We start from the raw sequence: 123,984 nt of genomic DNA, 5'->3' as shown, positions 1-123,984 counted from the left end.
CCCCACCACCTGCAAGCGGCCGGCTGGCTGGATCTCAGCATCGCTGGAAGCGCATCAGCGTCAGGCCTCAGGCGGAAGCCCAGGGCCCCGGCCCTTTGGCGCTGGCCCTCGTAGCCCTCTCCTCTGTCCCCTCGCTCTGTGACAGCACTCAGTGTCTGCTGACCGTGCCTGGCCAGAGGGGACACGGCGGGAGCAGCAGGGGCAGGAGGCTGGACCCGCCGACACTCCCCCCAGGGGCCTGGTGGTGTTGGGTACTGAGCCGGGGCTTGCTGAATGCTTCCCCGCGATGCGGTTTGCCTCCTGGCTTTGCTGCTGGCGGGGAGATTCCACGCAGACAGTAGATGGTGCACCCTTCCGGCAGGACTGGCTCTAAATCTCTGGAACTCTCAGGTGCAAACCCACAGGGGCCTCCCCACAGTGATGGGAAAAAGCAGTACTGGGGTCACAGGTGAGCTGCGGGCTTGAAGAGTGTTCCGTGCGGAGGGGACAGGCGGACAAAGGGCTCCAGGAGGCAGCCTTTCGGGAACAAAATGGCTTTGAGCAATGAGCTACGAAAGAAGAAGCCTTACAGCTCCCGTGGGTGCAGGGCCGCAAGTCTTGTTGGGAATCTGAAGCTGTTGCAGCTGGCAAGCAAGGTCACGGTCACAGAGGCCACTGAGCTCTGCAGCAGTGTCCCACGGGCCGGCAGGCGCTTGTGGCCACAGCAGCAGCGACTTCCGGCCCCGGCCCGTGGCCCGTGGCTGCGGCGCGCTGTGGCCTCTCCCTGCAGAGCCGAGGTGCTCAGCGCAATGCTTGTGGCACAGGACACAGCATTTACCGTCTTCACTGCTTTTAAGTGCACAGTCCGGAGGCGTCCGTGCGTTCACACTGCTGTGCACCGTCCCCTCCGTCCGTCCCCAGCACGTGGTCATCTTCCCACGCTGGACTCTGTCCCGTTACGCACGGACCTGCCCCCACCTCCAGCCCGCCCCTCCCCCAGCCCCCGGCCCCACCCCCGGCCCGGCCCCGCCCCGCCCCAGCCCCGCCCCCTTCGTCTGTGGGTCTCCCACTCTGGGGCCATCACCGTCTGGGTCAGTTTCTGCAGAGAATTAGAACCAATCGGAGGCAGGCAGATGATACACTTTTTAAAGCAGCTGACGCCTGCAGTGATGAGGGCGGACCAGTCCCCGGGGCCGCAGGTGCGCGTGTGGGCAGGAACAAGGCGCAAGAGGAACCAGGGTTTCATGCGGAGTCGGAAGGCAGGAAAAAGTCGGTGTCCCAGTCAAGGGCAGTCAGGAAGGAGGAATGCTCTCTCGCTCACGGAGGGTCAGCCTTTTTGTTCTGTTCAGGTCGTCTGATTGGATGAAGCCTCCCCACATCTACTTTACTCCCTCTACTGATTGAAATGTTAATCTCAGCCAAAAAATCCTCTCGCAGAAACAGCCAGAACACTGTCGCCAAATATTGGGCACCCCGTGGCCCAGTCACGGTGACATCCAAATTAACTGTCACACTAAGTGTGAGTGGAACCCTACAGGATTTGTCCTTTTGTGGCATATGCACTGGGCAATGTCCTCAAGGTTCATCCACAGGGTGGCAGGGCTCATAATTCCCTTCATTTTTAAGCCTGAATGATATTGTCATTATTATTATATTATTGTTACTGTTATATTACCATTATTATTTTTTAAAAGATTTTATTTATTTGTTTGACAGAGAGAGACAGCGAGAGAGGGAACACAAGCAGGGGGAGTGGAAGAGGGAGAAGCAGGCTCCCCGCGGAGCAGAAAACCCGACGCGGGGCTCGATCCCAGGACCCTGAGATCATGACCTGAGCCGAAAGCAGACACTCAGCCGACTGAGCCCCCCAGGCGCCCCTATATTACCATTATTGTTATTGTTACTGTTGTATTATATCATTGTTATTGTTACTGTTGTATTATATTATTGTCATTGTTACTGTTACACTATTGTTATTGTTCTCGTTGTCTTGGGTAGCCATTCCTCCATCGATGGCCCCTTGGGTTGCTTCCACAAGGTGGCTGCCGTGAGTGACGCCGCCACGTGGAGCTGGAGGCCTCTGTGCTCCTGCTTCCGATGCTACTGGGTGTTTACTCAGAGGTGGGATTGCTGGGTCGTGCAAGTTCAGAGTTTTGTGCATCGAGTACAATGTGTGGTCGCTATGCGGCACCAGACGTGGGACATCTCCATTCTAGGAAACTGCCCCTTCCAGCTGAGATGGAGAATTTACCCTCCCACCTGAAACAACCAAAACCCAAAACAAAACCAGACAAACAAAAAGCATGAAACAGCAGCTTGTAAGGCTGGACGCTAGGTGACATGGGACAGTGACCCCTGAGAGATGGGGGGAAATGGGGTGCACCCGACACCTGTCCCAGCTCACTGCCTCAAGGGGGTTTCCGTGGCCTGGGACGGACGCCTGCGTGAGTCTGGGGACCAGGTGGCTGGAGTTCATATGAGGGAGTGTGAGAGAGGGGAGAGCCACACAGAGCACTGGCCGTCCGTAGCACTCAGGGGAGGACTGGCCAGCGCTGGCTGGGAGGGCATGCCCAGGGGCAGGTGAGGAAGCATCTGCCTTCGAGGGAACCACGCCCCAACCCACAGCTGGCTCCCGGCGGCCGGACCAGAGACTCTTAGTTTGCAGGGTGTAGGTTGAGCTCTTAGGAAGGGCTCGCCTCTGTGGTGCGGAGTTACTACCCAACCAGAAAAGTGAGCGTCGGAAGGAACACACTGTTCCCAGGAAAGCATCCCAGAACCAAGCTCAAGATTGACAGAAACGCAAAACAGCCGGCATCCGACAAGGCAAAACTCAATGTCTGGCATCCAAGCCAAAGGAGCAGACATAGGCGGAAGCAGGAGAAGGTGACACATGAGGAGAAGAACCAGCCACCCCAAAGCAGCCCAGGTCCCAGGGCGTCACCACCGAAGGCCTTTGGGACAGTTAGGAGAGCGGGATTCCAGACGCTCTAAGTTAAGTAGAACCACAGTGAGCCACCCCTTCCCGCCCATGAGGACGCTATCAAAACTCAGAGACTGCGCTGGCGAGCACGGCAAGTGGGAGCCCCGGGCACGGATGGCAGGAACGGGCAGGACCGCCCGCGGCGGCTGAGGACAGAGTGTGCAGTGTCCTCAGAAAATAAAAATCAGAGTTACCATATGACCCAGCGATTCTACTCTTGGTGTACACACAAAAGACTTCAAAGCAAGGTCTGGAAGAGACATTCGAACCCCACACCCACAGCAGCACTGTCCACAACAGCCAAGGCCTAGCGGCAGCCAGATGTCCATCAACGGGTGAATGGGCAGGCAAACGTGGGCCGTCCACAGCGCGGAGCTGGCTCAGCCTTGGAAGGCAGGAATCCCCGACCCGGTGCCCCGTGGGAACAGCCGGACGCAGAAGGACAAATGCGGCAGGTCCGCTCCCGTGACGCCCCGGGGCAGTGGGACCCACAGACACAGGGAGGGAGCTGCTGTCTTGCGGGAACCAGTTTCCTCTTCGCCTGAGGACAAGTCCTGGAGACGGATGGTGGCCGATCACTTAGCAGCCCTGAACCGCAAAACTTCAAAAGGGTCGAGATCGCAGAGGTGATGTTATGTGTTGTTTACCACAATAAAGGGGGGGGGAGAAAAAAATTCAAGAGGCAGAGAGTGGGAGGGGGGGCTGCAGACTGGGGGAGGGGGGGCGGGAGGGAAGGGGTAGGGGGCACAGGTTGGGGCAGGGGCTGGGAGGGGGAGGGGGCTGGGGGAAGGGGGTTCGTGTGTGATGGGACAGAGTCCAATCTGGGAAGATGACCACGTTCTGGGGACGGACGGAGGGGATGGACAGAGGGCCGGCTGCACAATGGTGTGAACACACGGACACCCCCAGACTACACCCTTAAAAGCGGTGAAGACGGTAAATTTTGTTATGTGTATTTTACCACAACTAAAAATAATAATTTTTTAAAAAGTTAAGTAGAGACAGGGAAGGCATTACCCCAGGGAGGAGCTGAGCCCCCACCACGAGGATGACGATGTGGGCGCTCATAACTCCTCGTCCTGCGCAGAGACCAAGCGGACTGAGGACACTCTCAGTGCGACCCAGGAGGACAGTTTTAAAAGCAGACCCGAGGGGTGCCTGGTTGGCTCACTCCGTTGAGCATCCGAATCTTGATTACCGCTCAGGTCATGATTGCGGGGTCCTGGGATGGAGCCCCAAGTCCATGAGTCTGCTGGAGATTCTCTCCCTCTACCCCTCTTGCTTGGGTGCTCTCTCTCAAACAAATAAATAGAACCTTTAAAATAAACAAATAAAATAAAAACAGACCCGAACCCTGTCCTGAGCATTTTTAGCAGGCAAGGCGAGGCCTTGGAACCCACAGTGTGGTTTCCTTTTGACGTTTTTGTCCCATAAGCAGAAGCTTTGAGCTGCCAGGAGTGGAGCTTGGATTTTAAGAATCTGCCCCCTTCTCCGCCCACCCCGCCCCGTGTGACTGCATGTGACTGCAGCCTAGTTGTAGGGATTTTAAGTGAACATTTTATTTTAGGGTAGGTTTAGACTTACACAGAAGCAGCAGAGATAGTACAGAGGTCCCACATGCCTCCTCCCCACTTCCCTGTTACTGACTTCCACTGGTTTGGTGCGTGGGTACAGCTCATCGCTGAATATGGATATATTATCATTCACTGTAAGTGCACGCTTTGTTCAGATTTTCTTCTGTCTCAGGGCCCCACCGCGGACCCACCCCTTGGATACACACCCCATCACTGTGGGTTTATTTGGGGGGCGAGCACGTCCTTACTTTCTGGCACGGTGTGAGATGTTCCGGGCTCCTCGTGCATACCTCCCGCCCCCTTTGCAGGGTCAGCGTTTCTGCAAGGAGCGCTGGTCCCTCCCTGTGGGGTGCGGCGTTGGACACCCAGGTCTGGATGTGGGTGTGCTCACTGCCCTTGGGGAGTCACAGCTTTCAGACCTCTCAGCTGGTGAGCAGGGAAGTGGATGTGCGCACAAGGACCTGTGTGTGGACGCTTGTTTCCACAGGGACCCCTGTACTCATAGGAACCTAATGTGAGTGCACTGTGACAACCCTTCAGCACGTGGGGCATGCCGGCGCCTCCCCCTGCTGCTCTGTAAGTCCTGCTCCAGCAGAGACCAGCCCGGCTCCTCGTCCACCCACCAGCTCCCCAACGCTGCATCCTGAGTTCAGAACTGCTACTGTGCTCCCGTGGGAAACGTCCTAGCCCTGCACTGTTCTTGGCGCGCCCGCAGGCCCTTTCTAGTGCTCAGTGTATCCCTTGAACTGAGACAGCACTTATGCCGAGCTGCCCACCTGCCCACGGATGCTCGATGGGCTTCCGTGTTCCGGCTCTTCTGAATGAGGCTTCCTGAAACATTCTCGTACAAGGTTTTTGGTGACTGTGGTAGGCAGATTCTAGGACTGGCCCTGATGATCTGGCCCTGGTGTCCCCTCCATCTCGGGCGTGGTGGGACTTGTGAGTGCCACCAGATATTACTTCTGCCATCAGGTTGCATCATGGGGTCAGAGGAGATCATCCAGGTGAGAATAATCTAATCACACGATTTTGTTAAAAGCAGAGGGTTTTCTCTGGTGGAGGTAGAGAGGAACTCTATTGCCGGCTTTAAATACAGGGGTGCATCTGCCAGGGAGTGAGGGTAGCCCTGGGAGCGGAGAGACAACCAGCAAGGAAATGGGGGCTCCTACAAAGCAAAACCCGGACTTGGTCAACAACCTGAACGAGTGTGGAAGCCGATTCTTCCCTGAGCCTCCGCTGAGCCCGACCCGGCCTTTGATTTCACTCTTGTGAGACCCACACCACACGGGACTTCTGACCCACAGAACCCCGAGCCGACCAGTGGGATTGCTCTAGACCGCCAAGCTTGTGGCAGTTCGTTACACAGCAACAGATAACTGATAGAGCAACGTGTTTTCACTTCGGGATGCACACCTGGTGGTTGAATGGCGGGGGTTTAGGGCAGATGCACACTTAACTCAGGAAGAATCTCCCAAAGAGTCTCTGAGTGGTTGGATCATCTCACCCTCCCACTGGCAAAATCCGTGGGCTGCTGATGCTGCAGGTCACCACTAGTTGATGCTGTTAGCCTGGACTTCAGCTGTTCCAGTGGGTCCGTACTAGTGCCTCGCTGAGATTATCATGTGCATTACCCGGACGTCTGTAGATGCTGGGCACCTTTCTGTGAGTTATTGGCCATGTACCATTGGTACATCTCTTCTTGTGAAATGCTGATTCAAATATTTTTGCCCACTTAGGGCACCTGGGTGGCTCAGTCCGTTAAGCATCTGCTTTCAGCTCAGGTCATGATCTCAGGGTCCTGGGATCAAGTCTTGCATCGGGCTCCCTGCTCAGCAGGGAATCTGCTTCTCCCTCTGCCTCTGCTGCCACTCTTTCTCTGTCAAATAAATAAATAAAATCGTAAAAAAATATATCTTTGCCCACTTAAAAAAATTGGGTTGTCTGTATTTTGTTTGTTGGTGCTCTTTACATGTTCCAAACACAAATCCTTTGTCAAAGATTGTGCTGTGAATATTCCCCCAGTTTTCTGATTTCCTATTCATTTTGCTAGTGGTATCTTTTGATGAGTAGAAAATTTTTACTTTGATGAGAACCAATTTATTGATTTCTTTTCTTGTATGGCTGGTGCTTTTGTGACCTGAAAGAAATCTTCACCTACCCTAAGCTTGAGAAGATTTTTTCTTATGTATTTTTTTTTTTTTTTTCTAGAAGGTTCTGGGTTTTATGTTCAGGCTTATGATCCACTTCAATTTCATTTTGGGGCAAAGAAGGAAATAAAAGTTGAGGCCCAATTTTTTTCTGTGTGGATATCCAGTGGTTCCAGCACCGTTTGTTTAAAAGATTTTCTTTCCCCACTGGGTTGACTTGGCATCTTGAAAATCAGTTGACCATGTGTTTGCCAGTCTGTTCCTGGAGTCCTCACTCTGTTTTCCATGAACCCATTCATCTGCCCTTCCGCCAGTACCATGCTCTCTTGACAACCATTGCTTGGTGGTCTTTATGATGTAGGTCCTTCAACTTTGTCTACTTTTTCAAAATTCTCTCAGCTGTTCCAAATTTTCTGCAATTCCAATTCTAATTAGAATCATCTCATCAAACATTTTTTAAAATTAATTTATTTATTTTAGAGAGAGAAAGCGTGAGTTGGGGGAGGGACAGAGGGAGACAGAGAATCCCAAGCTGACTCCCTATGGAGAGTGGAGTCTGACATGGGGCCCGATCTCACAACCCCAAGATCACGACTGGAGCAGAAACCAAGAGTCAGATGCTCAACCGACTGAGCCACCCAGGTGCCTCTCTTTGAAAACTTTTTAAAAGCCTGATGAGATTTTGATAGAATTTGCAGTGAGTCTACACATTATTTCAGAGAGAATCAGTCTCTTAGAAATACCAAGTTTTCTAATCTCTCTGAGATCTCGGGCCTTCCGTAGTTTCTCTCAGCAAAGTTTCCTATTTGAATTCTTCTGTTTTTTTTCCTCATTATTTTAGTTCCTATGTATTTGATGTCTTGATGTTATTGTAAAATTTTTAAAATGTCACTTTCCAGTGCTTCATTATTAGCCAATAGAAATGTAATTCATTTCTCTAAATTGACCCTTTGCCCCCCACCTTGCTAGTTTGTCTTCTTCTGTCAGCTGCTTTTGTGATTTTAGAAGGATCTACCTATAGGATCATGTCTTCTAGCTGCTGTTCTTGCCTTCTCACCATGGCGAAGACCTCCCGTACTAGGTCGAACCGAGGTGGTGAGAGCGGACGTCCCCGCCTTGCTCCTGGCCTTGGGGGCAGCATCAGCTTCTCACCACGAAACAAGACTCTATCAGTTTTGTGTAGATGCTCTTATCAAATTGAGTAAGTTCCCTTCCCTTCCTAGTTTGCTAAGAGTTCTTACCATGCATGGTGTTGAATTTTGTCAAATGCTTTTACTCACCCATTGAGAACATCCTATGGATTTTCTTCGTGAAGCCGTGAATATGGTGGGTTACACAGATTGGTTTTAGGACGTTGAACCAACCTTGCATTCCTGGGAAAAACTCCCCTGGTTAAGGTGTAGAATCCTTTCTATAGCTTGTTTGATTAGATTTACTATTTTGTTAAAAGATTTCTCTGTTCGTGTATATGCGGGATATTGGTCCATAATTTTCTCTTCTTGTAATATCTTGTCTGATTTTGGTCTTGGGATATCGTGGCCTCATTATATTTCATTTTCTTTTAGAGTCTGTGTAGAACTGATATTTCTCCCATGAGTGTTTGGTTGCATTCACCAGTGAAGCATCTGGGCCAGGAATTTTCTTTGTGGCAAGATTTTAAATTATACATGGAATCTCTGTAGTAGACATAGCACTGTTCTGATTATGTGTGCCCTCTGTGCCTGTTCTCATCATTTGTATCTTTCCAGGAGTTTTTCCCTTTCTGAGAAGGGAGTGTCAGGAGCTTGGGGAATGGATCCTGTGGGCAGGTGCAGGGGTGGGATGGGGAGGGCTCTGCAGGAATCGGATGTCAGATTTCTGGTTGTCTGGTTACTAATAATGTTGGATATTATTCCTGTAATGTCTGTAGGATGTAAGGTAATGCCCCCTCCTTCACTCCCGATATTGGCCATTTGTGTCCCCCTTGATCAGCTCAACTGAAAATTCATCAGCTTTGCTGATCTTTTCAAGTAACCAGCTTTCGGTTTCACTAACTTTCTCTACTGCTTGTGCATTTCGTATTTCATCCGTACCTGCTCTCATCCTTGCTCCTCCGTCTACTTCTTTGGGGTTGAATTTCTTCTTCCGCAGTCCTCAGTACGGTCTGCCCCCACCCCCAGGCTGAGTCCCCAGCGGGGGAAGGTCTGCGCTTTGCCCCAGTCCTGACTCTGGACCAGGCTTTCTCTGGAGAGGGGTCTCGGGTTCCCTTCCCCTTGCACGGGGGGGGGGGGGGGGGGGGCCCGCGGGGCAGCCAGATGTGGAATCCAGGGTTCCCGGTCCCCCCTCAGGCTGCCAGAGCAAGGGGTCCCTGTCTCGCCAGGCTCTGCCCTCATCCAGACCTTGGGGTCTCCATACGCCACGTGGCTTTCACCCCCAGGGCAATCCTGGCAGGCCCTCTGGGATTGGGCAGCTGAATCTGAGCTGCCCGCCGTCAGGAGTTAGCGGGTTGGTGGTGGGGGAGTAGGGGATGGGTGGGCAGCTCTGGCCCAGAAATAGCAGTGTGTGTGTGTGTGCATGTGTGTGTGTGTATGTGCATGTGTGTGTATGTGCATGTGTGTGTGCACGTATGTGTGTATGTGCATGTGTGTATGTGTGTATGTGCATGTGTGTATGTGCGTATGTGTGTGTGCGTGTGTGCATGTGCATGTATGTGCGTGTGTGCATGTGTGTGTGTATGTGTGTGTATGTGCATGTGAGTGTGTGTGTACATGTACCCAAAGCTCTCACGGGACTTCTCTGATCCATCCCACCTAGGCCCCTCCCCTCCTGAGCCCCTCCCCTCCGGAGCCCCTCCCCCAAGCCCCGCCCCTCCGGAGCCCCTCCCCTCCTGAAGCCCCCCTCCGGAGCCCCCTCCTAAGCCCCTCCCCCAAGCCCCGCCCCTCCCGAAGCCCCTCCCCTCCCCTCCCGAAGTCCTCCCCTCCGGAGCCCCTCCCCCCAAGCCCTTCCTCTCTGGAGCCCCCCCAACTCCCCCTCAGGAGCCCCTTCCCCCAAGCCCCTCCCCTCCCGGAGCCCCTCCCCTCCTGAAGCCCTCCCCTCCGGAGCCTCTCCCCCAAGCCCCCCTCCGGAGCCCCGCCCTTCCCGGAGCCCCTCCCCTCCTGAAGCCCTCCCCTCCGGAGCCCCTCCCCCAAGACCCCTCCGGAGCCCCTCCCCCCAAGCCCCGCCCCTCCCGCAGCCCCTCCCCTCTTGAAGTCCTCCCCTCCGGAGCCCCTGCCCCAAGTCCCCCCTCCGGAGCCCCTCCCCCCAAGCCCCCCCTCCAGAGCCCCCACACAGGCATCAGTGGTTGAGCAGGTGGAGCCCCAGCAGCATCCACTTGGCCCGGCAGGTGGCGTCAGGAGCTTGGGGAACAGATCCTGAGGGCAGGTGCAGGGGTGGGATAGGGGAGGGCTCTGCAGGAAGAGACTGGGGACTGGTTCCTCTGGACCGGGGGCTGAGCCCCAAGAGCTGGTCTGAAGTGTCGGGGCACTTCCAGGCCTCACTGAGCTGTTTTCAAGTCCCATAGTCTTTTATTAATCACCCTGGGGCGGGGCGGGGGGCTGGGGGGAGGCTGGCAGGGGCGGGGCCTGGTGACAAGGACTGAGGGTGCACCTGCCAGGTGAGAGGCTCAGACACCACCGAGTGGTCCCGCAATGGGGGACGGGGCACGGGACCTTCCCCTCCTCCGGGCTAGGGTAGGGGAGCAGTGGGACTCTGCCCAGCCAGGGAGGAGCAGGGCAGGGGGACGGGGAGGAGTCTGGGGTTTAGGGCTCAGGAGGGGAGGGCAGAGCAGGTGGGGGCCCCACTCTGCTGTGGCAGGCGGCTTTGTCCCTGGGGGAGGGATGTGGGGTGGGGGCCCTGGGGAGGAGGCCATGCTTTAGGGAGCCAACACTTGCCCTCCCCTCTCCAGGGCTGGAGCAAGGCAGTGGATCCGCTAGACTTCTCGCCCTGGCGGCTGAGCTGAGACGCGCCACCCCCTCCCCCGCGGCCCCGGTGTAGATTCCCACCCATAGGCAGCCTGGGAGGGAGCCTGGCCAGGTGGGGGGAGTTTGGGGGTGTGGGAGCCCTGAGTAGGGAGGCCCCACAGGCTCGGGAGTGCTTGTGTTGTGTGACGGTGGGCGGGGTGGGCTACGCCCGTCCCGGCTGTCCCAGCCCAAACAAATCAGAGCAGCGGCATATGGCCAGCAGGGCCTTTGTTCGCCCAGAAAGAAGCTGCTGGAAAGCTTCCGAGGTCTCGTCCCAGGGGCCGGTCTCCTCCTGGCCGTCCAGTCTGTGCTTAGGGTCAGGGATGCCACAGGTCCTGGTGCTGCCTGGGAAACTGAGGTACATAGTAGGAAGCTGGTTAGGGCAGTGCCTGGGCTAGCCCCCAGAGTCCCCCAACAGGACGCGGGGAACCCCGCAACAGACAGCCTCGAACCAGGCACAGCCCCTCCCGGCCTGTCCGGCTCCCCAGGCACCTGTCAGTGAACCCACAGTGCCCCCATCTATCTGGGGTCTCCGGCCCTCTCCCACCTGTGTTCCTCTCCCCTGCAGGTGCAAAGCCGAGGGGAGGGGAGCCTGGGGGGGCCCTAGTTTTCTCATCTGTGAAACGGGATGGCAATTCCAGCTCAGGCTGTGCAGGGCCAGGCTCCTGCTGGGAAGTATTCTGGTTGGGGGCTCTCCCCGGGGTTAACGGGACAGAGAGCTACGGCCTCCAGGCCTGGGCAGCCCTGTCTTGGGGTCCTCGAGGGGCCGCTGGGTGCCTGTGGTCCCCTGAGTCCAGCGGGAGGCAGGGCAGGCAGCGGAACGTGGGAGCGCGGAGAGCGGCAGGTGTTGCCAGCCTGATGGATGGCGGTTTGGCCAAGGGAGCAGGAGAGGGGGAGGGGAGGTGCTTGCACTGGGGGGATCCGGCGGGCTGCTGGTCTCTGGGCAGCCAGCCCCAGGAGGGCGGGCAGAGGGCGGGCAGAGCTCTGTGGCTGGGAAGCTTCAGTGCGAGGGGGGGGGGGGCAGGGGGAGGGAGGGAACCGCCCTGCCCCCACCCTCACCCCATCTTCCTCCTGGAATGCTGGGCGAAGACCCCTCAAGCTGGGTAACTCCCGCCTTTCCCCCAGGGCCACAGATCCATTGTGGGCCGTCAGAAACCTCCCTGGAGCCTATCTAGCCCAATGTTTCATTGTGTAGGTGGGGAAACTGAGGCCTGGGGTGAAGCCAGCCTCCTGATCTCTCTCTTTCCTGCTGGGACCCCCTGCCTCATGTCCCACACCCCGACGTCAGGTTTGTGACTTCAGCCTCCCAGCCTCACCTCACCCCCACCCCCACTTGTCCAGCAGCCTCCTGCTTAAGCCCCCTGCAACCCCTGTGTTCATCCCACACCCCCCACCCAACCCCAGCCCCAGAGGACGGCTCCCCGAGGCCCTGCCCTCACAGACCCCACCTCAGCCTCCTTACCTGGAGGCTGCCAGGACCCCCAGGCTCTGCCCACCTCTAGGAGCCCCTCTTGCCTCTTCCCCTCCCCCCTCCCTGGCTGGCTCCTCTCCAGTCTGTGTCACATCCTCTCAGCTGCTTCCCTGACCCCCAGCCCAGGTCAGGCCCCTCCTCTGGGCCCCTAAGTCCCCAGTGGCAGACTCCTCCATCAGGCCCAAGGACTAGGGCCCAAGAGACTTGCAGGGGCTCAGGGTAATCAGGAGAGGGGAGGTAGCGTCCCCTTCGGCTCAGGTCATGATCTCCGGGTCCTGGGATCCAGTCCCTCATCGGGCTCCCTGCTCAGCGGGGAGCCTGCTTCTCCGTCTCCCTCTGCTGCTCCCCCTGCTTGTGTTCTCTTGCTCTCTCTCTTTCTCTCTCTTTTTCTCTGTCAAATAAATAAGTAAAATCTAAAAAATAAATAAATAAAAAATAAAATCAGGTGAGGGGCCCCTGGGTGGCTCAGTCGGTTAAGTGTCTGGCTCTTGATGTCGGCTCAGGTCGTATCTCGTGGATGGTGAGCCTGAGTCCCAGCGTCTCCTGTCACTCTGCGCTCAGTGGGGCGTCTGCTTGAAGATTCTTTCCCTCTGCCCCTCCACCCATTCTCTGTCTCTCTAAAATAAATAAATCTTTAAAATAAAATCAGGAGGAAAAAATGAAACATTTAGAACAAGAAAATGCTTTCACATATAATATTAATATATTTGTCTTTAGACCAATGCAGCCGTAAAATCTCATCTTCACTGTTTTTGGTTTTTACGGAGGTAGGAGCCCCGGAAGGCCAAGTCCCCGGGGCCACCCAGGTCTCGCTGCCGCCCTGGTCCTGGGCTGCCCAACCCCGCGCAGGCCACGCTGGCCACACTGGCGCCCTTACCTGGAACGGGCCTGCTTGCCCAGACCTGTGAGCCTGGCCCGAGCTCCACGTGGCGCCAGCTGGACCAGCGACAGCCGCGTGCGGGTCCAGCTGCCCCCCTGAGGCCCTGAGAGCGGTGAGCCTAGCAGGTGGCTCCCTGACTCCGTGTGGCTCCCTCAGGGCTAAAGCCTTTGAGCCGGGCCCCCCTTGGCCTCCGGGAGCTCTGGGGGCCCAGGGAGGGCTTGAAGCGACCCAGAGGCCACGTAAACTGGGTGATGCTGATTAAACCCCAGTAAACCCAGGAGGAAAAGCAGCCGGGGCGTGGCTGGGTGCCGGCCTGCCGAGCGCGCCTCGGGGAGAGGGCAGGCCCACCTGCACTCACGCGCAGGGCTGGGGCAGCCTGTCAGGGGGAGATGGACGAGGGCCTGCTGGGCTCAGTCTCCCCACACCTCTGTGACGTGGGGCCCCAAGGACCCCATTTAACAGCTGGGGAAACAGGCCGCACAAGTTCCACGCAGCCCAGGCTCCCGGAACATTCCAGCGCCTTAGCCCCCAGAGCGCACTGCCCACTTCGGCTGAGCTCGGAGCCCTGGACGAGCACTGAGCCGGGCGGGGCCCGGCCTCCTCCAGGGGCCGTGCTGGCGGCAGCCCAGGGGAAGGGGCCGGGACGGAGGGCCGGGGACGGAGGGCAGGCCAGGCCCTGGCCGCTGTGGGCGGGTTTTCCCAGCCTGCAGGTGTGGGCTGGGAACGCGCGGGGCGCAGCCATTTCTCAGGGCTTTCCTATGAGAAAGAGCCCCTCTGGCCGCGCCCTCGCCAACGCTATCGGAAGCCAACCTTGGAGCCGGGGAATGTCAACACCGCAGGCCACCACCTGGCATCTGGTGCCTGCGGGAGATCCCTCCAAGCCAAGATGCTCCTTGCTATTTGTCACGCCGCTGGGAGAAGCCGAGCAAATATTGTCAGCCCCTCCCCACAGCCCCTGTGACCTCTGCCGTGTTTGAACTCTCGATGGGCAAACAGGCAGCGATAAGGCACAGAGATTAGAGCCGTAAATAACAGCTTCTTTCCCCCAAGCGCAGGATTCCCAGCCTGGACCCCAGGAGGCCCAGGGAGCTGGAGCTGGTGGCTGCAGGGACCTAAGAGCCCAGGCTGACCACCCCCCCCCGCCCCCGCCCAGGGACCGGGACTTCCCAGCGGGGGGTGTCTGGTTGCATCTCCCTCCCCCGAAGGCACCCCACCCACCCCAGGCAGCCCTGCTCCACAGCAGGTGTCTTCGGGCCCTGGCTGAGGTCTGTCTCCCTCAAGCAGGGCTTCGTCACACGGACTGGGATCACGTGATGTGCACATTCACAAAGCGCTGACCCTGTCCCTGACCCAGGTTCCTCTCCCACAGAGTGGGGAGGGCACCCTCCACCTTTCAGTGCCGGCTGGGAAGACAGCCTGGTGGAGGGGACATGCTGACACACAGTGAATGCTTAGCAAACAGCGGGTTCCACCAGGGTGACCAAGCCTCCCACCCGCACACCAGCCAGCCCTGGCTCCCTCCGCACCCCGCCCCTGCACTCTGGTCTCCCCTCTGCGCCCCACTCTAGCTGGCCTGAGTCCCCTCTGAAAGTGCAGGACCAGGAGGGAACACACACCCAGCAGACTAGACTGTCACCTTCCAGATGCTAGGGCTTGGCCTCTGCTAATGCAGCCCAGGGAGGTCTCGGCCTGGGGGTGAGAACACAAAGAGCCAGCGATGGGGGGCAAAGGAGCAGTTGACATCTGCAGACATGGGGCTGGAGCTCCGTTTGGAGCCAGGGTCCGTCTGTACCTGGGAACAGGAGCCAGTCTGCTGGGAGTCAGGGCTCAGTCCACAGCTGGGATTAAGGATCAGTCTATGACTTGGATCAGGACTCAGCTCAGGCCGAGGTCGGGGCTCAGTCTGTGACTGGGGTGATGAGTCAAATTGTAACTGGGATCAGGAATCAGCCCATGGCTGTGGTCGAAGGTCAGTCTGTTCCTGGGGTGACAACACAGTATGTGGCTGGGGTCGGGTCTCGGCCTGGGATCAGTCTGTGCCCCCAGCGGCTCTTGTCGAGCGGCTGTAGCCGCGCTTTGCTTCCTCTTTGGGTCAGAGCGTTCTCGGCTGGCGCCCAGCAGCTGATTCCCGGGGGAGAAGCCCGTTCCTGCTAGTCACATTCCCACGCCTGCCTGGGGAGTTGCCGGAGAGCAGTGGGGTGTCGAGGGGCTGCCTCCCAGGGGACCCGCATCTCACCCTCCCCAGCCTCTGACAGCAGCCCAAGACTCTTACAGAAGCAGCTCCTAGCCTGTGGGGTCCCTTTCCCAGAGCCCCGCGCCCTGGTGCCCACCTTCCTGCCCAGTGAGGGGGCAGACGAGATGGAGCACAATGGGAGCCTGAATACCAAGGCCAGAATGGCCAAGTGCTTCCCCAGGGGGCTCAACCTGGCTCATGAAGGCAGCTGTGGGCCTGCAGCTCCCCAGGCCTCAGTTTCCCCATATGATACCAGAACAGGGAGGATCTGTCTACTGCGCCCCTCCAGTCTGTCCCATATACCACTACACCAAATCCAACAGGCCAGGGGCTCACAGGGGCTGCCACTGGCCTGGGTCCCCACTAGCCCTGCAGGGGTGGTGCCCAGAGAGGAGCCTGTTGGTCTTTAAAACCGCAGACCCACCCCAGGACCTGGTGGGATGCACAGAGACCCACGGGCCATCCTGACCTTGAGTGCAATGGATTTGCTCAGGGATCACGGTCTCTTACCAGAAGGGTCGGCTGCTTCCGAAGGACTGGCTGGTGACTGGGGCAGGGGTCCCATTGGTGGGGTCAAATCCACCAGCTCTGGCCAGACAGATCCCATGTCTCGGCCTGGGGTTGGATGAGGCCCAGGAATTGGGGGCTACAGGCCTCTGTCCCCCCAGCCCATCAGAAAGGGGCCCTAGGGTTTCCTAACTTTCTGTCCCAAAGGCAAAGCCAGGATGCCAGGAGGATGAAGGCCTTATGCATGTGATTTTCTTGTTGGAGCGTCCCCACAGCATGGGGTGGCGACCCCAGCATCCCGCTCTCTGGAGGGGAACTCTGAGGTCAGCAAGGTGAGCACAGTGCAGGCTCTGAGGAGGTGCTGAGCGGGGTGCTTACATCACCCCGTGTAGGTGCCCCACTAGCCTTGATGAGCCTCAATTTTAAAGGGGAGAAATTGAGGCCCAGAGAGGGGCAGGGCCTTGGCCTGTGTCCCCGGATCCAATCTCAGAAGGCTGGGAACCACTCTCTCCCCTCCCGGGCTCGAGGGGGTGGGTGTCAGGGCGGGCCGGGACGCGTGCCCGCGGGGGCTGGCCCAGGCAGCTGCTCAGCTGGTGTTGCAAGCCGGGCCCCCCCCAACCCCGCCGCCCCAGGCCGCGTCTGGACTTGCATCGGCCCCTGCCCCCGGGCCCAGAGGAAAGCCTCGCCCACCTTCCTGGGATCAGGAGGACAAGTCCCAGCCTGGCCCGCTCCCCCTTGCCAGATCCGAGCGTGAGAAAATCCTGAACTGAGGAGGCCGGTGTGGCAGGTGGCCGGGGTGGGAGTACCAGCAAGCCCCCACTCTCCTCGTGCCCAGAGGAGGCCAGCCCCAGCCCTGGCCCTTCCTGGAGCTGGCCTGGAGACACCACTGCCGTCTTGGGCCCCTCCAGACCTGGCCCTGGCTGCAGCTCCCCCAGCGCCCCCTCCACCCCTAAGCAGCAAGGAGCTGCATTCAGCAGGCGCTCAGCTCGTGTCTCCCCCGGGAGGCTGAGCCGGGCAGCTCGGCCAGCGAGGGTCTGCAGAGAGCCCGGTTGCCAGAGCATTTCCCCCCTGGTCAGGGTCACTGAAGTCTGAGCTGTGCTGGCCCCTGAGGTGTGCGGGCCTGAGAGGCACCAGAACCCCTCGAGAGCCCCCATCCCCAACAGGAGGGGAGGACAGAGGGCCACTGGCTCCTCGGTGGTCTCTCGGGGCCTGGGGGCACTGAGGTCTGGTCTCTGTGTCCTGTGAGTGATGCTGGGTCCTGTATGCATCCCTGGTTCGCTGGAGACAAGGAGGGAGGAAGGAAGAGGGGGCCCAGAGCCAGGTGGGTGTGACATGTGGGTGGGCACCTCCCTGAATGCTGACCCCTGAGGGGGCATGAGCCAGCAGGGGGATAGGAGTGCTGTCCTCGGAGCTGCCAGCTGCAGAGGCCCTGCCCGGGCAAGTGCCCGCTCTCTGAGCTGCCTGGGAGGATGGGCTGGGCAGGCCCGAGAGCCCAGTGGGATCAGTGAGCGCGGCTGCCTCATAGCGGGACCCTGGCCAAGGGCCTCCCGTGTCTCCTGGGCTTCAAATGTCTCGAGACCCCAGCTAAGCCCCCCAGAGGCCCCTCAGGACTCCCGCAACCCCGGGGGAGACACGGGCTCTAGCCAGGAACCCCAGGGGGCTCCCGGGAAGAAGTGGTCCATGTTCTGCTTCCCAAAGGCCAGCATGACTCGGCGTGGAGCCCGAGCAGCTGCAGGAGCGGAGACGTCCCCGAGGGACGGGGCAGGCCATATACCTGTGGCTGGGCAGGCACCTTCCCGGTTAGGGCGTGGGGATGCCAGGCCCCTGTACGGAAAGCCTGGGCTCTGTTCCCCCCAGGATGGTGGGAGGGGGCCTTGGGGACCCAGGCCAGGGGCTGTCCTCAGTGCCTTGGATGTGCTGGGCCCTGCCCAGAGGCCCAGCTCACTCAGCACCGCAGTCCGGCGGGGGGGGGGCGGGGGAGCGATGTCCCAGGGGTTGCAGAGCCAGCATGACCTAGCCGCCTGGAAAGTGAGACTCCGGCTGAGAGCGTGGTGGGTGGGCGTGGGGGAGGGCGAGGAGCCATGCAGGATGAGGCTGCGGGGAGCAGCAGGTGTGGGTGGGTGAGTGGGTGTTGGGGGCCGCAGAGGACTCGGGCTGCCACGCCGGGTTTAAGCCGCTCTAGAAAGCGCCGTAGGAAGATGCCTCCTGCAGACAGGCATCTGCACAAACAGCCTGCAGTCCTGTGAGCAGCGCCCGACCCGCACAATCACACAGGGCAGCGCTGCCCGGTTCAGTGTGGACAGCAGCCCCGGGCTCTGGTCCTGGCGAGCAGAGATGGCTGGCCTCTGGAGGGCTTCTGGCCGCAGGGCCAGCCTCCTCCCCTGAGCCCACCTGGGAGACCCTGCCCCAGCAGCTTCCCCACAGGCAGGAGGCCCGTGGCTTGTTTAATCTCCGTCACCACGGTTCCTTCGCCACCTGTGGCAGAGGAAGGAAGGCCCCTGTCACCAGCCCCACCTGCGGTGGCCACTTCTGGGAACAGGAAGCCAGGGGCAGCAGGCCACCTGCCCCTCCACCCGGGAGGAGGAGGAAGGGGCAGGGAGGCTGGGCCTGGGGCTAGAAGGTCCTGGGGGCCCCCAACACCCACTCACCCACCCACACCTGCTGCTTCTCCCCGGCTCTGATCACACCTGTCCTGGGCAAGCCTCCTGGACATGCCCGGGCAGAACCCACCATGTCCCCTTGGCCTCTAGGGTCCCGCTCCCAGGAGACGAATGGGAGGTGGGTCCCGAATGTGAGGGGTCGGTGCCAGAGGGCAGGGGTACAGCTTGCCCCCCTCCCCTGTGGCTGGGGGCACGCGCCGAGACATCTGACGGGGTTCTTGGGCAGATGTCCGAGGCACAGTTGGGGAGGCTGAGGTGTGGGAGCAGGCTGGTTCAGATCCAGACCCCTTCCTTCACACCCCTACCCGCCGGCGGGACAAGGCCTTTGTGGGGACGCAGGGGCACTGAGCCGCGGGTCTCCATGGGGTCGTGTGCCCCCCCGCCCCCCACTGACCCCGGAGACGGGGCAGTAGGGGGCACGGTGGGGCCTGAGCTGGGACTCGGGATGCTGCCACAGCACCCATTCGGGTGCCGTGAGGGCAACAGGGAGGCTGGCAGGAAGGTGGGCCCGGGCTCCATGTGGGAAGAGGGGCTTTCTGGGATCCTCCCCACCAGGGGGCCAGCCCCGCTCTGCTCTCTTGAAGCCCAGGCCAGGCCCCGGGGCTCGTAGTGGGCGTGGAACAGGTGTCACCTTGCCCCTCCCCAGCCGCAAGTCACACACGGGGCCCAGCACAGAGGAGGAGGCAGCGCCGCGGGCACCAGCTCGAGGGGGCGGCCCCAGGCGGAGCCGTGCAGCCGGGAGCCCCGGGCGGGGCCGGTGACGTGGGAGGGGGCCTGTCCCCCTCTACCCTGCAGCTCCCTCCCAAGTAGAGAGAGAGCCCAGCCAGCCCTGCAGAGGAGGCAGCCAGCATGGCCATGGCCTGAGCCAGGGGCCCGGGAGGAGGGCGCTCCGGGCAGGGACCCAGAGACCAAGCTCTAGTCTGGGCCCTGCTCAAATACCCCTGTGGCCGCCGGCAACCCCCTTCCCTTCTCTGGTCTCTCCAACAGACGCCCAAGCTCAGCCCCATAGCCCTTGCTCTGCTGACCCACTCCGAGAAGCCCCTGGCCTCCTCCCGGCACCCACAGCCCTTCTCCGCAGCGCGGCCGCGCCTCTCCCCTGGCTGGGAGCCGGCCCTGCGGCAGCGTTCCCAGCCTATCTGTGCTTGGGGCAGCTATCTCCGGCCGGGCGAGGCTGCCCTAGATAGCGGGCACCGGGCGGGCTGGGAACGCCTCGGGCACCCCCGCCCCCGGGCCCGGCCTGGGCCTGGTGAGGTCACGCTGGCAACGGCCCCTGATAACTCGCTGGGCTGGGGACTCTGGGCTCTGTATCCAGCGCCCTGTCAGGGGAGCCTAGATAACCAGGTCTCCGGCGGCCCCTCCCACGCCGCCCAGACCCAACCTGGCCTGGGCTGTCCTCTGGGGGGTGCCGGGGGCATCTTGACTTCCCAGGGCAAAGCCTGAGGAGGGTCCAGCCGGCCGGGCACCCTGGGAGGGGCAGTGGCCCACCACAGCGTGTTACTGGTACGACCAGGGCAGGACCTGGGGCAGCCCAGGCCGCCTCTGGGCACCAGCTGGGCGGAACTGGGCCCATCTTCATCTCCCAGCCTTTGTGCCATGGCCCCCTCGGCCTGACCTCTCCTGGTTCCACCCAGAACCTTGCCTGACCCCTTCCCAGCTCCCCTTTTCTAACAGGAGGCCTGAGCGCAACCCCGGCCACGGGCATGGCCCAGGGCTGCTGTGTGGCCCTGGCCTTGTCTCGGACACTCTCTGTGCCTCTGTGGGTGGACCCCTTCATGACCCCCGTGTACACAAGAGGAAATGGTTTTGCTGCAGCCTTTGGGCCGGGACTCGAACCCAGGATGGCTCTAAGACCAGAGCCCGGCTCCACTCGAGGGCCAGGCTCTTGCTCTGTGCTGGGGGATCAAGGCACAGAGGGCAGCATGATGTAGGCAGGCCTCTCTCAGAAGGCGGACAGTGGCAGCACATGGATGAGCGGGGAGAAAGGCCTAGCCCCTCGGAACCCAGGGCAGGGGGCACTGAAGCTGGGGCAGGCACGGGCCTCGGCAGCCAGAGGGTCGAAGGGGCTGGGATCCCAGGGGCCCCAGCTGGGCGAGGGTGACCTGTGGTCGCCGGGGTTCAGGCCGCCTCCTGGGTGACCCCTGGGCTTGCTCGTGGCGTGCAGCCGCAGGAGGCCAGTTTTCCGGATCCCATTCATTGCACAAGCTCGTGAGATCGCAGACACGAAGGACCGCATTGCACCAGCCCAGCTTCCTCTTTGCTTTGCTGACGCCTTGCAGGGAGCGAGCAGAGACCCAGCTCTCCCAGCCTGGCCCGGGCAGGGTGCGTGCCTCCGACCGCTCCACCTCGCGAGCCCTTGGCAAGGCCCCGAGGCTGCTCCCGGGCCCTGTGACACAGGCCAGGGGGAATCCACAGCAGCAGCCAGCCTCAGGCTGCCCAGGGCTCAGCCTCTAGGGTCCCTGCACTCACTGGAACACAATGGCTCCCGGGTCCCTTTGGCACAGAGAGTAGCAGAGGCGTACCCAGGGGGAGGACGCTCTTGTGCCTTCTTGTCCATGAGCTCACCTGCTCCTTTCTTTAAAAGGCCCATGCAGCAAATGGGACAAGCCTCTTTTCCCATCTGGCAGGGGAGATAACTAGGGCCCAGAGAAATGGCTAGCCTCCAAGCGCCCCTGAAATTCCTCCTCCTCCAGGAAGTCCTCTAGGACTACTCCACCTAGAAGGGGGTCTCAGCCTCCCCAGAAGGGGAGTCCTGTCCTAGCTGTTGCCTCCCTTCAGCTCACAGCCACCCTGAGCCCTTCCCCACCCAGCAGTGGTCCCTTTTGGGCAGTCTGGCTTTCCCCTGTCTTCCTCCACTGGACTTGGGGAACATGAGGCCCTCCCTAAATATTCGCTTATCTCCTGAGCTTCTTCACCGGTAGAAGGGGTGAGGACGCTGGAGATGACACAGGGCCGTCAGAGCCCGGGTTGCTCCCGTTGCTGGGTCAGCGTGCAGGTGGAGGCCTCTGGCCTGGGAGCCGGACCTCGTGGCCCCGCACGTGGGCTCTGAGTCCTGGAGAGGGGGTCACCTGGTGAGGGCCTGCCATAGAAGCCGGACGGGCAGCACCATGGAGAGGTGTCCTGCCGGCAACTAAAGGTGCCTGATCACGGCACAGGCTGGCAGCTAGACAAACCGGCAGCCAGGGAGGCAGGAAGAGAGGAAGCCGAGATCCCGAGCCCACGCCGCCGCCCCCGCCCCCGCCCCTCCCCGCCGGTTCCCACGGAGCCTGGCTGCCCCGGACGTGGGGCCTGCTTTCCATTTTACGGCAGCTCCTACACATCTTGCCTGACAATAAATCTGAGTTCACAGCATCCTTTCCTTTGAAAGCACGAATCCCTGTTCAGACCAGACCCTCTCCCACGCCTCTCCCCGCCGTAATGAGCCGGGCAGACCAGTACCCCTTGCTCTCTGTCCTCTGGCCACCCCGCCTGCAAGCCCTCCCAGTCCTGGGCGCATTGCCTGGGGCCGGGCAGGCCTGGGCCTCCCTCTCCTTTCTCCGCTTCGGCTGGTGGGGAGTTTATTGTCCTGAAATGCCGGTTCTCCGCCTAGCCCGGCTTGGCTGGCGCTGCACCTGTCTGCGGTCCTGGGCCTGCTCAGCCCCCATCCAGGGAGCCCCTGGGACAGCTGACCACCCGGTCCAGGCTCAGATGCCAGCTCTTCTGGGGAGACTCCTGGTCACCCTAACCCAGCAACCGCCCTGCAGATGCTCCCGACGGAGGGCCTCTTCTTCTCCACCATCTCCTTCTTTCAACAGCTGCTCCGGCTCACAGGGATCTCAGGACCAGAGGGGCAGACGCACTCAAGTCCCCCAGCAGAGGGGGCCGCCTCTCCCCAGCGCCCCTTTCTCGCCCAATGCCTCCGTGAAGCACTGAGACTCACACCAAAGGCCCACGCCCCCCTGCCCCCAAGCTCCCTGACGGCCGGCGCTGGGCCGTGAGCTCCTCCCCACACCCTGCAGCTTGTCCACACAGCGGGCCCATGGCAGCACGCATCCCCGGCAGACTGAGGACTCCTCAGCGCGGCAACCTGTGGCCGCCCCTCCCAGTGACCCCACCCCTGAACCCTGGGCTTGTCAAATCCTCCAAGCAGCTGCCTTGTCCCCTCCCTCGGGGGGCTCAGGAACCACCTGTCCCGGCACGTTCAGCTCCATCCCTCCCCGCCCGAAGCCCACCCCTCCTGGAGGAGACCCCCTGGGGCCCCGTGGTCCTGGTGCCTGCTCAAGACGCTGACCCCTCCATCTGCACCAGCGGCTCCCCTCCACTGGAGGACTCCACTCCAGAAGGCCGCGAAGACCCATGGCCACGAGAGGCACGTCCACTCTCTGCCGTGGGTACCACCCTGAGCTCAGAGCCACACACTCCACCACGTCTGGCCTCCCCACTCGGGGATTTGTGTCTCCTGGGCCTGCCTGGGCCCAGAGCCCATTGGACCCCAAGGCTGACCCCTGCCTCCAAATCCTATCACTCTCCCTGCTCCTCCACACCCTCCTGGTGGCCCAGAGCTGCGGGGTCTCTCCCCCTACCCCCAACAGCCTGAGGGTCTCCCCAGGCCACCATCTCTGGCCACAGCTTAAACCCCGGCCATGGTGACAAACCCTGGCCAGGGCCAGGACAGGGCAGGCTGGAGTCCGGGCTGCGGTGGGGAGGAGTGGGCCCGAGGCCCCAGCTCCTGATCCCACCCCCAGGCCGCTCCCCAACAGCCGGGAGTGGGGTCAAGCAGTCTCCTCCCCCGTGGCCCTGCGGCGTGTTTGCACAGCTGGAAGGGCCAGAGCTGGCCTGTGACCGGGCGGCTTCGACTTTACTTGGTCTTCCTGGAGGCCAGCCTGGGAGGAGACCAGAGCAGAGTCGGGGAGGGATAGCTCAGCTGCAGGGAGGAGGAAGGGAGGGGGCTCTGGAATTTGCTGTCGGCGGGGGGTCTGGGAGAACTCACTTCCCTGGCCTGCAGGAAGATGGTGGGGAAAGCGATGTTTCTGTGACCCCAGAAAGCAAAGCCCCCCGATATCCTTCCCATCGCCGTCCCCTCTGGTGGGAGAGCCAGGGATGGGCACAGGTGCAATGCAGAAACTCCCGCCCTGGGCCCCCCACCCCCCGCGGCTGGGTCTCTGGGAAGCAGGGGAGGGGTGGGTGCACTCAGGGGCACCGGGAAGAGGTGTGCGACCCGCAGCCAGGACCAGGATACACGTGTACCTGGGGTGGTGAGGCAAGCAGAGGTCAGTCTGCTGGGGAAATGCTCAGTCTGAGCTGCTGGGGAAATGCTCAATATCCCGCCGGCGCGCTGAGTGCTCCCTGACGGCTCTAGCCATCGGTACTTTGCCTTTCCCGCCCCGTGCTCTCAGATCCCAAAGTGCCATGGACACAGAGGCAGGACAGAGTGAGGGCCAGGATGAGGCTGCCCCGGGCCAGAGGGCACGTTCCCGGGCCGGGGTGGGGGCGAGAGGGGGGCAAGGGCTCAGAAGTAGGGATGGAGGAGGGTGCACAGGGGGAGTCTGCCGCAGGGCAGGTGTGGGGGGCCTGGAGTGCCGGGAAATCGAGGCCCTGGGCGGCTCTGGTCCCCAGAGTTGACAGAGGCTTGGGCTCCGCCCTGCTGGCCCCTGAATTTCAGGCTGGGAAGTGGTCTAGCTCAGCCACGGGGCCTCCCTTCTGGGCTTTGTCTGCTCTGACCGCAGGGCCCCCCACCAGCTGATCCCTTTGGGAAGGCCCCCCCGCCCGTCTCCCCCCGGGCCTGCCACTCCTGCAGATCCATCCACTGCTGCTGGGCAGGCCCGCCTACCACGGAGTTCCTTGAGGCCTGGGTGCAGAAAGCTCTCGGTCAACTCTGAGGTCATGCGTGAATGGCCTCTTGCACTATGGTCCAAACTGAGGCCCAGTGGTCAGCTGGCCGGACAGGAGGCGGCCACTTCCTGGGCTGGCTGGTGACTCACAGGCTCGTTTCTGGGAAAACTCCCACCCACCCCCCACCAGGTCCGGATGGCGTGGAGCTCGGCCGAGTGGGGGCTAGCTGTGGGAAGTGTGGTTATAATTAGGGGCTGGGGTCTGGGGGAGGAGAAGGGGGCCCAGGGGAGGGACCAGATGCCTCCTGGCCTCCTGGGCCGTTGGGCTGGGCTCTCTGAGCCTCCAGGCTGAGGCCACACTGCCCTGGACCACCCTAGCTCGACACACTGGCCTTTCCTGCTGAGTCAGCGCCTGACGTGCCCGGGAGGGCCACATCGGGTTTGCCTGAGCCCCTCCCCAGGCCCTCCTAGTGATAAGAACCCTCCCACTTGGGGGCTCAGGCCCTGCACACAGCATCGCCAATGCCCAGGATAACCCATGGGACTGGCAACCCTGGGGTCCCACGGCTTGGGGGTGCCGAGAAGCAGCAGAGCTGGGCTCTGGCCAGATCTGAGTGTCCAGAGGAAACAGGCCACTCCTAAATGGGTCTGGGTTGAGGGTCCCTCCCCACCAGGCTTCCAGGCCAGAGTCCAAATGCCATTTGCTCAGCAGGTCCCTGCAAAAACATCCTTCTGGAAGGTTCTGAGAAGGGCAGGACAGGAGGAGGCCTCTGGCCGGGTCAGGAGCAGGGCCCCGGGGCCTCCTGAACAAACACCATACCACCTGCGGCGAACGGGAGCCGGGCCCTGGGCTGTCCCCCTCCCAAGCCCATCTGGCCTCCCACAGCCACCCCACCCTAGCCCACCGTAGGGAAGGCCGTGGTGATGGAGAGGACACACGCCCACGCCTGCATGAGCAGCCAGGGCTGGCACCCTGCCTGGCTGGGACCGAGCAAAGCTTTTATTTGTTGGAACAGCATCACTGAGATGTAATTCGCATGCCATACAATTTCTCATTTAAAGCATACAATTCAGTGATTTCTAGGGTGTTCATAAATATGGGCAAGCATCGCCACAATCAATTCTAGAACATTTTCATCAGCTTGGGGAAATTGTATCCTTTACCGTCCCCCCCTGGCCCAGCCTCCAGAGCCGCTCGGCTACTCTCTATGTCTGCGGATCCCCTGCTCTGGACGTGGCATGTGATGTGCCCTTCTGTGAGTGGTTCTTTCACTCAACATAATGCCCTCCGGGGTCGTCCCTTCCCTAGCCGAATCGTAGTCCAGTACACGGATGCACCGGGTTTTAATCATCCCTTCTGTTGATGGACGCGGCGGCTGGGACGGGCGGCTGCGCTCGTGGGTTCTCACCTCTCTGGGGCGCACGCCGGCCTCGGAGGGGCAGGGCTGGGCCATGCAGCAGCCGTGCCTGATCGCCGCCACCAGCAGGGTCTGAGGGCTCGCTCGCCAGCACCCTGGACGACCGAGCCTCCTCCCTCCACGCTGGGGCCGTCGCCCTGGGGGCCAGGTGTGGGTGTGAGCTCCCACCCTGGACCCACCGCATTGGACGGCCCAGGGATGAGCCTTGGGAGGCAGGAAGGCCAGCTCCCTGTCTCACAGGAGCATGCTGGGCTCGGAGAGAGGGCCAGCTCCCAGCTTCGGTTGGGGGCGCCGGCCGCCGGTCCCGTCTCCTCACTGGTCAGTGTTCTCCCGATTCTGGGGGCTGTGGCATGAGGTGGGGGAGTTCTGGCCCCTCCCTCCGTACCCGAGCCCCACGTTGCACCTGCCCAGGGTTCAAGTTGGCTACTGGGTCTGGGGCTAAAAAATCTATAACCAAACATTCTGGCATGAGATTCTGGAGGGTTCCAGAGGCCTCCAGGGCTCCTTAAGTCAGAACATGAGTGGCCACCCAGCTGTGGCCCGTGGCCATCTGGGCTCACCCCCACTGGGCTCCCGTGGACGCACACAGGACTCAGCACTCCCCCCCATCCCCTCAATGCATTCTTTTGGCCTGGACCCTCCAGTCCCTCTGGAGCCCCCTTGCCGCCCATTCACACCCAGCTCTGGTCCCTGGTAGCCACCTGCCCAGCTCAGGCTGGGGGAAAGACCAGGACCTTCTGTGCTCACCAGTGTCCCGGCCCCACAGATGCTCCGGGAGCACAGGCCTCGTTACAGGGTGCTGGGTGCCGTTTGCCCCCTCTCGGATGCCCAGAGCCCAGCTCTGCTCTTCGTCCTGAGGCCCTTCCTCACACAAAGGCATTTTTATTTCTGAACTCTTGGCATGGAGCCCACAGCCTGTGGGCAGGGTCAAAGAGCAGCACCCCACTGACCAGCTGACCCTCGAGCAGGCCAGTCACGCTGGGCGTCATGGTCCCCCCCCCCGCCCTGCCGGCCCCCAGCAGCTCAGCCCACACCGAGGTCTCTGTGACCAGAGGGATTTCCTGCTGGAGCAGGAGGGGCCATGGGAAGCCAGAGACCAGCCCCAAGGACTAGGAGCGAGAGTCTGGCTGGCCCCGTGGGCTAACTGACCACCGCCCCGCTGCCTGCCCCCTGTCCTCGCACAACGCTGGGGGCGGGCATGCCATCCCCACTTACAGGTAGGGAAACTGAGGCTGTCAGAGCAAGGTGGTTGTGTGGCCCCAAACCGACACTTGGTGTACTTGCTGGCCCTGACGGTGTTGGTGGGTGCTGGAGCTCGGGGCTGCAGGCGTGCAGGGCTCCCGCGTCCCCAGCATGGCCCCCCCGCTAGAGCCCCCCAGGCATGGCTGAGCAGCTGCCTGTGAACACTCGGGCAGGACCATTCTGTGCACTGGCTGCCCAGAAACTGCCCTCCTTGCCCCTGGCTGTCCGCAGGGCTGTGGCAGGTGGCCAGATGATCATGCCAGGCCTCGGGGTCCCCCATGCCAGCCGAGCCTTCTGGCGGGTTTGGGCTCACGGTGACGCTCTGCCCGAAGCTGCCGGTCGGGTCCGGGGTCTCCAGTTCCTCCAGGGAGGACTCGTGAGGCAGCCGCCGCTGAGCAGCATCTCGGGACGGCCAGGGCAGACGAAAACCCCAAAGGGCATCCGTTCCTCCCCAGGCCGAGACCAGGGCCACCTGGGACCCCGTGCGTGGGGGCACCTGACTGCCTGGTGGTCTGGAGCCCTCTGTGCCCCACACCCAGAGCTCCACGGGGACAGGGTGCCCGGTCCCCTCCATGCCCCCAGCACCTCACACAGACCCGATAAAGCAGATGCCCAGAAGAGATTTGCCAAAAGAAGGGGCCAAGACCCCCCACCCTCTGGGCCAGGCCATGGGGTCCTGCAGCGCTCCTGGAGAGGCCGCTTCCCACACGGTCATCCCCAGCCCCGGGCCAGCCCAGGTTCAAGGGACCCTCGGCGGTGGGCACACAGCTCCCAGTGTGGTTGGTGAAAGCAGCCCCACAAAGTAAGGCCCCTCGAGAGGGGAGGAGGAGCCAAGAAAGGGCAGGCGGTGGGCATTTGGGGCCCTTGCTTGCTGAGGAAGGTGACCCGGGCAGCAGGTGGCTGGGGCAAGCCTGCAGGGTGGGGTCCTGGCGTTCTGGGCATTTCCCTGGAATGTCCTTGAGGGGCAGCTGCAGGGAGGGGCTGGGCCGGGCTGGCCTGTGCGTGGCTCCTGGGCCTGCCTGCTGGTACCCCCCCAACTTGGCCCTGCCTGGGATGTCTCGGGTTCCCAGGACGGGGCTGGGAATGGGCTCCATCCAAGGCCAGAGGGCCCTGCCCCTCCCCAGATCCCCTCCTCAGAGCACGGGCAGCTTCGGGCCTGTTTCTCCATCACCATAGCTGTGCACGCTGCCCAGAACAGCCCAAGGGGAAGGGGGGCCATGGAGGAGCTCCGCGGGAGGCTGGGGGCCAGGGGAGGGGGAGCAGCGCGGGGGGAGGCCCTGACCACACGCACCATTTGCTGAGGCTGCCCAGCTGTGCCGGGCCTCACCCCTGAGAGGAGAGTCTCAGCCCATTTGCTGTTGTCCCCCCACTGAGCCCCTGTGGCTTCTGTTTCCTCAGGGAGTGGGGCCAGCGCCAGAGAGGGAGGGAGGGAGGGGTGCCCGGGAACATCCAGAGACAGGGACGGAAGCACAGAAAAGGCTGAAAGGGCCTGCCAGCCCCAAGAAGGCAGCCGCCGAGGGGGGTCCCGCCAGGCCTACTGCTCTTCGGCCTCCTGCCACAGGGACAGGTGAATGGGGAGAGCACCAGCACCGCTCCAGTGCCCAGGCTGCGACGAGGATCCCTCTGAAGTCAGGATCCGACGCTCAGGGTTTTACGTGAGCGCTGGAAGAAGCAGCTGATTTCGAAGCCTCAGTGTAAAATGGAGGGGGACCGAGGCCTGGGGGATCCTGGGGGCCCTTCTTTTCTTCCTGGAGGAGGATGCCTCCAGGGAGGGGTTATTTGTCTAACTGAGCCGGCACTGGGCTTGCACCTCTGCAGGCAGGCCTGTCCCCAGTGCCTCCAGTCACGGAGGCAAGGCCTGCTGGCAGCTCTCCGGTGGGCAGCAAGATGTTAGGAGCAGCAACCCTGAAGCCGCCGGAAGCAAACTAAAGAGGAAATCACCTTCTTTATTCTGGACACTAGATCTCTATTAACAGCACCCAGCAGGCCTTCACACCCTGCCATTCTCCCCACACAGCCTGCTCCACTTGACATCCCAGGCCCATGGGCTCCATCCACTCCCTCCTGCCCCACAGGAACCTTCCAGCTGCAGGGTCCATGGGGGACTGTCCAGTTGCCCCCAGGCCAGGGACGTCACCATCCTGGCCCTGCCCACGAAACCTCCCTAGGCACATGTTGGCTCCCTCTATAATTAGCCACCAGCTCCACCTGCCTTGATCCCTGGCCTGGGAACCTGGGCTCTGCCTCCCCCACACACGCCATCAGGGGCAGCTGCCACCTGGGCGTCCCCTGGGCCCCCGACCCCAAGCCTGCCACCAGGCCTGCCCCTGTCCCTTGGCCCCTGCCTCCCATTTCCAGTCCAGCTCTGGCCTTGGGCAGCACACCGCCCTCCACCGGCTGGGGGAGGCTGTGTGGTCTGGCGGGGCCGGTTCTGTGTGCCCGTGGCCGGAGGCCCTGAGGGCAGCCCAGGCTTGTGAGCAACCCAGGACATGCCTAGACTCCAAAGTGCTACAAGCAGGTAGGGGGCCGCCACACGGGAAGCACGGGCTCTGGACAGCCCAGTTTCCAGGGCCTGTGCATCGAGTAGGGCTGCTCAGGGGTGGAGAGGCCAGAACCAGAAAAACAGCCCGAGCAGTGTGGGGACCCAGCCAGAGGAGCTGGGCTGGGGTCCTGAGGTGAGTGCCCGCCCCACCAGCGCTGGTGGCCCAGTAAGCTAGGGCCTGGGTCAGAGCCCCCAGCCCCCCGTCCCTGGGGCCCCAGAGGCCTGCTCCTGGAAGGGTGAGGGCCCCCAAGACGGGCTGCTGGGGACGGATGCTCTTCAGGACCCCACCCCCGGGTGCAGAGGAGGCTCATGGACACCCAGAAACTTTCCCTCCCTGACTATGGGCCAGTGGCCTTTGAAGTGGGAAGGTCTGCGGGGGCGGGAGGAGATGGTCCAGGGGTATAATTAGGGAGGGTGGTTTCACTCTCTCTCACACACGGAACAAACCCAGATGCGGACGCCTTGGGCAGAGCTAGCCTGGCTCCCCAGACAGGACCCGGGACAGGGTCTCTGGGCTCCATGCCTCCCTGGCTTCCATTCCCCCAGAGGCAGAGGGCTGGACCTGCTCCCCCTGGGCCACCCACGCATTTCATGACCGCATAGCAGGGAGACCAGGAGCCCTTCCCTCGCCGCTGCTCTGGTGGTCTCAGTGGCCTTTGGGATAACCTTAGGGCCTGGAAGGGCTCCCTTCATCCCTCAGCGTCCTGACACCCAGGGTCCAGCTCCTTTCCAGAGATGAAGGGTGGCATGGGGACCCCTGGGGCTTTAGGCAGAAATCATGGCTAAACCCTGGTGCGCTTCCTTCCCCAGGGAAGAGGGGAGACAGAGGAGGCCAGGGCCCCAGGGCTATGCCAGTAACCCCCATCCTGCCTGGGGCACAGCTGTCCCCCACCCTGGGCTGCACCTGGAGGGGTCTGGGCTCGGGCTCAGGCTCGGGTGAGCAGGTGTGGGGACCAGGCCAGACACCCACCCTCACCTCTCCAGGCCAGCCCATCCCTGCCTGCACAGGGACTGAGGACAGGGCCTGGACGCCAGCCCCGCATCTGAGGGCCAGGACCTACTTCCAGCCCCATCCCCCTTTTGTTGGCACGCAAGGCCTACGCTGGTGAAGGAGGACCCAGGCCGTGCCCTCGGGGGGATCCTGGGTCAACGAGAAGAACTGGCTGGAAGGCTGGGCTGCAGGCCCAAGCTCGGGCTGCTCCCACCTTACCTTCTCTACCTGAACTCTGGGTCTTTGCCTGTGCTGAGCACCTTACCTGGAATACTCCTCAGCTCCTCTATCTCTTACCCATCTCTCAGGTCTCAGCCAGGAAAGGGGCTTCTGAGGGGCCTTCCTGAATACCCACCAGAGTGCGTGTTCCTCACCTGCATTCTTCCATGCCCTGTGCACCCCATCACAGCACTGACCATACTAAGCACAAACCCTAGTGACTATCACCCTCTCCCACTGGTCTGTGCAGTCCAGAGGACACCACAGGGCCTGGTATTCATCCACCATCCACCCATCCATCCATCCATCCATCCAACCACCAGCCATTCATCCACCAACCATCCACCACCCATCCATCCATCTATCCATCCAACCAACCACCAGCCATCCATCCATCCAGTCATTCACCATCCATCCATCCACCACCTATCCATCCATCCAACCAACCACCAGCCATTCATCCACCCATCCAACCATCATCCATCCATTCATCCAACCATCTATTACCTACCCATCCATTCATCCATCATCCATCTACTATCTACCCATCCATCCACCCATCCACTCATCCATCTACCCGTCCACCCATCTACTCATTCATCCATCCATCCATCCATTCATCCACCCACCCATCCATCCATCCATCCATCCACCTGTCCACCCATCTACTCATCCATCTACCCGTCCACCCATCTACTTTTCCATCCGTCCATCCATCCATCCATCCATCCATCTATCCGTCCATCCATCCATCCATCCACTCATCCACCCATCCACTCATCCATCCATCCACCTGTCCACCCATCCACTCATCCATCCACTCATCCATCCATCCATCCAACCACCATCCATCCATCCACTCATCCATCCATCCATCCATCCATCCAACCACCATCCATCCATCCATTCATCCATCATCCATCCATCCACATCCACCATCCACCCACTCCTTGATTCACTCAGCACAGATTCTTGGAGCATCCACACATGGCCAGGCTCTGCTCTGAGGGAGGGGACACAGAGGAGAGAGCAGAGGCAGCCCCATGGGGGAGGTGCTCTCAGGGGCCCCTTGCAGCCCTTCCTGGAGGGTCTATCTGAGCTGGGTCTCTGCAGGGGATGCTGAAACCAAGGCTAGGGAAGGATTGGGGTGAAGTTCCCACCTGTTCCTGTTACCATGCTCTGGAATGCGAGGCCGGGTCATTGTTTCAGGGACAACGGTGCCTGCCAGCACAGTGTGAGGTCACCCGCAGTACATCATTTCAGGGAATGACCTGTAATGGGGGTGGAAGGGGAAGTGTGCGCCTGCCCAGCAGCCCCTGTGTGGGCACGCGCACAAGCACACGCATGCACGCACATGCACCCACAGGCGCACATGCACGCACATCATTCCTTTCTTCTCCTGTTGCCCAGGCCCAAGCCCAGCACCCAGAACTGGGCAGCCAGAGCCCTGGGGAGGGGTCTAACCATGCAGCTGGTGACAGGACAGGACCCTGCTGACCAGGGCAGGGCCAGGATGAGGACCAGGACTGGGGCTCCTGTCTCCTCGAGGCAGCACCAACTGCTCCACCCCCTGCCATGAGGGGCAAGTCACCAGGCGTGTCCCCTTCCTCTGACAGCACCTTCCTTCCTGGCCTCCCCAGGCCTGTCCCCGCAGCGCTGCCAGGAAAGCGGGCCCTCCCCCTGGCTCTGGGGGTGGAGAGTCAGGAATGTCCCAAGGACCCTTGCCCACAGCCCCTCCAGCACCCCTCCAGGCAGGATTGGGGTGGAGGCTCCCCAGGCTGTCCAGCTTCTATGACCCCACACTGGGTGGTCACTCGGACAGACAGACCTGTCCCCCATGCCACCCCTCCTTACTTCCAAAGACAGCCTGGTACGGATCTGCTTATTCTTACACAGCGGATGGCTGGGGACGTTGCAGACCACACCGTGGCCCCAGGCCCAGGGCCCAGTGAGGAAAACCAGAGGAGCAGACACCAAGAGGGTGGGACAGAGGGGTGTTCAGTGGGGGCCCAGGACCACCTGGTCTCCCTGGGAAGGGGGTGGAGGAGGTGAACAGAAGGCTTTGGGGGGCATGTCTCAGCTGAGGTCTGAGGGAGGACAGACATGTTCACATGAGCTGGGGGCAAGGCCAGGGGCAGGAAAGGACAGCAGGGAGCCCCAGGCAGGGAGCTCACGAGGCCTTGCGAGACCCAGGAGCACGGTGAGTCTGGGGGCCTGAGGACCTCACCGAGGGATGGGCCAGGGTTCTGCATCTGTCCAGGGCTGAGGGAGATGGAGGCCCACTGTGGGTGAGTAGCTGGGAGAGCGGTGCCCCTGAGATGGGGACAGGGCTCTGTCCCTGTGCCTGGTCACTGGAATGCCTGGTCAGCCAGTCAGCCCGCCCCACGGCTTTGCCAGAAGCCCAGCGGTCCGCTCCTGACCTGTAAGAGCAGAGGTGCGTCATCCCCTCTCTGCCCTAGGCTCCCCCATGTGCCCTGCCCCCGTGATGCCAGGCACCTGGTCTCAGGGCAGACACTCATACCCCCAGAAGCTCCCTCTGCCTGGGGATCCCCCAGCCCACCCGGGGCTCGCAGGGCTGGCTCCTGCCGTTCCTGTCTCAGCACAGACCGTCCAAAGCTGCACCCACGCTGACCCCAGGACTAGTCGATACAGTGTCAGGTTGGCTCATTTGGGGTGTCTTCCCCACACAGAGGGGGCACACCCTGAGGGCAGAGGCTTTGGCTCTCTGCAGCTTTGGTCCTCAGTGCTCAGGAGGGCCAGCGCCTGCATACAGTGGAGCTTAATAAGTATTTGTTCAATGAACAGATGTAGAACTCAAACCTGGAAATAGACCACAAGACCACCTATGTGGACAGTCAGAGCTGGAGCTGGTCCCGGCACCTCCACTTAGCAGCTGCCCCACCCCGGGCAGGTGTGGGACCCCTCCCAGCCCTGTGCTTGCTGCTGCCTTGGGTCAGCCTGGTGAGGTCTGGGGCATCTTGAGATCCTTAGGAAGTGGGGTGTGGCCCTGCAGGCCCGGGGCCGACCAGCTTGCTGTGGCCTCCCCTGCCCCGGGCACCCCCCGGGCCTCAGAGCTGCGGGCCAGGTCCAGCAACACCATTAACTTGGGTGGGTCAGGGGCTCCTGGAGCAGCCTGGAGGGTCCTGAGCTCATGTCACACCGGGGATCCAGCAGCCCCCCCATGGGGGCCACAGCCCTGCCCCTCCCCCTCTGCCCTTGGCCAGCAGGAGCGGCAAACGCACTCAGTGTCCTGGGACCCGGGCTTGTCTGGCCCTGCCCAGCCCTGCAGCCACCCCCTCAAGCTCTGCTTCCCAGCCCTCAGCCTGGGGTGCGCACCCCATGGGGGTGGAGGCCACGCCTGAAGGGGCAGGTCCCTGGGCCTGGGAAGGCCCCCAGGCCGGCAGTAGGCAGGGGAAGGAACTGATCAGCGGTAAGTGTGGCCTGGGGTCAGGGCAGTGGATGGCAGGCAGCCCAGCCCAGGGAACCCCCCGTACGGCAGGACATGCTGGGCCCCGGTTTCCCTATACTGCTGGACATCCAGATACCTCCAGCTCCAGGGGCCTCTCTGAGCCTGTCTAGGGCAGCAGAGCATGTCTCACCACTCAGCCTAAGTTCTGACTTGCTCGAGACCCTCAGAACCCACTCCCACCCCACATACACGCAAATGGGGTGAAGGGCCTGGCCTGGCTGTGCCAGCAGTGGATGGGCTATCACGGCCGGCTTCCTGAAGGAGGAGGCATTTCCCTGGCCCTTTGAGGGGGGTAAGTGTACGGGTCAGGATGATGGAGGGAAGAGCAGGGCCTACTGGGGGCCGTGCAGGGGGCCTGTCCAGAGGCTGGAGTTGGAGGAGACCGGATTTGGGGACCTGACTTTCTGGCAGAGACACTTGGGTCTTGTGAGCACAGGGGAGCCCTGGAAGGTTCCTGAGCAGGGGAGGGCCTGGAGTTAGAGGCTGATAAGGCCCTGCGGGCAGCTCTTGTTCTCCCTTCCTTCCTCCCTTCCCAGGACCCGCCCAGCAGCTGATCTGGGGGCTTAGGGGAGCCCTAAGTGGTGGGATCGGGGCCCACAGGGACGCGGATTTCCTGTCCGGGAGCCACCACGTCGGGGACCCCAGCCAGCCCCCGGCTCTGACACACAATCCCTCAGGAAATCCTGGCCCGAGGGCGACCCCCAGCTCAGGGAGGCCAGAGCCCTGAGGGACGATCCTGTGGGGCTGGCCTGTGGTCCTCATACTGACCCTGCACCGTGCACCCTACTGGCCCCAGGCCCCGGCCCTCCACTCCACCCTGCCCCCCACAGCCCCCTCATCTGCACAGCACCCCCATGCGCCCAGCCCCGGCCCCACCAGCTCCTCCGAGTGGTGACAGGTATAGTTCCAACCCCAACTTTCCTGGCTCCCTTCTCAGCCCTGCAATGGCCACTTGGGCTTCTCTGGGGGGCTGCAGACACCCCAGAACCTGGCACACATTGCGGACCCTCTCCCTGGGAAAAATGTGCAACCGCACAGAATTTCACACCCAGTTTTCAGAGTTTCAAGGGGATTACAGACCCAGGAAGCTCAAGGCCATCTTGGGAGGAGTCCATGGGCTTCCGGTTAAGCCCTGACCAGGGGAGGAGGTGTCCCCCCCAGCCGACAGGTGGGGAGACAGAGGGCCAGAAGGGATGGAGACGTGAAGGGTGTCCCAGGGGTTGCTCAGAACCAGGCGGGCAAGGGGTGGGAAGCTCACACGCCCCCCACAGCTCTCCGGGCTCCCCAGGGGGAAGCTCAGAGGCTGGGACCACAGCACTACCACACCCGGGGCCTGGTGATGCTGGGCCAGAGGACAGCCTCCAGCCAGCCGGCCTTGTCCCAGCACCAGCAAGCCCGGAACGCCGGTCGTCCCCGTCCAGGCCGGCCCAGGCCCCACCAGCATCCCCAGCATGGAGAAGAGCCTACGGGGGACTCAAATGCTATAGCTGTGACCTCCAGCTGGCTGTGGAGACTGGGGTCATGTGGTTTCCCTTGGCCTCAGTTTCCCCGAATCACAGTAGCTAACCGCAAGTAGCTGACAGAGCCCTGGGCCCCGGAGCTTTTCCTGGGGACAATAAAAGTTAGGCCTCCAAGCACAAACACTGGAGTCAAGCACACCTGTCCGCAGCCTCTCTGGCTCTCTCCAGGTAGATGCCCTCGGGGGGCTGGCTGAACCTCCCTGGGCCTCAGCGTCCCCAGCTGTAAAGCGGGGATAGAAAGCAGGCTTTTCAGGGCTTGGTGAGCTGCTATCTAGGAAGTGGGCAGCGCGATCAGTGGGGTGGCTGGTGGTGCCCAAGTCCCCCTCCGCACTCTGCTCTCGCAGGCCCGTGACCCAGGGGGAGAGGGGGGGTCATGATGCGCAGTTCTGGGCGCCTCGTGGAGCAGGCACGGAGAAGGGCCCCTCGGGGGGGTGGGGGTAGAAGCAAATGGAGCAGTTCACACCAGCTCAACCCAAAGCCTCAGAACCCTGGTGAGGGGGTCAGGGCTGGACCCCTCCAGATTTCCCCCAACCCCCACGTCTCTGGAGAGCTGTGTCTAGGCTCCCACGTTTCTCTCTGGGACAGATTCGGAGGCGCGGCACAGGGCGGGGGTTTCCGCTGAGAATGCCCAAGGCCTGCTGCGCTCTAGGGGGTGTTGACCCCAGCTCAGGGGCAAGGAGCCCCCCCGGAGGCCCGTGGGACCACCAGCCTGCAGACGCGCCCTCCCTCCTTGACTCAGGGGACCCGCCCCTCCTCCTCCTGGTTTCAGGACCCTTCCCCGTTTCCGGGCTCCTGGTGGCAGGTGGCGGACCGCACTTGCACCACCCCTCCCAGTCGGCCTCTCCCAGCGTGCAGGGCCCTGGGGACACCCCCCCCCCCCCAGCTCCAGAACCACCGCCTGGAGACATGGAGACACTGCAGGCCCAGGGCCGCCACCCGCCAGCGCTCAGGGAGCGGACAGAGGGGAGCCGGCTCTCCAGCTCGCTGGGCCCCTGTCTCCCAGCCAGAGTGCACCCGAGTCCGAGGGGGCCTGGCTGCTGGGGGTTCCGAGGCACCTTTCAAGCACACCCCCCGGGAAGCCACTCTGGGGCCTCCTCATCCAAGGTGACTTCTGGGCCCTGACCCCACTCAGCCTTGGCCTCTGAGCCTCCCTCTCCATCTGTCACCACACTAGGCTGCCCACTCCCGGGGAGAGGCTCTGTCCCCATTTCCCCTGTTCCTGTCCCAGATTGGATCCCAGAGATAGAGCGAGGTGCCGCAAAGCCCCAGCCTGGCAAGGAGTCCAGGAGGCCCAGCAAGAGCGGGTCTGTCCCTGCCACCTCCTCTGGTCCTCAGCCCGGAGGCTGCCCCCAGGTTCCCAGGAGTCCCTGGATGGGGGGTAGCGCCGACTCCTACGTCCCTGAGCCTGGGGTCAGGCTGCACTGAGGTTTGCGCAATCCAAGGGGCTCAAGACCCAGGCTGGGAAGGGAGGGGAGCTGCCTGGCAGCCTGTGCAGCAGCAGGTGGATGCCAGGGCGGGATGGCCGTGGGGGCAGGGGGGAGGGGCGAGGTGCCCAGGCAGGTGCCTGCACACCCGAGCACAGGGCGCACGCTCCCGGGCAGAGGGCAGGCACACGCATGGGTGCGCACACGCACACGCACACACACACACACGGCCCCCTTCCGCCCTGGCTCTGTCTGCCCCTGTCTCCTTGCTGCTCCCTGGTTCTGGGGTCTGGGGGCTGCCCTGAGAGGGGTTTGCCGGGAAACGGAAGCCCGGGGTGGGGCAGCACCTTCCACTAGGCCCCTGAGCCGGCTGGCCCCTGGGGTGTGGAGGGAAAGGCCAGGTCCCAAGGTGCCAGTGGGCTCTGCCCCGCCTTGATGGCCCTGCAAGGACAGCGGCTGTGGGCTCCGGACACGAACGGCGAGGCCGCAGGGCCCGGTGCCAGGACAAAGGGCCCTTTGTGCGGTCACTGCCTGTCTCACTGCCAGGGTTAAGGTGGCTGAGCGAGCTCCTTGGAGGTGCCCTCCCCCCCAACCCTCTGCATGCCAAGGCCCAGGGAGCAGGACAATGGTCATGACCTTGCCCCCACCCGCCCCACCCCCCGCGCCTTCCTGAGCTGGCCAGGAGGCTGGCAAGGAGGAGTGTGCATGCTGGGCCTTGGAACCTCTGCCCTGCCACTCTTCCCTCTCCCCCTTCCCCTGGGCCTTGCAGCCAAGGCCCCAGGACCACCCTGGGCTTCCTCCCAAGGCACCAGGCCCCACCTTCTGCCAGACCTGAGGGTACCGGGAGGTCAGGTCTTGGGGTTCTGCTCTGGGACCAGAGGCCAGATCACCTCCCCTCTGGGGTCTTTCTGAGCCCTGCCCAGATGGGCAAACCCCTGCAGTGGGCTTGAGCAGAGGAGAGGGGGCCAGGGCGGGGGTGAGGTGGGAGAGAAGCTGAAGGGGGTGGGGAGGAAGGTGTATCGTCCTGGAGCTTGAAGGGTGGGGGCCTGGCCCTGTGCACTCACCCCAGCCCCACAGCAGGGGCCTTCCAGGCTTGGAGGAGGGGAGGGCGGGCACACCCAGGGAGCGGCAGTGAGACCCCCTTTGTCTGTCCTGTGCTCCCCCTTCCTCCCCCTTCTGGTCTTGAGGCAGCAGGGCCAGCCTCCTGTGGGTGCCTCCCTGCCCCCAGGATGGACCCCTGAGGACCATGATGGGGCAGGCAGCTTCCCAGGGTTCCTCGGGGAACAGGGGAGCCGCCCTGAGGGCTTGGTTCTGGGAAGGAGTCGCACCAGGCTCAGCACCAGGCCCCTGTCCGTCAGGGCTCGGTCTGTGGTCCCGGCACATCTGGAACCTCTGGCCTGGGGAGGGGACAGGGGTAGCCTGCCCCCCAGCCTGCTCAGCGGGGTAATCATGCTGCCATCCCAGGCATGAACCCACTGCCAGGAGCCATCGAGCACCGCGTGTGGCTGGCCGGAACTCCACCAGAACTCTCTGCTCACTGAGAGGGTCGGCCCCTCCAAGTGGGGACAGAGTAAAGCTGAGCAGACCAGGGTGCAGGCAGTGGGGGAAGGAAGCTCAGGCTCAGGGCCACTGGGCGGCGGCAGGTGAGCCTCCCACTGGAAGGAGAGAGACCTGTACTCTGTCCTTTCTGCCCAGTTTCTGCTCAGCCTGGATCCTTGGCCACTCAGAGCGGGACGGGTGGGGGGTCCTAGCCTGGCAGCTGGGAGGAGGGCTGGGGCGGATCCCCAGAGGCTGCTCACGGGCTTCGAGGCAGGTGTCCTCACGAGGAGCCCCTGCGGGCACAGCCCTCCCCGTGAGGGAGGAGCTCACAGGCCCTGAGCAAGGTGGGAAACGGGTGCCCCCTTGGCTCACACCCACTAGGTGGCTGAGCACAGTGGAGATACCCAGCAAGCCCTGTCGGTCAGTGGTCAGCAGACCTGCCTTGCAGCCCAGCCGGCCCTGACCATGGCTAGTCCCTCAAGCCCTGTGGGCCTAGCTATAGGACGAGCGCCAGTGAGCACACTCAGGGCCAAGCTGGGAGACTTGTGTCCCCAGGAAGTGGCTCAGGATGCTGCTGGGGGTCTTGGGGAATCCAGAGGGGGGTGAGGTGGCAGCTGTGACCTCAGCCCTTTATCGGGTCACACTGCCAGGCCTGACCTGGATGCCCCTCAGCCCGTGGCCACCTGCAGGTGCCCAGCAGCTGGTGACAGGCCTGGTCTGGGGAGGGGAGGAGAGGGCAGGCGAGGGGCCCCTACAATCTCCAGGGATTAGATAGGGAAAGCAGAAGGGCCTCTCCTATCTAAAAGTTTTCTGAATAAAGACCTACTCATTGGAGCTGAAGCCTCATTTTGGACTGAAACCTCTCACACGATGTAAATAGAGATCACAGGGTGCCAAATCTGGCTTGAAGGTAGGGAATAACGGAGGTGGCCATTGAAGGAGAAGCCAGTAAGAGCTACCTGACCGAGGACAGACTGAATGGCTCTACAGTTGGAGAAGGCGCCTCACCCACAGGCCTTTGCACACACACGCACCCCCAGCCCATCTCTGCTCTGACTACTCAGGATGATGGCGGGGTCCGTCCAAGGGCCCGCACGTGTTGGGCGTGAGAACCAGATGTGGGCCCCACAAGCCCGTCCTGGGCTCTGAAGGGCAGCAGACAGACAGCCTGCACGGCCTTGCTGACCGAGAGCTCCCCGGGCTTCAGGAGAGCCCCAGAGACAGGCCTGCATCCACGTTAGGAGTCTGAAGAAGACGGGCCACGTGGGGCCGGGTCCTCAGCCTTGCTGCCACTGCGTCCACTCCCGAGGACAGAGGCAGGAACCCGGGCTCACCAGGCAGTTCCTCAGCCCGCCTTACTCTGGGTGGGCTCCACTCTGGGCCTCGCTTTCCCCATCTGTAAATGGGACGTCTCAGCACTCTGATGCTTTCCCTGGCCCAAATGGATGGAGATTCTGCTCTGGAAGCTTCTGGGCCTGGAGCTGAGGCCTGTGGGCTGAGGGAGGGCAGGAGGTGACAAAAGGTGGGCAGACCCAGGCCCAGAGGCAGGCTCATTCTCTCCCACAAGCACCCCGCCATGGCCTACCCCCACAATCCTGGAGCATTTATGTCCCCGTCTCCCACCACCTGGGCCCCCATCTCTTCCCCTCTGAGGGTCTGAGGGCAGTGTATGCCACCTGCCAAGGGAGGGCAGGGTGGGAGCGAGCCCCTTAAGCCCCTCCACTGAGCTCAGGGCCACCCGAGCCCACAAAGGTCCTCCAATGGCCCCAGTCCTGGGCAGGGAGGGTGTGGGCAGAGAGCGGGCAGGGGGCTTCTCCCTGCACAGGCCTGCTCCTTGTTCCCACTGCGCCTGCCCCCTCCCCTGCAGGTGCCCCCTGCCCCCACTGCGCCCAATCTCTGGAGGCAGCACTGGGCTGAGGGTGGTCCCGGCCTGTCCAGACTTGCCCCGCTCCTGGAAACACCCGTTTCCCCAGCGGCCCTGCAGACCTGCCCCGCACGGCAGAGCCCAGCCCCTGGCACCCCTTCCCTGGGAGCTGGGGCCAGGAGGGGCTTTCTCAGGAGCGATGGGGGAGCTGGCGCTAGGGGTGGCCCCAGCCCCCAGTCTTGGACACAATAAAGACTGAAACTGGGAGTTTCAGGGGCAAGGCGGGGCGGGGGCTGGGAGGGGCCAGGCGGGCAGGTGAGGGCAGCAGACTGGTTTCACGATCCCCTGGAGGGCTCACCATCCGTCGCCAGCCTGGGTGGCCCGGGCCCCTCGCTTTCCCAAGGCAGGGAGGGCCCCTCCACCCAGGGACTCCTGAGAGAGGCAGCCTGGGGGCATGGGCATCTGCTCAGTGGCCTCAGTGTCCTCATCTGTAACTTGGGGCCACCAGATGTCTCATGAGCAGGGCTGTTGGTGGTCTCCCTCCTCTGTGCCCAGCTGTGCCGCCTCCCTCGGTCTCCAAGTGGCCCACCGGGACCTGGGCTGGGAGGGGGTCCAGCTCCCCGGCCCCCCAGCCCCCCAGCCGCATGGAAACCAGCCAGCCTGGGCTCGGACGCCTGCTTAATCTTTCGCTGAAAAGATAATTTCTTTCTGTGCCATTGTCGGGCACTGGGGTGGGGGTGGGGGGACAAAGGGGCTTTTGTGCGGGCCGCTCTGCGAGGACCCTGCGAGGCCCGGCATTTTCCCTCCAAACGTAAAACCCTGTAACGGGAAGTCTTTCTCATAACCCCGCCTTTTCTCAAGTACAGAATCACTTTTGTTCCAGAGGGCCAGCACATGGCAGAGGCAGGGCCTGGCTCTCCCCTGCTTCTCCCCTGCAAAATGCCCCGAGTGCCCAGGAAGGAGGGAGGGCCGCTGCTCCCGGTGTGCGCAGGGGTTTAAGCAAACGCATTCCCCAGTGCCTGCAGCCCCGGGCTTCCAGCGCCCACCGCATCCCTGGGGTTGGGAGCCTCGCTCCTCACCACCCCGCAGCCTGGTAGGAGGGCCAGAGGGCACAGAGCAGGGGCGCAGCCGCCACGCCCCCCTCGGCCCTGTGCATCTGCCGCTGGGAACACAAAACAACGGGGAAATCCCACGCACACGCAAAATTAAAAACTAGCCAGTGGTGCGTCCCGGGCGGGGACGCCTGAGCGCCTCCCTCCAGCGCTTTCTCTGTGTCTGACTCCAGCCTGGCCGCACAGACCCGGAGCCACTCTCCATTCGTTCCACCAGCCATCACCCTCAGCTCAGGCCCTGCGGCTGCCCCAGGGTGCCCACCCTCCAGAGGGCGAGGTCGTCACCGGCAGAACCACAGCCAGGCCCTTCACCACGGGCGTGCGTCTAACAATCCATCAGAGCGTCTGCTGGACCACTGCGTGCGTTTCTGCGCCACGCTCTGTCAGCATCCTGGCTCTCGTGGACGGACCGGCTCCCCGCGCCACCTAACTTTAAAGCCACCGTTCGTGTGCCGGGCACGCCAGGGACCACGTGCTGTGATCAGTTGCACCCTGCAGATGAAGAGATGGGGGGTCAGAGGGCGGCCCCGCTGTGCCCACCAGTGGGCGCACACGGTCCGGTGCGCTTGGCCGCTGACACTCTCTCCCAGCTCCCTGAGGGGCCCCTCTGTGTGCCGTGGCAGCGTCAGCCCTGTCGGGGACGCCCGTCCGCCAGTCCCTCGCAGGCCTCCGCCGTGGGACCCGGCAGGCACTTCCTCCAGGAACACCACAAGTCCTCAGAAGCCCCCACACCTGCGAGGGCGGCACAGCCATGGGCCCAGGGGGACAGAGGAGGAAAGCCCCGCCCGGGGGGCCTGGCCTGGGGTCCCCTGAGCACCTCGCCCCCCAGAGGAAGCCCCTGGGTAAATGGTTTCTGCCTGTTCCCACGGCAAGGATGTCCGTTTCCCAACTGTTTGCATGAGTGTGGAAGTGGGTCCTACAGGGTTTGTCCTTCACGTGTGGCTCATCTCACGGCACATGGTGCCCTCCAGGTTCGTCCACGTCACAGCAGGTGTCCCGCAAGGCTGATGGCATCCCACGGTGTGGAAGGGCCACGGCTCACGTACCCGATCATAAACTGACGGACACGCGTCAGCTGTGTGAGCACGGGTGAGCAGGTCTGTTCCAGTCCTCGCCTTCCACACCGCGGGGGATGCGCCTGGGGGCCAAGTCGCTGGGCCACGTGGCAGTTGCGTGTCTACTTGTTTGAGGAGCCAGCAGCTGGCCGCGGCACCTGTGCCGTCCGCCCCCACCCCCCAGCCGGGCACAGGGGCTCCGGCTTCCCACCTCCTCGTCCACGCTGCTGTTTTCTGTTTTTTTTATTAATAAAACCACAGAATGGGTGCGAGGCGGCAGCTCACTGCGGTTCTGAGGTGAGGGATGTCGGGCACCTCTGACCGGCTTACTGGCCATCATAGGTCTTCTTCAGGGAAGTGTCTATTCAGGTCCTTTGCCTGTTTTTGAATCAGGCTGTTGGTGCTTTTGTGGTTGGGCTGTAGGAGTTCTTCACGAATTCTGGATATTGACTCCTTGCCGCACGCGTGATTTGTCTCCTCCCATCCCCTGGGTCGCCTCCCACTGCCTTGCTGGGGTCCCTCGGGGCACAGAAGTTTGCCTTTGGATGGAGTCTGTCCGTCCTCTCGTCTGTGCCCCCAGCTCCTTCATCCCCAGGGGATCTGAGTGCAGACGGGCCCGTCATGGAGCAAATGTTCGCCAGGATCCTGCTCCGGACCACGCTCCGCGCTCCTTGGACGCCCGACATGCGAACACGGACGGCACGGGCTCCTGCCCGGTGGGACGGATGAATGAGGCCAGGAGCAGGGATTATGGGGACTGGAACGGGAGGGAAGGGGCTTCCTGGAGAAGGGCCGGCTGTGTGGAGGCCTCAAGGTTGAGGGACGGTGGCCAGGGTCTTCGTGGGGCCTGGGGGCACATCTGGGAGTGGGGCTGCCATGAGGGCCGGTTGGGAGGTGTAGGCGGCAGGAGGGGGCGGCCCCTGGAGGTGCACCAATACTGGTAACCCAGCTCAGCAGCTAGGACTGGGCACCGCCCTGTGCGGAGACCCAGGGAGGGGGGATGGGCAGCAAGGCGACACGGCCCCTGGTGTGTGTCCACTCCCACGGGCCCCCCCGCCTGCCCCTTCCCAGACCTCTCGTTACAGATGGGGAAACCAAGCGGGCGGGAGGTTGTCCCAGGGGCGCTGGGGCCCCGGCACATGAGCACCCAAATCCCTGACTTAGTAGCTAGGTGGGCAGCCCTGCTCACGGTCCCTTCGTGTCCTGGGGTCAGCATTGTAGGGGGCTCCCGGGGCCGTAACAGCAAAGGGCAAACTGGGGGCTGCAAACAACAGCGGGTCTCCCAGCTCTGGGGCCACAAGTCTGAATCCTTGGTTTGGGACCAGAGGGGAGGGCGGGAACACAGCGACCACTGGGGCAGGAGGGACAGCCTCAGTCCACGGGGAGCAGAGGGATAGCACAAAGCACTCAGCCCAGGACTTCCGGGGGCAGTCCCTGTGTTTCCATCGCCAGCCCCAAGGCACGGTCACCCTGGGCACTTAGGGCCTATGTGAGGGCAAAGCGGGTAAGGATGAGGACACCAGCCACTAGAAGTGAGGGCACGCGGGCAGAGCCACCGAGTTGGGGTAGGAGAGGAAGGGAGAGGTGGGTGCCGTGAACCGCTAGTGTGGGGCCTGATGGTGAGTCAGCGGGCAAGGCAAGGCAATCCAGGAGGCCTTTCTGGGGGCTGCCAACCCAGGCCTCACTGGGGAGGCCTTTCTAAGGGGGCCTGGAACCCACTAGATGAGCACATCGTTGCCTCATTCAATGCATGACCCCAGGGGGAGGTGGTATCACTGCCCCTGCCCCGGGCAGACGAGGAAACAGGGCCCAGGGCAGCCAGGGGGCCCCCAAAGGGCCTGCCCACAGCCTCCCAGGAGGCAGCTTCCCCGTGGCCCCAGGGGGCCCTGTTCCCAGACCATCCACTCCTCCAGCTACAGGCTCCAGGAGGCCACCTGTATCCCAGTTCCCCTCCTGGAGCCACAGCCTGCCTCCCTCTGCCTTCCCAGCAGGCCTCTCACACTGGACGGCCACCACCAAACCCGCTCCTCTCAGCAGGTCATGCCCCAGAATCCCGGGGTTCTCCTAACCCCTCTCCTGCCCTGACACCTACGTCTAACCATCAACTAGGGTGAGCTTCTAAGTAATCATAAGCCGCAGCATCCTCTACTTAAAGCCCTCTGATTTGCCATGGTAACAGGACCCGGATCCCAGTGCCTCCTGGTGGCCTGGGAGGCCCTGCAGGACCGGTCCTGCTGGCCACCTCGATGACCTTCCTGCACCAGCCCCTGGCTCCCCCACAGCCTTGTTCCCTTTCTTTCTGTTTCTTGGAGGTACCAAGCACCTTCCTACCACAGGACCTTTGCACAAGCTGTTGCCTCTGACACGATGCTCTGCCCCTTCTCTTCTGGTCACTTAGGCGGCAAGAGGCCTTTCCTGACTGCCTCGGGGTGGTCACAGGTGCTGCCCTGCAAGTGTTGGTCTCAAGTGTGTGTGGTGAACTCCTGAGGGCAGAGCCACACCTGCACACAGTAGGTCCTCTATGAACAAGTCAGCGAGGGCCTCTGCCTGGTGCCGTCTGTCCTTCCAGGGGCCCCGAAGGACCCCTGCCCAGCGGCAGGTTCTGAGGGGGACGGAGGCTAGGAGCACGATGAGGGGCTGCTGGAGAGCCCCCTGCCACCCCAGGGCCTGTTTCTTGCCCTGACCCTCTGGGGTTCAAAGGGGCCTTGGGGGGCAGACCAGACCAGCAGGAGGGAGAGGAAATCCTCGTATTTTTAACAAGCTCTTCTTGTTTATTTCCTGGTGCATTGTGGAGCCTCGGCGTGGCGGTGGGGGGCGGGGGTGCTCCTGTTAACTCTTTCTCCTCTGAATTTAATTGTCCCCCTTCCGGCCAGGCTCCTCCAGGCTGGGCGCCCGGGGAACTGCTTTCCTGAAGCCATGGCTCCCAGTGCGGGGACGGACTTAAAAGCCCAACAAATCAAAGCAGCCGGGACAGATAAGGCTGCGTGGAGTCTGAACCCGGAAATGTGCCGAGCTCCTTACTGGAGGGGGGAGCAGGACAGGAGCCAGGGGCTGGGCTGGGCCCCCCCCCGAGGTGCGGACCCCTCCCCGCAGCTGGGAGGAGCCACGCTAAACCCGCGGGTGGCTTTGGGGATCCTGGGCTGGGGGAGTGCGTCTCTGGCAAGTTTTTCCCATGACCTCACCCGGAAGGGCTGAGCTCGGGAGGTGAGCCACCCCCTGGAGCTGTCAGGCTGGGGGGTGCGGCGGGGGCTGCCAGGGCTGCCTGGAGCCTGGGTCTGCGGGTCCGTGCAGGGGCCCTGCGCCCGCCCCACCGCCTTTGCACCCACCTGCTGGGCAGCTGTTGGCCCACCTGGCACATCCTCCGTGGCCGACCCGGTGTGCACGGCTCCCCTGCAGCCTCGTGGCTGTCGGAATAGAGGCCAGGGATCAGCAGACAGGCCGGCAGCGGGGGGCCACGCACACACACGGCGGGAAGGGCCCAGCCCCAGGGAGGGTCACTCTGGGAGGCCCTGGAGGCCAGCACCCGCAGGGTCATCCCTGTTTACAGAAAAGGAAACTGAGCCTGGGGGAGGAATGACAGCCGGGAGCCCCACAGGCGGCGGGGCGGGGGGGGGGGGCGCGGGGCGGGCCCAAGACCCTTCCTGACCGCCGCTCACCAAGCGCTGGCTGGAGCTTGGGGACCTTGGCAGCTGGGGGGGCTCCCCTGCAGAGCCTGGAGAGGTACTCTCGGTCCGCCCCCCTCTCCCAGCAGTGGCTTTGGCCTGGTCCCTTCCCTCTCTGGTCCCCTCACCCTCCCCTGCAGAGGCTAGACTCCGCCCCCCGACCCGGTTCTCACAGCTCCAGCCGACTCCCACACTGTTCTCGCAGATGGGCTTCCCGGACCCCCACCCCCAACTCTCTGGAAACACCAACCAGATGTCGGGACTGGGGCCTGTGGGGCGCAGGAGGAAGTGGCTGGGGGGGAATGTCAGCCTAGAGCGCAGGCAGGCCTGGCAGAGAGACCGAAGTCCACGCCGCCCCCTCCTCGCCGCGGTGCAGACCTGGGTCCTGGGGACCGGGAGGCCCCAGGGCAGACCCCACCCAGGCTGGCGGGGCGCAGGCCTCCTTCTGGGCGTCAGCCTCGCTGTGCCTCCCCGAGCCTGCCTGTCCTGGGGCAGGGCGCCGGCCGTCGGGGCAGAGTGTGCGGGCTGCGGAGGAGGGCGGAGTGCCTGCTTCTGCCCCGGGCCACCACCGGCCTAGTGCGAATGCACACGTGCACACACCCGTCCACTAACACATGCTTGAGGACGCGCACACTCACCCTGGCACGTGTGTGGGTCACATACCCGTACACAGGCCCACGGCCGCACCTACACGCGCATGGTGAGGACGTGTGCGTGCACAGACGTGTGCGGGCAAGGTCGTGTTCTCGTGCCCACGGGAACCCCTGCACTCCCACGTGCACGGCTGCACCATGCACACTCACACGCCCACTCGTACACCTGAGAGCTTCCTCCCTCCCGGGAGCACCTGCGTGATGCTCGGCTCCCTGTCTCCGCACACCCACCTCCCCACAAGCCTTTCACAGGACGGGATCGATACCCGGTCCTGGTCAGGGAGCAGGTGGGGGCGGGGGGGGACCCAAGAGGTGACCGGGAAACTGTGAGGAGGGACGCCCTCCGAGAAGATGAGGCACCGCCCAGAGCTTGAGTGCCCCTCACCTGCTCCCTGCACAGAGGGGCCAGGGCGGCCCCCTGGGGACGTCAAGAAGCACCTCCTCCCCAGTGTGGCTCCCGGCCTGGGCAGGAGTCTTGAGAACAGGACCCTCAGGTCCCATGCACACAGCCCGTATGTCAGCGGATAAACATTCACTGGGTATTTCCTGCCTGACCCCAGCCTAAGCGCACGAGCCTGTAGGACCCTGTGCCTGGGAGACCGTGGGAGAGTGTGTGTGCGTGTGAGCAGGCCCAACTGGGCCCCCAGCAGGAGTGAGTGCGGGGGACGGCTGCTGGCCTCCCTCTCCCCGGTTTGTGGGGTGCGGTGGGGGCCGCCCCCCTCTCTGGGGCCTCCTGCACGGCTGCCCCCTTGGCTGGGGGGCTTGGGCCCTCCTGGCATCTGGGCTCCGGCCACACTGGGGTCTGCCCCGGAGGAGACCTACAGCACCACCCCGCCCTCTCTGTCGGTTTGTGAGACCCCTGCTCATCCTCGCAGCCTCAGCCCCCACTTCAAGCATCCTCCGTGGACCCCACTGGCGCAGACTCCCTCCTCCCAGCGTGCACCATGTGGGTGAGCTCCCAGAGGCCCCACAGTTCTGACTCACGGTGCGAGCTCGGCAGATACTCGCGGAATGAATGAATGCGCACAGGGGGGAACGGAGAGCGAGCCTGAGGAAGCAGGAAGGTGATTCGGGCCCAGGAGGGGAACCCTCCCAGAAAGGCCTTGCTCTTGCACCCCTGCCCTACCACCCCACCTCCAAGGGTCCGGCCGTGGCTGGCCTCCGACCCAGCTTCTACCCTCTGTCTGTCTCCCATCCTGCAGATGCAGAGACTCAGAAGTGACATATTTGCCTGAAGCACAAGGGCCCAAATCTCTAAGCACAGGGTGGGGGCAGTGGATGCTGCCCTGTCCAGCACCCCTGTTCTCGGCGCCCTGGAGGGACCACGGGGCGGGGGCAGAGACTGCGTGACAGGGAAGTGGGTCAGGTGCCCCGTGTCCAGGCCCAGACAACCCCTCACGAGCTGTGTGAGGTTGTGCACCCTCTACGGGTCTGTGAGTAGGGGGACCTCGGCTCCCTGACTGCTCCAGGTGTGCTGGCCTGTGACCCTGTGACCCAAGGCATGTAGGCTAGGTCGAAGGGGGCAGCCCTCCCGCCCGCCCGCCCTTGGGAAGCAGCGGGTGAGGTGGAAGGAAGGCCGGCTCCAGCCAGCCTGGGGGAAGGGTGAAAGCAGGACGCCCCCAGGGAGCTGCTCATTGTGGCCAGGCCACGGGAAAGGAGGGAGGAAGTTGGGGGGAGCTGCCGACCCCAAGCAGAGAGAGGGAGGGGCTGGAGCTGGTGGGGCGGAGGCCAGGCCACCCCCTGGAGACCGGGCAGCCGGTGGCAGTTCCTGAGGCTTGTTGTGAGCCTGCCGGAGGCAGCCCTGCAGGCAGACGGAGAAGGGGGTCGTGCTGCGGGACACTGGCCCCTGGGAACCCCAACAAACCTGGGGTGGGGCGTGGGAGGCCCCAGGAGGCTCCCCCCCGGCCCTGTGCCTGGGGGAGCCTCAGACGACACACTCTCGTGTGCTGGGGCTGCCATAGGAAGCACCACCAGCTTGGCTGAAAACAACAGTAATGTATTCTCTGTCATTCTGGAGGCCGGAGTCTGAAGTCACGGCTGCGGGCAGGGCCGTGCTCCCTCTGAAGGCTCCCGGGGAGGGTCTCTCCCAGCTCCTGGTGATGGCTGGCCACCCTTGCTTTCCTGGGCTTGCGGCCGCGTCCCTGCTCCTTCGGCACGCGGCCTCCCTCCCGGACACGGGGCCTGTCCTCCTCAAAGGACACCTGTCATTGGATTTGGGACCCACCCTAATCCAGGAGGATCTCATCTCGAGATCTTTACCTTAGTTACATCTGCAAAGACCCTTATTCCAACTCAGGTCACGTTCTGAGGTTTCAGGTGGACATATTTTGGGGGGTCACTATTCCACCCACCACAAATGCCGCAGACCCTCAGTCCAGCACAAGATGCGTGCACAGGTGTGGCCCTTCCCTGGGCTCTGCACTCAGTGCCCAGTGCCCTGCAGGCAGGGTTAGCTGGGGAAGGTGTGGGGGCAGTGCGCCTGGCGGAGGGAGCATTGGGGGCAAAGGCCAGGAGGCAAGGCTGGGGTGCCCTCCCCACCCCTCTGATGACAGTCCGCTGTGCTAGGCTCCTGGCGGCGCATCCGGCCCTCTCCCCAAAAGCGGCCGGCCCTCCTTGCCCAGCGTTGCGAGCCTCTGGGCCCTGCAGCCTCTGGGTGACGGACAGCAGTGGCCGTGGGCAGGGCCAGGGCCAGAAAGGAGACACCTCCTGTGGGCCCGAGGGCCTGGGAAGCCCGTAGCAGGTGCGTCCCCAGCCTCCGCAGCCCCATCAGGGCCGGGCTAAGGTTTCCCGAGCTGGTGCCGGGGCTGGGCCGGGGCCTCCCCAGTGCAGGCCTGCCCATGGCCCGGCTCCCAGCGTGCTGCAGAAATGTCTTTTTGTTGGCTGAACAAAGCAGCTTTGAGCCAGGCCCTTATCTCAGGCTGCGGTGAGATAGGACCCCGCAGCTCCAGGCAGGAGCCAGCCGGCCAGCTTGCATGGGGCCCCCACGCCAGGAGTGGCAGGACAGGCTACCGGAAGGGGGTGAGGAGGCTGGTGCGGTCTCCCACCATGAGGGGTCTGTATGGGCTCAGGAAGGGCACAGCAGGCAAGGCCAGGTGGACACAGGTGGGCACAGGTGGGCACAGGTGGGCACGGACATGTACAGGCTGAGCCAAGAAGGGGGTAGGGTGCCCTCCCAGGCTGAGGGTGACAGGGCCCCCCTGGGTCAGGGGTTGCTCGTCCTTGATCCGGGCCTAGATCCCTCTGCAGAGAGTCCCTGACGCTGGACACCCTGAGGGGGAGGCGCCAAGAAAGGTGACCCCCAGGAGCCCTTGCTGCCCACCCCGCACCGCAGCCAGCCCACCAGTGTCCCAGGGAGCTCAGAGGCTGGCCCAGGCGGCCTGGGGGGAGTCAGGAGGTCAGGACCCCTCCCTGTGTCCCGCATCCGTGGCCAGCTTGGGTCCTGCCATCGCCCATCCGCAGTGAACCAAAGGGCCCCAGGGAGCACAGACCAACCCTCCCCCGCTATCTCAGGACCCACCTCGGGCCTCCTGGGTGTTCAGGTGCGCCGGCGGAGACCCCAGGGGAGAAGGATGGAGGTCAGTGAGAGGACGCACGGCAGGCTTGAGCACAATTGCCCCAGCACAGGGGCCCATCTCAGGTGGTTCTGTGCCCGCACGGGCCTGTGGGGCGCAGGGCCCTGCCTCCCTTTCCCCTTCGTGTCCGTCTGGGGGCACAGTGGGACTCGGGACACGTCTGCTGCTGAATGAGTGAGCCGCAGGCTGGCCGCCAGCCCAGGGACCGGGGTGCTCCCCGCAGGAAGCCGTCTCATGGGGCCCAGAGACTGCCCCGTCCTTCGGGAATGTGAGGGCAGGGGGTGCCTGGGCTGGGCCCTGGGGGGGCAGGGGAGGGGAGTGGGGTGCCTAATAGGAGCCCAGCCCCTGTGATGGTGGGTCTGAGGCTACAGCAGGGGCCCCCTTGCCTGGGAGGGCCACTCTGGGCTGACACCCTCCCTGCCCCCCAGACTGCCCGGTCACAGAACACCATCCTGGTGGCTCAGGAGGGCAGGAGCCCCGCCGGCCATGCTCAGCAGCTATGATTAGCTCCAGTTGGAGCAGTGCCCCAGAAAGCACCCCCCAGCAGAGCCCCGACGCTGGCCAGCCTGTCTGTCCTCACCCCCCTTCCCCGGGCCCGGAGGAGGGGTCTGGCCTCATACAGCAAATGGCCCCTTCCGCCTGTGATTGCGGTCCTTCTGTTTTCCTTCCCTCGGCCTCTCCGCCTCCCCCTGACTTTCCCACAGGCATTTGGGGCATAAAAATACCTTCACTGGGAATGACAGTGGCAGATGCCCCCACCCCGCCCCAGTGAGCTCTAGGCGCACAGGGCTCAGCACGCGGGGCTGCTGGTGGCTGGACTTGGGGATTGTTTCCCCCCACAAATACCCAGGCTGGTTTCATTTATAAGTAGCCCGTGTCTGGGGGTGTGGACGTGGGGGCGACGCCGGCGTCCCTGGGGTGGGGTGGGAAGCAGCCCTGTGGATGCATCAGATGCATCGATGATGGCTGATTTCTACCAGGGGATAAGACTTCCGTCATTTATAACATTTGCCAAGTCACTTAGAACCTTGATTTTGTGTGTCATGAAAAGCGTCGTCGCACAGAACCCAGCCCCTTCGTCCCCATGGGGGCGGGGTGTGGGGCGTCGTTTGGGGGCCCTCAGTATACGGGATCCCCGCTCCCCCAGCCTCGCCGGCCTGATTGTCGGCCCTCGGGCCCGGGGTTTGCTCGTTTGGTACCTGTTTTCATGTCACCCCTTCGTGCGTTCATCTACTGTGCAAATATCTATGAGGGGAGAGCCTGCGATCGTCAGGCACCAACCCGGGCACTGGGGACACGGCGCACGGGCAGAACCGTGGGGCGAGGGCTCCCAACACAGCCGGAGGCAAGATGGGAGCACGGGCTGAGCTGCAGGTGGAGGCGGTGAGGGACCCAGCCAGCCAGGAAGAGATGTAGGGAAGGGTGTTCTAGTCAGAGGGAACAGCCAGGGGGGAGTGCAGAGGCAGGTTTGCAGTGGAGCAAGGGAGGGGGCCGTGGGGTCTGCCAGGCCACAGAGACGACTCTGGCTGCTCGCAGAGCGGGCCCAGTTGGAGGCCCCAGTCATCCAGTGGGAGGGTGCATTCTGGCTTCGTTCTCAAGGCGGAGCCGGGGGGCGGCGATCTGCAAGCACTTACGGGGTTTGGAGAAGGAGGGCGTCAAGATGCTGCAGGTTATAGGACATGGGAGGCTGGAGTCGCCGCTGGCTGAGGGGCACCAGCAGAAACACCGGGTCTGGGGGAAGATGGAGCTCAGGGTCAGAAGCACTGAGGTGGAGAAGTTCACTGGGCACTTGGCATTCGGACAGGGATTTCTGTGGGACGACGTCCCAGCTGAGATGTGCTGCGGGAGTCAAGCCCTGATGTGGGGTTTGGAGCCCGAGGTCAGCGGTCGTGGCAAAGGAGGCAGGGAAGAGGCGAGGGGCAGCCCTGGGCAGGGGCCAAGAGAAGAGGAGGCCCCACTGGGGAGGCAGAGAGGAACGGCAAGGCTCGGCACCTGGGAGGACAGGGACCCCAAAGCCAGCAGCCATCTGGGCCGTGAACAACAGAAGCATATTCTCCCCTAGTTCTGAGATCAGAAGTTAGAAATCTAAGTGGGACAGGCCCCTGTGTGGTGCTCCATCCAACAGGACAGCATGGCCGTCCTGGGGGCTCTCCCTGCAGCCGGGGGATCTCCCCAGTCAAGGCCACACTGCCACCATTCGTCCCACTTCAGAGAGGAGGACAGAGAGCCAGGACCCCAGGGGCCAAGCCAGGACCAGAGCATTTCCCGCCTCTGAGCACAGGACCTTTCAACAGACCCAATGCGCCCCCCAGCCCCTCCACGGTGCTCACAGAATAACCCCATAAAGCAACTCCAAGCAGGAGAGGGAGCAGGGAATGGAACAGAGGGACTGTTCCCCCTGCCACCGGGTAGGGCTCCGGGCAAGACGGGGCATCTGTCTCTGGCGGGGGCCCCTCCCAGGAACGGCCCCAGCGGCCCTGGCAGGCAGAGAGGGGGATCAGCTTGCAGAAGCCCTCCCCCTCTGAAGCAGGCTGGTCAGGCTGGCGGGAGGCGGGGGGCCGCACTCACAGTGGCCGACAGATGCTGGGGATGAGGAGGGCTGCCTGGGGTCCCCCTGCGGCTCAGACCCTGTGTGCTCTGGGGCTGGGCCACCTCTGACCCCCTGCGGCCTCCCAGCCCCAGCCCTGGGACCCTCATGTCTCCCCAAATCGCTCCAGGCTCTGCTGCGCGGGGCCTCGGTCACATCCCTGGAATCCGCAGGATCTTCTGTGAGAGGCTACTTGCGACCGCCCCTTGCCTTATGGGCAGGAACCGAGGACCCCCGGGGCCCCCCCGGAGGCGTAGACCGTTCCTGAGCCTGTCCTGGGGGCTAGGCCAGCCTGAGCTGAGGGACCCATGTCAGCCAATCAAGTGCTCAAAACCCAGCCAAGCCGGGGTCTTGGCTCTGCCGCCTCCCCTTCTGTAGGCAGCTTCTCCCTCAACCAAGGGCCCCCGGGGAGACTGGCTGGGGGCGGCCTCTCTGCATGTTCCCACGCTCCCCTGTCCTGCCCTCAGGCCTGGGGCTCTCAGGGCCCCGGGGCTGCACTCTCCCTAATCCCTGCCCACACCCCCGTAAAGAGTGCTTTTACTAAATCTCCTCAAATTACCTCATTGGAGCACCCCATCTGTTTACTTCTTGCACTCTGAGCTGTATTCAACCTCACCTTTGAATAACTCAAGCAAACCTCTCCATCGGACGCCCAAAAGGCACTCGACAAAATGCAATGAAATTCTTGATTAAAAAAAAAAATCATAATAAAATCTGACTGGTGACATACTTCCTTAACCTGATCAAATATCCTAACCCCAAACCAATGTCTTCCTCATGGTGAAACCTCGAGAAGCATAGCTGTTGAAGCCGCCATCAGGACAATGGTGACCACCAACATCCCACTTTGTTCTGGAGGCACGGCCCGCGCGGTTACGAGAGAACAGCATCGAGCTTTAGCTGCTTGGGAAAAAGAGGAAATGATCCTTATTTGCAGATGATTTTATTAAGCACCTGAAAAACTGAAAGATTTCAAACAATAAAGGAATTCCTTGAGACCCTCCATGTGTGCAAACATAAACCCGGTAGCCGACGTATGAAAGAACAGAGCCTCTAGATGATTGCTATAAAAATTATGAAATAGTAGGGAATCAGTAAAAAATATGCCAGGTTCATATATATATATATATATAGAGAGAGAGAGAGAGAGCACAAGCAGGAGGGGCAGAGGGAGAGGGGGGGAGAGAATCTCAAGCAGACTCCCTGCTGAGCATGGGGCCAACGCAGGGCTCAATCTCAAGACCCTGAGATCACGACCTGAGCCGAAATCAAGAGTCGGACGCTCAACTGACTGCACCACCCAGGCGCCCCATGCCACATTCATATTAAGAGAGCTTTCAAATGCAACCAAGGGTCATACAGGAAGATCCCAGCGCATGGGAAGGCCCAACCTTTTAATGCACACTTAGTAACATAAACACATCAATTCTCCATAATAAATCCATAATTATAATGACACTTTGCTTTTAAAAACTAACAGGACTTATTTTTAAATTAAACAAACTAATTCTGAGGCTCATGTGGAAAACCGCACAAGCCAAAACAACCAAGAAAATTGTGGAAAGAAAGAAGTGTGTGTTCATAAGGATTAGGTTTGGTTGCACACAACAGAGACTTCAACAGGTGGGTGCCTCTTTCTCTGTCTTGTGAAGGAAGCCCTGAGCCAGGCAGGCAGCCCAGGGCGGCGGGGGCTCCGCAGTGTCCCAGACTCAGGATCCTTCCTTCTCCCTGCCCCACCTTCCTGTCGTGTGGCTTCCCTTCTAGGTTTGCCGGGTGACCCAAAATGGCTACTGGGATTCCGGTCATCACCCCCATGTTCCAGGCAGCTGGAAGGAAAGGAAGGAGAAGCATTCATGCCCTCCTCCTTAGGGAAAGTCCTTAGAAGTGCCATACCTCGCTTCTGCTTCTCTCTCACTGACCAGAACCTAGTCCCGTGGCCACACCTCTCTGCAATGAAGCTGGGAAAGGCAGGTGCTTCGTGCTTTGCTTCCTCACCTAAAATCAGGTGATGAAGAAGGAAGAGAGAAGGTCATGGGTGCTGGGGTGGGCTCCTGCAGTTTCTTCCAAAGTGACAAGTGGGGACTAGCCCCTCCAGGTATTAAAACGTTTATGAAGCTACACTAAATAAAACAGCGTGATACTGCACAAGAATAAGCAGGTAGATTAATGGAACAGAATAAGCCCAGAAACAGACTCAAATACATAAGGGGGTTTGGCGCGTGACAAAGATGGAATTTCAAATCAGTGAGAAAAGATGGATCACGCAATCACCCATCCGAACTGGGAGGGCAGGTAGCCATTGGGAAAGAATAAAGCTGGATCTGTATCTCACACTTCACACCAAAGTAAATTCCAAATGGGTCAGGTTTCAAGGTAAAAAATAAAACCACAAAGGCCAGAAAGAAATGGGGAAGAAATTTCTTTATAAACTCGAGGTAAGACCTTCCTAGGCATGACACAAAATACAAAAACCACATACACACACAAAATTTTTTTTTAAGATTTTATTTATTTATTTGAGAGAGAGAGAGAATGAGAGAGAGAGCATGAGAGGAGGAAGGGTCAGAGGGAGAAGCAGACTCCCGGCCGAGCAGGGAGCCCGATGCGGGACTCGATCCCGGGACTCTAGGATCATGACCTGAGCCGAAGGCAGTCGCTCAACCAACTGAGCCACCCAGGCACCCTGCACACACAAAAAAATTTTTTTAAGTTCAAATACATAAAATAAAATTTCTGCATAACAAAAACCGCCTGAAGCTATTGAGGTCTGCGACGTGGGGAAGCTGTTTGCAAGCTACATCGCAGAGACAAAGGCCTCATTTCTCTCATATATAAAAAGCTCCAACAAATCGATAAAAAAAGGTTAACAATCCAGTAGGGGAAAAGTGGAAAAGCAAAGGACATGAGCAGAGAGTCGGCGAGAAAGGAAACGCAGATGGCCCATGAACGTCTGAAAAGACGCTCAGCGTCGCCGTGGGTGACAAGCTCGCTCAAACCTCCGTGATGGCGGCGAGGCTCGCAGGTGGGCCCGCGTGAGCGGCAACACTCTGTCACGCAGTCACGGCTCACGTACGCCGCGCTAAATGGCTGCAACCTTGCAGAGGCAATTTGGCCAAGTCTAATCCTTTGAGCCAGTGGCCCCACTCCCAGACAGGCATCCGGCCACAGAGCCCAAGTCAGGGCAGCCCGGGTCCTGAGCTGGCCAGAAACACCCCAACGGGCCCCTCAGCGGACTGTGGCAGGCACACGGTGGGCTAGTCCGCGGGGAAAGCCCGGAGCCAGGAAGGAGGCGTGTGAGTTTTAAGATGGGGCCGGGACTACGGCAGGACCTGGGGTGTCAGCAGCGAGGGCAGCTCGGGGTGCGCTCGGCACACGGGACAGGGGCCGCCTGGCTGCCCTCCGTTTGGGAGCGGCGAGCCCCGGCCGTGCCTCAGGGAAGCTGTCCTCGGCACACCATCTGGGTCCTCACTGCGTTCTGAGCTACGACAAGGCGTGTCGGCGGGGAGAAGCAGAGGGAAGCAGGAGGGACTGAATGAGGGGCTGGGGTCTCAGCACACCCAGGCCACCTGCTCCAAGTCTGGGTCCAGCTCTGCAGGTGCAGGGGGAGGGCGGAAGGATGACAAGGTTGCTTATTCATTCATTAAACACGGCTGCTCTGGCCCCAGAGCTCAGCCCTGACCAAGGAGGCCCTGCCCGCTCCAACGCGGACCCTGGCAGGGCCCACAGGGCGACGCTGTGGGCGGGCAGTGATCGTCTCGTGTGACAAAGGTCCTACTGTAGAGGGCCAGGCCCCAAGGAGGGGCACCTCCCAGGCTGGGGTCCCAGACGGAGGGAAGGAAGATGCAAGGCCAAGGGGAGGCGCGAGGAGCTGGCTGCCCTCTCCACGAAAGGAAGTCGCGTTGGTGGCTGGCAGTTCAGCCCAGAGACGGGGGAGGAGGTGAGGGGGCAGTCCCCCCTCCCTGCGGGGCCCCTTTCTGGGGAATCCTGGCCCTGGTTTATCAGTGTCTCATTTGCATGGCCATTCATCCTCTCCCATCTTTCCCAGCCACCCCTGAGCCTGGGGCCTGGTCCCCCTGCCAGCCCCCCCCCCCACTGCCCCTCCCCAGAGGGAAGGACAATGGTGGTGGGGAGGAGGTGGTGGAGGGGTCTGGCTGGCCTGGCCAGGCTGGCGGGAACCATTGTGTGTGAGGCCCTGAATGTTTGCACTGCAAGTGTCTTGGCTGCTGAATGGGGCACAAGCATCCCAAGAATGCTGCCTGAGCCCACAGAGGGCCATGCTCTGGAGCACTTGGCCGGCCCAGTACATCCTGGCCAAGCTTCTGAGTCTTCCCGTCACTCACACCTGTTGAGGCAGAAGGTGGAGAGGGATGGGGTTAGCCAGGTTCAGGTACGAGATGGGAGTGACCAAGGGCTGCCAAGCACATTGGTATAGGCTGTGCACTGCACAACACCAGGGTGGGCCATTCACCTAGGCAGCCACCACTGCCAGTGACCCAGCAGCCTCCCAGTTGACCTCCATGGTCTCTGAAGTAAAACGGGACAGGAGATTCCTGTCCTGAGAGAGTATTCCTCAGCCCAAGGTGAGAAGGGGCTTGGAGGAGATGGGAGGGGAGATGGAGCAGAAGGAGAGGAGGAAGGAAGGAAATCTGGTAGGGCTGTGAGAAGGCAGTGGCCTGTAGTCTGACAGGCTGTGGGTCACGTGGGGTCCCAGACGCAGTGGTGAGTCCATCCCGCAGACCAAGGGGTGACTGCTGGTAGCTCAGAAGGTACACCTGCTTCCTGTGTGTGAAATGGGGGGGTGGTACCTGTGCCCCCCCAGGGTATGGGAGGTGAGTGGGCCGATGGACATGGGAGTGAGCACCCCAGAAATTGCAGCCAAAGTGATCGGCGTTGTTCTCAGAGATGTAGGTCCTGGGCTGTACTGTTAGGAGTGGGGAGGGGCACAGGGAGGGTGCACCTGGCAGAGGAAACCGTAAGGGCAAAGGTCAGGAGGCATGAACAGGCGTCGGGGCGTGATGGCAGACAAGGGGCGGGCTGCCTGTGGCATCAGTAACCGGGGGCTGGCACACGGCGGGGGGAGGACAAGGGAAGAGATTGGCCGACTTGAGGGGAAAGGGGGCCAGAGGGGCAGCCAGGAGGCCCAGAGGCCCGCGGGTCTGCCCCCGCTCCCTGCCCCAGCCGTGGGACGTCTTGTCCTGGAAGCAGGTTTTTGGTGGAAGCCAGGGAGAGCTTGGGGGTTGCAGGGCCCCCTTACCAGCCTTGTCCTGGCATCCAGGGCCCCGGCAAGGGGACACTGATGGGCAGCACGCCAGCCAGAACAGGGTCTCAGATCAGGCCGGGATCCCTGAGAGGCCTGCACTGGGGGAGGGCGGCTCCTCCTTCCTCTTTGTGTGAGCCAGTGGTGGGCCCTGGCTGGCTCCCCTGGGGACGACGCAGAGAGGGACGGACATTCTCGCCAGCTCCGGGGGGACAAACAGAAGGGACAGAGCCCTCCCTGCCACACGTTTGCTGTGTGATCTGGGGCCAGTGGCTCCCTGCCTCAGTTTCCCGCCTGTAAGATGGGGGTGGCCACCGTCCTGGCCTGCCAGGGCTGAGGCCGGACTCTGGGACGCTGGCTCCATGGGGTTGGTGGAGAAGGTTCCCATCAGTGCCGGAACAGGCTCCCGGGTGGACGCAGCGTGGGTCCTGCTCCCGGCGCTGCGTCCACCCGGGAGCCGGAACACATGGCAAGTGGGACGGGCCCCCAGCGGTGCTGGGAGGGCCGCCCTTTCATGGTGAGGATGGGGAAACTGAAGCAGGCAGAGAGCGGCAGGGGCTTGCCCAGGACACGGAGTGAGGGGGGGACCAGAGGGCAGAGAGCAGGAGGAGATGGTGGGGACCCTGGCCACCAGGCCTGACCCAGGGGTCATCGAAGCCACAGTCTGGGCAGTCTGAGGGTCTCGGGGCTCCCTGACCACGGCCAGGGGCCAGCTCGGCCTACAGCTGTCTGCCTGGCAGAGCCCGTGTGCCACCGACACACAGGAAGCCGCGCATCACCTGGGGAGGAAGCCCTCTCTCTCCTTCCCTCACCAAAGCCGGGGCCGCTGTGGCTTCCCAGCGCGGGGCCACCCCAGCAACAGAAGCCCAGTGGAGCCCAGGAGCCAGTAGGATGCCCCGCCCCGCCACACGTGCTCGAAGCCGGGGACAGTCACCGGGCGGCTGGTGGGCACACAACAGGTGAACGCCGGGGTCCCCCAGGCTCGAGGATCCCCCTACCTCTCCATCTGCGCAGTGAGGTCGTGGAGATGAGTCAGGCCTGACCGGTGGAGGGGGAAGGCCCCCCGGAGAGGTGGCACTGAGCTCGAGTGGGTGCCTGAGGACCATATCCGAGACGCGGCGAGACGGTGGGGGTGTAAGGGGCTGCACCTGGGGGGCAGTGAGCACCGGCAGGCCTCAGATCTTCCCCGGTCCCAGCAAGGGGCCAGGCCAGAGAGGCATCTGCACCACACCCTCCCCGGTGCTGAGGCCGCGGTACTGGGGGCGGCCCCCCGTTTCGGGCAGGGCCCAAGTGCCCGCTGGAGCCAACGGGAAGCAGGTCTCGGCCCAGCTCTGGCCCCTGGCGCGGGGCCCTGGCTCTGCTCCTGGACTCTAGCTGTGCACTGGGCGAAAACAGGGTGAAGGGAGGCCTGGCCTGGGGTCAGGGGCTGGAGGGACCGGAGGGGTGGGGTCAGCCACCCTGGATGTGGGTGGGGGGGCTGGCCATCTGGACAGAGCGGCGTGGCCCCACACCAAAGCCTGCTCCCCCCTCGTCCCCCCAGGCCCGGCCCAGCCTTTGCCTGACTCCCAAAGACCCGAGGCCTTTGACTGGACCTCACCTTTCCCCACACCTGGGGCCTGTGTTTCAGAAAAGGGAGCCGATTCAGGGGTCTCCCTGCCCATCTACTTTGCAGTGAGAGACGTGGGTCCAAACCAGGTCACCGCCCTCCCGGAGCCGAGCTTGCTCACCTGGGGAGAGGGACAGCGCCAGGCTGACCTCCGGGGACGGGACAGCGCCAGGCGGGCCTGCTACCCGGGGAGGGCGCCTCCACCCTACCCACAGAATATAAAAGTAGCCACTTTATGTAGGTGTATATGTACGTGTTTATTTATTTTTAAGACTTTATTTTTAAGGATTCTCTACCCGCGACGTGGGGCTCAAACTCACGACCCTGAGATCAAGAGTCGCAGGCTCTACCGACTGAGCCAGCTGGGCGCCCCAAAAGTGGTCACTGTGACGTGAAGGATTCGGTGGCATCTGGTACATTCTCTCCACCGTGCCACCGACATCTGGTTCCGGTCCTCAGCCCCGGAGCAGAGCCTGCACCCCGGCCCCTGGCCGCCCCCCACCTCCTCGCTGTCTCCGTGGATTCCCTCCCGAGCACACGTCACATCCATGGAGCCCTGCCACACGCACCCCTCCGTCGGGGCCTTTCCACGGAGCACCGTGTTCGAGGTTCTTCACGCCGCAGCACGAGTCAGGACTCTGCTGCCTTCATTCATTCCTTCTTGAGACATTCAGCTGCGCTGGGGCAGAGCTCAGCCCGTCCCCATGAGGCCATCGGGGCTGCAGCACAGCTCCGCCCTCACAGAGCCCCGTGAGGAAGGTGGTGCTGCCCCAGTTTCCGGGCGAGAACACTGAGGTCCCCGCGGGTCGCTGGGCTTGCCCCTGGACGCGGGGCCTCGCTGCAGACGGGCCGGCGTGTGGGGAGCCATCCTCCGCAAGGGACGAGGGAGTCTGGCCCGGGGCTGGCCAGCAGGGAGAGGACACGCACGCCCCGTTCAGCCTGATGCCCCGGGGCGTCCCGTGGGGGTGCTGAGACGAGGCTCCCGCGCTGAGCTGAGGTGGCCGTGGGGCTCTGGGCAGAATGTCCAGGGTCCTGGGGCTGTGCAAGGGAGAAGCTTCTATGATCCCCCTCGGGAGGCAAGGGGAGAGGCGCCCCTGGTGTCCCAGGCTCCCCCGGGCCAGGGGAGACCCAGATCTGCGCACGGGACCCCAAGCCCTGGCTCTTGGTCTGTGTGTGGTCCTGCGGGCTTTGTGCGGTCTGCTGAAGGCTCAGACCCTCTCCCCAGAAACGCTCCAGTGTCCGTGGGACCTCGGAGATGCGCTGAGGCAGCTGCGGGTGGCCTGGATCTAATCCCACCGAGGCCTGTCCCTCACCACGGGACTCAGTTTCCCTGTCTTTAAATGGCCCTACCTCACAGGCCTGTTGTGATGACAGAGTAGGGGGCGCCCAGCCAGCTCAGTCGGTGCATGGGCAACTGTTGATCTCGGGGTCCTGGGTGCAAGCCCCATGTTGGGCATAGAGTGTACTTTAAAAAATAAAAAAATAAAATAAAACAAAAAAACCCAAGCAATCAGAGTGTTGCCCACCTGGATGAACGCCGGGCACCGATGTTGAATTGCCTCCCACCGCAAGAGCCCCCGGCCTGCCCCGGGCCTGCACTGCAGGCCTTGGGGGCCCCCACCCAGGCCCAGCCCCTGCGACTACCCTGGCCACCTGCAGGTGGGAGGCCCGTCCGCGGCCACGCTGGGGATGGCGTCAGGGGAGGACAGTAGGCTCGCTGTGTGGAGGCCAGAGTTGCTGACGATGTGGGGAGCTGCTCCCACGGGCCCGGTACCCCACCCCAGAGCCCGGTGCTCCCTGGGACCCACCAGCCCTTGGAGGCTCAGGGCCTTGTAGTCCCCAGCCCCCCCACGAGGAGGACTGCCTCTTACCCGTGGCCAGCACATGGTTTCGTTTGGGGCGTTCACCCCTCCCCCTGTGGGACCCTGACAACGCACCTGCCTCTCCCGTCTGGGGGCAGTCACTGGGCCTGCTCCGAACCTGGCCCTGTGGACACAGGGTGGAGCTCCCTGCCCGCCAGAGCCCCGAGGCAGTACCCAAGGGCACCGACATTTGAGCTTCTCCCCGGGGGTCCGGCTCCGCCCTCTGCCCCTTCCCTCCCGCTGAGCCCTACGGCCTTAGGAGAAGCGCTCTCTGGATCCCCAGGCACAGAAGAGAGCCCTCCTGCTTGAGTTCCAGGTCTTTCTTGGGGCAGGGACACCAAACCCCGTCCACGTCCTCATTAAGGCCCCCACAGCCTGCGGGGGTGGGAGAGGGGGCGGCTGGTGGCAGGGGCCACAGTGTAGACCCCATAGCCGGCCATGCTTCCCAAAGGCCAGGGGCTCAGAAGCCCTCCTCGGGGAGCAGGTGGGGAGCCAAGCCCCAAGGAGGGGTGGCCCTGGCTGCGAGAACTGGCCGCTTCCCGCCGACTCCCCTCCTGAGCCCTCGCAGCAGCTGCTGACCCGGGGACAGACCCTGGGGGCCTGGTGGAGGGCCTCTGTGTCTGGGGTGAAGGTTGAGCCCATAAACCACATGGTTTTGTAAGATGGTCCCCACCATGGACCACGAATGGGAGCAGAACGTGGCAGGAACCCACACGGCTGTTTTCCCACGGGCCGGGATCCCTTCCTTCCCACGTGGGCATGTCGTGCGAGCGAGGCTCGGCCGCTCCTGCCGGCTGGAGCGCAGGGCCGAGTCCTCCCCGCCACCCACCCTGGAACCAGCGTCACCAGCGCTGCTGAACTTCCCACAGACATGACTTCTAACAGCTGTACTCCTCAGTCAGGCAGACGAGCGGTGGTCTCCTCGCTGGCCTCCCCAGGGGGCTGTTCCCAGTCCCTCCCAGTTACACATACGCAGCCCGAGGAGTCTGAGAAGCAGGCTCCCTGGCTTCACGATAGCTCCTCAGGACAAACCCCCAGAAGCAGAATCTCTGGCTCAAGACTGTGGACGATTTCTACTTGTCACTACACAGGGATGTGGTCTGGGACGGACGGACCCTCTGCTGAGCCGTCTCCTGCCCACAGCCCAGAAGCTCGGGAGAGGTGCACTCTGGCCGAGCAGGATACACATATGCGGCTCACCCAATTTCAAGTAGTCCTCACACTGTGGGATGCCGGGGTCAGGTTTCCACCGGGAGCGGTGACTCAGAGGTCCCCGGAATCCGCCAGGGTCTGGGGTGTGCTGAGAAGGTCCTGGGGCTTCTTCATGGGGCTCCACAGATGGAGATGCTCTTGTTACAGAGAGGCAGGCTGGGGCCAAGGCCGGGCCACCAGACCCAGAAGCAGAGACCTACCACTGACCCCTGGGGTGACCTTGGGCCAGTCCCCTCCCCGCTGGGCCTCAGTTTCCCATGCACAGCTCCAACTGGCAAGCGGGAGCAGGCCGGGCCAGGCCCAGGGTTACGGCATATGATTAGGGGCCATGCCAGGGGTGGGGGGGAGGGTCCCCTCCGCAGATGGGGCCCACACCACGGGGCCAGGCAGCAGAGAGCCCTGAGAGCTGGCTGGAAAGCTTGGGCTTCATCTGGGGCATGAAGTAGGTGCTCCCGAAAACCACACATGCTGGGCCCCCAGGGTTGGGATCCTTAGGCTCAGAGCTGGCTCAGCAGTGCGGGGGTGGACAGAGACATTAAGAAGTCATCATTTCCTGCTCATTTTAAACATTTTGTGAGACCCTTTGACCCAGCCCTTTCCTTTCTCCCTGAGCTTCCAGCCTCCCATCGATTTTCCTGTTTACTGCACCCCAGAGGGTGGCCTTGACCTGGCTCCACTGGGGCTAGTTCCCGAAAGGATTGTCTGATACCATTTTCAGCCTCAGGCCCCCAGGTCCTGAGCAGCTTGGCTGGCTGGGGCAGGGTCCACACCCCACAGCCAGGTCTGAGTCCAGACCACACTGTCCCCTCCTTGGAAGTGCTTCCTGGCTTCTCCTGGCCCACTTATGTTCCCTCCCGCAGAGAGGAGCACTGCTGGGGGCTCAGAGACCCCTCACCCACTCCTCCGGTCGAGGGCCTCCAGCTGAGCTGCAACAGCCTACCTACCTGCCCATAGCCTGTGAGGCTGGGGCTCCTGAAGGCCAAGACCCAGTGCCCAGAGCAAGGTGCAAGCTTTGGCTCGGGGTGTGTTCAGTAAATGCCCTCCAAGTCTGAATGTAACCCAGGGGTCTCAGAGTCTGGGTCCCAAGGAGGACTCACCCCCATCCCGATAAACACATTTTCAAGGGTCAGTTTGGTTTGGGAGCAGGGTGGTGGTGACCCCCACCTTCCAAACTCCCAGAAAAGCCCCTTCTGGGGGACACTGTTGAAGTGTCTCAGCGATCGGGTGCTTCAGGGAAGGGTTCCATGCAATCCTATAAAGAAACTGTCAAGTGCCTGCCTTGTTTTGTGAATTACCATACGCCTGAGGCGGCTTCAGCTTCCCAGGCGGCCTGTGGTCAGGCACCGCGGGCAGTCGGGCCGAAGAGTCTAAGGTCTTCGTAACAGCCAGCATTCTCAGCCCAGGCTACCTTTTTGAATCCTCGACCAGACCTGTGGGGTGATGGGGTAGGAAGGAATATTCCCATCTTCCAGAGGAGAAAAGTAAGGCTCTGAAAGGTGAGGTAACTCCTCCATGGTCACCAAGTCAGTGAGTGGCAGAATGAAGCCTTGAACCGGGCTTCCTGCCATCAGTGAGGGAGGGGACAGCCCTGGGAGGTCTGGCAGGATGGAGCCCGGTGCCAGGGGAGGCTGCCGCCCCCAAGGGCCAGGCTGGTGTGTCTGGCTCCTGACCAGCTCCCAGGCTGGGTGTGGGGCCGGGCAGCGTCCAGGGGGCCTCATGGGGACGCGCCGCAGCCTGGCCGCCAAGGTGGGAACTTTCTTCTAAGAGTAAACAGAGAGTATGTCCTGGCGGGGGGCCTCCGGGGGCCTCTGATTCCTGCTGTGTGGCTCTGAGCTCCCCCCAAGCCCCGGCGTGCATGCGGAAACACCTGCTCAGCCCAGGATGGAGGCGGCGGCGGGCACAGTTCGGCGTGTGGAGTGCGCTGGGGCCGGGCCGCTTCCCAAGTGGAGCCAACACCCTCCCCTCAACCAGCAGCCTGGCCAGACAGCCCCTGCTCGGCCCCGGGGAGGAAGTGAGCGCAGGGGCAACTGGAGGGGGGTGCCTGGGGGGGTTGCCCAGTGCCGGGCCTGGGTGGGGAGGGGATGGTGGTGTGGCCACCAGCTGGGCCGAGGTGGCCTGGGGAGAAGGCGGGTGGCTTCGGGGTCTGCTGGGACGGGCTGTGGCCAGGGGTCTGCACCAAGCCCGAGGTTGCTGGCCACAGGGGCTTTCTCGGGCTGGCTTGGCAGCAGGGCAGAGACCAGTGAGTGGGCCTCCTGGAGGAGTTACCAGCTGCTATTTGGCAGGTTAGCAGGTCAGCTCGGGAAGCCTGAGCAGTCATTCACACGCCGCTGGACAGGCAGGCAACACCTTGCCCCAGCCAGGGAGCTTCTGGAGAGGTCTGAGGTGGGAGACAGGCTCCCTGGGCTATGCTGAATGCTGTCCTCTCCCTCTCCCTCCGTGTCCCAGTGGTCTTGCCGCCAGGACAGACCTGCCAGCCTCTAGCAGGACCATTGTGAACTAAAGGAGAAGATGAATATTTCATTGAGCCCTGGAAGGATAAATGGGGTTTTTAAAGAACAGCTTCAGGTGTGGCTGGATCAAGGGTCTCCAGTGCTGCCATCTAAACTTTGTCTCTGTCTGTCTCTGGGCTCGTCGGGCTCCACTCCCCACAGCATGACAAGACAGCTTGAGTCCTCCCGGCTCAGTGTCTCTTGTGGAAGATGGACTCTGTCCAGCCAGCCCCCGTCACATGCCACCTCTTGGGCCCAGAAGTCCAAACACACGGGCAGATGGTTGGGGCAGTGGTCCGCAAACCACAGCTGTCCACTGAAGGCGCTGACCATGAGCCAGACCCAGATGCGTCGAGCATCCCCTTGGCCCATTGTATCCCCTCCTGGATCCCAGGAGTGAGTCTGTTCTACAGATGAGGAAAGTCACCTGCCTAACCACCCCCGTCCTGCTTCCTAGATGCCACCACGAGGAGACTCGGATCAGGGGTGCTCACCCCAAAGCCTGAGAGACCAGTCGGAGGTCTCCCTCAGCGTCATGAAGGAATGATTCCTGAAACTGCCAGATGGCGAGCCCTCCTCACCCCACCCCGCCCCTGTGCAAGTGCTCGCCTGCCCGCTGCCCCTCCTGTTTGGGGTCGACATTGGAGGTGAAGCTCCTCCACCTGGAGCACTTGGGGGTACTGAGAAGAGCTGAAATCCGTGGGACAGAATAGAGCCTGTTTGTTCCGGAGATGGGTCTTAACTGGGGGCCAAGAGCATTTGGAGTCCGAAGCAAAGCTAAACTCTGTGTAAAATGTGAACACACACCGTGGGAACAATTAAGTAGTGTGTAGTTGGACTCAGCTTCTGTGGGATCCCCTGCAGGGCACCCCAGGGCACCCTGGACAAGGCTCCAGGGGGCTTCTCTCTCCGCTCCTGGGTGCGAGGCTGCACAGAGACCTTGGCACAGTGGACCTGAGGCCAAGGGAAGGGGGCCCCTCCATCCACTCCAGCCCTGCGCCTGCCCCTGACGGCTCAGAACCTGACAGCGATCCCCACCATGCATTCTCCCTCCCCGTGGCTGTAGGGACTGATCACGGCCACTGCCAGGCCACGGGGCCTCTCCGAGCTGGACGAAGGATCTTGGTCCATTTGCTCCATCTGACTGACATGTGCATGGGGCTCCCGGCCCCCCGCAGAACCCAGAGCCTTCCTGACCTGAAGACCCTAAGGACCCTGGGCTGCAGGGGTGAGCTCCCCATCACGGGAGGGGTGTGGTCACAGGTGGGGTGCCAGAGAGCCAGCGGATCTTGGGATGGAAGATGGGAAGATGCCGTGTGCTGGCTCAGAAGGTCGCCCGACTGTACTCACGCATTCGTCCACGCACTGAGCATCCACGCCGTGCTGGGCGCTGCAGCCCCCCGGACAGCCTGTCCCCCCAACCCCAGTCCTCAGGAGCGAGTCCTGATCCAGTGCGGTAAACCATGTTGAATGAAACCTTATAGAAATAACTACAATTCCTGCCCCTAATGGTGGGCCTGGCCCTCGGGTGGGGCACGCAGGGAAGGTGCCCGGAAGAGGAGCGCTGGGGGGCTGGGCTCCCCAGATGCACCTCTCCCCCTAAGGCAGGCATGTGGTCCGAGACTGTCCCCCTGGGGCTCTAACAACAGAGAAAAGAAGCGCCTGTTTCATTTTAAACATGGCCTCTGCTGGGGGTTGTAGGCAACAGAACTCTATGCTTCTTAGTTTCGTTTGGAATTTTTACAATGACGGGAGAAACGCCATTTTCTTTTGGGTAAAAAAAACGTAACTGGTAAATACAAACATGTTTGTTTTTCCTCAGTTGGTGTTGAAGTGAGGGAAAAAGTAACTTTGCACAGAGAGACGAAGAGTAGCTGCTGGGGAGGCCCAGGCCCTCCAACGGCTGATGGTGTGGCCCCGCCCGAGGGCACTCTGCCTCAGTTTCCCCTCTTGGGAAGCTGAGGCTGCCCCCGGCTAGTTGAGACCAAGAGGAGGACGCCCCCCCACCCCAGTTGTGTTCTGCTGTGGCTGTCCCTGAGTCTCTGCCCGCCTGCGTGGGTCCCTGGCCGTGACCTGCGTGGCTCGGGGGTCACGGCCCTGCTGCAGCACCCAAGCGGAGGGTCTGTCCCGCTGGGAGGGGTCCAGGTGGGAACCAGGCCCTAGGCTCTGGGCTCCAAGGAGCTGGGGCCTCCTGCTGGGGCGGGGTAGGCAGGCTGGCCCCCCTGGAGGCGGTGCTTGCCAGCACTGGACTCCCCACACCTCATGGCACCTTCCTTCCTCGGGGCCACTTGGGACAGAGGCCAGGACCACTGTCAGCACGGGGCCCAGCTCAGGAGTGGGCCGCACATGCCACAGGGGCCATCCGCGGTGGGGAGGGCGGCAGGTGCCTCTGGGAGGTGGGCGCCGGCTCCTCCCCATCTGTCCAGAGGGCGGCTGGTCGGAGCCTCAGGCTGTCCCTCAGGCTCCCGGAGTTCCCACGGCGTGTCCTTGAGCGCTTGCCTTTCTTGGCTGTGCGAGGTAGGGGAGGAGCGCCCACAGCCCAGCCCCGCCGTCGCTGAGTCCTGTAGGCCCTGTTCCGGAAGCCACCCCCGGCTCGGCCACTCCTGCTGCGTGCGGCCCTGAGCACAGGCCTGTTTGGAGCCCTCGCAGGGACGGGAGGGCATCTACGACGGGGCACAGAGAGTCAGATTCCCTGGGACCCGCAGGCCCTCGGCAGCAGGGGCGTGGGAGGGACGGGAGCTGTGGGTGGAAGCGCAGGGGCACCCGCGTGTTCCTCCCTCGCGTTAACTCCGAGGCCCGCTGTCCTAAGCGGGAAGCCGATGTTAGTACACTCGGCACCCCGCTCTGGGGCAGGAGGCCGGATGGCCCCCACGAGCGAGGGCCTCTGGGCAGCGGGGGGAGGGGCGCGTGTCACTTGCTTGGGCAGCGGCCCACCTCCCCTGGCCCCCGGACGTCCCCTGGTGCAGAGGGACTTGCGAGCTTGCTGACAGGTGGGCGGTACGAGGGCAGCCACCCCCCATTCGCACGCTCACCCTGCACGAGCAGAGCCCCGTCACCCCTCCCCGCCCAGCCTCTCGGGGCAGCCACGGGTGGGCAAGGTGCCCACGTGGTGGGTGCTCAGCCCCCACCCCGCCCCCACCCCGAGCAGGGCACCGGCCTGAATGCAAGTCCCGAGTGCGGTGGCTTGGCCGAGCCCCAGCGTCCCGGACCAGGGGCGCCCATGTCCAAGTCCCGGTCGCTGCAAGGTCCCCCGGAGACACACACCCTGAGCCCATTCTGGCCCGCTGGCCCGTGCATCCCTCTGCCCGAGTGATGGCCGTGCTGATGTGCGCTGTGCAGAGCCCCTCAGGGCCGAGGCTCCCCAGAGACAGGCTGGGGCGGGCGAGGAGCCCTCTCCTCCAGCTGGGCCAACGCACTCTCGGCCACATGAAAGACTTGACTTTCCTTGCTGATTTTTGAAAATTATTGCACCAAATGTTTACCAGTGAAATGCTGATTGTGATGATAAGGAGGCTGGAGAAGCCAAGAGAAAGAGCCCAGGGCGCGAGAGAGGGAGGTCACAAAACCCCCTTTCTGGGCACAGAGCTCCAATCCCAGGCGCGTCCCACTGGAATTTGCCACCAAAGTGCCTGTTTTTATTTAAATGGCCCAGAGCAAGTCTGACTAAACTAACATTCCCACGCCAACACTCAGCAGCGCCTCTGGTTTTTGGCAAATTTTTTCCTTAGCTGTCAAGGCAGAAATATAGAAGAATTCTGGTCTTACTTAAGGATGGTCGGGGGTTTTTCCCTTCCCCTTGGACACATGGAAATAACTCACAGATGTGCTCTACCTGCTGATGTCTGCGCTCGGTTTTACCTCAGGAACACAAGTCCCTGGGCGCCCTGTAACCCAAACCCCACTTGCTTTGTAACAGGGGGGCCTGGGAGAAGTGTGGGGGAGGACGGAAGTTCTAAACATGTTTAAATGTGTCGGGAGCAAATGGGAGGGAGCCCAGGCGGCCCTGAGAAACAGGCTGAGGCCAAGGACGGCGGAGACCCACCTGGGCCGCGGGGGCTCCTGGCCCCTCTTGAGCAATTCTTCCCTGTAAAAATAAAAGTGGACTTACTTTTAAAGGGAAATGTCCAGCTATTTTTAACCCCAGAAAGGAAGAAAGGGAAGGAGGAGGAGGCCGGGAGGGAGGGAGAGAGGGAGGGAGGCAGGGGAGAGGGAGGAGGGACTCCCCGCATGGCCGGCTTTTCCTTGAGTGACTCAGCCTGTGCAAGCTGCATTTCTACCAGAGCCTGGGGGTGGGGCCAAGCAGTTTCGTCCCCTGGGGCCCTTTCTTTTTGGAGAAAGTTCTGGGCTGCAGCCAATGGGGCGGGCAGGGTGGAAGGTCCCCAGAGCTGTCGTCCTCGGAGCCCCCGTCCCCCCTCCCTCAGGTTCTGTGGGGTCCTGGGACCCATGGGGTGAGGACTGGTGTGGGCAGCCCTGGGTGCCAGGCTGGACTCCAAACCACACTAAGAGCATCAGTGTCCTGTCCATCCGACGGGCTTGGTGACAGCTTCCCCATTGGGGCCCAGGCCCCTCGGCCAGCCCCTGCCTCAAGGGGTCATCTCTGAGCTCCAAATCCTTCTCAGAGCCTGCCCCCACGATGCCCCTCCTCCACAGAGCTCCCCTGATTTTCTCAGCATCCAAACAGTACCCTGGAGTCCCTGCAGGACCTTTCCTCCTTGGAGCCTCAGCCTCCAAAGGACACCCAAAAGCTGAGCCACCAAACCCTGAGTGACCCAGCCCCAGGCCCGGCTGAGCTCGGTTCCAGCTCTGTGGACCGCTGAGGGGATCCGGGGGCCTGGAGAGGTCCGAGTGGGGCTCCTCCTTCTCAGGGCGTGGGACACCATGCCCAGGGCCACCTACAGTTGGGGTTTCCGCTCTGAGCAGTCCAGGGGCTGCTGGGAGAGGCAGGGGGTCTCTGTGGGCTCTGTAGTGCTTTGGCCCCCCCGTAGCACGTTTCTCAAGTGACAAGTCTTGTGGTCCTCAGAGGCCACCCCAGCCCGGGCTCACTAGCTCACCTGCTCACAGGCGGGCTACCTGTTCGGGGACTTGCCCGGGCAAGGCGCTCCCTAGGCTCTTGGCCTACCTCCGTGATGCCAGCCCTCCTTCCTGGGCCTCACTGGCAGGAGGGAGTGGGCCCTCGGCCTGCGCTGACAAGAGGCCTTGAGGCTCCTAAGCAGTGACCACCAGGGCTGGTAGGTGTACGAGACCCCCCGCGGGCAGAGCCCTGTGCAGAGCCCCACATTGCTGTTAGTCACGGCTGCATCTGGAACGACAGGCATCATCCCGAAGGCTCTGGGATGGCTTCCTGGAGGAGGTGAGGGCTGAGGAGGGAGGAGTCATTTCTGCAGAGGACAAGACGTGCAGACAGCAGAGTGGGGCACTGACCCATTGCCGGCGGGCCCAGGGGGAGATGCCCGGCACCTGCAGGTAGCCCCAGCCCGCTCGCTCCTCACGCGGACGGCTGGGTGCACGCCTGGGCCTGGTGACTGTGGACCCCTGCGTGAGGTGCAAGGGGCAAACAGGGAAGCGAACCCTAGACCCTAGCCTATGCCCTTCCTCCTCAGAACAAGGGGGAGCCCTCCAAGGTCTGCCTGAATCCATCCTCGGGAGAGCCCAGCAAGGCGCTAGTGGAGTTCCACACGCATGCGCCCACGTGGAGACGCACCGCTGGAGCCCAGCGTCCAGCTCAGGGCACGGGGTGGCTAGCCCCGGCCTGTCCACCCGAAGGAATGCCACAAAGCCACTAAGCCCACACCTTGGAAAAACTCAGCCCTCTGGGAAATGCTTCTGGTTGGTCTCTAGCAGAAAAAAGTAGATAGGACTTTAGAAAGGATGGGGCCACTGAGGCCCAGGGGGCAGTGATGGTCCCTTGGGGGGTCAGTGGCCGGAATCCAGTGCTGGGCCTGCACCTGGCTGTGGCTCATCATGGGTGGGGTAACAGGCTGGACACTCCTCAGGCCCCTGGGCTCTCTTTACAAGCAGGTCAGATATGTTTTACGATCAACTTCAAAAGGTGGTGAGTGAGGCCCTTCCCTTGTGTTCTAGAATCTTCCCACAGCTGCTCTGCAGGGTACCCCCTCCCCCCAGGTCAGGCCTGTGCACTTGTCAAAGGCTACACCCTCAGCCCAATTTGTGAGCCCTTGCTCCTCCCACCAGCACCCCTCCCCTCTGCTTCAGGGCCTCTGCAACCCACACCACGCAGACCTGGGCCCACACCCTAAGTCCAACTGGCTGCCCCCCACCTTGTGACCCATATAGGAGGGCGGTGCACACACAGCCCTCTGCAGCCCTCCAGGGGCCCATCTGCTGTTGGGGACAGAGGCCCAGACCTGGCCTGATCAAGAGCCAGGCTTGGCCTAGCTTTTCTGAAAACTCAGGAGCATATGCTTACCTTCCTCCAACCCCCTGGGGCTGCGAGGTGTCCCAGGGGGTCACCAGAAGCACCAAGACCAGTCACTGCCGGAAGGAACAGGCTCAGCAGCCCATGACCAGGGTACTCAGCCCTTGCTGCACCTTAGAATCCTGGGGAGCTTTAAACACATTGCCCCCCCCCCCCAGCAGGCTGAGTCACTGCTGACTAGCCCCCCCCCAAAAGGGGGCTGGAGGGGTTTTCTTCTGGGGGCAGGAATGGGCCAAATGTCAGCGTGGCCTCCCCAGCCCACCCTGACCACGGCACCCTAGTATCTCCTGATGTAGGAGAGGGGAACTGACCCAAGTCAGTCTGCCCAAGGTGAGAGTGTGGGGGCCTTCTCTCCATTAGGGCCTGGCAAGCTGGCCCAGGGGAGACACCGAGAGCCTGAGGTGGCCCCTGGCCACTGCCAGCAAACCCTCTGGAAGCCAGCCCTGCAGCCTCACCCCTACTGGTTCGAGCTCCCCAGCCAGCCTGGGGCCCATTCATCAGCAGCCTTGTTGCAGCCCTGACCTGAGCCAGGCAGGCACCCAGTCCACCTCCATGCCGCCCCTGCCCCCGCTCTCCCATCAGGTTTCTGGAGTGGCCAGCACCCTGCATCTACCTCCCTCTCCTTGTTTCTCCCAGCTGCCCCACACCTACCGTCCACAGGTCCTAGCCTGGCAGAACCCCTCCTCTCCCCTCCCTCCAACCCCCTGGCCTGGGAAGGTTGAGCAAGACCCACAAGAAGGCCAGGCCAGAAAGCTCAGGCCTAATTTGTGAATGAATAAGCTTTGCATCCACATGCCAGGGCCCTGCCCACCCCCTGCCCACCCACCTCAGGCCAGCCCCTGCCTTGGCCATTCACAGGCCCTTCCCAGCCCCAGCCACTCTGGCTTTCCTGGGTCTCCTTGGCCCCTGTTGCCCGTGGGGTACCCAAGGCAGCCAGTGGTACAGGTGTTGGAAGCCTGGGAAGCCTGGGAAGCCTGGTCGTCCTGTCTACCATGGGCTAATGAGAGCACCCGGCTCCTGGGTGAGGCCCAGAGTAGAGTTAGCACCGCTGGGTCAGACCCAGGTAAGACTCCCCTCCCCAGAGCTCCCTCCTCCCCTCCTCCCTCCAGGGCTGCTCCCTCCTCCCCTCCTCCCTCCAGGGCTCCCTCCTCCCCTCCCCCCTCCAGGGCTCCCTCCTCCCCTCCAGGGCTCCCTCCTCTCCTCCTCCCTCCAGTGCTGCTCCCTCCTCCCCTCCTCCCTCCAGTGCTGCTCCCTCCTCCTCTCCTCCCTCCAGTGCTGCTCCCTCCTCCCCTCCTCCCTCTAGTGCTCCCTCCTCCCCTCTTTCCTCCAGAGCTCCCTCCTCCCCTCCTCCCTCCAGAGCTCCCCCCTCCGCTCCTCCTTCCAGTGCTCCCTCCTCCCCTCCTTCCAGAGCTGCTCCAAGGCAGGAGGGTGAAAACCTGCTCCCAAGCCAGGGCTGAAATTTGGCCCAAAGCCTATTGGCAGAATGCAGGGCCCCAGTGGAGGGCACACGGGCAGTGGCTCCGGGGGGAGGGAGTGGTTCCTGAGGCCTTCAGTCCTTCCCCAAGAGTAGAGGGGGATGTGGTGGGCAGAGCCCTAAGTCTGTGAGCTGGGGAGGGGGGACAGGGAGGGACTTTGCAGCCACCCTCTTCCTTGTACGGACAATCCACTCCTCCAGGCTGCTGGGCTGCCCTTATATAAACATCTCTGCTGCCTCCAGGCGCCTCAGCTCCCGGGCACTGGCCCGGAGAGAAGTTACCCCAGGTTCTGGGAAGGGCAGCCAGCTTCTGGGAGGAGGCAGGCAGCTGCCTTGGCCTGGACTGGCTGTCCCTCACAGCATCCCAGCTGCCACGAGTGACCCACGACAGGTGTGCTAAGAGGAGTGGGCAGGAGTCAGGTGTGCAATCTGCCCACCACCAGCCCACTCTGCCTAGCTCGCAAGGCTCCCTGCAAGGGCTGCTTGGCTGCCAGCCTCCAGGTTCCGCAGTCCTGCAGGTGCTCCTTCCCCTCGCTCCCCAGGATCCTTCCCCAGGGTCCTTCACCCAGCTAGGTCCCTCTCAGCCTTTCAGGCTCCCTCTGCCATCACCTACTCCCGAAGCCCGCCAGGATGCAGGGCTGGGTGGTTGTACCTCCTCCCATGGGGCTGACCACCCTGCGTTGGGATAGGGATGTCTGTCCCCAGTGCCGGGCCATGAACTTTGGTTTCAGTGGGGACTACGGCAGGCATTCTGAACGTCCAGCGCTTAACCTGGCTTGGCACAGGACGCCCAAATCTGGCATCGCGGCGGAGAAATAAATCATGCGGAAGGAACACGTGGGAGGAGCCCAGGGCGGCATGGGCGCTAGCAGCGGGCCTGCGGGACTCGTGGGCTTCGCGGGGCATCTTAGGCTGGAGGCGCCAGAAAAGGGGCCGGACAGTGACCAAGGAGCGTCTAGGGGCGGGTCCCTCTTGGGGGAGTGGCAGCGCAATCCGTGTGGCCAGGCGTTGGCCCCAGGTTGTTTCATTGGGGCAACAAGGGCCCTCTTTCCAGAAGCCGTAGCTTTGGCGCCGCCATCCCTCGGGGTCAAGTGCCCGGCCGTCAGAGCCAGGGTGTCTGTGCGGTCTCCAGGAAGCTTACAACTGAGACCTCAGGGCTCCGGGGAGTAGAGCCGCTGGTTCAGGGCTTACCTACGGCTGTTGAGGGTACGACTTCTCCCCGAGCTCCCGCCCCGGGCCCGGGGACCCCTAAACGGCCTCGGCCGCCCCTCCCCACCTCCACGGGTCCAGCTCCCCAGCGCGCACGGTTCCCTCAGGCTCCCCAGTCCCCACTCCGCCCGCGCCTCCTCCGCTATTGAGATGCAAATCTTTGCCAATTGTCGCCGAGAAAGGCGACAGTCAGAGCCGGATCCTTCCGCAGTCCCGAACCAAACTTTTTGCCGCTGAAAACTTTCGAACAAGAAGTAGTCCCTAGGGCCGGCCCCCGACGCCCCTTCGCCCCGCCACGGCCCCCAACCCCGAAGGACCCGGCCTCCGGATGCGCGTCCAGGCCGAGGCGACGCAGGGCGGTCGCGGTGCGCGCAGGGGCGAGGCCAGTGAGGGCGAGGGGTGCGGAGGGATCGGCGGGGCGGGCCCGAGGGGCGGGGCCGGCGGGCGGGGGCGGAGCGCACGGCGGTCTGCGCCTCACTAGTGCCTCGGCCGCGGGAGGGAGCGCAGGGGCGCGGGGCGCGGGCGCGAGCGCAGCGGAGGAACGAGCCGGGGCGCCGAGCCGGGCCCCGAGGCCGCGAGGGTCCAGCGCCGCCCGCCCGCCAAGAAGCAGGGAGCAGCCGCGGGCCGCCGCCACCGCTCGTGGGACCGTCCGGCGCGCGCCTGTGCGCCGGAGCCCTGCCGTCCCGGCGCAGGAGGCCGCCACCGGGCGCAGCGGGCAGCCGGCGGGGTAGGCATGCCGCCGCTCCTGGCGCCCCTGCTCTGCCTGGCGCTGCTGCCCGCGCTCGCCGCACGAGGTAGGCGCCCGCCCGCGAGCCCGCAACTTTCCGCGCCCTTCGGAAACTTTGGTGGCGCCCTGCGCGCGCGCCCCGGGCGGCTGGGAGCGGGCGGCCAGGGTGGGGAGGGGGGGCCCGGGCGACCCGGGGCTCGGGGAGATGAGCGACCCTCCCCCGCACCGCCTGACCAACCGGGCTGGACTCGCGCCGCCCGCGCCTGGGGCCGGGTTTGAAGCCGGGCGTGGGGCGCTAGGCGCCCCCCCGGGGCCCCCGGAGGCCCAGCCCTGGGCTCGCCATCGTCAGCCACGCGTGGGGCTTGCCGCCGGGGCAGGCGGGCGAGCTGCCTACTACTTTTCGATTTGAATCGAGTCGGTTTTGGTTTCCTGTTGCTTTGGGGGCCATTTATCTTTTTCCTCGCGTCTGGCCCGCGCCGGGGGCGGATGTTGGGGCGCGGAGTGTGGGGTCCGGGGCGTCGTGTTGCCTTTACTGAGCTGTGCGGCGCGGCCAGGCTGCCCGGCGTGGTGGGCAGTGGGGCACCAGGCGGACCGGCCTTCTCCCCATTCAGGAGAGTTGGCGAAGGGCCGGGCGAGGGGCGCCGACCGAGGGGTCTCCTTCCCACGCCTGATCGCCGCCCCCATCCCGGCTCACAGACAGTTTGGCTTGGGGGGGGCGGGGGTGGTGCGGGTGTGCGGGACGCACAGCCGTGACTAGCGGGACTTTCACTTTGCCGAGTTCAAGTTTGGAATCTTGCAGGGGTGAAGAGGGACAGGGAGAAGGAACGCTGTCCCTCTCCACTTCACATCGAGGAATCCAGTGGTGATTAATTCCTCTCTTCCCCTATAAGTTGGAGGGGAGAATTAGCTCCCCACTTCCAGAAGGTGGGGTTCCAAGTCACACCCCGTCCCCGCCCCCACGAGGGGCTTAATTTACACAGCGCTGGTAAAATGGGGAGGGAGCCACTGGATTAATCCCTTCTTGGGAATGGGGCCGAATTCCTTCCAACCGGGGTATCTTCATCCCCCTTCCCTGGGTGTAGCTGAAGATGCCCGCCTGCAGGAGCAGGTATTGGGTGTCCTGGAGGCTGGGCCAGGTCCCCGAGGTGCAGCCCCCGTGCCCCAGGAGGCGGCCCTGGTGACAATGGGCTGCTCTGATTCCGGGGCTGGTGCTTTGTTGGCGGGCGGGGCCTTGAGCCTTGCAGCTGTCGCCTTTTCCCACGAGCTGGGGGGGGTGGGCCAGTGTGGCCACCCCCCCCTCAGCACCGCCCCTTCACAGAACACGTTTGAACAGCAAGACAATGTTGGTGGCTGGATAGGGGCCCCAGCCCCGATGGGCTCCCCGTTGAAGACCCGTTGAAGATGGGTCGGGGGTGCAGAATTTGGGAGAGTGGCCCAGGGTCATGTCAGATCTTCTTCATTGTTGTCCGGATGGCATTTTAGGACACCCTACCCACTTCGAGCGTGACCTGCCCACCTGCCACCCAGCCAACCTGTTGCCCTTCCCCCCATTTCTGACTACAGAACTCTGGGCAGAGTGTTGAAGCCCCTTGGGGTTCACATTTGGGAGGGTTCCTGAGGTCCCCTGCCCCCAGCAAAGCCATGATGAGGCAGAGCCTTCTAGGTAGAGGGGTAGCTGTACCCCTTGGAGTGGGCCCTTCCCTGTCCTGAGGGCCCTCCTGCCACCCAGGCTGACCTCTCGTCTTGCCCCTCCCCAGGCCTGCGATGTTCCCAGCCCAGTGAGAGCTGCTTGAATGGCGGGAAGTGTGAAGTGTTCCCCAACGGCACCGAAGCCTGTGTGTGAGTACGCACCCCTGCGCCCCTGTGGGGACCTGTTGCTTTTGTCGGGAGCAGAGCCCCTGCCTTCTGCACCAGGGGCCAGCAGGGACAGAACACTGGGCCATTGTCTTCTGGAGATGGCCCAGAAGGCTGGGCGCGGTCACGTGCTACTTTTATTGGACAGAGTCTGGCAATTACTTAATCACCAGCAATTATGTTGCATGTGGAGCTGGTCTGGCCGCTGGAGGTTCGAGCACGCCTTTGTGGGCCACCTTGGACTCCTGGGGTACTAGGTGGGAATTCCTGGTACCCCATTTCTTCCTAAAGTCCCTGAGAAACAAGTTGCCCACCAGGGGAGGCTGTGGACCTTTAGAGAGGCCCGGCCCCCACCACCCTGCCTACGGGAGTGCCTCCTGCAGGCAGGGCCTCTCAGCCAGAATTGGGCTCTTTCAAAGTCCGACCCGCCCCTCCAGGCCCTCGGCCTTCCCCAGCAAACCCCCTCTGACCTCAGGTGAGGTTGGGGAACTCATCGTCATCATCGGGAGCCCACCTCCCAGGTCGAGGGTGGGTGGTACCTGCTGGAGCTGGGTTTCCATCTTGCCAGCCCCCCACCGTCTGGCCCACCATCCAGCCCATCACCGGCCGGGCCCCGGGCCCGCAGCTGGGGCAGGAGTGTGTGTGTTGTGGGGGTGCGCGCTGCAGCCTGCCGGACTCCAGCAGGGAGTCCTGGTACAGCGCGCGCCCTGCCTGCCCATGCACACCAGCCTCAGAGAAGTTTTCTGTTGCGCTGGTGCCCTTCAGCTCGACTTCGTCCGATGGGAATACAAGGAGGTGCTTGGTGGCTGGAGGAAGGGCCCCTCCTCCCCCGGGGGGAAGCTCCCCGGCCGGTCCTGGGTCCTCCGTCCTCCTCGGCGTGCTGCATTCCCACTGCCGAGGGCCCCTTCCCTTGACAACCCTTGGCCCGTGGGCAAGCAGTCCCCCCTTCCACTGCCCCCATCCCCCCCAAACTGAAGCCAATTAAGCAGGTCTGTGAGCAGTTTAATAGACAAAGAGGATTGTGTCTTTGTCAGATGCTAATGAATGCACACTACTTTTTTTTTTTTTTTTTTTTTTTTGCTTTTTTGGGGCCTTTTTCTTTTCCTGCAGAAGCCGCACCGACGCTTGATGCCCTAAATCTTGTTTCCCTTCATTCAGAGACCGACAGCTGGGATTCAGGGGAAGCGCAGCGGCTATTGTCGGGAGGCGGATTAATGCCGTGTGATTAATTATGCGTGGCTTCCCAGAATGCACGACTCCCTTCCCGCCAGCCCCGGGCCTGCTCTGGCTGCGCGCTCACCCATGGGGTGTGTGGGGGGGTCTCTGCACTTCTGCAGAGGGCTTTGGGAAGGCAGGAGGGACGCGGTGCTGGGGAAGGTGGGAGCACTCTTTTATCAGTGCCACCAAGGAGCAGGGACAGCCCGGCCCAGGGGCCACTGGGGTCTCCCTGGGCTGGAGCCTGAGCCAGAGGGGGATGCCTTGGGGTGCAGGCTACTGCATCCCCCTCCTTGGCATTGGGGTGAGACACTTGAAGGGGACAGAGTGATAGTGTGGCATGCTCTCCCACCCCTCAATCCTAGAGCCCTGCCAGCCCAAGCCCGGCCACTGCTCAGGGCCGGGCGCCGGCCTTGTCTTCTCCCTGGGGCCTGGGGCCCCCCTCCTCCTTGGCGGGAAGCCTGCCTTAGTCTGGCCTGGCACTCAGCCGAGCTCGGCCCACAGAGACCCCATTGTGCACACCCCGCAGATCCACTTGGAAGACGGAACGGAAGCACCGTCCTCAGAGGCCCTACCTCTGGGTCACACCGTGTTGGAGACTGGGGAGCAGGGATGGGGTGCCAGCCAGGCCCACCTGTGGAGAGGCATGGGTCTGGACTCGGGGTGCAGCTCGGGGACATCGTGGCCACTCCTGTGAGGGGCCCTGGCTCCCTCTGATCCTGGGCCCTGTGCCTTCTGCTGGGACCTTCTGTTCCCTTCAGGCCCCAGAAAGTCTGCTAGTATGGGAGGCCGAGTGGGGAAGGCACCTTCTTTCCTCAAAGGTGTGAGGGTGGAGGCCTCTGGCGCCAACCTTGGTATGAATTCCAACTCTGTAGCATTCGTCCTGGACTCTCTCGGAAAGTTCTTTGACTTTCTGGATCGGTTTGCTGGCTCTCCTATGGATAGGGCGTGGGAAACGGTGGTGTTCCGGTTCCAGGCACATTAGTACCTGGTGAATCATATGTTTCCACCCCAAAGAGAAGGAACCTTCCCCAGAGGCCGCGAGTCAGGTGGCTGCTGGGCTCAGGGTCGGAAAAAGAGGTTTCTGTTGGTGTGAAAGCCTTCCCAGGATATCACCGAGTAGCTGAGGCGTGGTGGGCCAGTGGCCTGTCCCTGTGGGCAGAGTGCCGTTTCTGGACGGCTGCTCTGTGCGGTGCCCTGCAGGCAGGCTCAGGGCGGTCAGTGCAGAGGGGGGATACTCACATGGGCTCCCCCTCTTTTGTTTGGGGGAGGGAGAAGGCCTGAGGGGACTGTTGTCCGTTTGGGCGGGCGTGCATTCTCAGTCTGAAAGGCTTATGGGGGCTGCCCCGGCCTGGGCGGGGAGCTGAGGCCCCAGGATTGCTAAGGTATTCCCCCTGCCTACGAGAAAGTCTGTCCCCCCCTGCCCCCCGCCCAGGGCCTCTCCCAGGTCATCCCAGAAGCGGGGTGAGCCATCGTGCTCAGGGCACCTGGGAGGGAAGTCCAGCTGGCTGGCAGGTGGTGGGCTTTAGCCCGGGACCATCCGGTGTTTGAGGCCTGGCTCCGCCACCCCCTAGCTCTGTGACCCCGGGTCGCTGGGTCACCTGAACTCCGACTCCCCGTCTGTAACGCGCAGCTGACCCACGATTGATCTCTTCGTGGTGCGAGGATTGCATAAGAGCCTCATGCTTTAGGCACCGGCCGAGTGTCCGGTTCCCTGCCTGCCTTCTCCTTTTGAGCTGACGGGGCTGGTTTCAGGATCCTCATTCTCGGATGTTTAGTTGGCTGATGAGTTAATTCGGAGAACTCAGAAGGTGCTGCCTGGGGAGGGGCTCACCGACTCTGAGGGTTCTCTCACCGCCCGTGGCTCTGATCCCCGGTCCTCTTTGCTTTTTCCCAAAGATGCTTTTGAGCACCTGCTGTGTGCTGGGTTCTGCCTGAGGCATGGCTACGGGCTCAGGGCGCCCTGGCCCTGGTGGGGGTGACGAGGTGACTTTCTTGGCAAGAACACGTGGGTGGGTGTGACGTGTCAGGCAGAGGTGAGCTCGGTGGGCGGGGCAGCCTGACCCGGGGCTGACATGGCTCCTCGCAGGCCTGTGACACCGTGTGGGCCGGACATGGGGGTGTGATCCGCCAGGATGGCGGGGTGCAGAGTGGCACCTGGCCCTGCCTCTCTCTCTCCAAAGCCTGTGTTCCTGCCCGCTGTCCTGTCTTGCCCGCGCCGCCCCAAGCCCTCCCTGGCCGCTCCGAGGAAGCAGGGCCCGAAGGACAACTTCCCTTTACGAGGGGAGGTCGGGAGGCTCGGGCAGGGGAAGTGACTCGGCCCTGGGCTTCAGAGGGACCGCTCCGTCGGCTCCTGTCACCTGTTTGGCTGTTTCCACTGAGTCACCTGGGAGTCTTGGGCGAGGCTGGGGGAGGGCCAGCCCAACTCTCCAGGCTGCTGTGGGGCTTCCTCTGTTTATGTGGCGCCTGGGCCCCGGGACCAGGTTGGAAACACACGTGTTGGACACCCAGGGTGGGCCAGCCTGGCTCCCGGGCTCACCTGCTCTGTGCGCAGACGTCAAGGCACACGCCTTCTTTGAAGGAAGGCGCCTCCTGGGGCCAGGCCCTGCCTCTGCACAGAAGCTAACATTTTTCCCGTTGCAAAGAAATACATACTTTTTTTTAAAAGAGAAAGGAAACTGTGCCCTTGGCAGGAAGAGGGTGGGTCAGGGCCAACAGTTGACGGAGGAGAAGCTCTTCAACAGGATGGCGGGGGGTGCGGTGTGGGTGTTGGGACCCCCTGCAGCTGGTGGCCGGGGAGGGGCCCGCGGGACCCCACGGGAGCCAGCGCCGGCCCCCTCCGTGCTCGCCGTGCCTTCGATGGGTGGCCGGGGCTGTGCTGGCAGGTGGGGGCCGCCGGGGCCTGCCGGGCTGAGGGGTTGCACCCTCCCGGAGTGGGGAGGGCACCTTTCCTGTTTCATGTCTTGTCTATAAATAGTGAAAGGATGTGGCTTTGCAGAGCTGATTGAGCACCTAGATTGCTTTCCTCAACAACGTACCAGTAATAACTCCATGCGCAGACAGCCCCATAAAACCCTGGCAGACGCGTTTCTCGGCGGGCTTACACCCCCTTCAGGTGCTGGCCAGCTCTGCTTGTCTTTTTTTTTTTCCAAAGCCAGTTTACAGGTGGGAAAAACTGAGGCCGGGCGGGGGGTGGGGGTCTGAAGCCAGCTTCTGTCAGCCCCCACTTCGCGTGCAGGTGTATCCACAGCTTCCCAGAGGCGTTGACAGGCAGCTGGCTTCGGGGCCTTGTGACTGTGGGGCCCATGTGTCTGATGGCCCTGAAGTTCCCCGGGATGGCGGGGCTTGACCGGCTCTGGGGGGCTGTGTGGCCCCCCCCATGCCCTGCCGTGCATGGTCTAGAAGATACAGAGCCAGCGTGGCTCTGGCTGGCTGGGCCCCCTCAGACACACAACCTGGGCCTCCGTTTCCCCCTCTGAACGTGAGGGAGTTCCCCTCCACGGCATCCCAGCAGGACCCTGGGACAGGCCTGTAAATGCCTGGGTGGGGGCGGGGGCGCGTGGCGGTCAGGCCAGGCCGCGCAGGAGGGCAGGTTCTGCGAGTCTGGGCCCCGCTCTAGGCTCTGGGGTTCTCACCAGCTGGCCCCCGGGGCCGGGCAGTGCCCGATGGGGAGGGCGTAGTGATGCACAGGTGTTCTGGAGGAGGGGCGGACAAGCAGAGGAAGGCCCTTTTCGGGAGCAGCCCGGGCCCTGGGGTGTCTCCTCGAGACGGGGCCCGCCCGCCCCCAGGACACAGAGGGGCTGAAGACTGGGGGGGATGGATACGTGTGTGGGTGTCTTGGTGATCAGTTATAGGCATCATGAATTTTGCTGCTTTAGCCACTTGAAGTGTGCGATTCGGGCACTTAATACGTTCCCAAGGCTGTGCCACCTCCAGCGTTGTCTGGCTCCGGAGCTTTGCCCCCCACCTCACCCCCACCACCCCCCGTCTCCCGCGCTGCCCTCGGGGCCCGCTGTCTGTCCCGCAGTTGGGTCCTGCAACATCACATCTCCTCTCCTACACGGTGGGGCCTGCGTCGGCCTCGCCCGCCCCAGCACCTCTAGGCCGGCCCCGCTAAGTAGGCCTCCCGTTCTCCCGGCCCCCGGCCCCGGCCACCACATGTCTGCTTTCTGCCTCTGGATTTGCCTGTCCTGGATGTTCCTGGGTCAGCTCAGAGTCACCTGGTGTGGCCCCGTAGAAGATGAGAGAGGGCTGGGGGCCTGGCCTCTCGCTCTTAGACACAGATGGGGTCCCTCCAGGTTGCCTTCTGGGCTAAGGGAGGCTCCATGTCTCCCGCAGGGCAGCGGAGTGGTCCCTCCCGGTCAGGCGGACTTGTGAGCGTTAGCATCCGGACTCACCCGCAGTTTGTGGGGGGGTTGCTTTCTCTGCATCTCTGAGACCCGTGGAATTCTGGGGCAGAAACTCTCCCCCGCGGTGTTTCACCATCGAGCGGTCCCTTCCGACCCTGCACCCACTGCTCCTAGGATGGAAGCATTCTGGCAAAGGTGGCCCCCAAAACGACTTTCCCCACTTTCCCCCAAGCTCAGGGGCAGGGATCAGCAGGGATCAGGATGTCACGTCATTAGCGCTTTAGGGTGAATGAGTTCGGTTAAGCATTGTGCTCTCCTTACTTCCTCCCTGATGCAGAGCTGCTTCTTTGAGTGGGTCGTGGACCCCTCTGGGAGGCCTGGCCTCTCCCACCACGCAGCCTGCCCCCTCTGGCCCCCACAGCCGTTTGTCGTGCTGTGGCTCTTGAGCTCTTCTGGGCTGGGGGCTTTCTCTGGAGGTCAGACCTGGGGCCCCCGAGCAATGGAGGCAGCTCTCGGGGGCTCACATTTCCAGGAAGAGTGCCTGGGGTCCTGGTTTCCAGTGGGCCTTGGGGAGACGCGTGCACTGGGGAGCCTGGCCTCTGATGCCCCCACCTGCAGTTCCCAAACCCGAGCGTCCCTCACACACAGCTGCCGGCCCCCAGCCGGGTCTCGGTCTGGGAGGCCCCCACGGCACTGGCCCAACTGCGGCTTTGGGCTCTTCACCCCAAGAGCTCCCCCCGCCAAGGTGGGGCCCCTCGACCACGGGATACTCGCCGACCCCCCTGGCTCCCCGTGCACAGGCTGCTCAGAGGTGGGTGGACGTGTGGGTGGGAGCCACCGAGGTGCTCGCCAGAGGAGTGGCCACGTCACAGTTTCTGGGCTGGGCTGGGGCTGGGGCCCGTCCTGGCCACCCCGTAGTGAGTGGGTGACAGGCTTCGTCCCCGGCTGTCCCAGCTTAGCGCTCACTGGGCTGGCCATCAGTCACGTGTGCTCGAGTGCTCCAGTTGGTGGTTCTGTTAAGCTGGGTGAGCGGTCCCCTTGTCCCTCTGTTGACGCTGTCGATTTGCTGAGCGAGCGGCTCCCCCATTGGGGAGCCAGGCGGATGGTCACGTCCATCCCACTGGGACAGCAGGGGCCCCTGGAGGCTGGGGCTTGAGAGGTGGCCACAGAATGTCTCAGACACCACCCCCCACCTGCCCTGAGATGTCTGGGACCCACGCGGGGTCTTGCGCCAGGGGGGTGGGAAGACGCTGCGGCAGCCCTTGGGCCCTTGGCTACTCCCTTCCCTGGGGACCCTTCCGGGCCTGGGCAGCCGCTTGGCTGCCGGCCCCCTGCCTTCTTCAGCCCACGGTGGTGGCCTGGCCTGGGTCACAGCTGAGCCACAAGCATCTGCCCAGGGGGCCAGAACCCAGGGCCCGGCCAGACCCGCTCTTGACCCTCCGCCGACCGGCCTGGGCTAAGGGAGCCCGCTTGGTGCGCCGGGCCCCGGGGAGGTGTTTGCCCCGGCCTGTGCCTAGCCCGGCGGCCCAGGACAGGAAGCTGCCAGGAGGGAGCAGCACAGACCTCCCACCAGCCCGGCCAGGCTGCCGGGGGCGGGGGGGGGGGGGGTAGCCGCTGCGGGACCGGGGGGGGGGGGGGTGGCGGGGGGAGAGTGGCAGCTGTCGGCATCTGGAAAGGTCTGTCCGGGCCTGCACAGCAGGGCCCGTCGTGGGGCTGGGGACCTGCCTCCCACCATTTCCTGTGTCAGTCGTTGGTGAGCGGAAACTGCACAGTTACTGGAAATGAGAGGTTTGGGGAAGAAGCCAGAGTTTTGAGTGTGTGTGTTTTTCCCTGACAGCTTTTCAGTAAGAGCGACGCTGAGCTCAGGCTGGGCGGTGGGGAGGGTCCTGCCGCACGTCCGTCCGCCCCTCGGGGCCTCTGTCTCCCCTCCCTCCGGGGAGGGCCTGGGTGAGGTGACTACCCTTGGGCCTTCCGGGTCAACCCAAGGGCTCGTCCACCTGTCAGCCTGGCTGGTCCCGGCTCCCCTGGGGCGGCCCACAGGGCGGGGCTCCCCCTCTGCACTTCCCCTCCGTGGTCAGAATGAGGGCGGCCTCAGCGCTGTCTGCTTGGGAGCCAGACGGGGCGGCCAGGCAGGGCTGTGCGTGCCGGCCTCTGCGTGTGGCCAGGGCTCAGGGCGTGGGGGCACCCTCCCCCGGTGGTCGGGGCCCGGGCTCTGGCACACCTGACCTGGGCCAGTGGTGGGGTGGGCACAGAGCCGGAAGTTGAGGCCAGAGCCTGGCGGGCGGCTCGAGGTTCTGGAAGGAGCTGCAGTGCCAGCTGGTTGCCCTGAGCGGGGCTTTCCCCCGTTCTAGCGCGCCGCTCCCGCTGAGCTGGCGTGTCGGCTCCCTCGGCAGCACGGGCTGTGGCATGGGCTTCCTTCTGCCACCTGGGCTGTGTGACCTTGGGCTGCCCACTCACCTCTCTGAGCTCCTTTCCCTCAGGGAGGATGGGGCCTGGCACCTTGAGCCAGGGGGGCATCCCACAGAGCTCCTGGCCGGTGGCGGTGCAGCCCTTGCGGCCTGTCGGGGGTGATTCTAGGTCAGTGTCCCCTTAAGGTCCATGTGGGCCCACACACGGCTCTAACACGGGTCGGTACCCCGATGGAACACATCGGTTGACTTTTAATCTGTCGGAGCCCTCCCCTCGTGCTCCGAGGCCTCATCCAGAAAGCTCCCCCAGACCGGGTCTGCCCCAGCATTTGGGCGAGCTCATGCTAGGGCAGAGGGTCAAGCCCAGCCTGAGAGCTGCCCACTTTCCCTGCAGGGAAAAGCCCTCCAGAGGGCCCCAGACCCATGTCAGCTGTCCCAGGACAGCTGGGTGTCCCCAGAGGGTGACCGCAGGCCCCACCCTCACCTCCTTGGCCCTGGGCCTGGGTTCCGTCTTCTGGCATTTGCTGCGTCCCAGGGCACCTTGGAGGCCGTCCTGGGCCCAAGGTGTCCGCAAGGGCTACACAGCCAGGTACGCGGGCCTGGGGGGCGTGGGGCCTGGTCTGTGGGGGCGGGCGTGCTCAGCGGCGTGAGTGGGCAGCAGAGGCCAGAGAGAAAGGGGCTGGGGAGCGGTGCAGGATGGGGGTGACCTCTGGGACCACCGCTGAGCCAGAGGCAGCCCACAGCTGGCCCTGCGGTTGTCCCAGCCGAGTGCAGCGGGGGCAGGCTGGCTGTGAGCTCCCGCCCGCTCGTGCCAGCACCTGTGGGCAGGAAAGCCCCCCGGGCCTGTGGAGGAGGGTGAACGGCCCTCCTGCTGGACGGGGCTGCAGAGGAGCCGGGGCCCCAGAGACGTCCCACCTGCCAGCTGGCTGGGAGGCTTCCTGATTCCCAGACCTCTCACCCGGAGCCCTACCCCCCACCCGGGTTTTGTGTTTCTCTGAGCTTGGGGGGGTAAGAATGCATTGTCTGCTGCAGCCCTCTGGGGCTGGGGCGGTCAGGTGAGAAACCCAGGCCTCCTGGGCAGGGCATCTGGGGTGCAGGGGACACACATGCTCTTTCCTCTACCCGTGGAGCTCCTGCTGGACCCGAAGCTGCCTCTGGGGGGGCGGGGGCGGCCCTGCTCTGACTGCCCCTGGGTGACTGGCTCCTGGTAAAGAGCTGCATTCAAGTCCAGGTGGTGCTGTGGGCATAACGTGCCTGAGGCCTGGTTTTCTTGTCTGTGAAATGGGCCCAGTGTGCACCTGCAGGGCCGTTGGGGGAGCCCGGCGAGGGGAAGCTGGGGGGCTCTAAGTACAGGTCCTATTTCATCATTCGGGAACCCACGTGAGGGGGTCCTTGGCATCCTCCCCAGACTCTGGACGAGCTCAAGTGCCCCTGAGTGTCCGCCCTGGCCGGCCAGGGGGTCGGGGTGTCACTAAGCAGCCTGTTCTCTCCCCACACCCCCTGAGACGGCATCTGCTCCTAGGAGTGGAGGCGGGAAGCTGCCAGAATCGTTTCTGGCTTTGGTGGGGAGCTCACTCTGCAATTGCTGACTTAATTAATCGAGTTTTGGATTAAGCCCTCCCTGTGGCCTCGTGAGCCTGTCGATTCCTTCATTGCATCTGAGCAACTGGGGGTGCGGGTCTGGGCTCCGCCTGCTTGGGAGCAGAGGCCCCTGCGGCTGGGGGAGGCAGTGGGCCTCCAGGAGAGGTCACACCTTCCAACCTTGTCTCTAGTTTGGGGCTCTGCCTTTTGGGGGACGGGGGGAGGATTCTCAGACTGTTCTCACATGCCTCACTGCCACAGGGCTCTCTTGTGACCCCGGGGGACCCTGTTCTTGCTGGCTCTGCCAACCAGCGGCCCTCCCCACCCCATGGGTGGGCCTGGGTCGCCTCTGTCCCCTGCTGCTGGGCCGTCTCAGGAAGCTGCTCGACCTCATACTGGCCTTTCCCTCCCTTCAGACCACTGGCCACTTCCCACGTCGAGGGTGGGGCAGCCCTGAGTGACACGGGGACAATGAGCCATTGGGGGCATTGTTTTCCCTGCAGTGGGAAAGGTGGCTTCCCAGGAGGGCAGGTTCATCCCCCACACAAAGGGCTTCCCCCAGAGCCGGGGAAGGAAGCCGTGCTTTTCCTGCATTTCCTCTACCCGGCATATTTTAGAGCGCCCAGCGATGCGACTTGGGGAAGAGATGCAAGACAAAGAGCCAGCCGTCCCGTCTGCAGCTGTTGGGGCCGGAAGGCCTGGGCCCCGGGTCGTGCGCAGGCCCCACGCCCCCACCTGCCCTGGGCTACTGGCCACCGCTGCCGTGCTGGTTTGGGGGGGTCCGTCTGTGTCAGCCCTCGCTGCCCCCCCCGAGGCCCTGGGAGCCACGGGCAGGGTCCCCCCCATGGGGCCCAGCAGCTGCAGAGGCTGGAGGGAGGCCACCGCTCAGCCAGGCGCCCACTGCCCCTGCTGGGATCACTTCTGGGGCCACACGCAGTGGAGGCAGTAACCCCCACACCTGAGCAGGGCACACCCCCCCACCCCACCCCACCCCCCCGCCGTGCCTGTCGAGGTGGGGAGGGGAGCCGGAGCAGAAAGGGGCAGAAGCCTGGAGGTTGCCGAGGGCCATGGTCAGGTGCCCCTGGAGCCCAGCAGAGCGCTGGCGGGGTTCCAGCTCAGCCGCAGACCCGTGTCTGGACAAGGCTTCTGCAGGTGTGAGAGGGGCCTGGGGACTTTTCACACCATGGCTCTTTGGGGACTCTGCGGGGGAAGGCAAGGGGCCAGTGCTCAGTCGTCCCAGTTCTCACATCTCCGTGGGGGTGCTCTCCCCCCAGCTGAGCTGCCCCGGCTGTTCCAGTGGGAAAGGACGCCAGGTCCCCGGGCAGGGCACGGTTGGGGGAGGCCCACTGAGGTCACCGAGCTCCCTGCGCAGCCTGCAGTCAGCACATCATCCCTCAGCCATTGCCTCCTGGAAGACGGTGGCCCCTGCTGGGGTTTGGGGGGGACTTGGACTGGCCTCTGCCCAAGGGGGGGCTGAGGTCTCAGAACTGCCCCCCCAAGCCTTGACCAGAGAAAGACTTGGGCTCACTGACCGCAGTACTCATGGCTGTACCTCTGGGGACCTCGGGTCCCATGCCTTTCTACGCTGGCCTCCGTCTGGCCCTGTAGCAAGGGGCCAGGAGCCTCCCCACCCAGTCCACGGGTGGCCCCATTTAGGTGGGCTGGGACGTGGGTGGTTCTCTTCTCCCCAGGCCAGGGTCTCAGAAACTCCTGGCCCAGCTGTCCAGGGGTGGGTGGGCCCTAGTTTTGTGTCCCGTGTCGGTGGTTTGGGTGGAAGGCGATGGGCCTTTGAGGAGCACCACAGGATTGGGCTCCAGCAGGATCAGGAAGCAGCCGTGTTCCCCACCCCTTGTGACCAGTGGACACCAGTGATGTTGACTTGGTTGGCCCATACACAGCAGGAGCCCAAGGGCCCCAGGCGCTTCCTGGGCAGCAGGCTCGTGGAGGGCCAGCAGGGGTGACGTGGGGAGGGGGCTTCTAGGCAGTCCGCTGCAGAGCCAGGGCCCTGTGGGGAGCAGGCAGCTTGGGGGCAGGGTCGGTGAGGAATGACCTCCTTGTTCTGCTCCCAAGTAACCATTCCGCGGCCAGGAGGCGCTGGCCCAGCTGGTGGCAGCGGCGGGAATTTGGGCTGGGAGCAGGCCTTCCCCGCTACCCTGGGGTCGTTCTGCTCGGGACAGGTTGAGTCGGTTAAGGAAGGGGTGCTAATTACATCCAGGTGGCTCTTTATAGCAAGGAGCCCGGGATGCAGGCTGCTCGGTGGGGTGGGCAGGGCAGGGCGTTCCCTGCGTCGGGAGGCGGGGGCCTTGCCCACCTTCGGAGTGCCCGCCCGAGCTCGTCCCGCTCCTGGCAGGGTGGGTCCCCTCTGGGCAGGCAAAGTCCTTGCGTCTCCACAGCTTTCCGTAAACACGTGTAGCTCAGCTGGTTCCGTCAGTATGTTCCCAGGGACGCGGTAAATCACGCACAGACCAAATCCAGCGCTGGCGAGAGTGAGTCCCCTCTGCCCAAATGGTCAGGTCACCGGGCGATGTGCACGAGGGCCCTCTGAGCACGTGCAGTTCCTTGACCTCCCCCCTCAGGGGAAACTGAGGCCCAGGCAGAGTGGGACGGAGATCCCCTCCTCCACCCGCCCCCCAAAGTTCCTCTGATCAAAGCACATTTCACCTGCGCCCCCAGGAAGCACCTGTCCTGGGGTATCTTGGGTTCCTCCTGCGGACAGAAGGAGGGGTACCACGTCACTGCCCCCCCAGCTGGCCAGGGTGCAGGGCCCCGTGCTCGCCTCTGGACCACAAACTCCTTGAGGGCAGAGCTGAGCACAGCACTCCTCACGACTCCCTCCCGCTCTCTCCTAGTCTGGGGCAAAGAGAGCTGTCATCTGTCCCCTGGGGGTGGCAGATGGCTGCTTAGCTTAGAAAGGAAAACAGCACAATTTAGAATTAGTCCCGGGTGAAAGGTCGCAGCAACATCTGCCTCCGGATGCTTTCTGGAGTCGCATTTCTATGGAGCAGTGCTGGCTGGGGAGGGCGGGAGTGAGCACAGTGGAAATACTGAGGCGGGGACAAAGCCGGGCCGGCCGAGGACAACAGGCCCGGCAGCCATTTGGCGCTCCTCCGCCCGGTCTGCCGGAAGCCTGGCCCCCCGTCGGCCCCCTCTGTGGCCCTGCCCCCGGAGCCCCCAGCCCACCTGTCAGTCACCTGCCGCGGCCAGCATGGGTTGGCTTGTCGGAGGGGCAGGCAGCACGGAGGGCGGGAGAAGGGCAGGTGGGGGAGCAGGTGCTGGGTGGCCTGGAGGAGGGGCGGTGAGGCGCGGGAGCCACGCAGTACGCTGGGCGGACCGTCCCTGTCCAGTCTGTAGGGGGCTCACCCCGGCTGTCTTGGGCTCGCCGCCCTGCCCGGACAGGAGGGGCGTGCGGGTCGGCAGGAGGTATCCCTCAGGCCCCCCGAGGCCCTGAGCCGGGCCCACTCTGGGAAGCCTCTCACTTTCCAGGCAGCTGTTGGGTGCCGCTCCCTTTGCCGGGCCCACGGCCCCTCCCCACCAGGCACTTACACCGACCCCCAGGACAGGCATTGAGGACAGAGGGTCCCTCCGGCCCCCTCGGGAAGTCTGGGTGCCATGGGCAGAGGGGGCCACAGGTGTCCATCCCCGGGGAGCTCCTGTGCTGTGGCCAGGTGGGCAGAGGTGTCCACAGGTGCAGAGGAGAGAGATGACTGGAGGCTGCCCGGAGCCGGGGGGGGCGCACAGTGGGGGCAGGATGGCCTCCAGGACTGGCCCAAAGGTGCTCCACCCGCCTCCAGTCCCAGACCCTGTGCCTGGCCTGGTCTTCCTCTTGGCTCAGGCTCCCAGCCAAGCCCCTGTACCTCGCACCCCACACTGCCCCACAAAGCACCTGCCTCCACTGCCCCTCCTCCAGGGGCCACCCCTCCCCTCGTGGCCCTGCCTGTCCTGGAGCTGGGGTGCTGGTGGTGGTGGCCACGTCCAGGCCCAGCCCGGGAGCCAGCCTGGGCCGGGCAGCATGCCTTCACGGTGCTGTCTGCCTGGCCTGGGCAGGAGTAGGGGAGACAATTGGCCTTCTCAGCCGCGGCTCCCCGCCCCCCCCCGCGGAGGAGCCCCCCTGGCCCCCTGCCCCACCCGCCCTGGTTGGCGGCCCGCCGCGCCCGGCTGGGATCAGCTGCTGCCCGCGTCCCCGGCCACAAGCGCACCTGCTCCCCGCCGGCCTTTGTCCATGCTAGTGACGCCTGATTTATTGGCGTATTTTCCCTCGCTGGCCCGGCATGACCCAGCCTCATTGGCTAGGATGCCACCCATCCAGGTGGGTTGTCCCACGGTCTTCCCACGGGGGTCCCCACTCCTGAGCCATAGCAGGGGGGCTGCTCACAGGGACACTGTCCCATGGCTGGAGGGTTTGGGGTGTGTATCCAGGCAGAGCCTTCCAGTCCATCTGGGGATGCCCAACATCTGGACAAGTTAGGGATCTGTCTAGTGGCAGGGGGGACCCAAGGACGCCCCCCAGGACCCCGAAGACTTCCCTGCCCTCAAGCCAGCAGGGCTTGGGCAGGGGGGATGTGGACAAGGCAAGCGCCCTCTACCCAGGACCCACCATCCTCCCGCTCCGTCAGTGGCTGGGAAAGAAAAAAGAGCCTTTTCTCCAAGTGGCGCGGTGGCTAGGTCCTGCCTGACAATGGAGGGCATTGATAGGTTGGGGGAGGTGCGGCCTGTCCCCCCACACCCATCCCCCGCCGCTCCACTCCGGGCTCCCAGTGCCACTCAGGCCGGAGCCGGAGCCCACGGTCGGTAACTCCCCGGAGTCCTGGAGCGTGGTCGTGCGGGAGTCCCCCGTGCCAGAGCCACCGGCCCCGTGGCCTGCTTCCCCACCAGGCTGGGCAGGAGCCTGACTCCGGCCTGAGTTACCTCCCCCGCCCCGCCCCGCCCCGCCCCGGGCGACCGGTTTTCTTGAAGCCAGTTGGTTTGGGACTGTTGGCTTCTGACAACAGATGGTGGGCCAGGGGGGCCATTTTGTGTCGTCCTTGTCGCCTTCCCCAAGCTGCCACCGCAGATAAAAACCTGCAGGGAGACAGACGCGTCCCAGGCCTTGGGGACAGACTGGGGAGCAGCCCACTGCTGAGAAATGCAGAGACTCCGAGACCCCGGCCCCCCAAACCGCCACCCCACCCATGCGGGTCTGGTTCTAGTCCCAGGGGCAGGCAGGAGGGGACGCAGCGAGGACCGGCAGGGGGCAGCCCCTTCTTGGCTGGGCTCTGGAAGATGGGATATTTCCATGCTCAGGAGAGCCCTCTCTTCATCCGGGGACCTGAGCTTCCCCGCCAGTACCCGCCTCTGCCGGGGGGTGGAGGCCCTGCCGACCCGGTGCCCAGAGCTGTGGGTGTGGCGTCCCGGCTGCCTTCCCAGGCCGCTGTGGGCCAGAGGCGGGCCAGGGGCACGTTATGCCTCAGAGCCTTCGCCCCTGGGAAGAACAATGCCTGGCCGGTCCCAGAGCCTTTACTGAGCTTTTCCCTCCAGTACAAGGCCACAAGGTGACCTCAGTGGGCAATTTATGGCCCAGGCTCCAGAAGCTGGGCCAACAGGTGGCCAAGGGGGGCCCTGGGGTGGGGGTAGCCTGCGCGGAGCCCCATCCCTGCAAGGAACCCGTGAGACGCCCCCCCTCCCAGTTTGTCCGCTCCTGTTGGAGCCCGAGCAGCATGTTCTGGGGCAGGGCACAGACCTGGCGGACATGGCAGCCTTCACCCCCAGCTCCCCAGCCCCGGGCTGGCTCACCGAGAGCTCAGGAAGGATGCTCTTCCGCGCACCTTGATTTCTCTTGCCATGAAATGGGTGTGTCTGCTCCCGGCTCATGTTGTCTGGACATTGTGAAGACTTGATCCCGAAAGGGAAAACCATATCTGGGCGCTGAGCGTGGGGGGGGGATGGGCGCCAACCATGTCCCAGTGGTATTCCCGTCAGGTAAGACCTCCAGCAGAAAGACGCCACATCGGAAAGGAAATGGGAGACGATCTGCTGCGTCTTGGCCCTCGTACGTTCACGATTGCGTCCGTAGTGAAAGCAGAAAAGCCGTGAGCCCCCAGAACAGAAGAGCGTCAGAGCGCTCCTTCGCGGGGAGTGGCTGGGACCCGCCTTGTGGCCCCTTCCTGCTGGCTCGTCCAGGCGCTCATGCAGACGCTCGCGAGGGTTTTGAAACCCAGGCCGGGCCTCGCTATGCGTTCTCGTCTCCAGCCCGTTGCCCCAATTAACAGAATCTTTTTTTTTTATTGAGGTGAAATTCATTGAATGTAACGTTAACCACTTTAAAGTGTGCAGCTCAGTGGTGTTTGGCACATGCGTGCTCTTGTGCAGCCTCCCCCCTGGACCCAGATCATTCAGCTGCCCCCTGAGGAGCCCCCGGCCCGGCCTTGCGCCCCGCCCGGGGTGGGGCCCGACAGCCACCGCGCTCCCCGGGGGCAGCCACGACCCCCACAGATGCCGGTGCTGGGTGATGGGGGCGGCTGGCCGGGGCGCCGGCGCGAGTAACCACTCTGCTGTGTCTGCCGCAGCTGCAGCGGGGCCTTCGTGGGCCAGCGATGCCAGGCGCCCAGCCCCTGCCTCAGCGCCCCCTGCAAGAACGCCGGGACGTGCCACGTGGTGGACCGCGGAGGCCTGGTGGACTACGTCTGCACCTGCCGCCTGGGCTTCTCCGGGCCCCTCTGCCTGACGCCCCAAGACAACGCCTGCCTCTCCACCCCCTGTCGCAACGGGGGCACCTGTGACCTGCTCACGCTCACCGAGTACAAGTGCCGCTGCCCCCCGGGCTGGTCAGGTGAGAGAGGGCGGCAGGTGGCGGCCCCGAGGACCCTCAGACGCTGGCCCTGCCCCGGCTGCCCACGTGCCGTGACGAGCGGGGCAGATGCCCGGTCGGTCTGTGGAGCTGGGAGAGGCTCCAGAGCTTCCTTCAGGTCGCTGGGGTCGGTGACTCCTACGCTAGAGTCCCCACGCCCCTTCCCAGCCCTGAAGTTGTCCGGTTGTGGCTGCCCTGCTCCAGGGCCCCCACTCCTCCCTGCCCCCGTGAGGAAGGGGGTCCTGTGTCTCATCCTGTGCTCGGGGGTGGGCCAGCCTCCGTCGGGGGCTCTGACGCTGCGTGGGGCTCTGGAGGGGTCACACCGGGTCAGGTCTCGAGGCCGCCCCCCCCCCCGCCAGCCGTGCGTCCTGGGAACCTCGGTCCCTGTCCACAGACAGATGGCCGTGTCCTGCCGTGGGTCCTGGGGACTAAAGAGAGGATGCTGGTAGGTCCGTGCCAGGCTGGCTCCTCCACGGTGCCTGGAAGCCGCCCCCCCGGGGCCTGGAGGAGGCCTGGCCGCGGGCAGCCAGAAGGCCCGCGTGACCCGCTCACTGCCCCTCGCCCACCAGGGAAGACGTGCCAGCAGGCCGACCCGTGCGCCTCCAACCCGTGTGCCAATGGCGGCCAGTGCCTGCCCTTCGAGGCTTCGTACATCTGCGGCTGCCCGCACGGCTTCCACGGCCCCACCTGCAGGCAGGACGTGAATGAGTGCAGCCAGAACCCCCGGCTCTGCCAGAACGGGGGCACCTGCCACAACGAGGTCGGCTCCTACCGCTGCACCTGCCGCACCTCCCACACCGGCCCCCACTGCGAGCTGCCCTACGTGCCCTGCAGCCCCTCCCCCTGCCAGAACGGGGGCACCTGCCGCCCCACGGGGGACACCACCCACGAGTGCGCCTGCCTGCCAGGTACCGTCCCGCCGGTCTCCCCGCTGCCGCTGGCAGGCCCCGAGGGGGACCCAGGGGTGTGGGAACAGGGGCGGGTCTGGAAAGGGTACCGGTCAGGCAGCGGCTTGAATCGGGGTCCAGGTGTCACCCCGGTCCCTGGCCATCCCACTTCTGCCTGGGGGTGGGGTCTGCTGTGACCCCCAACACTTCCACCCCCCCCGCCCCCTGTACCAGGGACCCGGGGTCCCTGCAGCCCCCAGGGCAGGCTCGTCAGTGAGATGCGGCCCTGGGTGAATCGGGCTGGACAGATGTGCCCTCCCTGGGGGTCCTGCCCTCGTGGCCCCTGGCCCTTCGCCCTGCTCGGTGCCTCCTTGGGTGGTGGGCATGAGCCCCCCCCTTGAATTCCCTGGAAACCTTGTGCCAGTTGTGAAACTCACCACAGCCTGGCTGGGACACTTGGCTTGCGTCGCCCTGGGCCTCCCGTTTCGCTGGGGCACGTGACTACCCCCCGCTGGCTTGTCTCCCGTGGGTGTGGGGGACGGCGAGGGGCAGCCAGCCATGGCCGCTGGCCCTGTTGCACGGGCTGGTCTTCGCATCACAGCTTTTGAGTCCGTTTTGCTGATGATGATCTAAAAATAATACTGACAGGAGGGTTGCCAACCTCGTAGACGTCAGCCGCATGCCTTGGCAGTTAGGTGGGCCTGGGGCAGGGGAGGAGGAGAGCCAAGAAGGGGGGGTCGCGGGGTTTGGGTGCCGGGAGTGCAGGGGTACCGGGAGGACTGCCCCAGCCGTCATACTGCGTGGACCCTGCAAAGGGGAAGTGGCCTGCCTGCCGGCCACATAGCCCTGGGCTCATCACCGCACCATCCGCCTTTGCGTGCAGACGCCAGGCACGTGCATTTCCTGGGCAGCGCTGGGTGTTTCCCTCGCCACCTGACCGCCCAGTGCTGCTGGCTGTTCGGCTCTCCCCGGGAGCTGAGAGCTACGCCCAGTTGCCAGGCCCACCCCTGGGTTCTGGGTTCAGATGTGTTTTTGCTGGCCCGGTGACCTCGGGCCTGGGACCTCCCATCCAGCCGCGTGGCTCAAGAGGGGACTGCCCCCTTGGGGCTACAGCGAGGGCCAGAGGATGCGGGGTGTGGGGGACCCGCCGGAGGATACCCCATGCCTGGAGCTCGTGTGCCCCACTGCACCATAGGAGATCCTCCAAGACACGGGGAAAAGCCGTGCTCGAGGTCCACTCTAGCACACGTGGGAGTCACAGCTCGGGCTCTGGGCTCCCATCAGGGGTGCTCCCTCCAAAACACTGTCCACTTCGCACTTCGGCTCTTCCAGGCCTCCTGCTTTTGCCCCCCACAGCACGGGTAGGGTGGAGGGCCCCGAGGGAGGAGACTGGCTCTCCAAGGGCAAGAGAGGAGTTCAAAGGCATCCCGGGAGGGGCATTAATTAGTAACCGGCTGCAGGTTTGGGCTCCTGCCCAGCACACCTTTCTTGGTTGATGATTGAACGAGCGGGACTTGAGCGCGTTAATGTCTGACTGGCGTGGAGGCCATGTGGCGGAGGCTGGCCCCACGCTGGGGAACCACACCTCTGTTCCTGGGAAGCTGAGGGCCACGTGTGTGCACTGCCTCCTGAAGTCCCCTGCCCGGAGCCTCCCTAGCCCCAGGGCAGTCCCCTAAGATGCGGCACGTGATGCGGCCCCACGGGGCGCCCTGGGAGCCCTCGCGTGGTGCCGGCCTGGAGGCAGCCACAGGGAGCTCGGCTACAGAAGGATGTTTCCAGGAGCACCTCCAGAGTCCCATGTTCCCAAGTCCCTGTCTATTTAGCCGGCCCTGGGCCAAGCGATTCACGAGAGGAACGTGTCACCTGCGGGCTCTGGAGTGGGGGGCCTGGTCACACGGGGAGCAGGGAGAGCAGGGGACAGGGCCTGGACCCCAAGGGCCCCAGGGCGGTGGGCACCCCAGCACAGGCCACGGAGGGGCAGCACCCCGCCCAGAGCAGGGCATGTGGGTCCAGCCAGGGAGACGCCGGAGCAGGCCCATGCCGCCCGACCCTGCGGCCAGGGCCTGACCGGGCTCCCGGCTCCTCCCGCCGCAGGCTTCACCGGCCAGAACTGCGAGGAGAACGTGGATGACTGTCCCGGCAACAATTGCAAGAACGGAGGTGCTTGCGTGGACGGCGTAAACACCTACAACTGCCGCTGTCCCCCAGAGTGGACAGGTGCGCGCCGGGACCGGCTTTGGGGGAGGGGGCTCCCAGCCCGGTCTAGCCCGGGGGATGTGTGGCCGGGTTCTGAGGTCCCCACCCCAGCGGCCACACCGCCTGCCGCAGTTGGGCTCCCTGGGTTTGGGCCCAGCCTGGGGCTCGCGTCTGGGGATGGCGGACAAGCGTGCCCCCCCCCCCGAGCCCCTGTGCCCGCAGCAGAGCAGAGGCTCGGGCTGGCGGCGGGCGGAGGCTTCCCGGGGGAAGCAGACCCCGCGCCTCGCGGTCCAGGGCCCTGGCGGCATTCGCCCAGCCCGACGGCCTCGGCCCCCGCCCCCCGCAGGTCAGTACTGCACCGAGGATGTGGATGAGTGCCAGCTCATGCCCAACGCCTGCCAGAACGGCGGCACCTGCCACAACAGCCACGGCGGCTACAACTGCGTGTGCGTCAACGGCTGGACGGGCGAGGACTGCAGCGAGAACATTGACGACTGCGCCAGCGCCGCCTGCTTCCACGGCGCCACCTGCCACGACCGCGTGGCCTCCTTCTACTGCGAGTGTCCCCACGGCCGCACGGGTGAGTGCCAGCAGGGGCCGGGGCGCACCGTCCCCCGGACGCGCGGCTGTGGCGGCTGGAGGGAGGAGGGCCGGGGGCGCAGGGGGGCAGGCCCGCTGCTGACGAGCCTGCCGGAGCGACCCGGTCGTCGTGGGCCTGACGGGGCCGCTGGGCAGCGTGGCCGTGGGGGGCCTGCCGTCCCCAGGCTGGGGCGGGGGCCCCGCTGACCGCCGCCGTCCCGCCCAGGCCTGCTCTGCCACTTGAACGACGCTTGCATCAGCAACCCCTGCAACGAGGGCTCCAACTGTGACACCAACCCCGTGAATGGCAAAGCCATCTGCACCTGCCCCTCGGGGTACACGGGGCCGGCCTGCAGCCAGGACGTGGACGAGTGCTCGCTGGGTGCGTCGGGGCGGCCGGCAGTGGGGGAGGCTGCTGGACGGGCGTTCCTGGTCTGGTGGGGGCGGCGGTCCTGCCCCACGACGGCCCGGAGATCAGGGTGCCTGAAGCAGCCTCTCACCGGAGCCGCGTGCCCCCTGCCCCCCACCAGGTGCCAACCCCTGTGAGCACGCGGGCAAGTGCATCAACACGCTGGGCTCCTTCGAGTGCCAGTGTCTACAAGGCTACACCGGCCCCCGCTGCGAGATCGACGTCAATGAGTGCATCTCGAACCCGTGTCAGAATGATGCCACCTGCCTGGACCAGATCGGGGAGTTCCAGTGCATCTGCATGCCCGGTACGTGGAGCCAGCCTCCGGCCCGTCGGGGTGGGCCCTGCAGCGCCCCGGCCTCCACAGCCGCCCGGGCCAGCCCCCGGGGCACCAGCCCACAGAGCAGCACCAGGGCTGGGTGGGAGGGTGGGCCCCGGGGTGCCAGGCGAGCCGTGGGAGGGCACGCGTGGGGGTGCTGGGTGGTCGGCTCCGTGGGCAGCAGGAGCCGGGGGCCTTTTCTCTGCGCAGAGCCCCCAGCTGTGGTGGGCCGGCTGAGGCTGTTCATGGGCCCCGTGCCCCCTCACCATCCCCACCCCCAGGCTACGAGGGCGTGCACTGTGAGGTCAACACGGACGAGTGTGCCAGTAGCCCCTGTCTCCAGAACGGCCGCTGCCTGGACAAAATCAACGAGTTTCTGTGCGAGTGCTCCACGGGTGAGGCCCGCCCCCTCAGGGCTGCCGCCGAGCCCGCCCTCCCCGGGGGCACTGGCCCAGGAGCCCTGACGCTCCGCTGGGGGGCCCTGGGCTTCGTCCTGCACGAGCCTCTCCCTACAGGGGCCCCAGGGGCGGGCCTGCAGGGACTTCACCTCAGGAACGACTGGGCCAGGCTGGGCAGGGGGTGCTGGCCCCCCGCCTTGCTGGGGGGGGCAAGGGGCACTCAGGGCCCAGAAATCCTCCTGGGTGCTGTGGTTCCCTGGGGACGAGTGCCCTGGGAGCAGCAGTGTACTCCCCAGACCCCCGAGGGGCGTAGGTGGGCAAGAGGTGCCAGCCCGGCGCTCGGAGGGCTCGCAGCTGGGAGGGAGTCGGCCTGGCCTGCGCCCCCCGCAGCGGGCATGACCCGTCATGGACAGTGGACGTGGCCCACAGTGGACGTGACCGTCAGGAGGGCCTGAGGAGCTTGGGGCAGGCGGGATCTGTAGGTCCAGGGGCACCGGGCCCCGGGAGGCATTTGCAGGTCAGAGCCTGGGCCTGCAGGGTATAAATCGGCCATCGCAGATACTGGGGACCTCATTCACAGCCCGACACGGTTGTAGCCGTGGCGGCTGGGGTCAGTCGGGGAAAGGGCTCTTCTTAGAGGGGCAGGAGCTGAAAGGGGGCAAGAAGAGAGATAGGAGGTCTCCTGAGCTCTGGCCGCAGCAGGCTTTGGGGAGCCTATCCCAGGAAGTCCCTGCTCTGGTCCAGCTGGGACTCAGCCGGGGGCCCCCGGCACCCACTGCATCTGATGGCAGCCCTCCCCCGGCCCCAGGCTTCACCGGACATCTGTGTCAGTATGACGTGGACGAGTGTGCAAGCACGCCCTGCAAGAATGGCGCCAAGTGCCTGGACGGGCCCAACACCTACACCTGCGTGTGCACAGAAGGTGTGGGGCCCGGGGAAGGGGGCGGGGGGCCGCCCGTGAGGAACAGCACGCTCCAGTCCTCCCCTTCGGGAGCATGAGAGCGCCAGGTCCGCTTGGCGGCCTTCCGGGAGCAGCCGCCCTGACGCCCCGGGCCCCGCCCTGCAGGCTACACGGGGCCGCACTGCGAGGTGGACATCGACGAGTGTGACCCCGATCCGTGCCACTATGGGGTGTGCAAGGATGGGGTGGCCACCTTCACCTGCCTGTGCCGGCCGGGCTACACGGGCCACCACTGCGAGAGCAACATCAACGAGTGCCACAGCCAGCCCTGCCAGCACGGCGGCACCTGCCAGGACCGCGACAACGCCTATCTCTGCTCCTGCCTCAAGGGGACCACAGGTGCCTGGGGCGCGGGGGCGGGGCGCGGGGCGGGGCACGCGGGGGGCGGGGGGCTGACCGCAGTGCTGCCCACCGCCAGGACCCAACTGTGAGACGAACCTGGACGACTGCGTCAGCAGCCCCTGCGACTCGGGCACGTGCCTGGACAAGATCGACGGCTACGAGTGTGCGTGCGAGCCCGGCTACACGGGTGAGTGGCCCGCGCGCTCCGTCCCCCCCGGGCCCTGGCGGGCCAGCTCGGGCAGCGGAGAGCAGGGTGCTGCCGGTGGCGGCCGACTGCGGCGGGGAGCGCGGGGACCCGGGGCTCTGACCAGCGCTGGGATGGGCACCCTCGAGCCTCTGTCCCTGGTCAGAGCCAGAGTCCTGGGCGCACGTCCTGTGTCTGCCGCCACCACCATCCACCGTGGAGGCCCGTCTGGGCTGTCGGGATGCTGCGGGCCCTGTGCCCGGGGCCACTGCGCTCGCGTGGGAAGCCCCGGCTGAGCCGGCTTACGCCTCAGGAGGACCAGGGAGGGGCGTTGGGTGTCCTCCCCCGTTCAGCAGAGGGGGAAACCGGGGCTCTGGGGCCAGAATCTGCTCACCGAAGCTTGTCCTCTCCTGGGGGGTTCGGGGGGCCCTGGGGTGTGGGTGTCTGAGCTCCCACCCCCGCCCACAGGGAGCATGTGCAACGTGAACATCGACGAGTGCGCGGGCAACCCCTGCCATCACGGGGGTACCTGTGAGGACGGCGTCAACAGCTTCACGTGCCGCTGCCCCGAGGGCTACCACGGCCCCACGTGCCTGTCCGAGGTCAACGAGTGCAGCAGCGACCCCTGCATCCACGGGGCCTGCCGGGACAGCCTCAACGGGTAGGCGCGGGCGGGGGCGCTGTGGGGGGAGCAGAGCCGCACACGGGCCGCAGCCGCGCCCCCCACCGGCACATGGTTGGCCCGGCCCTCCTCCCCAGAGCCTGGCGTGGGCACGGTCGGCTCAGGGTGCAGGTCTCGGTGACCCGAGGCGCGTGTGCGGGCTCTCCGCACCCCGCGTTTCTGTGACGTGCTCACCTGTCTCGTTTCTCGTCCTGGCTGCTGAGCTAGCTTCCGAACCGTAGTGGGGAAAGGGGCGTTTTGAACCACACCGGAGTTCACATTAACGAGGGGGCTGCGGTCACCAAAAGACGGGCGCCTGGGGGGCCAGCCATGTGACCTCCCAGCAGGGGAGGGGGGCAGGAGGTTGAGTTAAGTCCCAAGGCCAGAGATTGGATCAGGCTCGCCCGTGTCACCCAGGGGTTGAGAGAGCTTCCGGGCACGTGGACGCGCTGGGAGGCCTGGTCCCCCCCGTGCCTCATCCCGTGCGTTTCTCCCATTCAGTTGCTCCTGAGGTTCAACTTGTATTAACCGCTAACCCGGCAAGTACACTTTCTCTGAGTGCTGTGAGCCGTTCCGGCATGTCCGCAGTCTCAAGGAGAGGGTCTCGGGACCCCCAGTTTATGGGTGACAGCCCGGCCACGTGGTGGGCGTCTGATGTGGGCGCCGTGTGTGAGCCTGAGCCCGTCTCCCATGGCGTCTGTGCCGACACCAGTACTTGAGTGTAGGACACCCAGAGCTGGGGAACCGGTCGGCGTGGGAGAAGCGCACACGCGGCGTCGGCAGGGCGAGGGCACGGGGCGGCTGGAGCTTGCTTTGTCTCTGACACGCGCTGCGTGCCCAGCGCTGCCCTGTGGAGGTGGGCTGTTGACGTGGCCAGGGAGCCCTTGCTCTCTGTTCAAGGCCACGTGGGGGCCGAGTGGCACGTGGCCTGACCCCGGCCTGGGTGAGGCGCTGTCCCAGAGGTGGCGTAACCCCTGTCTCGGGTGAGGGGGGTGCTGTTACCCCCACTCTAAGGGGCTCTGAGGGCCGGAGTGGACCAGCCCCTCTGTGGCGTCGGACCACAGGACGGTGGCAGAGCTGGGAGCACGGGCGCACATGAGCCGCTCTGTGGTCCGCTCTGCAGGTACAAGTGTGACTGTGACCCCGGGTGGAGCGGAGCCAACTGTGATGTGAACAACGACGAGTGTGAGTCCAACCCGTGTGCGAACGGCGGCGCCTGCCGAGACATGACCAGCGGCTACGTGTGCACCTGCCGCGAGGGCTTCAGTGGTGAGGAGCGGGCCGGGCGGGGGGCTCTGGGGCCACCGCGCTGCCTCCCTCCCGCTGTGGGCACCAGCTGCCGCCGGGATGGGCGCGGCGCGGGGCTCTGCCTGCAGCCTGGGCGGCAACGAGGGTCCTACGGCAGGATCCTTCCACGGCCCCACGGTGACGGGCTCGCCGACCACTGGCTCTCTCTCTCCAGGCCCCAACTGCCAAACCAACATCAACGAGTGTGCATCCAACCCGTGCCTGAACCAGGGCTCGTGCATCGATGACGTGGCCGGGTACAAGTGCAACTGTCCACTGCCCTACACAGGTGAGGGCGGGCTGGCGGGCCCCGGGCTGCCGGGGGGCAGTGCTGTGGCACAGCATGGCTTTCTCGGGGCTGGCCTGGCCACACTCGGGCCTCCCCCCGCGGCTGTCCTTGCCAGATTCACAGCAAACACAGGACGCTGGGGAGACGTTGTACTAGGAGTCTGTCCCAGACAGTTGGTGTGGCGGCCAGCCCGCCCGGGAGCTGGGGTCCTCCGCAGCAGAGACAGGAGCTGGGCCTGGGCGGTTGGGCTCCGTGGCCCGGTGTCCACACTGCATAGGCCCCTGGGGGCCAAGCGGCACCCCCCCCCCACCTTGCTGGCCGGGCTTGAGGGATCCCTTTGACGGCGGGCCTTCTTTGTGTCGGGGAACAAGGAGCCCTCTGTGAGGGCTGAGCGAGGCGGGAGGCGTTTCCCCGGGCGTCCCGGCGTCCGCCGTTGGCCCGGCCAGCAGGATCGCAGGAAATGGTCCCCTCTGTGGAGGAGATTTACGGGGGGCTAAGACACAGAAGTCCACAACCACTCCTGCCACTGGGTCCCACTGGGAGTGGGCAGAGGGCGCTGCCACTGGGGACGGTTTCAGGACTGCCGCCGAGCCTGGAGGTCCGGAGGCGGCCCCATCTGGCCAGGCAGGTGGGGTGGGGGCCTGGGCCTGTGCTGGCAGTTAGGCGGGCTGTGGCCGCTGTGGCCACGGGCCACATGGCCAGTGTGGTATTTTCGTGGACCGAAGCCGGGGGCCTGGATTTTCTCTCCTGCATGGGTGAGGAAGCTCCCGGCTGATAGCCGCCCAGGGGCCCCCTCGCTGGGGCGCACGGGTCCCTCTCGGACACAGTATCAGAGGCTGGCGGGCCTGGTGGGGAGGAGCCAGCCTGTGCTGACCGGCTTCCCGTCTGCCCACTTCCTGCTTCCCTCTGCACAATTGTCGGAAACTCTGGCGAATTTCCTGCCTGCCTAGGTCACCATGGAAACAGATAGAAAGAAAGGCTCTGGAAAATCACCCCAGCAGGCCAGGGAGATAATGGGCCACGGGGAAGATAGCGCTTCCTTTCTTCCCCGGGAATCGGCCCCCACGGCTGTAAACAGGAAGGCTGTCTGCTGGGCTCTTGTGGAGGAAAGTCACCCCAATGTGACATGCTCCTAGCGAGACTCCCTTCCCCGTGCCGGGGTCCTGTGCCGCTGGGGCTCCTTCCCTGCTGCCCAGCCTCTGCTCGGTGGCTTCCGTGGCCTCCGTGACCGGGCGCTGGCTGCCCGTGGCACAGAGCCCTTGGGAAGAGCTCCCAGGCCTCCTGGAGGCCAGGAGAGGGTGTGAGGCTGGAAGCAGGCCGGGCCCCTGTGACGTGGTCGGGGGCCGCCAGTCCGATCCCAAGGGGTTGAGACCCAGGCTGTATCCTGCAGGGACTGTCGGGGAGCTGGGTGTCTCTCTCGTCTGTCTTTAGGCCCCTGGTTTGGGTCCTGACCCAGCCAGGAGCTTGCCTGGAGTCCCAGTGCAGCCCCATTCACCCACCACAGGGCCAGCCACTGGGAGATGCTGTGGGGCGTGGACCCTCCGAGCCAGGGCTCCCTGGGTCTCAGCACTTGTTCTCCTTCCTGTTAGGAGCCACATGTGAGGTGGTGCTGGCCCCGTGCGCCCCCGGCCCCTGCAGAAACGGGGGCGTGTGCAAAGAGTCCGAGGACTATGAGAGTTTCTCCTGCATCTGCCCCACGGGCTGGCAAGGTGAGGCCTCCTGCCCCGCGGCCCTGCCGGGGTGTGTCCCCCTGGGGCAGGAGGCCCGGAGATGAGCCAGCGGGTAGCAGAGCCATCTGCAGGGCCTCTGGAAGCAGAAATGGGCCTGCTGGGGCCCTTCCCACCCTGCATTTCTATCATCTGCTTGGCCTGAGGTTGGGGGGGTGGCGAGTCAGAGAGCCCTTCCTTCCTGGGGTGTCCCCAGAGGACTGTCCTGGGGCACAGGAGGCCCCGCTGTTGGGAGGATGGGGGAGAGGCCTGGACGGCGGGGGCTGAACCCACACCCCCCCTTCCCCCCAGGACAGACCTGTGAGGTCGACATTAACGAGTGTGTGAAGAGCCCGTGCCGCAACGGGGCCTCGTGCCAGAACACCAACGGCGGTTACCGCTGCCGCTGCCGCGCGGGCTACACGGGGCACAACTGCGAGACGGACGTGGACGACTGCCGGCCAAGTGAGTGGCCCGGCCGGCTCGGCCCCTCTGAGCTGCTCCTGGACCGGCCGTTTCTTGGGTGGCCGTGGGGCAGGGAGCTGGCTGAGATCCAATGGGAGGACCGATGTGGCAAGCGCCTGGGGGCACGCCCGGGTCACACTGCAGGAAGTGCTGGGGGTAGCCTCACGTGGACCGAGGAGGGTGGTCCTGGGTGGCCCCAGAAGCCTCCAGAGCCAGACTGCCGGCACCGCCCAGTGGGTTCTGGGAGCTCCTCCACCCGGCGTGTCCTTACCGGTCCTTATTGTGACCCCACCAAGGAGCGGGGCTCTCGGCCCCCAACCCTGGGTCAGAGAACACTGAGACCCGAGAAACCAAGCGTCTTATCTGGCGCCACCAAGCAAGCAGGGGAGATGGTGACGCCGGCCCTGTTGGTCCTTAAGCCTATCTGTCCGCCCTGCCCTGGAGCCTGGGGCCTGGGGGTGTGTGGGGGAGCGTGGGCCCCCAGGTTCGGCCCCCCGGCAGGGCGGTGGTGCCAACCCTCAGCCAGCCTCAGCCAGCCTGCCTGTCCCCTCCCAGACCCATGCCACAACGGCGGTTCCTGCACCGATGGCGTCAACACCGCCTTCTGCGACTGCCTGCCCGGCTTCCGGGGGGCTTTCTGCGAGGAGGACATCAACGAGTGCGCCAGCAACCCGTGCCGCCACGGCGCCAATTGCACGGACTGCGTGGACAGCTACACCTGCACCTGCCCCACGGGCTTCAGCGGGATCCACTGTGAGAACAACACGCCCGACTGCACGGAGAGGTGAGTGCTGCGCGGGGCGCCCCGGGACGCAGGCCGGGGGCATCCACCGGGCCGGCTCTCACTGCCCGTCCAGTGTCCCCTGTGTCCTCAAGGGTGCTTGTCCGCTGGCCCGTGTGAGAACCAGGAGCCCTGGCAGTTTCTCCTGAAGATCTGGTGCGCCCCCTCCTATCCCACTGCGCCAGCTCCGTGACCCATCTTGTTTCCTTTTTTGCCTGGGCTGCCAGGAAACTCCGCACTCAGTGTTCTCGTCCTTTGTTTCCGACATGGTCCTCTCCCGCGGTAGCCGCGCGGGTTCTGGTTTCGTTCTCGTTTTTCCGTTCACCGCCACGTGCCCGTGTTGTGAAGAAGGCAGAGGAAGCGGGTGGCGGGTGGCGGGAGAGCCCGAGGCCCCCGGCCCTGAGGTCAGCCAGGCTCCTCCCCGCCTGCTCTGGCTGTTGGGCCCCTCCCGCCACAGTGTGAGTCGAGGGGGAGCTGCCCGGGCAGGGCCCCCAGCCCCGCTCACCCGTCTCCCCTGCCGCTTGCTCACCTGCAGCTCTTGCTTTAATGGCGGCACCTGTGTGGATGGCATCAACTCCTTCACCTGCCTGTGTCCGCCGGGCTTCACGGGCAGCTACTGTCAGCACGACATCAACGAGTGCGACTCGCGGCCCTGCCTGCACGGTGGCACCTGCCAGGACAGCTACGGGACCTACAAGTGCACCTGCCCGCAGGGCTACACGGGCCTCAACTGCCAGGTGAGCCAGCGGGCTGCAGGGGGGCCCGGCAGGAGGCCGCGGCGGGGCGCCCGCCCCCAGCGCACCGTCACAGCCACGCTGCCGGGCCCCGCTCACGCGGCTTCCCCACGCCGCTGGGGAAGGCGGGGGGCTAGGCGGGCGGGGTGGCCGTGGTCACGTGGCTCGCGGGGACCCCCGATTGCCAGCCCAGGGCCCGGCCCCAGGCCGTGCTGCCTCCAAAGGAAGCAAGTGGGGAGCGGGGCCTCTTGGGTCAGGACCAGAGGTTTATGGAGAGAGAGCAAGAAGCAGGGGAGGAAGGCAGCTGAAAACCAGCTTTGTTATAGAAAATATGCAAAAATATTAAAGATGTATTTTTACTGAAGATTTTCACGTAAGATACTTGTTACAAAAACTCCCAACAGAGTAGTTTACTTCCGAAGAAAAATCTTTCTTCAAGGAAAGGCGGCTCTGGATTAGCCGAGGGCCCAGAGAAAGGGAGCAAGCCCCCCCGCCCCACCCCCAGGCGGCTCCCGAGCCAGGGTGGGGGGGGCGGGGGGTCCCACAGGCCTCAGCTTCCAGGTCTGTAGGTGGGCTGCCCACCGTGGGCGCAGGGCTGTCTGGCAGAAGTGTGTTGCGCTCTGCCAGGGGGCCGGGCCAGGTGGGGAGTGTGAGTACGGGCGCCCCCTGCCGTCCCCAGAGCCTCGTGCGCTGGTGCGACTCCTCGCCCTGCAAGAACGGCGGCAGGTGCTGGCAGACCAACACGCGGTACCGCTGCGAGTGCCACAGCGGCTGGACCGGCCTCTACTGCGACGTGCCCAACGTGTCCTGTGAGGTGGCCGCCCAGCGCCAAGGTAACCGGCCGCACCCCCCCCCCGGGTCCCCCAGCTGCGGCCCCAGGCCTCATGCCCCTGCCCTCTGCCTCCCCACAGACATCAACGTCACCCACCTGTGCCGGAACGGGGGGCTCTGCATGGACGCGGGCAACACCCATCATTGCCGTTGCCAGGCGGGCTACACGGGCAGCTACTGCGAGGACCAGGTGGACGAGTGCTCACCCAGCCCCTGCCAGAATGGGGCCACCTGCACCGACTACCCGGGTGGCTACTCCTGTGAGGTGGGCACCCGTCCTGGGGGAGGGGCGGTCTGCTGGGACTGTCACCACATGCCAGGCCCTAGGCTGCGAGCAAGCACAGCAGGGAAGACTAAACCCCACAGGTGCGGTCCCAGGAAGGGAGGGCTGTGATGATCAGGGAAGACTGCCTGGTGGAGGTGTCGGTGGAAGAGGAAGACTACATAGAAATATGGGGGGTTTCCCTCTGGGCCCCCTTCCCCAGAGCTTTCCCTCTGGGCCCAGCTGACAACTGCCCTGAGGCCCCCACCTCTATTCCACGAGACAAGCTCTAGCCCGTGCTCTGGGCAGTGACTCTCAGCTTGCTAGGGCCCTTCTCAGAGTCCACTAGGTGGAGGTCTCTCTCTGGGTTGACCGGGTGTGAGGAACTCAAGCCTTTGCTGGTCAAGAGGGTAGCTTGTGTGATCCCCTGTCGGCCCACACAGGGTGCGGAGGGCCACATCCCCGCTTCCCACTGAGCCACGGGCCCCCACCCCTTGTTTGTTTCCCTGCACAGTGCGTGGCCGGCTACCACGGGGTGAACTGCTCCGAGGAGATCAATGAGTGTGTGTCGCAGCCATGCCAGAACGGGGGCACCTGCATCGACCTCACCAACACCTACAAGTGCTCCTGTCCCCGGGGCACACAGGGTGAGGACTGGCCACAGCCCAGGGCTGGGGTCCAGGGACAAGTGGGCGCGTCGGGCGTTAGCCACAAGCATGCTAGACCCGGTCCAGGCTTCCACGCTGCCGTGTGGGGCTGAGCGGGGGAGGAGCCAAGGGAGGCAGCCCAGCCAGGCCACAGGCACCCGGCAGCCAGTGTGGGGTGCAGCCCCGTGGCCGCGTCCTCTCTCCCGAGCATCTGTGTGGTCCCATCCCGACCAGTTGCCAGGGGGAGCGCCGTCAGGAGGGAGCTGGGCCAGCGTGTGGCCAGCACAGGTCCCTGATGGCACCTGGGCTTCTGCAGGCGTGCACTGTGAGGTCAACGTGGACGACTGCAGTCCCCCCATCGACCCCGTCTCCCGGGGCCCCAAGTGCTTTAACAATGGCACCTGCGTGGACCAGGTGGGCGGCTATAGCTGCACCTGCCCACCCGGCTTCGTGGGCGAGCGCTGTGAGGGCGACGTGAACGAGTGCCTGTCCAACCCCTGTGACGCCCGTGGCACCCAGAACTGCGTGCAGCGTGTCAATGACTTCTACTGCGAGTGCCGCGCGGGCCACACTGGTGGGTGCCACGCCAGGGCGGGGGCAGGGCCAGGCGGGGCAGGGCCAGCGCTCACTCCCATCTGGTCCGCAGGCCGCCGCTGCGAGTCGGTCATCAACGGCTGCAAAGGCAGGCCCTGCCAGAACGGGGGCACCTGCGCCGTGGCCTCCAACACCGCCCGCGGGTTCATCTGCAAGTGCCCTGCGGTAGGTGTCGCCGCGGGGGGCCTGTTGGGGGCGGGAGAGTGCCCCCTCGCTGCCACCACACACCAGGGCCAGAGGCCGGGGGGTGGCTGGAGCTGGGCTCCGTCCTCCTGGGTCCCAGACCCAGGCTTTCTGGGGGAAGATTATTTTCAGAGGGGTCTCGGGGACCGGCCACACCCCGCTCTCCCCGACCCGCCTCGGGGTTACAGTGGGTGAGCCCACGCTCATGCGGTCCATGCTGCTCAGGGTTCTGGCAAACCCAGCGACACTCGCCCGCCAGGGCTCAGTGCCCTGTGTGTCCTCCCCGCTCCCGGAGCACCCGACAACCCCGGGGCTTCCGTGTGCGGGCGGAATGTGCCGGCCAAGGCGCGGGCTGCGGCCCCCTGACGCCCCGCCGCCACCTGTCCCCGCAGGGCTTCGAGGGCGCCACGTGTGAGAACGATGCCCGCGCCTGTGGGAGCCGGCGCTGCCTCAACGGCGGCACGTGCATCTCGGGCCCGCGCAGCCCCACCTGCCTGTGCCTGGGCGCCTTCACCGGCCCCGAGTGCCAGTTCCCGGCCGGCAGCCCCTGCGTGGGCGGGAACCCCTGCTACAACCAGGGCAGCTGCGAGCCCGCGGCCGAGAGCCCTTTCTACCGCTGCCTGTGCCCCGCCAAGTTCAACGGGCTGCTGTGCCACATCCTGGACTACAGCTTCGGGGGCGGCCTGGGCCTCGACATCCCGCCGCCGCAGATCGAGGAGGCGTGCGAGCTGCCCGAGTGCCGCGAGGAGGCGGGCAACAAGGTGTGCAGCCTGGCCTGCAACAACCATGCGTGCGGCTGGGACGGCGGTGACTGCTCGCTCAACTTCAACGACCCCTGGCAGAACTGCTCGCAGTCGCTGCAGTGCTGGAAATACTTCAGCAACGGCCGCTGCGACAGCCAGTGCAACTCTGTGGGCTGCCTGTTCGACGGCTTCGACTGCCAGCGCGCCGAGGGCCAGTGCAAGTGAGGCGGCGGGGCGGGGCGCGGGGAGGGGCCGGGGCGCGGGGCGGGGCCGGGGTTCGGGGAGGGGCCTGGGCGCGGGGCGGGGCTCGGGGAGGGGCCTGGGCACGGGGCGGGGCTCCGGGAGGGGGCGCAGGCGGGGAGGCGGGTGCAGGGGGGCTCTGGGAGGGGGCGCTGGGGGGGGCGCAGGTGGGGAGGCGGGTGCAGGGGGCTCTGGGAGGGGGCGCTGGGGGTGGGGCGCAGGTGGGGAAGCAGGTGCAGGCGGGGCGCAGGCAGGGAGGCGGGTGCAGGGGGGCTCTGGGGGAGGGGGTGCTGGGGGTGGGGCGCAGGTGGGGAGGCGGGTGCAGGGGGGGCTCTGGGAGGGGGCGCTGGGGGTGGGGCGCAGGTGGGGAGGCAGGTGCAGGCGGGGCGCAGGCGGGGAGGCGGGTGCAGGGGGCTCTGGGAGGGGGCGCTGGGGGTGGGGCGCAGGTGGGGAAACAGGTGCAGGCGGGGCGCAGGTGGGGAGGCGGGTGCAGGGGGCTCTGGGAAGGGGCCCTGGGGGTGGGGCGCAGGTGGGGAGGCGGGTGCAGGGGGCTCTGGGAAGGGGCCCTGGGGGTGGGGCGCAGGTGGGGAGGCGGGCGGAAGCGGGGCTGTGGGCGGGGCCGCCGGGCGGGCGGGGCCGGGCGGGGCCTGAGCGTGCGTGCGTCCGTCGCAGCCCCCTGTACGACCAGTACTGCAAGGACCACTTCGGCGACGGGCACTGCGACCAGGGCTGCAACAGCGCCGAGTGCGAGTGGGACGGGCTGGACTGCGCGGAGCACGTGCCCGAGCGGCTGGCGGCCGGCGCGCTGGTGCTGGTCGTGCTGACCCCGCCCGCGCAGCTGCGCAACAACTCGCTGCACTTCCTGCGGGAGCTCAGCCGCCTGCTGCACACCAACGTGGTGTTCAAGCGCGACGCGCACGGCCAGCCCATGATCTTCCCGTACTACGGCCGCGAGGAGGAGCTGCGCAAGCACCCCATCAAGCGCGCGGCGGACGGCTGGGCCGCGCCTGGGGCCCTGCTCGACCGGGTGGAGGCCGCCCTGCTCCCGCGGGGCGCGGCGGGCCGCCGGCGCAGGGAGCTGGACCCCATGGACATCCGCGGGTGAGGAGCTCCAGCCGGCTCCCCTGGGCCCTCCCAACTTGATGTGGAAGAGACGGAGGGTCGGCCAGGACCGGGGCTTCTGGGGCCCGCCTGTCCAAGCTCCTGGCCCTCCACCTCCCACCCCCACCTCCTGGCAGGTGCTGCGGCGCCTGGGGTCAGCTCCCAGATAAGGACTAGACTCCTGAAATCTCTGTTCTTCTGCAATGGGAAGAGGATGCTTGCGGCTGCCAGTGGGATGGGGGAGGGCGGCAGGGCTGGCTGGGAGGACACTCTGAGGGCTGTCTCAGGTGTCAGCTCTACTGTGTGCTGGTGCTAGGCTTGGTGGGCTGGAGAGAGCACTGTCCACCTCCGGGGTGGTTCTGTGCAGGCGTGGCTCCCTGCGGCCCCAGGCCACCTCTCGCATCCTGGGAGTGCCCTCCCCCCCACCTTGGGATGATGCCCTGGGCCTGAGGGGTAAACAGGGCGGCTGCAGGGGGCAAACCTGAGGTCTGAGCCTCCTCACCTGGCTGTGCCCCCAGATCCATCGTCTACCTGGAGATCGACAACCGGCAGTGTGTCCAGTCCTCCTCACAATGCTTCCAGAGCGCCACGGACGTGGCCGCCTTCCTGGGCGCACTTGCCTCACTGGGGAGCCTCAACATCCCTTATAAGATCGAGGCCGTGCAGAGTGAGTAGCCCGCCCCAGCCCTGCTCCCTGAGGGACAGTTTGCTGGCTTCTAAGGAAAGTCTACCTGGGAGGGGGCAGGTCTCCCAGTACCCCCCCAAATGTTCTTGTTCTCTGTGCCATTTTCCGCCCACGGGTGCGTGTCATGCCATCCAGAGTTCAGGAAGCACTTTTGTGGGATTTTCTGCCTGGTGCGCCCTCCCTCCCCGTAGTGACAGCTGTCGGTGCGGCTGGCCCAGGGGACGGACACATCTGCCAGAAAGTGGGAGCCTTTTTCTCCCCTCACTCATTCCCCTGATTTTTCTCTGTTGGGTATTATTTCAAAATCATTACAGCTTTTTAAAAAAGAGAGAGAGAGAGAAGAATTGATCGGTGTCATGTGAAGTGTTGAAGTTTGTATCTCGAAAATCCCCCTAAATCCTTTGTCTTAACAGCTCAATGCAAGTGCAGTGATTTGAAGTTGGCTAATCCTTCTTCCTTAAAGGAGAAAAAAGTAAAAGCCGTCTCCAGATAGTCGGCTGGTGCAGGAGAGAATTTAGCAATAGTTTGCAATTCTGATTAATCGCGTAGAAAATGACCTTATTTTGGGGGGTGGGATGGAGGAGCGTGGGTGAGGAGGCGCCCAGGCGTGGAGCCAGTCCGCTGCCCCCCGGCCGCCGGCCTGCCGCGTAGCTGCCGCCTGATGTCCGGACGCCCACAGGTGAGACCGTGGAGCCGCCCCCGCCCCCGCAGCTGCACTTCATGTACGTGGCCGTGGCCGCCTTCGTGCTGCTCTTCTTCGTGGGCTGTGGGGTGCTGCTGTCCCGGAAGCGCCGGCGGCAGCATGGACAGCTCTGGTTCCCCGAAGGCTTCAAGGTCTCGGAGGCCAGCAAGAAGAAGCGGCGGGAGCCCCTCGGCGAGGACTCCGTGGGCCTCAAGTTAGTGCATGCCGCCGCAGCCTCTGGGGGGCTTGGGGCAGATGGGGCCCGCCCCCTGCAGACCCACGGGCCTCACCTCACGCAGTGCGAGGGCCCCTGGCGGCTGCCTGAGCCGCAGCCTCAGGGGGAGCCCCGCTCAGCCTCGCCTCCCCATCCCCCCGCCTCCAGGCCCCTGAAGAACGCCTCCGACGGCGCGCTCATGGACGACAACCAGAACGAGTGGGGGGACGAGGACCTGGAGGCCAAAAAGTTCCGGGTGAGTCCGGTGGGCTCCTGCGCCTCCCCGGGCGGCCCTACCCCTGCCCCGGGCCCCACGTGACGGGCTCTCTGCTCACCCCTTCCTCAGTTCGAGGAGCCGGTGGTTCTTCCCGACCTGGATGACCAGACAGACCACCGGCAGTGGACCCAGCAGCACCTGGACGCCGCCGACCTGCGCGTGTCGGCCATGGCCCCCACACCACCCCAGGGAGAAGCCGACGCTGACATGGACGTCAACGTCCGAGGGCCAGGTAGGTGCTCCGCCGGCCGCCGGCACCGCCCCCCAGGGGCTCTCAGGACAGGGTCCCATCCAGCAGCCGGCTGGGGGTCGGTGTTCTGGAAGCTGAGCACTGCGGGGGGCAAGGCGCTCCCTCCGTGGAGCAGGATGGGCCATCCCGGGAGACTCTGCTCTTAGCCAGCTCCGTCCTGGGGGAGGCTCTCTGCCCACCGAATTAATTCCTTCTCTTGAAACATCTGAGGAGCTGATTTCCCAGCCACACATTTCTTATGTGGCCTCTTCTCGGGTGGGTTATCAGTGAAGATCTCAGGCAGGTCAGGAAGCAGAGCCACAGGGTCGCCTCTGCCCGCCGGCCTGTTGGCAGCTGGACTTGGCTCTGTCCCTTGGCAAGCTCAGGTTGATTTTGGTGGCCCCGGGTGGCACGGCCATGGGCGCGGGGTGCCACGGGCTGGGCCGCACGTCCACACGCTGCCCACCAAGTCGGGACCATCGACACACCAGCCGGCACTGCTGCCGGGAGCCCGCCTTCCTGACGGAGCCCTTGCCGCCCCCCTTGCCGCCCCCCACACAGACGGCTTCACGCCCCTCATGATCGCCTCCTGCAGCGGAGGGGGCCTGGAGACGGGCAACAGCGAGGAGGAGGAGGACGCGCCGGCCGTCATCTCTGACTTCATCTACCAGGGTGCCAGTCTGCACAACCAGACAGACCGCACTGGCGAGACCGCCCTGCACCTGGCCGCCCGCTACTCGCGCTCTGATGCGGCCAAGCGCCTGCTGGAGGCCAGCGCAGACGCCAACATCCAGGACAACATGGGACGCACCCCGCTGCACGCCGCCGTGTCTGCCGACGCGCAGGGAGTCTTCCAGGTGGGCAGCTGTGCCACACGTGCCCTTCCGCCTGCCCCCGCGGGTCAGGCATTGGCAGGGAAGGCAGGCTGGAGGCGGGCCTGCAGGAGGGCGGCGTGACCTGGGGGAGCCGAGACGGCTTCCCGGTCCCACGCGGCAGCCCGGCAGGGCCTCCCGGCTCCGCGGCCGCCTTGGCTGGAGGCGTAGCTTGTGGCGGCGAGAAGGGTTTCAGGGCTGCGGCGGACCTGGCGCTCTGGCCTCGCTGGGAGCCCGGGCATAGGGTGGGTCTGGGGGATTGCCCCTGCACCGGCTCGTCCCCGCCACAAGTTCCCGGGCCCTGGCCGGCCCTGCCCTGAGCAGACAGACCGGGCGGGGCACAAACTGGGGGAGTCGTTGCAGAGCTGTTAACGTGATGATTTGTGACGCACCGTTCTGCGGAAGTCAGGCCCAGCGAGCCCCTGGAGGCGGGCTCTGGCCGTCTGCCCTGACAGCCTCTCCGGCGAGCAGACACGTAATTCCCGTGGGCACTTCGTGGGAGTGAGGCCAGCCGTGACGCTGCCTGGCGCCCCGTGCCTCCCCCCACCAGTGCACAGTGACCATCCTTCCCACTTGGGACCCGGGGTGCAGCAGCGTCTGAAGGACTGCCTGCACCTCTGTGTCCTGGATGGACACAGCATAGCTCAGCGGGTCTGAGTCCGTGGTCCAGGCGTGGCTCTGCCCACTGGGGCTGGGCAGGGACTGAACCCTCTGTGTCCTGGGGTGGTGATGGCAGCCAGGCCCGGGGCAAGGATGAGATGAGGCCACACTTGGGCATCGAGGGGACAGGTCTGTGGGGGCGGCGCAGCCAGCGCCCCGGCCCCTGGCCCCTCCAGCCGTGGCTGGCGGAGTTCCACCCTTCCTGCACTCCTCCCACCGTCCACGCTGGCTGGGGCCACACAGACCCCAAGAGGGACTTTGTGGTATTGCGGGCCGGTTCCCAGGTATTGGTCTGAGGCCGGCAGCCTCAGACTCCTGTCTGCCAAGCCTGAGAGCTTCCCTGTCGCCTAGATCCTCATCCGGAACCGGGCCACGGACCTGGACGCCCGTATGCACGATGGCACGACACCGCTGATCCTGGCGGCCCGCCTGGCTGTCGAGGGCATGCTGGAGGACCTGATCAACTCGCACGCCGACGTCAATGCCGTGGACGACCTGGGTAAGGCAGGCTGCGGCCCGGCCCGCGCGGGATGGGCCTGCTGCCGCCTGGGCTGCCCCAACCTACCCTCTGCTTCCCCACGCAGGCAAGTCTGCCCTGCACTGGGCCGCCGCCGTGAATAACGTGGAGGCTGCCGTCGTGCTCCTGAAGAACGGGGCCAACAAGGACATGCAGAACAACAAGGTAGGCTCCGGGGCCGGGGTGAGGCTGGTAGGTCCCTCCACCAGCACCACCCCTTTCTGAGCACGGCAACACCGAGCCCCTGCGTAAACCCCTGGGCTCTGACTTCCCAACTTGGGAAGTCCCCGTGAGGAGCCCTGAGCTCGGTGCCTGTGCATCGCTCGCTCTTCGGCCTCCGTCCACGTGCTTGCTCACACCTCCCCAGCAAGCGCATGCGTCTTAGCTCCGTCACCGTGACCAGCACTGCACCTTCTGTCCTTGGCAGTCACTGGGCAGGGAGGGTCGCTGCAGATGGTACGGAGAGAGCTCGAGCGCTGCTGGGTGTGGGGCTTGGCACATCGTGAGGCCCCCAAGTGCAGAGGTGAGCGGCCACCTTCCTGCACGTGAAGCCTCGGCCCGTCTTGCCCACTACCGCCGTGGCATGTCTCCAAAGCAGACTACAGACCCAGGCTGAGCTCTGGGTGCTCATCGGCTGCAGGCAGGCATCCCAGCTCCTCGGCAGCCGGGCCTTGCCCACATCTCCCTAACCCCGCCTGGGTCTCCCTCTTTCCTTCCTGGGGAACACAGCAGCTGTTGGACCCAGGCATTCCTGAGTCCCCTGCAGGCAAGGTGTGACCCCGTGCCTCCCACTGGGGAGGCTGAGCCTCAGAGAGGCAGGGACTGCCAGAAGGGTATCAGGCCATGGCCAAAGCCTTGTGTGAGCCAGGGAGGCACCATCAGGCCACACGCTCCCCACCCTCTGGCCACGCAGAAGCTCACGGAGACACGTGGCAGACAGGGAAACCGAGGCTCCGGGAAGGAGCTAAGGCATCAGGCTCACTTAGGGACCATGTGGGATGGGGCACTCCCTCCCTGGTGCCGAGGACACACCTCAGGGATCCTCGAGCCCCTGAAATTGCTGCACTATTTGGCTCTGTTGTTTTGGAGGCAAGAGAGAGGCCACAGTTGTAGATTCCCCGCGGGGTCTGTGTCCCCCATACAGGTGAAGTCCCGGTGATTTAGAACACAGAGTCCCGCAGACCGCCTCGGAGCGGGTCGGGTCTCGGGAGATAGATTTTAAGGCTGTTCACGAGGCCTAATCCGGTCAGCTAACGGCGGAGTTATGGGACAGCCCACGTGAGCGTCCTTCTGCCACGGTCCCTCTGGTGACGGGGCGTGGGTGTGGGCGACCCCCTCACCTGCGCCCTGGCCGTTCCCAGGAGGAGACACCCCTGTTCCTGGCCGCTCGGGAGGGCAGCTACGAGACCGCCAAGGTGCTGCTGGACCACTTCGCCAACCGGGACATCACAGACCACATGGACCGCCTGCCTCGCGACATTGCTCAGGAGCGAATGCACCACGACATCGTGCGGCTGCTGGATGAGTACAGCCTGGTGCGCAGCCCCCAGCTACATGGCCCTGCCCTGGGCGGTGCGCCCACCCTGTCCCCGCCGCTCTGCTCTCCCAACGGCTACCTGGGCAACCTCAAGCCGGCCGTGCCGGGCAAGAAGGCCCGCAAGCCCAGCACCAAGGGCCTGGCCTGTGGCGGCAAGGAGGCCAAGGACCTCAAGGCACGCAGGAAGAAATCCCAGGACGGCAAGGGCTGCCTGCTGGACAGCTCGAGCGTGCTGTCACCCGTGGACTCCCTTGAGTCGCCCCACGGCTACCTGTCGGACGTGGCCTCGCCGCCCCTCCTGTCCTCTCCGTTCCAACAGTCCCCGTCCGTGCCCCTGAGCCACTTGCCCGGCATGCCTGACGCCCACCTGGGTGTCAGCCACCTGAGCGTGGCTGCCAAGCCCGAGATGGCAGCGCTGGGTGCGGGTGGCCGGCTGGCCTTTGAGGCGGGACCACCGCGGCTCTCCCACCTGCCCGTGGCCTCCAGCACCAGCGCCGTCCTGGGCACCGCGGCTGCCAGCGGTGGAGGCGGGGCCGTGAATTTCACCGTGGGCGGGGCCGCGGGCTTGAACGGCCAGTGCGAGTGGCTGTCCCGGCTGCAGAACGGCCTGGTGCCAAACCAGTACAACCCGCTGCGAGGGAACGTGGCGTCGGGCGCCCTGAGCACGCAGGCCCCTGCCCTGCAGCACGGAATGATGGGCCCGCTGCATGCCGGCCTCTCCACCACGGCCGCCCTGTCCCAGATGATGAGCTACCAGGCCCTGCCCAACACGCGCCTGGCCGGCCAGTCGCACCTCGTGCAGACCCAGCCGCTGCAGCAGGTGCAGCAACAGCAACAGAACTTGCAGCTGCAGCCGCCCGGCCTGCAGACGCAGCAAAACCTGCAGCCGCCCAGCGTCCAGCAGCCGCAGGGCCTGCCGCCCCAGCCGCACCTCGGCGTGAGCTCGGCCGCCGGCGGCCACCTGGGCCGCAGCTTCCTGGGCGGGGAGCCGAGCCAGGCGGACGTGCAGCCGCTGGGCCCCAGCAGCCTGGCGGTGCACACCATCCTGCCGCAGGACAGCCAGGCCCTGCCCACCGCCCTGCCCGCCACGCTGGCCCCGCCCATGACCACGGCTCAGTTCCTGACCCCGCCCTCGCAGCACAGCTATTCTTCCTCGCCGGCGGACAACACCCCCAGCCACCAGCTGCAGGTGCCTGAGCACCCCTTCCTCACCCCGTCCCCCGAGTCCCCGGACCAGTGGTCCAGCTCGTCACCACATTCCCACGTCTCTGACTGGTCGGAGGGCATCTCCAGCCCGCCCACCAGCACGCAGTCCCACATCGCCCACATTCCGGAGGCGCTCAAGTAAACAGCCGGCGCCCCGGCGGGACCCTGTGCTTCCTTTCCCAAGCCCTGCTGGGGCCGCCTGCATGCTCCGCATGGACACCGGGACGGACCAAAGGGCCTTTTTCTTAAGAAACATGTTTTTGTACAAAATAAAAGGACAAGGATTTTAATTTTTTTTTTTAGTATTTATTTATGTACTTTTATTTTACAAGGAAACACTGCCTTTTTATTTATACGTAATGTTTTCTATGGCTTCAGGTAACAGCTTTTATCTGTTCCAAGAAAATAAAGTAGTTCTCAGCCAGGATTTTCGTACTTATGATAAATATTGTTACGTATTTGTAAAGTATAAACAAAGATTCATGATTTATAAATGCCATTTATTTATTGATTTTTTTTTTCCTTCAAAATCCAAAAAGAAACGATGTTGGAGAAGGGAGGCTTGAACCAGCATCGTCCAGAAAGCTGCCAGGGTGCCTGGGCCTGCTGCCAGGTCCCCAGATGCCCCCCACCCCCCACCCGGCCCCGAGCCTCCTGCGCGCATCACCTGTCTTGTGCGAGGAGATGCATCTAGACGCAAACAATAAGACAGAGCCTTTGTCACACCTTTGGCATGTGGATTAATTTGCATCTAAAATAGGAACGTAAAATGTAAAATGATGTGGTTTATACATTTTGGTGGCTTTTTTTTAAATGATTTTTTTGAAAACATGCTTTTAAAGATGTGTTCTTGGGGTGTCCCAAGAACACATTTCATGGTACCGATCATGAATCTTTGTTTTGGGTTCAGTATTACCCAGTTGTTGATTGGTCTTGTGAGTTCCTGTTCCTTCTAGAAGCTCCTCTGCCCCCACCCTGGCCTGGATGTTTAAGCATTGTGTAAGAGTGAGGAGTCAGGTGGCTGTGGGGCACCCACCTGGGACGCCACGTGGAGGAATCCTACCCTTTTCTGCAGAGAGACACTGCCTGGGCCACCCCGATGGACCGGCAGCACTGGGCCTAGGCTCAGCTCGAGGCCCCGTTTTCACGAGAGACTTCCCGGAGCAACCTCTGTCCAGGCTTTGGAGAAACGTGGCTGTGTCCAGCCTCGGTTTGCAGAGACGGCTCATCCCAAGGCCTGGGCAGCTCAAGGGTGCAAGCAGCTGAGGTGGTGCCCCCAGGGCCACAGAAGCCAGCTTGAGGGCCACCCCTCCCAGTCTGGGGGGGGGGGGCGTGTACCCGGGGAGGGAGCAGATTCTTGCAATATCAAGTATAAGCCTGTGGCAAAGTAAATATCTGTAAATACATTTTTAAAGGTGGATTTTGTTTAAAAAATCTGAATGAACAAGTCTGTCGGGGGTCATGCTGACGAGGGATGTCAGAACATGGCTCTGCTCACGACCCAGGCCTGGCAACCTGACCTGCCGACGCCTGGACCGTAGCTCCGAAGAGCAAACCCAGGGAAGGCTTCCCGCTGCCTCCTCCAGGCAGCCTCCCCGGCCTTGCGGGGGGCAGTGTTGTGCCATCCCTAGTGGGCATGACCAGACATGCCCTAAGATATTGATTCTTACTGTGTTTTGTAAAAATAGAGTGTAGTTTACAGAAAAAGGAAACTTTTTAAAAAAGTTATCTACGTGCAAAACTGTAGGTGATGAAAATGCTGTATTTTTTTTTCATCTTTTTTTGTTAACTGATTTGCAATAAAAGTAATGCTGATGGTCATCCCGATTTTGCTAAACCTGGTTGTGGCGTTGGCTCCCTTTCTTGGAGGGAGGGCAGGCCGTTCTGCTCCGAGGGAACCAGCAATTCCTCTGATCCCTCTGATGGAGAGCGATGAAGCCCACCCAGCCCTGGCTGCTCAGAGGTCCTGCAGTGTCCGCATCTGTGTGGGCCACGCCCCGAGCAGGGCGCACGCAGCCCCCCTGCAGGGGCCTCCTGGGTCTGGGGTGACGTGGCTGCCGGGACAGCGGGCTTAGGCTCCCCCATCTGTCTCGGTCAGAGGGGCAGGGCACCACTTACCCGACCTAGGGACGGCATCCGGGAGCCCGCGGCAGGCAGGAGGTGCACAGGGAGGGGCCCGGAGGCCACAGTGGGGAATCCAGACCCCAGCAGGAGGGCAAAGGGAGCCGCAGAAGCCTCTGAGCAAGGGCACCGCGGGGATGATGGAGGGAGTGGGGAAGGTTCTGTGAAGCCCAGGGAGTACTGCTAAGAGGGCTGCCCCCTGCCAGTCACCCACACGGGCCTCCCTCTCTCCCTCCTGCCTCCACCCGGCCCCACCCCAGCTAGTGGATTCAAACCAGATTAACAGAGGGAAAGTCTGACGCCCCCTTCTGCTGCGAAGTGCTGCCCGCCCCTGCAGGCCCGGCCTCCCCAAGCACAAGTGCAAGCCCAAGATTTCCTCGCTGAGTTTGGAGGCTTCGTTCCCACCTGGCACAGTGTCGGGCCCTGGGCTGTGTAGACGGGACAGGAGGTTCCAGGAAATGGAATATGGTAAGTGGCCCAACTGTTGTGTATGGAGAAAGTAGACCCAGTCTGAAATCTGCCCCCAGAACTCCCAGCGCCCCACGACGCTGCTCCTAGGTGTACACCCAAAAGAAGTGCAAATGGACCAAACGAGTCCACACACGCACCTGTTCACAGCGGCACGATTCACAACAGCCATGAGGTGGGAACAGCCCAACGCCCATCAGCTGACGCGTGGATCAACAAAATGTGGTAGGTCATGCCGCAATGGTTCATTTTATGTGTCAACTTGGCTGGGCCATTTGGCCAAACATGAGAGTGTTTCTGGATGAGATGAACATTTGAATCCGTGGATGGAGTAAAGCAGAGCCCTCCCCAACGTGGGTGGGCCGCACCCAATCAGTCGACGGCTGACATAGAACAAAAAGGGCTGAGTAAGAGGGAAGTCCTTCTGCTCACACTTGTCCGGGAACACAGCTCTTTTCCTGCTTTTGACGTTGGATGGAAGCATCAGCTCTCCTTGGGTCTCGAGCCTGCTGACTTTCCGACGAAAACAACCATCAGCTCTCCTGGTCCTGAGGCCTTCAGACTCAGGCTGGAACCTCTAGCATCCGCTGTCCCTGGGCCCCAGCTTGCTGACCACAGATCTGGGCACTTCTCGGCCTCCATAATCTTATGAGCCAGCTCCTGATCAGAAATCTCTTAATACAAACGTGCAGCCTATTGGTTTGGTTTGTCCAAAGAATCCAGACTGAGTGCACACAATGGAATATTATTCGGCCCTGAAGAGGAGTGGAAGCCCGGCACACAGCACGGCACCACGGAACCTCAAACACAGGAGGGTGAGTGCAAGGAGCCGGACACAAAGGCCACATCATTGTCCCGAACAGATGAACCCAGAGAGACTGAAGGCGGAGTGGGGGCCCCAGGGCCTGCCTGCCGGGGAGCAACTGGGGCCACGAAAGATGGGGGTGCATGGGGGTCCCGGTCACACAGCATTCTGAACGTACTAAATGTGACTGATTTGTTCACTCCAACAACGGCCACTTTTATGTTTTATCTCAGTTATTGTTTTAGAAGAGAGAAAGAACTCCCAGCAGTGTTTGAAGTTTCCAAGAAGCTTATTTGGGTCATGGGATCCACTGATGTGGCAGGATGGGCCTCGGGGGTCCTGATGCTTCCCAAAGTCACCGGAGCCCCTGGCAGCTTGAAGGAAGCCCACAGAGGAGGACGGGGCCCTCGGAGCGCTACACTGGGAGTGCCAGAGACCAGGGCCCTGCTTGTGTCCCAGCAGACGGGGTCCTGGGGGAGGCCCACCCTGGCTGCAGGCTCTGTCCTGTCCTGCCCTGTGCGCCCTGCAGTCCCCTCCCCAGGGACTCGTCCCCACCCGCCTGGCTTGGAAGCACTGGCTGAGATTCCCACCCATTTTTCTCCTTGGGGTCCAAACCTGCTCCTTGACTCCAGAGCCCCCACCACCAGTGGGCTCTCCTACCCCGTGGTCCTCATTCCCCGACGTCCACCCTGAGCCGGCCTATTCTGCCAGTCCCCACCCTCAGAAGGACCCCCAGCTAGACACCACGGCCTCCCAGAGAGGACACGGGCCCTGACTTAGGGCATCTGTTATGGCTAAATCCTGTTCCCCACCCCCCACCCTGCAGAATTTCTATGTTGAGACCCGAGGTTGCAGGACCTTGGGATGTGGCTGTATTGGGAGAGCTAATTAGGGTAAAGTGAGGTTGTTTGGGTACACCCTACTCCAGTCTGGCCGGTGTCCTTAGGAGATGAGGACACAGGCACGCACACGGGACCACCAGCAGGGACGCAGGAGGACACGGCCGTCTACAAGGGCAGGAGGGAGGCCTCAGGAGGAACCAGCCCTGCCCGCGCCCGGGTCTCAGATGTCCAGCCTCCAGAGGTGAGGACATTCATTTCTGTTGAGCCACCCGGCCTGTGGTGCTTTGTTAAGGCAGGCCCCAGCAGACAAAACTGGGGGGCCAAAGGCCTGTCCCAGGGGCCACAGGGCCAGCCCCCCAGCCCTCGGACCCTCCCCCTCCTCAGGAGGCTTGCACTCTCGTGAAACCAACACAAGAGCTGCCCGCCCGCCCGCCCCCTGAGGCTTCCTTCCTTTGAAGGTTGGAACGGGGGACTTCCTTCAGAGCAGCGCCTTCCAGCAGAAATATAATGCAAGCCACAGATGCAATTTTAAATATCCCAGTAGCCACATAAAAAATGTGAAAAGAAACCAAAAAAGCTTATTAATACATCTTAGATAATCCAATATATCCAAAATATTAGCATCTCAACATGTAATCGACGTAGTTAATGAGATAGTTTACATCCCTCTTTTATCCTATGTCTTTGAGACCCAGTGTGTGTTTCGGGCTTTCAGCACACCTCAGCGTGGACCGGCCACGTGCGCAGCTGCCACGCGTGGCTCATGCCCGCCACACAGGACGGTGCAGGTTTTGACCTCCAAGGTGGCCTCCGGGCACCTGTCAGCGCCAGGAAGCCTGAGACACAACATCGGCGTGGTGTCTTGTCCTCGTTCTTCCAGGCGAGCCCCAAATGTGGCTCTGCCCCCTTCTGGCCAGAGCAAGGAGGGGACGGCATCAGTGCCCACAGATCAAACAGACTGGCAGGGCTGCCACGACACCCGCGGGGCTCAGCGCCACTCCGTGGGCACCGGCAGCCTCCAGAGCACGTCGGCGGCCCGAGACTGGGCGCGGTGGTGGAGCTCATCTTCACGCCGGGGCCGCCCTGGTCTCCCCGCGGACCGGTGGTGGGTCTTTCATGGGCTGGTCCGATCTGGAAACCACACCCCGGAGCCCCGCGGGAGGGGCTAGCGCTGTGGGCACAGACAGGCGGTGGAGAGCTTCCTGGGGCCACTCCCTGGGGGACCGCCCCACGGCAGGGGTCCCTGGCACAGTGCCAAAGGATTCTTCTCTCCAAGTGTTTCAAACAGGAACCTGAGCAATGCGGTCTGGCTGGACGCCAGGGCACTCGGAGACCAGAAGCCCTGTGTCCCGAAGTGTTTGCTGGCGGGGTCAACGGGTTTGGGGAGCCCTGGGTCAGGACTTCTTCTGCCGTCGCACGCTTGTATGTCCCGTGGGTCTTGAAGAGGGTCCCCACGCCCAGCGGGTCCCAGGCGGACGTGCCCTCCCGGCAGACTGAGGGACCGCCCCGGTTGAGCGCCTCGTGTGCCCGGCCCCGCTCCCTGATTTGTGGCATCTTGGTTTCGCCTTCCTCGTGGCCACTGTTGGACCAGAGGCAGGTGACTCGGCCCCTCTGAGCCTCAGTGTTCTCAGGGCTGAAGTAGGAAGGGCTCGCAGCCGACCTCCTGAGCATGTGGAGGGGGCCCGTGAGGTCGCGGATGCAGAGCTCCCGGCACGCCGTAAGGACGCAGAAATGGCACAGCAACTGTTATGACGAGTTCTAAAACCGTCGCCCTCCCCACGCATGCCCGTGTGGTCTCCCTGAAGCCAGGCAGCAGCCCCATCTAGTAGCCGCTGTCGCCCTCCCCGTCCGGCACGCGCACCCCAAGAGCGTTGTTCTTGGTGCAACAGGGCCCGTGTGCAAAGCGTCTCAGGGTTGGATTTCGACGTTCTCCATGCAACCCTGGACCTGTTCCTGGACCAGAGAGCCCGTGATGTGTAATCAGCGCTTATCACAAATCTATGCTTTTCCATGGCCATACTTACCGGCAGTCTAGTTCTGTTGCATTGCATCTATGGTCAAAGAGTAAACGCACCACACTAGAGCTTTAGTCACCGTTTGGGCATTTCTTCATTCTAAAACTTGGCCTTAGGAAAGTGTACCCTTAAGGAACTTACTTGCTCTCTACCTTGTTTCCTTGTCTATAGGGTGGAGAAAAGGGAAGGATGCTGGCCACACCAGGCGAGGGACAGGGTGATGCAGAACACAGGGGTTCTTTATGGGAAAGAAGCACTCTCCAGCCCCCAGAGCTGTGAGGATGAAATCACTGAGCACAGAGCTCGAGAAATACATGTTCTTTGTTGTGCCATTAAGCTCAACTCAGGGAGGATTTATGGAGAACCTGCTGCGTTCAGCAGACCAACCCCTGCTCCCCGGGGCAGGGGGAGTCCAGAGATGAATAATCCCCTGGAGAGGGCCGCGGTCTGGGGGTGATGTGGGGAGCCA

The 123,984-nt window shown here is 63.7% G+C and overlaps 1 protein-coding gene across 1 annotated transcript; it reads left to right on the top strand.

Annotated features, from left to right (window-relative positions):
- Positions 1 to 75,111: 75,111 nt before the first annotated feature.
- On the top strand, positions 75,112 to 119,101 carry NOTCH1 (notch receptor 1). The gene is made up of 34 exons (XM_036095267.2): positions 75,112 to 75,423; positions 77,114 to 77,195; positions 93,306 to 93,568; positions 94,156 to 94,494; positions 96,568 to 96,690; positions 97,016 to 97,249; positions 97,475 to 97,630; positions 97,779 to 97,964; positions 98,258 to 98,371; positions 99,183 to 99,296; positions 99,441 to 99,674; positions 99,754 to 99,864; positions 100,330 to 100,522; positions 101,646 to 101,791; positions 101,985 to 102,098; positions 103,688 to 103,807; positions 104,117 to 104,269; positions 104,825 to 105,053; positions 105,586 to 105,787; positions 106,464 to 106,617; positions 106,696 to 106,880; positions 107,392 to 107,524; positions 107,841 to 108,098; positions 108,171 to 108,283; positions 108,694 to 109,265; positions 109,957 to 110,385; positions 110,904 to 111,052; positions 111,750 to 111,966; positions 112,135 to 112,222; positions 112,313 to 112,475; positions 113,034 to 113,329; positions 114,356 to 114,503; positions 114,589 to 114,686; positions 115,883 to 119,101. Exons 1-34 carry the CDS (start codon positions 75,363 to 75,365, stop codon positions 117,404 to 117,406), a joined length of 7,701 nt encoding a protein of 2,566 aa, XP_035951160.1. The 5' UTR covers positions 75,112 to 75,362; the 3' UTR covers positions 117,407 to 119,101.
- Positions 119,102 to 123,984: the final 4,883 nt, after the last annotated feature.

Source organism: Halichoerus grypus, chromosome 14 (genome assembly GCF_964656455.1).
Source record: "Halichoerus grypus chromosome 14, mHalGry1.hap1.1, whole genome shotgun sequence".
Lineage (NCBI taxonomy): Eukaryota > Metazoa > Chordata > Mammalia > Carnivora > Phocidae > Halichoerus > Halichoerus grypus.
The sequence above is the reverse complement of the archived record's forward strand: the minus strand, read 5'-3'. Positions and strand labels throughout refer to the sequence as shown.

What these genes read in the sequence shown, in the direction of transcription:
- NOTCH1 (XM_036095267.2), top strand. Translation starts at nt 75,363, where the DNA reads ATGCCGCCGCTCCTGGCGCCCCTGCTCTGCCTGGCGCTGCTGCCCGCG. An exon ending in CTGCCCCCCGGGCTGGTCAG is followed by an intron (nt 93,569 to 94,155) that starts GTGAGAGAGGGC and finishes CTCGCCCACCAG; the next exon opens with GGAAGACGTGCCAGCAGGCC. An exon ending in CTGTCCACTGCCCTACACAG is followed by an intron (nt 102,099 to 103,687) that starts GTGAGGGCGGGC and finishes CCTTCCTGTTAG; the next exon opens with GAGCCACATGTGAGGTGGTG.